General features: G+C 42.6%; 1 protein-coding gene across 1 annotated transcript; it reads right to left on the bottom strand.

Annotated features, from left to right (window-relative positions):
- Window positions 1-25,615: 25,615 nt before the first annotated feature.
- On the bottom strand, window positions 25,616-140,158 carry LOC106570902 (anthrax toxin receptor 2). Its single transcript, XM_045695384.1, has 16 exons — window positions 139,638-140,158; window positions 131,955-132,026; window positions 125,685-125,756; window positions 125,337-125,418; window positions 124,063-124,167; window positions 123,581-123,730; window positions 117,568-117,628; window positions 115,275-115,370; window positions 113,181-113,250; window positions 105,766-105,844; window positions 105,186-105,281; window positions 88,731-88,781; window positions 82,112-82,210; window positions 76,292-76,465; window positions 75,906-75,986; window positions 25,616-28,680 (listed from the first exon to the last, which is right to left on the bottom strand). Exons 1-16 carry the CDS (start codon window positions 139,787-139,789, stop codon window positions 28,642-28,644), a joined length of 1,479 nt encoding a protein of 492 aa, XP_045551340.1. The 5' UTR covers window positions 139,790-140,158; the 3' UTR covers window positions 25,616-28,641.
- Window positions 140,159-144,179: the final 4,021 nt, after the last annotated feature.

Raw genomic sequence — 144,179 nt, 5'->3', positions numbered from 1 at the left:
AAACAGTTCCTACAGCCTACACTATACAGTTCCTACATCCTAGACTATACAGTTCCTACATCCTACACTAAACAGTTCCTACAGCCTACACTAAACAGTTCCTACAGCCTACACTAAACAGTTCCTACAGCCTACACTAAACAGTTCCTACAGCCTACACTATACAGTTCCTACATCCTACACTAAACAGTTCCTACAGCCTACACTAAACAGTTCCTACATCCTACACTAAACAGTTCCTACAGCCTACACTAAACTGTTCCTACATCCTACACTAAACAGTTCCTACAGCCTACACTATACAGTTCCTACATCCTACACTATACAGTTCCTACATCCTACACTAAACAGTTCCTACAGCCTACACTAAACAGTTCCTACAGCCTACACTATACAGTTCCTACATCCTACACTATACAGTTTCCTACATCCTACACTATACAGATCCTACAGCCTACACTAAACAGTTCCTACAGCCTACAGTATACAGTTCATACATCCTACACTATACAGTTCCTACAGCCTACACTATACATTTCCTACAGCCTACACTAAACAGTTCCTACATCCTACACTAAACAGTTCCTACATCCTACACTATACAGTTCCTACATCCTACACTACACTCTCTCTTACAGAGTATAACATGAAGAACAGAACATCATCGAACACAAGACAAAATTAATCAAGCCAGATCGCTGATCCATGGGGAGTGTTTCCTTGTTTAAGTGCTCATGGTATCAACATTGGACATGCGTAGTACCAGGCCAGTCCTGTTGTCATAGTAAATGACTTAACGGGATCCAGTCTATAACATTAGTAATCATCCATTACCTCCATATTAAAGGGGAGGTAATCATCCATTCCCTCCATATTAAAGGGGAGGTAATCATCCATTCCCTCCATATTAAAGGGGAGGTATTCATCTATTACCTCCATATTAAAGGGGGTGGGTCATTCATCCATTCCCTCCATATTAAAGGGGAGGTATTCATCTATTACCTCCATATTAAAGGGGGTGGGGCATTCATCCATTACCTCCATATTAAAGGGGAGGTAATCATCCATTACCTCCATGTTAAAGGGGAGGTATTCATATATTACCTCCATATTAAAGGGGAGGTAATCATCCATTACCTCCATGTTAAAGGGGAGGTATTCATATATTACCTCCATATTAAAGGGGAGGTTAACATCCATTACCAGCATATGAAAGGGAAGGTAATCATCCTTTACCTCCATATTAAAGGGGAGAAAATCATCCATTACCTCCATATTAAAGGGGATAAAATCATCCATTACCTCCATATTAAAGGGACTGTTTAGGTCAGCTCTTTCACTCAGATTTCAGATGTATGGTTTATATTGTTTCCCATTAATGGAATAGCTTTAAGAAACCTCCTTTGGAGAGGATAGAGAGAAAAGAGCCACCGTTGATTCTGTAATGAATGTTGTTGTCATGACGCCATTAAGGACCATAAAACAACAATCAAGTGACTGTTTCCAGCGATAGTAAAGCAAGAGACCATGAACCACAATTAGTGGCAGGGTCTTATCTCTAAATACACTAAGCAAGGACAGAGTACAAGATGCAGTCTGGGATCTTAAGCACTTACACATTTCTAAATATTTAACGAATTGGAATTCGTAACATGTCATATGAATTGGCTCATACAAAACGTTTGGAGCATCACTTTAATTAGAATGTAGGCTATGCTAACAAAGGTTAATTAATTAATTTCAAGGTCATCAATTATAAGCTAATTGGGTTCCAGACAGGGCTGTGAGGGACTGAGTAGGGACTGCTGAAGGGTAGAGACCCCTGATAAAGAACAAAGTATTTTGAACTCAATTAGAGAAGTCTTAGTGAATATCAGAGGGTACATCATCTCTAGTTACAAGGGGTCAGACAGACAGACAGACACTTCTGTCCAACAAATCCAGGTAGAAGCATGGAAGGTTTGTGTCAGAATGTTTGCAACATCTCGAGTGGTGCAGGGGTCTAAGGCACTGCATCTCAGTGCTAGAGGCGTCACTACAGACCCTGGTTTGATTCCAGGCTGTATCACAACCGGTCGTGATTGGGCGGCGCACAATTGGCCCAGCATCGTTAGGGTTTGGCCGGGTTAGGCCGTCATTGTAAATTAGAATTCGTTCTAAACTGACTTGCCTGGTTAAATAAAAAAAACATGTGGGTATGGCAACTGTTGGGATAAGAAGGTAGTTCAGTGCTTAGGGTACAGTTAGACAGTCCATTTTCGCTATACACATCCCACCCATTGGTTATATTTCATGGAGTATTCCCACAATCTTCTAAGAATGTTGGAAATGACACAATACAGTGACTATTTTATAACGCTAGATTCCAGGTCATTTTAGTGACATTACATATATTAATATATGTTTCAGTCAATAATTGAAACATGGTGTTGAAGACACTTAAATCAAGCAGGTAATTGAAAGGCCTTGGGTGGTTTCTAATATAATAAAGTAGTTTGTTTCTGACTGACAGTTTCTCTTTTCCATGTAAGCCAAAGGGGTTGCCTTTCCTGGCAGCTCTTGATATCTGTCAAGATTGGTATCAAAATGAATGAACATGGCAGAGTTGGCCAACACTATGAAGGGATATGGCATAGTTGGGGGTTGGCTCCCCCCTCGGGTTCGTGCCGTGGGGGAGATCTTTGTGGGCTATACTCGGCCTTGTCTCAGGGCAGTAAGTTGGTGGTTGAAGAAATCCCTCTAGTGGTATGGGGGCTGTGCTTTGGCTAAGTGGGTGGGGTTATATCCTGCCTGGTTGGCCCTGTCCGGGGGTATAGTCGGACGGGGCCACAATGTGTCCCAACCCCTCCTGTCTCAGCCTCCAGTAATTATGCTGCAATAGTTTGTGTCGGGGGGCTAGGGTTAGTCTGTTATATCTAGAGTATTTATACTGTCTCATCTGGTGTCCTGTGTGAATTTAAGTATGCTCTAATTCTCTCTCTTTCTCTCTTTCTCTTCTCTCGGAGGACCTGAGCCCTAGGACCATGCCTCAGGACTACCTGGCCTGATGACTCATTGCTGTCCCCAGTCCACCTGGTTGTGCTGCTGCTCCAGTTTCAACTCTAACCTGTTCATCGGACGTGCTACCTTGTCCCGGACCTGCTGTTTTCGATTCTTTCTCTCTACCACACCTGCTGTCTCTAACTCTGAATGCTCGGCTATGAAAAGCCAACTGACATTTACTCCTGAGGTGCTGACCTGTTGCACCCTCGACAACTACTATGATTATTATTATTTGACCATGCTGGTCATTTATGAACATTTGAACATCTTGGCCATGTTCTGTTATAATCTCCACCCGGCACAGCCAGAAGAGGGCATAGCCTGGTTCCTCTCTGGGTTTCTTCCTTGGTTCCTGCCTTTCTAGGGAGTTTTTCCTAAGCCACCGTGCTTCTACATCTGCATTGCTTGCTGTTTGGGGTTTTAGGCTGGGTTTCTGTATAGCACTTTGTGACATCGGCTGATGTAAAAAGGGCTTTATAAATACATTTGATTGGTTGAGTTGGCCATCACAATGAAGGAACATGGCATAGTTGGCCATCACAGCAGGATGGGGTATACAGTGTGTCAGGGGAGGGTACTAACAGAAGGCAGGATGGGGTACACAGTGTGTCAGGGGAGGGTACTAACAGAAGGCAGGATGGGGTATACAGTGTTTCAGGGGAGGGTACTGACAGAAGTCAGGATGGGGTACACAGTATTGGCATCATGTCCTGTCCTGGGGTAACCCCAGGTGAGACAGACAAACCCGGGACCCCCAGCTGTGGAGATAAACAAACAAACAAACAAACAAACAAACAAACAAACAAACACTGACCCACAGCTGTGGAGAGAGAGACAGACAGGGACCCACAGCTGTGGAGAGAGAGAGAGAGAGAGGGACCCACAGCTGTGGAGAGAGACAAACAGGGACCCAGAGCTGTGGAGAGAGAGACAGACATTGATCCACAGCTGTGGAGAGAGAGATGGACAGGGACCCACAGCTGTGGAGAGAGAGATGGACAGGGACCCACAGCTGTGGCGAGAGCTGTTACCAGGGAGACGAGGCCAGGCAAGACAATAGAGCCCTGAGAGATTCCTAGCTATCTCTCTCAATATTATCTGAAGGTCCTTCTCTCCATACAGCTGTCCACGGAGGAGCCTGTCCCCATGGATACACTAGACCCCCTGTGATGGACACTGTGATGGACACCCTGTGATGGTCAGCAGAACAAACAACAAGAGGAAGGGGATATCACACTCTGACCTTAGAGAGCCTTTTTATTCTCTATTTTGGTTAGGTCAGGGTATGACTAGGGTGGGTACTCTAGTTTTTGTATTTCTATGTTGGCCTGGTATGGTTCCCAATCAGAGACAGCTGTCTATCGTTGTCTCTGATTGAGGATCATATTTAGGCAGCCTTTTCCCACCTGTTTGTTGTGGGATCTTGTCTATGTATAGTTGCCTGCGAGCACTACATTAGCTTCAAGTTTCGGTTTGCTCTTTATTGTTTTCTGTGAGTTTCATCTAATAAACATGTGGAACTCAATGCACGCTGCGCCTTGGTCTACTCATTACAACGACGTTCGTGACAGGGGAGGAATAGGGACATATTGTGAACAATGATTTTATACAGTATGTCACTGAGGTACTGGTCAATCACTTGTTGGGCACAGATTATTTTTCAATGGTGGATGAACCGTAAAGGCAATAGATTCATTTCTAACTTTAAATCTGGTACCATGATGTTTTTTGTTGTTGTTGTTGTTGTTACCTTTAATATATTGTTATTGTCCCTTTGTTATTGTCCACCTACATGTTAACACTGTAAATCCTAAAACTCATTTATCATAATCGTAATTTGATTGGCAGCTGCAAAGCCAGAAAAACATGAGGGGATTATCATGATAATAATCTCTACTGTACAGCATGTTGATGAGTCATGATAATAATCTCTACTGTACAGCATGTTGATGAGTCATGATAATAATCTCTACTGTACAGCATGTTAATGAGTCATGATAATAATCTCTACTGTACAGCAAGTTAATGAGTCATGATAATAATCTCTAATGTACAGCATGTTGATGAGTCATGATAATAATCTCTACTGCACAGCATGTTGATGAGTCATGATAATAATCTCTACTGTACAGCATGTTGATGAGTCATGATAATAATCTCTACTGTACAGCATGTTGATGAGTCATGATAATAATCTCCACTGTACAGCATGTTGATGAGTCATGATAATAATCTCTACTGTACAGCATGTTGATGAGTCATGATAATAATCTCTACTGTACAGCATGTTGATGAGTCATGATAATCTCTACTGTACAGCATGTTGATGAGTCATGATAATCTCTACTGTACAGCATGTTGATGAGTCATGATAATCTCTACTGTACAGCATGTTGATGAGTCATGATAATAATCTCTACTGTACAGCATGTTGATGAGTCATGATAATCTCTACTGTACAGCATGTTGATGAGTCATGATAATCTCTACTGTACAGCATGTTGATGAGTCATGATGATAATCTCTACTGTACAGTAACAAAACAAGCATGTCCATTGTTCTCCTCATCTTAGAATGAAGTTTTTTGAAACAATAGTTCATACAGTATCATCCAGGGCAATTCTAGTACATTTGAGTCTATATTTGAGTCTACATTTAAGTCTATATTTGAGTCTGATAAGTTAACAATTCAACTAACTGCCAAAGCTACGATGGAGATAAAACTTTCCTCATTTAGGGTTTGAAATCCACCCTACATATCCAAATGTATTGTCACAAACTCACGTAACTCTATAGCTATTCCACCTAGTCTTAATGAATATGAAGTGTATTTCACTCGCTTAACTATCGTAGCTAACGAACTGATTAATAAAGGGAGAATTCATGGCCATACCAAACATCCAGGGTCTGGAGCCTAGAATATAATATATGACGATAACTACACCAAAATTCCCTATGTAGTGCACTACTTTTGACCAGGGCCCATAGTGGGCTGTTCAAAAGTAGTGCGCTATGTAAAGGGGAATAGGATGCCATTTGGGACGCAAGGGCACAATATAAAACTGTATTATGAGGGTTGATGAAGTCGTCCATCAGATTGATCTCCAGCATTCTATCCAATGAAAATGATTATAGAATCACTGTGGGCCGGCCATTAAGAGAGTGTCCACTCGTTAAAGAAGATACCTTATAGGGCTCCTCTTGAACCCGACCCATTAAAAGTAGACAGTCGTCTCTCACCGCTACAGTTCTACAGCTCTGTTACAGTGAATTATGGTGGATACTATGGCTCCTCAGTACTTTTCTGGGGCAACGGGGGGGAGTTGTCACTAGGAAGGTGGAATACTAGCAAAATGTATTTCCACAATTTAAGGCATCATATTATCTCTTCATGTAGCTGTTGTTGTATTAAAACATTGCAAAGCTGAGATGTTGTTATTTTTCATTTTAGTAATGAACAGTGTCCTTTATTTTTAATCCTCTAAGGCAGGGCTGCCCAACCCTCTTCCTGGAGATTTACCGTCCAGTAGGTTATCAGTCCAACCCTCTTCCTGGAGATTTACCGTCCTGTAGCTCAGTTGGTAGAGCCTGGTGTTCGCAACACCAGGGTTGTGGGTTTGATTCCCACGGGAGGCCAGCATAGAATTTTTTTTAATGAAATGTATGAAATTGTATGAAATTGTATGAAATGTATGCATTCACTACTGTAAGTTGCTCTGGATAAGAGCGTCTGCTAAAATGTAAAAATGTCTGTAGGTTTTCAGTCCAACCCTCTTCCTGGATATCTACCGTCCTGTAGGTTTTCAGTCCTGCTCTAAGGACATCAAATGGCAGACATTTTAGTCATAGAAGCCAAAGGTTGATATTAGTCAAAACCTGAAAATGGATTAAAGGTAAAGCCTTTTTGTTGTTGTTGTTGACGTCATAGGTGTCGCCAGCAATCACGTCAGGTAATGTTAATAATCGCAATAACACCCTCCCTGTTGTGTAAAACTCTCTATAATATCTCAAGGCTTAACTAAATCAAAATTCTATCATTCTGTATTCAACAATCTACGTTATGACCATGGGTAAGTAGCTTAGGCTACCTATCTGTATGTAAACAGGCGTGTTCTGGGGGGGGGAAAAAAACAAGAGCTTTAGATTTCCCTGAAAACATCATTAATGAACACTCAAAAACGTCAGGGAAAATCCAAAATAAAATGATTCCCTTTGTTTCAACAGTTTTTCTAATTACTTTCTAATTACATTGAGGGGAAAGGTGACAAAACATGTTGTCTGTCTGTGTTTTTTTTTTTTTTTGTTTTGAAGCCACCCAGTCGTACTAACACCGCCCTCCTGGGGGATTAGGTCTTACATTAGGGGGTTGGTGAGGGCCGTCAGAGCACCAACGTCTTCATCACTACATTCCTCTCCTTCTGACCCAAACAATGAGATGGGAAAAAGATGAGGTGTCTACTCCACCTTGCTCTCTGTCCTTATCTCTCTCTATCTCTCTCCCTGTCTCTCTTCCTCTCTCTCTATCATCTTTACCCTCTCCCTCTCTTTCTATCCCTCCTCTCCTACTCTCATCCCTCTCTCTCCCTCTCTCTTTCCCCTTCTCTCTCTCCCATCTCTGTTTCTCTATTTCTCTCTCCCTCTACCCTCTCTCCCTCCCTTTCCCGTCTCTCTCTCTCTCTCCTCTCTCTCTCTCCATTCACTGAGGATCAAGCCTCCGTAATCCAAGGGTTTTATATCCACCAAAACAGCTTGGGCCCATCAGCAAATTGAGATGGCATATGGTATAGGTTTATGATTCGTCTGCCACGTGCATAGCAATGAGGTGCCTCATCATCCGTGGGTAAACACTACGGGGAAAATATCGTAATGTTAAATGATGCCAGGCAGGGAGAGGGAGAAGCCACAGAGATACAGGGGAGAGAAGTGGCAGTACTGGCTGGGCGTGGGGAGGCGGTGGCATGGGAGGAGGGTTACTGTAGTGTTTGCTTGGTGGAGTGGTGCCATGCATCCCAAATGTCACCCTATTCCTATATAGTGCAACTACTTCAAAAGTAGTAAGCCTGGTCAAAAGTAGTGCACTACATAGGCGATCGGGTTCCATTTTGGGACGTAACCATCGTGATGAGAAGTGGTTGTTTGATCTATGGAGTGGTGGCAGATGAGTTTGTCAACGAGGTTCTGGAATCTGGACTGTTCCGGATCCCCTTTCTCTCCTGTGGGATGGGGTTGGGAGGGCTGGGGAGGGCTGGGATTAGGGACTGGCTCAGGAAGAGGTCCCGATTTGAGCCACACCCATCTGGGGAAGAGGAGAGGGACACGGAGAGAGACAGACAGTTTTCGTAAGTGAAAATCATGTCTAAAATTTCTAATTGGAAATTACAAACTTCAGAAGCCTTTTTTTAAAACCACAATTACATTATCAGTTTAAAATGTCCTGCATTGGAGGAACATTCTTCAGCAGGGTGATCAAATGAAGATCCTACATCTGTATGTCAGAAACAATCTGATCCTCCTCCTGCTACTAGACTTTGGGACGTGACACGATAACAAACACCTCCAGACATGTTTCCTCTCATCGGTCATTAGGCAGAACGTTGTCTGCTCCTGGCAAGGTGACTCCTCCTCAACCTCGCTCTCTGAGTTATCGCCCGATGCCCCACCTCCAATGACCAAAAGCCCTCGTCGGATTGGCTGAGTCAGTCAGCCGGACGCGCCAGGTGATTGGCTGAGGGACCTGTCAGTCAGTCGGGGTGCCAGGTGATATGGGTTCAGACACTCAGCAGACGTCTCGGCTGCCTTACCGATATCAGAGCTGTGATATAACAGACCCTGCCTAACACTAACTCTCACCGACATTCGTATGTTAGGCTTTATCATTAGCACAACCCAGATGGACCTTGTTGAGCCTACAGCGTTGAAGTAGAGGTGAGCGTGTTGGTTGGTGTGTCTGACTCAACTAACCCAACGCCTTGTGGGGTTTCACCACCGCATATATTGTGATAACATTACTCCGTACCCAGCAGGATGATGGGCATTGGGGCTGGCCGTACCTAGCAGTGTGATGGGCATTGGGGCTGGCTGTACCCAGCAGTGTGATGGGCATTGGGGCTGGCTGTACCCAGCAGTGTGATGGGCATTGGGGCTGGCTGTACCCAGCAGGGTGATGGGCATTGGGGTTGGCTGTACCCAGCAGTGTGATGGGCATTGGGGCTGGCTGTACCCAGCAGGGTGATGGGCATTGGGTTGGCTGTACCCAGCAGGGTGATGGGCATTGGGGCTGGCCGTACCCAGCAGGGTGATGGGCATTGGGGTTGGCTGTACCCAGCAGGGTGATGGGCATTGGGGCTGGCCGTACCCAGCAGGATGATGGGCATTGGGGTTGGCTGTACCCAGCAGGGTGATGTGCATTGGGGCTGGCCGTACCCAGCAGGATGATGGGCATTGGGGTTGGCTGTACCCAGCAGGGTGATGGGCATTGGGTTGGCTGTACCCAGCAGGGTGATGGGCTTTGGGGTTGGCTGTACCCAGCAAGGTGATGGGCATTGGGTTGGCTGTACCCAGCAGGGTGATGGGCATTGGGTTGGCTGTACCCAGCAGGGTGATGGGCTTTGGGGTTGGCTGTACCCAGCAGGGTGATGGGCATTGGGGATGGCTATATCTAGCAAATGAAGGTGATATGCGAGCTAGACTACCTTAGACATGAAGAAGAAAGTGTGCAGAAACCATTGGCCTGGATTATACAGACAGACTCTCTCTGGATCTGTCTCCTGTCCTGGATTATACAGACAGACTCTCTCTGGATCTGTCTCCTGTCCTGGATTATACAGACAGACTCTCTCTGGATCTGTCTCCTGGTCTGGATTATACAGACAGACTCTCTCTGGATCTGTCTCCTGTCCTGGATTATACAGACAGACTGTCTCTGGATCTGTCTCCTGGTCTGGATTATACAGACAGACTCTCTCTGGATCTGTCTCCTGGTCTGGATTATACAGACAGACTGTCTCTGGATCTGTCTCCTGGTCTGGATTATACAGACAGACTCTCTCTGGATCTGTCTCCTGGCCTGGATTATACAGACAGACTGTCTCTGGATCTGTCTCCTGGCTTGGATTATACAGACAGACTCTCTCTGGATCTGTCTCCTGGTCTGGATTATACAGACAGACTGTCTCTGGATCTGTCTCCTGGCCTGGATTATACAGACAGACTCTCTCTGGATCTGTCTCCTGGCCTGGATTATACAGACAGACTGTCTCTGGATCTGTCTCCTGGCCTGGATTATACAGACAGACTGTCTCTGGATCTGTCTCCTGGCCTGGATTATACAGACAGACTCTCTCTGGATCTGTCTCCTGGTCTGGATTATACAGACAGACTCTCTCTGGATCTGTCTCCTGGCCTGGATTATACAGACAGACTGTCTCTGGATCTGTCTCCTGGCCTGGATTATACAGACAGACTGTCTCTGGATCTGTCTCCTGGCCTGGATTATACAGACAGACTCTCTCTGGATCTGTCTCCTGGTCCTTCTGTTCATTGGAGAATGTACTTTAACAATCACAAACAACATTTCCACATTCAATTCTCTGCATAGTACTTTTCTGCATTGTACAGCTGCCAGTTGGCAGGGACACCCATAGAAGAGTTTTCAGAGACTAGGCTGTTAGGTGTACTGCTAGACAGTCTCTCTCGGTCATCACACATTTCACAGCTCTGCAACAAAATCATCAGCACCTCTTGTATGCTCAGAAGGATTGCAAAATATATGCCAGAGCAAATTCTAAAACAAATCTCACAAGCTCTCATCCATAGTCAAATGAAATACTGTTCTGTCATCTGGAGTAATGCAAGTGTTGCTGACCTAAAGAGATTACAGATAGCACAAAATAACGCAGCCAGAATGGTTCTGCAATGTGGCTACAAGAGGTCCTACATAGAACTACATAATGCACCCAAATGGCCGACTATCAAGGAAAATATACAAAATAATATTCTAATCCGTTTTCATAAAATTCACAACTCTGAAAAACCAACCCGCTATTCATGATAAACTGAATACGGTCAAAGGCAAACACTCTTGTAGGACCCAGAGTGGCGCCAAGACCACCTATAGACCACTAAAACCCAGAGTGGAGACTAGACCACCTACAGACCACTAAAACCCAGAGTAGAGCCTAGACCACCTATAGACCACTAAAACCCAGAGTAGAGCCTAGACCACCTATAGACCACTAAAACCCAGAGTGGAGCCAAGACCACCTGTAGACCACTAAAACCCAGAGTGGAGCCTAGACCACCTATAGACCACTAAAACCCAGAGTGGAGACTAGACCACCTGTAGACCACTAAAACCCAAAGTGGAGCCTAGACCACCTGTAGACCACTAAAACCCAGAGTAGAGCCTAGACCACCTATAGACCACTAAAACCCAGAGTGGAGCCAAGACCACCTGTAGACCACTAAAACCCAGAGTGGAGCCTAGACCACCTATAGACCACTAAAACCCAGAGTGGAGACTAGACCACCTGTAGACCACTAAAACCCAAAGTGGAGCCTAGACCACCTGTAGACCACTAAAACCCAGAGTAGAGCCTAGACCACCTATAGACCACTAAAACCCAGAGTGGAGCCTAGACCACCTATAGACCACTAAAACCCAGAGTGGAGTCTAGACCACCTATAGACCACTAAAACCCAGAGTAGAGCCTAGACCACCTATAGATCACTAAAACCCAGAGTAGAGCCTAGACCACCTATAGACCACTAAAACCCAGAGTGGAGCCTAGACCACCTGTAGACCACTAAAACCCAGAGTGGAGCCTAGACCACCTATAGACCACTAAAACCCAGAGTAGAGCCTAGACCACCTATAGACCACTAAAACCCAGAGTGGAGCCTAGACCACCTGTAGACCACTAAAACCCAGAGTGGAGACTAGACCACCTATAGACCACTAAAACCCAGAGTGGAGTCTAGACCACCTATAGACCACTAAAACCCAGAGTAGAGCCTAGACCACCTATAGACCACTAAAACCCAGAGTAGAGCCTAGACCACCTATAGACCACTAAAACCCAGAGTGGAGTCTAGACCACCTGTAGACCACTAAAACCCAGAGTGGAGCCTAGACCACCTATAGACCACTAAAACCCAGAGTGGAGTCTAGACCACCTGTAGACCACTAAAACCCAGAGTGGAGCCTAGACCACCTATAGACCACTAAAACCCAGAGTGGAGTCTAGACCACCTATAGACCACTAAAACCCAGAGTGGAGCCTAGACCACCTATAGACCACTAAAACCCAGAGTGGAGTCTAGACCACCTATAGACCACTAAAACCCAGAGTGGAGACTAGACCACCTATAGACTACTAAAACCCAGAGTGGAGTCTAGACCACCTATAGACCACTAAAACCCAGAGTGGAGCCTAGACCACCTATAGACCACTAAAACCCAGAGTGGAGCCTAGACCACCTGTAGACCACTAAAACCCAGAGTGGAGCCTAGACCACCTATAGACCACTAAAACCCAGAGTAGAGCCTAGACCACCTATAGACCACTAAAACCCAGAGTGGAGCCTAGACCACCTGTAGACCACTAAAACCCAGAGTGGAGACTAGACCACCTATAGACCACTAAAACCCAGAGTGGAGTCTAGACCACCTATAGACCACTAAAACCCAGAGTAGAGCCTAGACCACCTATAGACCACTAAAACCCAGAGTAGAGCCTAGAGTGGGTGTAAAAGATGATTCTAATCTGTTGTGTTGTATTTAATTCCTATGCGGACATGAGGTAAGTGGGAGGCTGGGGGGAGTATCTCGTCCCATGTTGATTTATCAGGAATGTAGATCTTTCTTTGTGTTTTTGTGCATTTACATTGCTATTGTTGTCTTTTACATTGCTTTTGTTGTCTTTTACATTGCTTTTGTTGTCTTTTACATTTCTAAGGACTCTATAAAATGAATAGTGTTTTAAAGACAAAGCTCAGCTTTTCCAAGCTTTTCCATAAGCACTTAAGAAATTACACAATCATATCTATTATATTGTCTGATATTATTATGATTAATATAATAAATCATTCAATCACAAATAATATATCATATATGATATTATAGCTGCAGTATGTGATATATGATAATAAGACTCTTAGTGAGCTCAGTGAAAAGAACATCCCAACAACATAGTCTAAACCTCAGAAAGCCTGAACCGTCAAGCATTAGTAATCCTCCATCTGTATTACCGTCCGTCCGTCCGTCCGTCTCTGAATCTGAAAAGAAGCCCCACAGAGCCAAGGACTTCTAAACCGCTTTGATATACAATCTACTCTAACAAGCTGCTCTTAGGGTTCTTAGATGGTCCATGCAGTCAGACATCTGTTTGAGAAGGGTAGTCTCTCTCTCTCTCTCTCTCTCTCTCTCTGTCTCTCTCTCTGTGTCTCTCTCTCTCTCTCTCTCTCTGTGTCTCTGTGTCTCTCTCTCTCTCTCTCTCTCTCTCTCTCTCTCTCTCTCTCTCTCTCTCTCTCTCTCTGTGTGTGTGTGTGTGTCTCTCTCTCTCTCTCTCTCTCTCTCTCTCTCTCTCTCTCTCTCTCTGTGTCTGTGTCTCTCTCTCTCTCTCTCTCTCTCTCTCTCTCTCTCTCTCTCTCTCTGTGTGTGTGTGTCTCTCTCTCTCTCTCTCTCTCTCTCTCTCGCTCTGTCTCTCTCTCTCTCTCTGTGTCTCTCTCTCTCTCTGTCTCTCTCTCTCTCTCTATATATATATATATATATATAAATACAGGGTTCGGGAGTAATGTAACCATTAATCCGTTACATGTAAGGAATTACAAAAAACAGTAACTGTAATCCGTTACGTTACCAGCAACAATATTGTACTCAGATTACTGATTCTTCTGAAAAACTAGATGATTAATTTGAGGATTACTTTTAAATTCAGAAAGGATGTTTGCGGAAAGAAATCGTTGACACTTCTCTGTTTTCTCAATGACATTCAAACCAGCATTGAAAAAAGGCGCAAGTTTATGTTTGTTCCAACCTGAGTGAGTCTGACCACAAATCAGAGACCACTATGATGATACACCAAATGTGTTTAATGGATTGCGGGGAAAAGAGCGGGAATAGGCTTTTATAGGCTACAATCCAAGCTATGTCTTCCAATGGTGCGACTGCTGTCGGCATCCAAATATTCTTCAACTTGAATAAATGCTTGGAGGTAAGGATGACAGCAGCGGTGTAATCATCTCGATACGGATATCACTTATTAATTAATATTTACATAGCACATTGATGTCAATCACACTGCTTCTCTCTCATTTAGCTATTTGCGCCTTACTGTTCACAAATCTAAATGTGTATTTTAACCCAATAATGGTTGAATTCAAGAAGTTTAAGCTGTCTATCAATCATTGTTTTTGAAACCAGTGGACAGCCAGTGAAAAATGCACTCTTGCAACAGCTGCATAGTACAGATCCAAGCCTACGGAATAAAAGTGGGGCTTTTATTGCTCAATATAATTCATGCTGATAAAAACTAAATCCATAGGCCTAATGGACACATGTTCAAACTTACGCACTTTTGATGAGACTTAAAGGGACAATCTGTAGTTGCTACATACCTTTTTGGATATTATAAATTATATATCAAAGTGTCACATACAAAAAGTTAAACAATAGGCCTGTAGCAAATGCAGCATATGGCATTCATTGTTCACATGTAAATAGCAGTTTTCAGTAGTGCTCAAGCAGGCCATTCCATGAGCGCAGAATTTCTTTTTCAACTAGAATCAATGAGCCCAATCAGTCCTCCATGACAACAAAATCATGAACAACACAGTAGGGCTGGCTAATAAGTCCTTAGTTTTGGGATCATGCTCAGGTAAAACAATTTGGCTAATCTATACTTCCATATTTCCAAGTCCGATGGGTTAGAAGAAGCCTACATAACCAACCCATAAAGTAATATTTAACATCCATATATGTCCAGCTATGTACATTTTTACATGGATTTATCCTGCAATAGACGTTGTTCAATTGGTAACATACATGTTTGTCTTTTTGTAATGCCTCTTAAGGGGAAAGTAATCTAAAAGTAACAGAATGTAATCAGATTACGTTACTGCGTTTGGGTAATCCAAAAGTTACATTACTGATTACAAATTTGAAAAGTAACCTATCCACCCCTGTATATACATAGCTATTTTCTCTCTCTCTCTCTCTCTCTCTCTCTCTCTCTCTCTCTCTCTCTCTCTCTCTCTCTCTCTCTCTCTCTCTCTCTCTCTCTCTCTCTCTCTCTCTCTCTCTCTCTCTCTCTCTCTCTCTCTCTCTCTCTCTCTCTCTCTCTCTCTCTCTCTCTCTCTCTCTCTCTCTCTCTCTCTCTCTCTCTCTCTCTCTCTCTCTCTCTCTCTCTCTCTCTCTCTCTCTCCTCTCTCTCTCTCTCTCTCTCTCTCTCTCTCTCTCTCTCTCTCTCTCTCTCTCTCTCTCTCTCTCTCTCTCTCTCTCTCTCTCTCTCTCTCTCTCTCTCTCTCTCTCTCTCTCTCTCTCTCTCTCTCTCTCTCTCTCTCTCTCTCTCTCTCTCTCTCTCTCTCTCTCTCTCTCTCTCTCTCTCTCTCTCTCTCTCTCTCTCTCTCTCTCTCTCTCTCTCTCTCTCTCTCTCTCTCTCTCGACAGTATTTGATCCTACATTTACCTAAATATCCGACACAACTGTGACATAGTGGATAACCTGTGAAGCCAGACAGGCTTAGAGGGCCAACAGCTGCATACGTCTGTCCACAGCTCACTGGAACAACTCTCAGGAAACAAAGGGGAAGTTAAGAGTTGGGTTTTACGATGGTTAAGACCCAGCATTAAAAATGAGAATACAGGAACTAGAGTTTCACTCAGCTCAAAGATGATTTATGTTATGACATTGCTTTGTTTTTGTTGCTTGTCGTGTGAGAATCCAAACATATGAATTTGGAGTTGTAAATTAAAAAGTTAAACAATAATACACTGTAAATTACAGTGTATTTTACAGTGTATTTTATAGGGTGTATATTATAGTGGATATTATATAGTGTATATTATATTGTGTATATTATAGTGTATATTATATAGTGTATACTATAGTGTATTTTAGATAGTATACATTATATAGTGTATATTATATAGTGTACATTGTAGTGTATATTATTTAGTGTATGTTATATAGTGTAAATTACAGTGTATTTTATAGGGTGTATATTATAGTGGAAATTATATATTGTATATTATATAGTGTATATTATATAGTGTAAATTATAGTGTATATTATAGTGTATATTATATCATGTATTTTAGATAGTATATATTATATAGTTTATATTATATGGTGTATATTATAGTGTATATTATATAGTGTATACTATAGTGTATGTTATATAGTGTATTTTAGATAGTATACATTATATAGTGTATATTATATAGTGTACAATTACAGTGTATTTTATAGGGTGTATATTATAGTGTATATTATAGTGTATATTATATCATGTATTTTAGATAGTATAGATTATATAATGTATATTATATAGTGCAAATTATAGTGTTTTTATAGGGTGTATATTATAGTGTATATTATATTTTGTATATTATGTAGTATATAATAGTTATATAGGCATGGGGTAGTTACATAGTTATATAATGTATATTATATAGTGTATTTGATATAGTGTATATTATAGTGTACGTTATATACAGTGGGGGGAAAAAGTATTTGATCCCCTGCTGATTTTGTACGTTTGCCCACTTACAAAGAAATGATCAGTCTATAATTTTAATAGTAGGTTTATTTGAACAGTGAGAGACAGAATAACAACAACAACAAAAATCCAGACAAACGCATGTCAAAAACGTTATAAAATGATTTGCATTTTATTGAGGGAAATAAGTATTTGACCCCTTTGCAAAACATGACTTAGTACTTGGTGGCAAAACCCTTGTTGGCAATCACAGAGGTCAGACGTTTCTTGTAGTTGGCCACCAGGTTTGCACACATCTCAGGAGGGATTTTGTCCCACTCCTCTTTGCAGATCTTCTCCAAGTCATTAAGGTTTCGAGGCTGACATTTGGCAACTCGAACCTTCAGCTCCCTCCACAGATTTTCTATGGGATTAAGGTCTGGACATTGGCTAGGCCACTCCAGGACCTTAATGTGCTTCTTCTTGAGCCACTCCTTTGTTGCCTTGGCCATGTGTTTTGGGTCATTGTCATACTGGAATACCCATCCACGACCCATTTTCAATGCCCTGGCTGAGGGAAGGAGGTTTTCACCCAAGATTTGACGGCACATGGCCCCGTCCATCGTCCCTTTGATGCGGTGAAGTTGTCCTGTCCCCTTAGCAGAAAAACACCCCCAAAGCATAATGTTTCCACCTCCATGTTTGACGGTGGAGATGGTGTTCTTGGGGTCATAGGCAGCATTCCTCCTCCTCCAAAAACGGCGAGTTGAGTTGATGTCAAAGAGCTCCATTTTGGTCTCATCTGACCACAACACTTTCACCAGTTGTCCTCTGAGTCATTCAGATGTTCATTGGCAAACTTCAGACGGGCATGTATATGTATTCTTGAGCAGGGGGACCTTGCGGGCGCTGCAGGATTTCAGTCCTTCACGGCGTAGTGTGTTACCAATTGTTTTCTTGGTGACTGTGGTCCCAGCTGCCTTGAGATCATTGACAAGATCCTGCCGTGTAGTTCTGGGCTGATTCCTCACCGTTCTCATGATCATTGCAACTCCACGAGGTGAGATCTTGCATAGAGCCCCAGGCCGAGGGATATTGACAGTTCTTTTGTGTTTCTTCCATTTTTGAATAATCGCACCAAATGTTGTCACCTTCTCACCAAGCTGCTTGGCGATGGTCTTGTAGCCCATTCCAGCCTTGTGTAGGTCTACAATCTTGTCCCTGACATCCTTAGAGAGCTCTTTGGTCTTGGCCATGGTGGAGAGTTTGGTATCTGATTGATTGATTGCTTCTGTGGACAGGTGTCTTTTTTACAGGTAACAAGCTGCGGTTAGGAGCACTCCCTTTAAGAGTTAGCTCCTAATCTCAGCTCGTTACCTGTATAAAAGACACCTGGGAACAGAAATCTTTTTGATTGAGAGGTGGTCAAATACTTATTTCCCTCATTAAAATGCAAATGAATTTATAACATTTTTGACATGCATTTTTCTGGATATTTTTGTTGTTATTCTGTCTCTCACTGTTCAAATAAACCTACCATTAAAATTATAGACTGATCCTTTATTTGTCAGTGGGCAAACGTACAAAATCAGCAGGGGATGAAATACTTTTTTCCCCCACTGTAGTGTATATTATATAGAGTATATTATAGTGTATATAATAGAGTATATTATACTGTATATTATATAGTGTATATTATACTGTATATTATAGTGTATATTACATAGCGTATATTATATAGTGTATTATATAGTGTATTATATAGCGTATTTTATATAGTGTATATTATAGTGTATTTTGCATAGTGTATATTATATTGTGTATATTATAGTGCATTTATGTAGTGTATATTATATAGAGTATATTACATAGTGTATATTCTAGTGTATATTATATAGTGTATATAATATAGTATATAATAAAGTGTAGATTATATAGTGTGCATTATAGTGTATATTATATAGTGTATATTATATACTGTATTTTAAATAGTGTATTATATAGTGTATATAATTTAGTGTATATTATATACTGTATTTTAAATAGTGTATAATATAGTGTATATTATTTAGTGTATATTTTTGTGTATATTATATAGTGCATTTTATATAGCGTATTTTATATAGTGCATATTATATAGTGTATATTACAGTGCATATTATGTAGTGTATATTATATAGAGTATATTATATAGTATATAATAAAGTGTATATTATATAGTGTATATTATAGTGTATATTATATAGTGAATATTATTAACTGGATTTTAAATAGCGTATAATATCGTGTATATTATTTAGTGTATATTATAGTGTATATTATATAGTGCATTTTATATAGCGTATTTTATATAGTGCATATTATATCGTGTATATTACAGTGCATATTATGTAGTGTATATTATATAGAGTATATTATGTAGTATATAATAAAGTGTATAGTGTACATTATAGTGTATATTACATAGTGTATATTATATACTGTATTTTATATAGTGTACACTATAGTGTAAATTATTTAGTGTATATTATATAGTGTATTTTATATAGAGTACATCATATAGTGTATATTACAGTGTATATTATAGTGTGTATTATATGGTGTATTTTATATAGTGTATATTATATTGTATATAGTATAGTGTATATTATAAATTGTATATAATAGTGAATGTTATAGTGTACATTATATAGTGTATATTATATTGTATATTATAGTTTATATTACATAGCGAATATTACGGTGTATATTATATAGTGCTTTTTTTATTATATAGAGTATATTATATAGTATATAATAAAGTGTATATTATATAGTGTATATTATAGTGTATATTATATAGTGAATATTATTAACTGGATTTTAAATAGTGTATAATATCGTGTATATTATTTAGTGTATATTATAGTGTATATTATATAGTGCATTTTATATAGCGTATTTTATATAGTGCATATTATATCGTGTATATTACAGTCCATATTATGTAGTGTATATTATATAGAGTATATTATGTAGTATATAATAAAGTGTATAGTGTACATTATAATGTATATTACATAGTGTATATTATATACTGTATTTTATATAGTGTACACTATAGTGTAAATTATTTAGTGTATATTATATAGTGTATTTTATATAGAGTACATCATATAGTGTATATTACAGTGTATATTATAGTGTGTATTATATGGTGTATATTATATAGTGTATATTATATTGTATATAGTATAGTGTATATTATAAATTGCATATAATAGTGAATGTTATAGTGTACATTATATAGTGTATATTATATTGTATATTATAGTTTATATTACATAGCGAATATTACGGTGTATATTATATAGTGCTTTTTATAGTGTATTTTATTTAGCGTATTTTATAGTTATTTTACATAGTGTATATTATATAGTGTATATTACAGTGCATATTATGTAGTGTATATTATATAGTGTATATTATAGTGTATATTATATAGTGTATTATATAGTGTATATTATACAGTGTATTATATAGTGTATTTTGTAGTGTGTAATATTGTATATTATATAGTGTATATTATACTGTATATTATAGTGTTGATTATATAGTGTATATTATAGTGTATATTATAGTGTGTATTATATAGTGTATGTTATAGTGTGTATCATATAGTGTATATTATAGTGTATATTATATAGTGTATATTATAGCGTATATTATCGTGTGTATATTATAGTGTGTATTGTAGTGTATATTATAGTGTATATTATATAGCGTATATTATATAGTGTACATTATAAAGTATATATTATTGTATATATTATTTGTATGTATAATTTTGTCAAACTATGAGCTTTTTCCTTGTCAGTTAATTTTGTCTATTAAACCTCAAGGCCTATGTAGTCAACTGTTGCAATTAATTGTGAAATAATAGGTTGTGGTTTTATAATGCAACATAACGATGGACATTGGAACAGGACAACCATATCCGGCTCAGAATAACATTCCACCCCACAGTCTATATAGTCTACAGGTGGATTCAGCCCCATCCCACAGTCTATATAGTCTACAGGTGGATTCAGCCCCATCCCACAGTCTATATAGTCTACAGGTGGATTCAGCCCCATCCCATCCCACAGTCTATATAGTCTACAGGTGGATTCAGCCCCATCCCACAGTCTATATAGTCTACAGGTGGATTCAGCCCCATCCCACAGTCTATATAGTCTACAGGTGGATTCAGCCCCATCCCACAGTCTATATAGTCTACAGGTGGATTCAGCCCCATCCCATCCCACAGTCTATATAGTCTACAGGTGGATTCAGCCCCATCCCACAGTCTATATAGTCTACAGGTGGATTCAGCCCCATCCCATCCCACAGTCTATATAGTCTACAGGTGGATTCAGCCCCATCCCACAGTCTATGTAGTCTACAGCTGGATTCAGCCCCATCCCATCCCACAGTCTATATAGTCTACAGGTGGATTCAGCCCCATCCCACAGTCTATATAGTCTACAGGTGGATTCAGCCCCATCCCACAGTCTATATAGTCTACAGGTGGATTCAGCCCCATCCCATCCCACAGTCTATATAGTCTACAGGTGGATTCAGCCCCATCCCATCCCACAGTCTATATAGTCTACAGGTGGATTCAGCCCCATCCCACAGTCTATATAGTCTACAGGTGGATTCAGCCCCATCCCACAGTCTATATAGTCTACAGGTGGATTCAGCCCATCCCATCCCACAGTCTATATAGTCTACAGGTGGATTCAGCCCCATCCCACAGTCTATATAGTCTACAGGTGGATTCAGCCCCATCCCACAGTCTATATAGTCTACAGGTGGATTCAGCCCCATCCCATCCCACAGTCTATATAGTCTACAGGTGGATTCAGCCCCATCCCACAGTCTATATAGTCTACAGGTGGATTCAGCCCCATCCCACAGTCTATATAGTCTACAGGTGGATTCAGCCCCATCCCACAGTCTATATAGTCTACAGGTGGATTCAGCCCCATCCCACAGTCTATATAGTCTACAGGTGGATTCAGCCCCATCCTCCCACAGTCTATATAGTCTACAGCTGGATTCAGCCCCATCCCACAGTCTATATAGTCTACAGGTGGATTCAGCCCCATCCCACAGTCTATATAGTCTACAGGTGGATTCAGCCCCATCCCATCCCACAGTCTATATGGTCTACAGGTGGATTCATCCCCATCCCATCCCACAGTCTATATAGTCTACAGGTGGATTCAGCCCCATCCCATCCCACAGTCTATATGGTCTACAGGTGGATTCAGCCCCATCCCACAGTCTATATAGTCTACAGGTGGATTCAGCCCCATCCCACAGTCTATATAGTCTACAGGTGGATTCAGCCCCATCCCACAGTCTATATAGTCTACAGGTGGATTCAGCCCCATCCCACAGTCTATATAGTCTACAGGTGGATTCAGCCCCATCCCACAGTCGATATAGTCTACAGGTGGATTCAGCCCCATCCCACAGTCTTTATAGTCTACAGGTGGATTCAGCCCCATCCCACAGTCTATATGGTCTACAGGTGGATTCATCCCCATCCCATCCCACAGTCTATATAGTCTACAGGTGGATTCAGCCCCATCCCATCCCACAGTCTATATATTCTACAGGTGGATTCAGCCCCATCACATCCCACAGTCTATATAGTCTACAGGTGGATTCAGCCCCATCCCACAGTCTATATAGTCTACAGGTGGATTCAGCCCCATCCCATCCCACAGTCTATACATTCTTAAGGTAGATTTAAATAATGTAACTGTAACTCACATACAAACAACTGTAGTCATGTATCTCAAGTCTGTCAGATGTATTTTAATCCACCTTAAAAACCTCTTAGATGTAATGTCCTCTGTTTAAGGTTCTGGTTCCGGTTCTGACCGACATTTTCCACCGTAGTTTTAAATGGCTTGCATTGAACCATAACCCTGGTTCCCACGGACACAGTAGTATATGTTCTGAGCCTGTGCGATGTAGGATGTGAAATCTGAAACCACTTGAAGCTGGGAAGTCCCTCCTACCGTTTTAGTCGCACTTCCGACTGTCCATCAACTCCTGGTGGAACCCTACCACTGACAAAGCTCACGACAGCAATCCATAGGTCGTAATGTAGCAGGAGCACGTTCAGAGATCCATTTATATCCATTAAACCAAAAATTATTAATAGATTTTAAACCCCAAAAAAACCTTTCAATATTATTCTGATTCGTTAATTCTAACGAGTTCAGGAAGCCAAGCTAGAGCTCTGCGAGACTTTCACAGCGACGGGGGCAGACGTTTTGATCAAGAGAGACATTTAGAAAAATGCACATTTTCCTCTAATACTAAACATACAAATATGTATTTTACAGTTATAAGGAGGGTGAAATCTTACAGTGAGTCATTTTATAATTTGATTATAGTATATTTATCAAGCATATTAAGTCATTCCAAGCCTTATTCATCCAGTGTTGTTGAACAGGAAGTGCATCATATGACATATTTTTCATATTTTTTTTTATCATATTTGTACTGTTTACTTGAGCTTGTGTCCTCAAAATTGATTAGACCTCAGATATGTACAACACAAAATTACGAGCAAGGTGATATTTGAACCTTTGTTGTAGTATGTTGTTAGAAGTGCTGTCTTGGTTAAGACAGACTACGCTCTGCTCTCACAGTTGAACACAACATTCAGTCTGGTTCAAGCAAGGGAACGTGTCACTTCTCTCTGGCTCATTCTGACTGTAAGATATATGATTGGTCTGGTCCGGAGGAAGCCTGTTGACAGGAAAGACATGACCGCCGTTTGCGTAGGAATGACAACACCTGTTGTGTAGAGGAAATCAACACAGGATGTCCATTTTGATGTGACCATTTTGTGCCCATACCAGTGGAATAACTGAGTCACTTAGAAGAAAGCAATTCAGATCAACAAAAGTCTAAATAGACACTGACTCTGTTAAAGTTATGAGCTCAGTATGTTCGTATGCTATTCAAGCATACTGCAAGATACTGTAGCTGCTCTATACAGTTGTGTTAATAATTCTACACATAAGATTGTATAATTAAGCAATAAGCCTCTTTGGAGGTGTTGGTATATGGCCAATATACCACGGCTAAGGGCTGTTCTTATACACAACACAACGTGGATGGACACAGCCCTTAGCCCGTGATATATTGGCCATATACCACAAACCCCCGAGGTGCCTTATTGCTATTATAAACTGGTTACCAATGTAATTAGAGCAGTAAAAATAAATGTTTTGTCATACCTGTGGTATACGCTCTGATATACCACGGCTGTCAGCCAATCAGCATTCAGGGCTGGCACCACGCAGTTTCTAGTATATGACGATCATATGATGAGACATGACCAATAGTTAGTGTTAAAAGGGATTCCAACGGACATACAGCAGCACATGATAGCTCACCTTTTGCAGCATAGATATATTAAAACACAGATTATAACAGTATTCATACAATATTTCAGAGCTCAATCCTTCCGTGGTTACTGCTGCTGCGGATTAGGGAAATAGACAGCTAAGCAGATATTTTGATGAAGCAGTTTATGAAAAGATCAGATTCATATTTAACAGCGTATGAAAATATAGCCTTTTAATGTTAAAGCGTATGAAAATATGCCCCCTTAACTGCAGTAACCGTTAGGCTGCTGATGATTTAGTTAGTGTCAAGTGATACCGTGTGTGTGTGTGTGTGTGTGTGTGTCTGTGTGTGCGAGCATGTGTCTGTGTGTCCACAGAAGGCACCAAAACTTTCACAGGAACTGGAAGCACAGTGATACAGGCTGTTGATAAAACCACAGCTTGTACTATAGATCGTTTGCAGACGTAAGTTACTGTGTGACTGTACTCATATCACCCAGTGTTAGAGAATTACAGTCTCTCTCTCACACAAACACACACACATGCACACGCAAACACACACACACACACACACACACACACACACACACACACACACACAGTCTTGTACAGCTAACCTTGTGGGGACACACAATTCAGTCCCATTCAAAATCCTATTTTCCCAAACCCCTAAACCTAACCTGTACTCTTACCCTAACCTTAACCCTTATACCTAACCCTAAACCTTAACCCTAAACATAACTCTTAGCCCTGAACCTTAAGCCTAACCCTAAACATAACTCCTAACCCTAAACCTTAACCCTAGCTCCTAACCCTAACCCTAACTCTAACCCTAAACCTAACTCCTAACCCTAACCCGTACTCTTACCCTAACCTTAACCCTAAAACTAGCCCTAGCTCCTAACCCTTAACATAATTCTAACCCTAACACTAATTATAGTCTTAATCCTAAACCCCCTAAAAATACCTTGTGGGGACTTACAAAATGTTGGTCAAATTTGGTCCAATTTTGTTTGTTTACTATTCTTGTGGGGACTTCTGGTCCTCACAAGGATAGTTAAACACGTCCACATGCACGCACGCACGCACGCACGCACGCACACACACACACACACACACACAGCAGGCATCTCGTCACAGCATGCAAATGTTGTGAAAACAGAAGGTGTGGAAGCACATATTTTTACTAAATGGAAAACCTATTTTTTGGGGCGTTGTGGTCCTTGGGAGTATTTTGTGTGTGTGCGTGTGTGTATGTGTGTGTGTATGTGCCTCCAGTGTTAAGCTTTACAAGGGGAGAGAGGCTGGTCACTGTCCACTATCTCTGTCCACATACAGCATTTAATTACATTCCCTGTCGGTCCGTATAAATCTGTACAGACCCAATTAAACATAGCCCTTAGCACCCTCATACTCAAATAGTATCAGGCCATGTCTTCACTATATAGCAGAGGAACAACGAGTAAAAATGGGAGGTCCAGTTTCCACTTGAATGTTTAATAATTAATTCAAACACATGACAATCATGAACACTGTAACATTACAATGGGTAATTGTAGTAAAAAAAAAAAAAAAGTGATTGTAGTAGGAATTTGTGATAAATATATGAAAAAATTATTTCATGTATAAAACGACAAAACAAACCAATACAGTGTACATAACATATGCAACCCATGAATGAATATAGCACAGAGACAAATGAACGTTTGGAGAACAGTTGTTTTACTTGGTATGTACTGCATCTAAAGCCGCAGTACATCCCTGTCCTGACGTGCTATGATAATACATGAAATGCAGACATGAGGACAGACAATCTACAATCAAACCACGGAAAAACATCATTTTAATATTTTGGACAATAAGAAAAATACTGCATGATTGCATTGAATAATGTGCTTATCGTTGACTAGTTAAATTATTCTGGTACAACTAGCAGAGGTGATTTTAAAATCGCAAAATGTAATTATTAAACATCCTGATATAAATGATATCAAAAAACACAGTCTTACACATACTTTAACACTTGCGTTTTTATTAGCTGTTTGTTTTCTTAAAATGTCCATTCTAAAATGATGCATAATTTACAGCCTTCCATATGTGAAATAAAAACTATGATATAATTGGGTTTTAAAATGTTTATACTAAAATTACTATATTCAAACCAACTTTTAGCTTATGCTGGGAAAAAATGAATTTTGGGCATCTCGCAATTGAATTGCACAAATACAAAATTAAAAAGTGCAAAAAAAAATACAAATAAATATATTTTTAAAGAAAGGCAAAGGGCACTGTCATATTAAAATATCAATACTATAAATATATTTTATTTATTAAGAATAAAAAATGTGTTCTCGCCATGGAACATTTGGAGATGGCACAGGGGAAAGAGAGGGAACCTAAAGCCAATGTGAAACGTTGTTAGGAGGGAGAGCTGTGTTTGGCCTGGTATGTAAATAACTAACTAGTATGGGTTAATAGCAGCTCTGTGCTCTCAGATGTAACATAACAAGAAAATATAAAAACTGTTAAATAGCCTCTTCTACACTTCATCTAAGCGAAGTTGATTATCTTACTAAAATGTTATGCAGAAGATTAGACAAGAGACTAAAATGTGTATGAAAAATAATATCACGGTTCCCTAAAGATTGTATCTGACCATCAGTGTCATTCCGGTCCCTTCCTGTCCACCCAGATAACAAAACAAAGGAATAATTAAGTCAGAGACGACATTGTGCGTGCCCAACCAGTCTCGTGCACACGCATGCCCACCAAATGTGAAAATCCTGGCCCATTCCCCCTGAAACTTGATGGTTGTTGAACTTATTTTTAGTGTCATTTGATAAGCTTCCCTGGTTGCACAGAGACATCCCACTGACCCAGCCACTGGTCATTGTCTATACTGGTTCCCATCAAAACCGGGCGCGCTTTGTCAGGTTTCGACTCGAATATCCATTTCGCATCTGAAGTACTGTATCCAAAGTGACTGGATCGTTGGAGCCTTTTCTATTCAGCTGCTGCCTTTCCTCCCCCACAGTGCTCCCCTCTTGCTGACATCATTTTGGGATTGGTGTCATGACAGTGCTCTTGAGAAATCTACAACAAATATATATATACATATATACTACCGCTTTTTTGGTGGTGGGGTCGACGCGTGCGAGGCTTGGTAACATAATTTCTGCAAATGAACAATACTTATCCGTCCGTCGCATCCGTTGCCTTGGTTTTGCGTTTGGGTTTCGGACAGCCAGGGTGCACCAAACCGTCGCCAAGGAGACGGGATGGCCTCTTTCTCTCCAAATAATATACGTACAGTTATAGGTCATTCAATGTCAAAAGGCTTTAAAAAAAAAAAGACGATCAAATCTTCACAGGCTGCTGCTTGCTGTTCTCTTTAATTATTTTAATTAAACTTTGATATTCTGCTCGCCAGAGCTAAAGGGCTGAGACTGGAGAGAGGCAGGGAGGCCCTTGGAGAATTGGAGACAGAGGGGGACGGGTAGCAGTGAAGTGGGAGACAGCTGTATCTATATCTTAAAACTCTTCAACTGACTGACTGGCAGGTTTATGGGTTGTGATGTTGTACGCCTTAGTGAGCATACAGCAGATTGCATCAAAACATTGGGGAAACACAGCCAAGCACCATGTCAGGGGCTTCAGGCGTCCATCCCTCAAAAGTAGTCAGAGTGGAGAGTTGTGGTGGTCTGGTCAGAGATGCTGTCCTGTCCTGGCCCGGCCCGCGGTGGGATAACGCTCTAGTAACTCCCCTTGTCCCCAGTGCATAATGAAAGAAAGGTGTCTTCACAAAACTAAAGGGCAATGTCTTAGCTACTGCTTCCAATACCTTAGGGCGTCCTGGCTGTCCACAGTTTGTCATGCGTGTGCACTTCTCAGTGTTAAAATGACAGGATCTCCAGTCAAAGGGGGTCCCGCCGGGCATCTTTCAACGATAGTGTAGGGAGAGAAGTTGGAGAGGCATTGTGACGAGATGTTGCCAAGAGGCGATGGACTTGTGCACTGTGTGTGGAGGCCCTCTGGGAGTATTGCTACTGCCATGCTAACGGCACAGCCTCACCCGCTCTGCATGTTTCTTTTTTTAAGATAGCTTCCGTCTGTGTCCATGAAATTAGGTTTTCCACAGAAGGCGCAATATGGTCAGAATATGTTAAGCCTTTAGAGCGCACAAAAAAGCTAACCAGATCAGATTGGCCACGTTTTGTACCGCACTGTTTATTTGCTTTGGCCTCTTATGAAGTTAAAAACAGGACAAGTTAAAAAAATATAAAGTTATATCCCTGTTATGGAAGGATGGAAATATGAAAATGTTCTTATGAGTAAGATGCTTTCGGATATGACAGGAGATATCATGGAGAAAGAGATTCCACTTTGAGCACAATACTGAGAGAAGGAAATGAATAGTGGTTTTGGACTCTTATAGTCTTCTGGATATTAGGTCTTCAAACACATATTTGAATGTTGAAGACGTCCTCCTTTGTGTTTGTCTTCTAACGGTTCTGCACTCGGTTGAAATTAATACATCTCCCCTGAAAAGAGAAACAATAATACATTGTATTAGTCATGGATCAATAACATCCCTCCAAAAATGCCATACATTCATCACTATTGAAAAAAAAGTTATTTATAAATTAAACCATTATAATATTTGTTTCAGTTAATGTTATTCTAAAATTAAATTACAATATTTTTTCCCAAAAATGGCAAACACTTTTACAGTAAATCTAATTATTGTAGCATAGCAACACAGTTAAATACTTTTAAAGTAAATCTAATTACAGTAGCATAGAAACACAGTTAAATACTTTTACAGTAAATCTAATTACTGTAGCATAGCAACACAGTTAAATACTTTTAAAGTAAATCTAATTACTGTAGCATAGCAACACAGTTAAATACTTTTAAAGTAAATCTAATTACTGTAGCATAGCAACACGGCTAAATACTTTTAAAGTAAATCTAATTACTGTAGCATAGCAACACAGTTAAATACTTTTAAAGTAAATCTAATTACTGTAGCATAGCAACACGGCTAAATATTTCATATGTTGATACATTTCCAGGTCTACAACACATTTGTAGATTTTTCTGCTACAAATTAAAAAATATATACAATAAATGACTTTCATCAGAAACTGAATTTTAATCTTTTTAAAATGTTAATCTATATATATATAGACTAAATAAACGTACTAAATCAAATTCACTGGAAACTTTTATAATTTTACCTATCAATAACATTACAAATGCTAAAAAATCTTACATTGATATCTATGTTTAGAAGAATTGCCTATGCTCATACTATGTCAAATATTCAACGGATAGATAGTGTACTGTACACGTAAATAACATCTTGTTCCACATTGCAAAACTGTTGTAACAGAATGCATTTATGCACAACATGAGGACTCACTCTCACAACTCTTCCTCTATTTACTACTATAGTGTTATTGCTTTACAGCACATGCCACCAACATGGCCACCACTACAACAACATCTCAGTGTAGAGCCCTGACGGTGGTGGTCTCATCCCACTCACCAGGGTCCTGTCTAGGGCAGCATGGGTTAACATGGGGGGTTGGGGTCAATTGTAATTAAAGTCCCTCAGTGATTTGAATTGAAATAGTTTGAAATAATAACTTCTATTCTTTGAAAATATATTTTTAATAGATTGATGTTCAACTGTAGAATTGGAATTTCAGTGTACTAAATTATTTTTCAGTTTTCTTGCACCTTATTTGTGGAACAATCTTCAAAATGTTCTTAAATGTGATGTTCTGGTGCCTCTCTAGGATGTTCTGGTGCCTCTCTAGGATGTTCTGGTGCCTCTCTAGGATGTTCTGGTGCCTCTCTAGGATGTTCTGGTGCCTCTCTAGGATGTTCTGGTGCCCCTCTAGGATGTTCTGGTGCCTCTCTAGGATGTTCTGGTGCCTCTCTAGGATGTTCTGGTGCCTCTCTAGGATGTTCTGGTGCCTCTCTAGGGCAATTCAGAAAGCTGATTAGGAACCTTATTAATGAAGAATGAGTTTGTTGTTTTATGACCGTGTTTCCTTTCTGTATTTATGTTTTGACGTGTGCATTTCTGTAATTTCAGTTGTTCTGAATGACTCCCTGTATGACTTCCTGATAAAAATAAAGGTTAAATAAAATTGGAATTGACCCCAATCCTGTTGTGGACCACAGGAGGCCCAGTTGAGCAGCTGTCTCAGCCAGCCTTACTGCTGGGAGGGGAAACAGTCCAGCGATATAGCTCCAGCTCTCACTGGCACCAAGAGGGAGCTCTAGTACAGCTAATATACAGACACCAGCCAAGCCAAGAACACTAGTCCCCTCCCCAACCTGCCACTACCACTGCCACCCTCCCACACCCAGAGACTGAAGCCCAACCGTGACACTGTGCCCTGCACTCCCTCCGTCCCTCTCTCTCTCTCTCTCCCTTCATTTAGTTTTCTCTCTCTCTCCCTCCCTCTCGCCTCGCCCCCCCCCCACACACTCACAGAGACAAAAGCACAACCGTGACATATTGGATGCACTAACCGTGTGGATGCCAATGCAATGACTGAGATGATGTGAGCATCCAAAAACTGCATCCAAATATGATCAAAGATCAGAGACCATTGTAGTCCTACACTGGTGAGTCCAACAGACATTATGGTGGTTGTTGAAATGGTTCAATGTTGCAAAGGGGGGGGGGCAGCCACAACAGTTAGCGGCTCCACACACGGGATGTGCTTGCTAAAATTTGTTTGGACTAGAACTGGGCTTTGGACAAAAGAGAGAATTCTCCTTGTTTTCTCTCTTGAAATCGTGTGTGTGTATATGTGTGTGTGTGTGTGTGTGTGTGTATGTGGACTTTGCGTCGACCCTCTGTGCCTAATCTCACACAGTCAACAAATAAGGCACATCAGATGCTGTTTTGGCCGCAGACACCAGAGCTGCTAAGTTCACTGGATTTTCTGGGGTTTAAAACGAGAGGGGGACTTTGAAAAAGCTGCTTCCCAGCAGGAGCATTATGTCTGGGGGCTGGGGCTCTGGAAGGGCTGGAGCTGGCTAACTGGGGCTGGAGGATAGTGCTGGGACTGGCTAACTGGGGCTGGAGTATAGTGCTGGAGCTGGCTAACTGGGGCTGGAGTATAGTGCTGGAGCTGGCTAACTGGGGCTGGAGTATAGTGCTGGAGCTGGCTAACTGGGGCTGGAGTATAGTGCTGGAGCTGGCTAACTGGGGCTGGGGTACAGTGCTGGAGCTGGCTAACTGGAGCTGGCTAACTGGAGCTGGTGTACAGGGCTGGAGCTGGCTAACTGGAGCTGGCTAACTGGAGCTGGTGTACATGGCTGGAGCTGGCTAACTGGGGCTGGAGTATAGAGCTGGAGCTGGCTAACTGGGGCTGGAGGATAGTGCTGGGACTGGCTAACTGGGGCTGGAGGATAGTGCTGGAGCTGGCTAACTGGGGCTGGAGGATAGTGCTGGAGCTGGCTAACTGGGGCTGGGGTATAGGGCTGGAGCTGGCTGACTGGGGCTGGGGTATAGGGCTGGAGCTGGCTGACTGGGGCTGGGGTACAGGGCTGGAGCTGGCTAACTGGAGCTGGCTAACTGGAGCTGGTGTACAGGGCTGGAGCTGACTAACTGGGGCTGGGGTATAGAGCTGGCTAACTGGAGCTGGGGTATAGAGCTGGCTAACTGGAGCTGGCTAACTGGAGCTGGGTACCTGGTGCTGGGGTATAGAGCTGGCTAACTGGAGCTGGCTAACTGGTGCTGGGTTATAGAGCTGGCTAACTGGTGCTGGGGTATAGAGCTGGCTAACTGGTGCTGGGGTATAGAGCTGGCTAAGTGGAGCTGGGGTATAGAGCTGGCTAACTGGAGCTGGCTAACTGGTGCTGGGGTATAGAGCTGGCTAACTGGTGCTGGGGTATAGAGCTGGCTAACTGGTGCTGGGGTATAGAGCTGGCTAACTGGAGCTGGCGCTGGGGTATAGAGCTGGCTAACTGGGCCTGCATTCCAGCTCCCTTGATCATGTTCACGGTCCACTGAGCTCTGACTTGGCAGTGTGTAATCTACTGTAACTGGGCCAGGTTTCAGAGGCACACACACACACAAGAGGGAGCGAGGGAGAGATGGTGATGGGCACTGCCCACCTGTGTGTGTGTCGCTCACCAGATTACAGAGAGCGGGAACAATAGAAAAGTCTACATGTCAGCATGGGATGTCAGAGGAATTTAATCAGACGGATGGATGGACGACTGACTGGATGAAGGAAGGATGGATGAGTAGACATCAGAGGTGGGGAGGTTGAGAAGTGAAGAGACAAAGGGGGTACAGGCAGGGGGTGTTTTCTCTCTCCTTGTAGTAGGAGAGAGAGAAGTAGAGAGAGAGCTGTAAGCTACTGTCTGGTGATAAATAGGTACCAAATAAAACCCCTCCATTAGGTTTGGACTGACAGACATTGGGAGATATTGAGAAGTTAACTTTCTAAACTTCAGATCTGTTACAGAGACTCGGATGGCGGCATAGCATAGCGTAACTGACTGCACTTCACACTGCAATGCAATATGGTTGTGTTCATGTAGAAATACTGCACAATAGAAAACGGTATTCATAGCTGCAGGTTTGAGATACTTATTCAGTTTTATGATTTTAAGTGTTCTGTCATTTATCTATACAATGAAAATGCAGTATGAACCACGGAGTTGGAAAGAAAGCCTGATTGAGACAATCCCTCAACTGTTTTTTTTTTTCTTGCCTTCTCATTTTGAACACACCCTTTCATCAGACAATGGATGTCATTTGGACAGCACCAAATGTGGAGAAAGATGCTGCCAAAATTACTCACTTCTCAGTCATTCTTGCACCAGTATTTATTTTGAAACCTCGCCTTCCTACAATGACCAAGAGGCAGATGCAATTCGAGAGAGTTTAAGCTAGGTTGTCAGTAAGTATAAGCAGAAAACTCAACTGCAATCACATTCACAATCTGCAGTATTCCTAATTTGTTCTAAAACAAGTGCTGTGTTAAGTATTCCCGAATGGACAAAACAGATGTTTTCGGCAACAAATCTCCAAATATTTGACCTGACAAGATGTCACCCTGTGTGTACACCTCTTGGCTTATCTGCCCATAGCTTTGGCCTGGCGATGTCAAACCATCTTGGTAGAGGTTTTGTAGTCTCTGCTCCACCATGTTGTCTGGAGCTACGGTGGTCTGCAGCCAGACTTCAGAGAACAAGAACATGTTTGTCGATCAGAGTTTGGGCTGGTTCTTGGGCAAGGCTCCAGAAGTCCGTGTTTGTGAGTGATTTTGTATCCCATCTCTATCTGAACAGCTTGATTCCCCTCAACAACACTACAAGGATCTGTCTTACACTGTCCAGTTTCTACAGTTCCTACATGAGGGACTGAGACCAATAAAACAAGGTGTATACGGCATCCGCAACAGGAAATCCCTAGCAAAAACACAGCTGAGGGAGTTTATAATATGGACCATTGGAACTAGTCCGACTACGACCTTTTGTGGTTCTTATGTTTGAATAAAATGTCTCAATATAACTTGAATAAAATATTTTATTTGAAATATGACATAGTAAACAATAATTACGGACTATAAAATATTTGTTTGGAAGGAAATGAGAGACTGTAAAAGCTACAATGTGTCCTTTGGCTTTTAGCCACCACTTATATCTATGAAGTTACAAGACTGAATTAAATGAGTGGCTGAAACTTAAATATAATAATTAAAGAACAATTCAACAGTTAAACTTCTTCCCCTCCCCCCCAGAGAAAAAACACTTGCAATACCTCTACAATGGACACATTTCAATGTCCCCGTCTGTCAGTGGAGTCACACATCAGGCATGTGTTCTTGCTTTATCCCCTATCTTCTAGCTACATATTGAACAAATGAAGAAGTTGAAAATGGAGGGAGGCTGGGGGAAAAGCGCAGCTGCAAGGGGATGGCAGCAGTGCCAGAGATTGAACAACACTCCCTCCCGTCCACACTCAAGGCCCTCATCGGTCCACACAGTCCCTCGACGGCGCACACACACACACACACACACACACACACGTATACACACGCACACACACACATAGCACTGCCATCTGTCCTGTAGGGAAATTAGAGCCACCAGGGCTAGAGCCAACAGAATTAAGCTCACTGACGATCACGCCATTTTGCCTCGTATACAAGCACTAGGTACATGGAAGTAAGTAAACATCAGTGTCTCCACCACCAATAGGAGAGTGTTACCAGAAACAGATATCTGGTAAGCCCCAAAGGACAATACGGTAGAAAGCCCCAAAGGACATTAGGAAAGCAAGCCCCAAAGGACATTAGGGTAGAAAGCCCCAAAGGACATTAGGGTAGAAAGCCCCAAAGGACATTAGGGTAGAAAGCCCCAAAGGACATTAGAGTAGAACTGTCAGATGTGAGGTATCAGTTCAGCTCCCTAATCAAACTGGGAATCCTGTCTAGTCACTGGCAGCTGTGAGGTATCAGTTCAGCTCCCTAATCAAACTGGGAATCCTGTCTAGTCACTGGCAGCTGTGAGGAATCAGTTCAGCTCCCTAATCAAACTGGGAATCCTGTCTAGTCACAGGCAGATGTGAGGTATCAGTTCAGCTCCCTAATCAAACTGGGAATCCTGTCTAGTCACAGGCAGATGTGAGGTATCAGTTCAGCTCCCTAATCAAACTGGGAATCCTGTCTAGTCACAGGCAGCTGTGAGGAATCAGTTCAGCTCCCTAATCAAACTGGGAATCCTGTCTAGTCACTGGCAGCTGTGAGGAATCAGTTCAGCTCCCTAATCAAACTGGGAATCCTGTCTAGTCACTGGCAGCTGTGAGGAATCAGTTCAGCTCCCTAATCAAACTGGGAATCCTGTCTAGTCACTGGCAGCTGTGAGGAATCAGTTCAGCTCCCTAATCAAACTGGGAATCCTGTCTAGTCACTGGCAGCTGGGAGGAATCAGTTCAGCTCCCTAATCAAACTGGGAATCCTGTCTAGTCACTGGCAGCTGTGAGGAATCAGTTCAGCTCCCCTAATCAAACTGGGAATCCTGTCTAGTCACTGGCAGCTGTGAGGAATCAGTTCAGCTCCCTAATCAAACTGGGAATCCTGTCTAGTCACTGGCAGCTGTGAGGAATCAGTTCAGCTCCCTAATCAAACTGGGAATCCTGTCTAGTCACTGGCAGCTGTGAGGAATCAGTTCAGCTCCCTAATCAAACTGGGAATCCTGTCTAGTCACTGGCAGCTGTGAGGAATCAGTTCAGCTCCCTAATCAAACTGGGAATCCTGTCTAGTCACTGGCAGCTGGGAGGAATCAGTTCAGCTCCCTAATCAAACTGGGAATCCTGTCTAGTCACTGGCAGCTGTGAGGAATCAGTTCAGCTCCCTAATCAAACTGGGAATCCTGTCTAGTCACTGGCAGCTGTGAGGAATCAGTTCAGCTCCCTAATCAAACTGGGAATCCTGTCTAGTCACTGGCAGCTGTGAGGAATCAGTTCAGCTCCCTAATCAAACTGGGAATCCTGTCTAGTCACTGGCAGCTGGGAGGAATCAGTTCAGCTCCCTAATCAAACTGGGAATCCTGTCTAGTCACTGGCAGCTGTGAGGAATCAGTTCAGCTCCCTAATCAAACTGGGAATCCTGTCTAGTCACTGGCAGCTGTGAGGAATCAGTTCAGCTCCCTAATCAAACTGGGAATCCTGTCTAGTCACTGACAGCTGTGAGGAATCAGTTCAGCTCCCTAATCAAACTGGGAATCCTGTCTAGTCACTGGCAGCTGGGAGGAATCAGTTCAGCTCCCTAATCAAACTGGGAATCCTGTCTAGTCACTGGCAGCTGGGAGGTATCAGTTCAGCTCCCTAATCAAACTGGGAATCCTGTCTAGTCACTGGCAGCTGGGAGGAATCAGTTCAGCTCCCTAATCAAACTGGGAATCCTGTCTAGTCACTGGCAGCTGGGAGGTATCAGTTCAGCTCCCTAATCAAACTGGGAATCCTGTCTAGTCACTGGCAGCTGTGAGGAATCAGTTCAGCTCCCTAAGATACCGACATGTACAGTAGAGGAACGCTAGCGTTAGATCTGAGCATTGATTAAGACATTGTTTGTGTACCAAACCGAACCCTACTTAATTTATAGTGCACTACTTTTGACCAGGGCCTGTATAGGAAAAAGGGCGCCATTTGGGACACACACATTCGATGTTAGAAGATGTGAGCATTGATTTAAACATGGTGCCGATCTCGCTCCGTAATTCAGATCCCTCTGTCAGGACGAGAAGCCCTTCAGAAGAGCTTTGCTGTGGTAATTTACCGGGACATTAAATACCACCGCTGACACCAAATGTTACAGTCCAAATTGAACCCTTATTCCCTAGATAGTGCACTTATTTAGGTAGTCGTAGGCAGTCCTGTGTGGCTCAGTCGGTAGAGCATGGTGCTTCCAACACCCCAAAGGGTTGTGGGTTTGATTCTCACTTGGGCCACCCATTCGTAAAATGCATGCATGCATGACTGTAAGTCGCTTTGGATAGAAGAGTCTACTAAATTACTTACTGTATACTATTAAACAGAAAATTACATCTTTATTTATTTATTTAATTACATGTTAAGGGGTTTATATCATTACTATTATTGCAGTCCATTTACAGCAGCAGCAGCCTTTCAGAGAAGAGAAGCTGGTTCCAATCGACTTACTCCGTGTAAATAAAGTGGCATATGATCAGCAATCAGCTCTGATGACTCCCTGATTGACCTGGGGGACGGAGGGAGTTAGGGATGCCTGCCTGTCTTTGAATCTAGAGCCAGAAGGTAAAAACACAGGCAGACGGCAGCATACAGTCTACAGATTGTTCACGATTGCCTCACATTCTAGTTTGTGACATGGGAACATTTTTACTACAGAGAAGAGAAAGATCCTCCAAACAAGACCACCTCATCCTGTATATCACTGTATCAGCACTGTTAGCAGCCAACACTGACGTAGATATACTTACTGTATGTTACAGGTTAAAGGTCCAATTCAGCCATTTTCATCTCCAGATCAAATCATTTCTGGTTAATAATTAGTTAAAAATTAAAAAGTGTTATTGCTTTCAATTAAAATGGTAAAAAAATAAAATAAAATAAAAAAATTAATAAAACTGCTCCTTAGCAAAGAGCAATTTCTCAAGCAAGATTTTGGTAGGACTGTCTCGGAGTGTTCTGAGTGAGGAGGGGAAAACTGAAAAATAGCTGTTATTGGCAGAGACGTTTGGAACTCTCTTACTTACTGGTCTATTAAACTATGTACCGAATGGTGATGTCACCAGGCAGGCTAAAACTCCATCCCACCAAAACAGGATGATATCTTAAACATCTCATACAATAAAATGGCATTATCATCATTTTAAAAATTCCACAATATTATTCCAACCTCATAGTGTGTAAATATATATGAAACACATGTACATTACGTTTTTTTGACTGCACTGGGCCTTGGGTTTCAGGACATAACAAGATTGTGTCCTATATTTTAGGCCTTATCCAGAAAAGAGCATGACTCCAAAAAAAAAAAGCAATTGTCTAAAGATGGTGGGGGGCCCTCTGACATAAAAAGAAAAAGGGGCCGTTGGACTGAAGAAAAAAGCTCTAAATAAAGGTTACAAATCAGGCATGGCACATGATCGTGCCATACACACAGCACGATGACATTAATGGCCGGGTCATCTTGCCCCATCAGATTTCACCCGTTATTTCCATGATTGTTTGTCCAAGGGCTATGAGGTCAGGCACTCATTTTGTTTGTTCGCGCATACAAGATTTACCGCCAAAAACTCACGCCATCCAAACATCCAACACCAGCGTTGCCTGTTTGTTGGTCCGAGGATAAGCTTAATTCTCATGAAGCCTACAGAAGCGTACGTTGTACGACGCCACAGCAGCTACCTCCAGCTGTTTCCTGCTCCACCATGTCTCCCATCCCGCCTGCTCGCCGTCTCTTTCCCTCTGGTCTCCCCCCCTGGTTTTAGTCAGTCAAAGTAAAGTGCACATCATTGCCAGCTAAGAGCTCTGGGTAGCTCTGCGTAGCAGAAAGGCACAGATGGTACTAATGGAAGAGAAGAAGCCAACTGAGGCACCGGGACTGAGCCACGCCACGCCTCGGCCAAATAGCTCTAGTGGTTATGTATGTCTCTACACCCAGTCCAACCCAAGCCGGCTCCCAGCTCTACCAAGGTTAATTCCAATCCACGGCACCCCAGCATAAAGAATTAAGAATGATGAAATAATCATAACAGAAGGGGAGGAGTGGAGAAAGGGGGGGACTGACTGGAAGCATGCCAAGAGGATCAGATGGAGCTTGGATGGTGGGATTGGTACTTGGGTAGCATTCGACTAGCGACATACTGGAGTGTATGAAGAATAAAAGAACATGCCAATTCACAAAACAACAGGGATTGATTCCCAACCCATCTCTCAGTTAGGAAACTGGCTCAGTTTCTAACTGTGTGACCGAGGACGTTGTGTTCAAATACAGAGATCTGCATCACACACTAGTACTTTGACTTGTATAGCGTTACTATATAACTTGTTTCAATCTAGCACTACAGAGAACATGACCAAGCTGCTTGTGATGGGTTCAATAACCGGTTGGTACCATTACCATTGACCCAGTGGTAATGAGGCGTAGTCAGATTCCCAAGACATGGGTATAATGCTACCTTGTATGACAACGTTTAGGAAAACCCTGGTAATAGACAGAGCGAACTAAACAGTCTCCGTCCTTCCTATCAGGATGACGTTTCCCTTTACTTTGTCGTGACCCTGCAGATGAACATTCAACACACACAGGACAGACCCAGTAGGCTCATCTGTACTGTTTTAATTCATCCACCCCCCCCCCCTACACAGACCCAGAGACAGAGATATACCAAAACCATACGCTTACATAAAGCCTACCAGTGTAACCCCGACCACCAACGCCCAACCACCAGCAAGACCCAGCTGATTTGCATAATGTTGATATGTAAGAAGAAGAAGATAAAACATGCATATGGAATGTTTTCCTCATCTGTTGGGGGTCAAAGGGTGTTTCCGTAGCTAACGCCGGCGAAAAGATCGCAGCACCCCAAACATCTTCCCACGGCTATGGGTGTTTCCACACAAATGTCTAACTGTGAGTGAATTTAATAAAAACATAAAGTACTGAAAGAGAGAGAGAGAGAGAGAGAGAGAGACAGAGAGAGAGAGAGACAGACAGACAGAGAGAGAGATCGAGACAGAGAAAGAGAGATCGAGACAGAGACAGAGAGAGAGACAGAAAGAGAGAGAGACAGAGAGAGAGAGACAGAGTGTGAGTGTGTGTATGTGTATGCTTACACACTTGTGTGTATCTGTGAGCCTGTGTGTGTGAGCCCATTCCCTGTTCCCTCCAACAGAGAGCCAGCGTTCCTCCAGTGGTGCTGGATGAGGGTCACATGCAATCTGAGCTGAGGGAAGAGGCGCCGCGGTACATGCGACAGGACAGGGAGGCCCCGTAATTGGAGTGAGCTGTCAAGACAATGCGGCACGTGTGAGGTGGAGACACTGTGTGTGTGTGTGTGTGTGTGTGTGTCTGCCACTGTGCTGCATGGCGGGGCACGTGCCAGGGCGGCTGCCCCCCCCCCCCATGGGGTGGCACATATTAAGTCCCTGATGAGGCTAATGCAGGGAGAAATGGCTCTGGAAAACAGCCCAAACACAGGTCAAAGGGTAACACGGTTTAGGAAGGAAGCAGGGCTGCAGCCACAACAACCTCAATGTAGATGTTTAGGAAGTAGAAGAATATTTTGTAGATAAATACACAACGCAGAGGATGAGAGGACTAAAAACTAGAGTACTAATGGTCAATAGCGTATTGTAAATAGGAGTTGGGTTTTCAGTCCAACAGCTGTATAGAATCTGTGGAATGTCACTCCTGAACTCAGAGCTACGTGTCCTACGTTCTGTACATTGAGTCTGGAGCAGGATACTTGTTATTTGGCCATTGACCCAGTGGTACTACAAGGACTTCTGATTGGTCAAACCCAGGCTAGGGTGGGGGGGTTATAAGTGGCATCCTGTTCCTTTGTTCAGTTGAGAAAAGCTGAGGACAGGGGAGACTGAAAATCTACCTCCCAGCATAACATCTTGATTTGTCCTTCTCAAATAAACCTATTTTTCTACCCCCTGATTTGCTTTGGAGTTTGTGTTATTGAAGAATAACATAAATTGCTAACAAAAGGAAGCAGAGCTGTAGCCACTACAACCTCAATGTAGAAGGCTACACACTGTACAGGGTTGATGTGAAACTAATTAACGATACGGGTTAGTTTAGAGGTTGACAAAGTAGGTCTTCAGTTTTACATTTCTTTGATCTTTTGATAAGATTCATAGATTTTTTTTCTCACAGAAGCAAAGGACCAATCACAAGTTTGTCTTTTCTCCAAGGTTGACTTTGTGTTCCTGTTTTGGTGGTGACATTATGAACGTATTTTTCCCAGATGTTTTTCATGTTTGAAGCGTTAATTGTGATATGAATATTCATGTTTATACCCTGCTTATTTAGTTAACAATTGAGAAAATAATTATTCTTTTTGTCCCCAAAATTCCCAAAATGCTTGGGAAAACCTCATGTTCGATACAAGGCTATCTATCGTTGATACTGTAAAACCCTTAACATGCAATTATCTAAATTAATAAAAGGTCTAATTTCATGTTTAACAAATTGTTCATCAACAAATGATTCAAAATGCATTTCTTGAACAATTTCAATGCTAATGATGTTCCAACATGAATCGCTAAAACCATGCCACATTGTCAAACAAATACAGATGACATGATTAACTAGATCACGAGACTGTTAAAACAAAAGAATTCATCTGGTAATTAGCAGAAATCACAGACACAATAGAGTTAATTGCACTGGTAATAACGGGTTAATTTCTCAGTTGAAATTGAATCTCTTTGTTGATATGTGGATATATATAACAAGATATTTATCTGATAACATCTATCAAATCATCTCACTGGACTGAAAGCACAAAGGGAACAATTTATTTCCTTTCATTATAAACTCTATTTAAGTAAGCTAATCTCAACACATGAAATACAACGTAGGTTTATAATACATTTTTAAATCTGTAATTCAAGAGTGTGTGCCTGTGTGTGTGTTTCTCTGCAAAGCCCATGTCTTCCCAGTTCAACTCACATTAACCCACTTCTCACAGTTGGTCCAGAAACAACAGCCTCCCTTTTAATCCGGTGTAAAAGGCCTGGAGCCTGGAGCTGGTTCTATCATGATGTTATATCTCCACCATCACCTGGAGCTGGTTCTATCATGATGTTATATCTCCACCATCACCTGGAGCTGGTTCTATCATGATGTTATATCTCTACCATCACCTGGAGCTGGTTCTATCACGATGTTATATCTCTACCATCACCTGGAGCTGGTTCTATCATGATGTTATATCTCTACCATCACCTGGAGCTGGTTCTATCATGATGTTATATCTCTACCATCACCTGGAGCTGGTTCTATCATGATGTTATATCTCTACCATCACCTGGAGCTGGTTCTATCATGATGTTATATCTCTACCATCACCTGGAGCTGGTTCTATCATGATGTTATATCTCTACATCACCTGGAGCTGGTTCTATCATGATGTTATATCTCTACATCACCTGGAGCTGGTTCTATCATGATGTTATATCTCTACCATCACCTGGAGCTGGTTCTATCATGATGTTATATCTCTACCATCACCTGGAGCTGGTTCTATCATGATGTTTTATCTCTACCATCACCTGGAGCTGGTTCTATCATGATGTTTTATCTCTACCATCACCTGGAGCTGGTTCTATCATGATGTTATATCTCTACCATCACCTGGAGCTGGTTCTATCATGATGTTATATCTCTACCATCACCTGGAGCTGGTTCTATCATGATGTTATATCTCTACCATCACCTGGAGCTGGTTCTATCATGATGTTATATCTCTACCATCACCTGGAGCTGGTTCTATCATGATGTTATATCTCTACCATCACCTGGAGCTGGTTCTATCATGATGTTATATCTCTACCATCACCTGGAGCTGGTTCTATCATGATGTTATATCTCTACCATCACCTGGAGCTGGTTCTATCATGATGTTATATCTCTACATCACCTGGAGCTGGTTCTATCATGATGTTATATCTCTACCATCACCTGGAGCTGGTTCTATCATGATGTTATATCTCTACATCACCTGGAGCTGGTTCTATCATGATGTTATATCTCTACCATCACCTGGAGCTGGTTCTATCATGATGTTATATCTCCACCATCACCTGGAGCTGGTTCTATCATGATGTTATATCTCTACCATCACCTGGAGCTGGTTCTATCATGATGTTATATCTCTACATCACCTGGAGCTGGATCTATCATGATGTTATATCTCTACCATCACCTGGAGCTGGTTCTATCATGATGTTATATCTCCACCATCACCTGGAGCTGGTTCTATCATGATGTTATATCTCCACCATCACCTGGAGCTGGTTCTATCATGATGTTATATCTCTACATCACCTGGAGCTGGTTCTATCATGATGTTATATCTCTACATCACCTGGAGCTGGTTCTATCATGATGTTATATCTCTACCATCACCTGGAGCTGGTTCTATCATGATGTTATATCTCTACCATCACCTGGAGCTGGTTCTATCATGATGTTATATCTCTACATCACCTGGAGCTGGTTCTATCATGATGTTATATCTCTACATCACCTGGAGCTGGTTCTATCATGATGTTATATCTCTACCATCACCTGGAGCTGGTTCTATCATGATGTTATATCTCTACATCACCTGGAGCTGGTTCTATCATGATGTTATATCTCCACCATCACCTGGAGCTGGTTCTATCATGATGTTATATCTCTACCATCACCTGGAGCTGGTTCTATCATGATGTTATATCTCTACCATCACCTGGAGCTGGTTCTATCATGATGTTATATCTCTACCATCACCTGGAGCTGGTTCTATCATGATGTTATATCTCTACCATCACCTGGAGCTGGTTCTATCATGATGTTATATCTCTACATCACCTGGAGCTGGTTCTATCATGATGTTATATCTCCACCATCACCTGGAGCTGGTTCTATCATGATGTTATATCTCTACCATCACCTGGAGCTGGTTCTATCATGATGTTATATCTCTACATCACCTGGAGCTGGTTCTATCATGATGTTATATCTCTACCATCACCTGGAGCTGGTTCTATCATGATGTTATATCTCTACCATCACCTGGAGCTGGTTCTATCATGATGTTATATCTCCACCATCACCTGGAGCTGGTTCTATCATGATGTTATATCTCCACCATCACCTGGAGCTGGTTCTATCATGATGTTATATCTCTACCATCACCTGGAGCTGGTTCTATCATGATGTTATATCTCTACCATCACCTGGAGCTGGTTCTATCATGATGTTATATCTCTACCATCACCTGGAGCTGGTTCTATCATGATGTTATATCTCTACCATCACCTGGAGCTGGTTCTATCATGATGTTATATCTCTACATCACCTGGAGCTGGTTCTATCATGATGTTATATCTCTACCATCACCTGGAGCTGGTTCTATCATGATGTTATATCTCCACCATCACCTGGAGCTGGTTCTATCATGATGTTATATCTCTACCATCACCTGGAGCTGGTTCTATCATGATGTTATATCTCTACCATCACCTGGAGCTGGTTCTATCATGATGTTATATCTCTACCATCACCTGGAGCTGGTTCTATCATGATGTTATATCTCTACCATCACCTGGAGCTGGTTCTATCATGATGTTATATCTCTACCATCACCTGGAGCTGGTTCTATCATGATGTTATATCTCTACCATCACCTGGAGCTGGTTCTATCATGATGTTATATCTCCACCATCACCTGGAGCTGGTTCTATCATGATGTTATATCTCTACCATCACCTGGAGCTGGTTCTATCATGATGTTATATCTCTACCATCACCTGGAGCTGGTTCTATCATGATGTTATATCTCTACCATCACCTGGAGCTGGTTCTATCATGATGTTATATCTCTACCATCACCTGGAGCTGGTTCTATCATGATGTTATATCTCTACCATCACCTGGAGCTGGTTCTATCATGATGTTATATCTCTACCATCACCTGGAGCTGGTTCTATCATGATGTTATATCTCTACCATCACCTGGAGCTGGATCTATCATGATGTTATATCTCTACCATCACCTGGAGCTGGTTCTATCATGATGTTATATCTCTACCATCACCTGGAGCTGGTTCTATCATGATGTTATATCTCTACCATCACCTGGAGCTGGTTCTATCATGATGTTATATCTCTACCATCACCTGGAGCTGGTTCTATCATGATGTTATATCTCTACCATCACCTGGAGCTGGTTCTATCATGATGTTATATCTCCACCATCACCTGGAGCTGGTTCTATCATGATGTTATATCTCTACCATCACCTGGAGCTGGTTCTATCATGATGTTATATCTCTACATCACCTGGAGCTGGTTCTATCATGATGTTATATCTCTACCATCACCTGGAGCTGGTTCTATCATGATGTTATATCTCTACCATCACCTGGAGCTGGTTCTATCATGATGTTATATCTCTACATCACCTGGAGCTGGTTCTATCATGATGTTATATCTCTACCATCACCTGGAGCTGGTTCTATCATGATGTTATATCTCTACCATCACCCAGCAGTCATCACATTATTTACTACTCACATCAACATGCGGCTTGATAAGCATATTCTCCACAAGATGTTTAATTACCAAGCCTTTCCTTCCACCCAACACAATACAGCAGGGTGGGTGTGTGTGTGTGTGTGTGTGTGTGTATCGGTTAATATTTACACCCTAGCTAGTTTACAGCCTTACATAAATAATCACTTTTCAGTGGTAAAATTTAAGGCTGAATTTAGCACTAAGACAGACTGGAATTGTAAATAATTTCAGGCCAGCTCTTCCTAACATGAATCAGATATGTAGACTACTTGCTAAATAAGCAAAACCTGTTTGGAATATACCATAACCTTAACTATACAGGGTACTGTCGGTGACTACCCAGCAAACCGGGAACATTCCTAGAACATGAGCTAAGATTCCCCTTAAGTTCTAGTTAGAGTTTTATAGAATGTTTTTGATAACAAAATGTTTTTATTTTTTAAATGAAATAACTTTGGAATGTTCTCCTAACAATCACTAAACTGTTGTGGATAACATCTGTAACAACCACCACAGATCATTCCCCCAAATTTCTCATTAGGTTTCCAGATGATATAATAACACAATGTAACAGTAATATTTTCCCAGCAAACTAAAATTGGTTCTGTGAAAGTTCCCAGAACGTTCGATAGGTTTGCGGAAAATGTTGTCTTAACACAAAACCTGTCTATTCGTGGTGATGATTATAGAATGTTTCTAGAAAACATTCACCTCATGTTGCAAGAACGTTCCCAGAATACATTTAATCTGTTCTTTAAAGGTTCCCAGAATGTTTCATTAGGTTGTGGGAACAGTCTAATGAGAACATTGTATGAATGTTAGGACATTTGTCTTTATTTCATCCAAATGTATAAATCTAGTCAGAAATGCAGAATTTAGACTAACTGTAAAAATGTAATGTTTCAACTTTTACAAAAAATGCTCCAGATATATTTCCTACTTTGAAACGCTTGAAATGACCCCCTGGTTAATTTTCTATATCTGAAAAGCAAGTGATCCTAGATCAGCACTCATGATCTTGGTTACCTTGTAAATATGGTCCCGGAAGTACACAGCATATTAAGAGGACGGGTGAAGTGATGGTGAATAACCCAGTTGCCAGTATTTCCCTGGGATAGTTATGTCTGAGAAGGCTAAAAAGGAAGCATGGAATTCCTGATTGACCATACTGCCATGGCGACCATACTGAAAACATAACATGTAGAAGAGCTTCTCTGGTGACGCCTGCCTAGAAATCTAAACATTTCAGGTTCAAACCCCAAATGCAGATTGTCAAGTGTATTAAACATGACTGTTTGTGTATGATTAAATGCTGTTCAAATGTCATATTAATTAAATTCAAATGCCACGTGTATATCAACTACAATACAGTCCTAAAATGCGGATTGCAAATAAATCTGTAGAGAAACATAATGTGGATGTATTCCAGTCTATAGAGAAACATAATGGGGATGTATTCCAGTCAATAGAGAAACATAATGGGGATGTATTCCAGTCTATAGAGAAACATAATGGGGATGTATTCCAGTCTATAGAGAAACATAATGGGGATGTATTCCAGTCTGGATAGAAACATAAATGGGGATGTATTCCAGTCTATAGAGAAACATAATGGGGATGTATTCCAGTCTGGATAGAAACATAATGTGGATGTGTTCCAGTCTGGATAGAAACATAATGGGGATGTATTCCAGTCTATAGAGAAAAAAAATGGGGATGTATTCCAGTCAATAGAGAAACATAATGAGGATGTATTCCAGTCTGGATAGAAACATAATGGGGATGTATTCCAGTCTGGATAGAAACATAATGTAGATGTATTCCAGTCTATAGAGAAACATAATGTAGATGTATTCCAGTCTATAGAGAAACATAATGGGGATGTATTCCAGTCTATAGAGAAACATAATGGGGATGTATTCCAGTCTGGATAGAAACATAATGGGGATGTATTCCAGTCTATAGAGAAACATAATGGGGATGTATTCCAGTCTATAGGGAAACATAATGGGGATGTATTCCAGTCTATAGAGAAACATAATGGGGATGTACTCCAGTCTGGATAGAAACATAATGTGGATGCATTCCAGTCTGGATAGAAACATAATGTGGATGTATTCCAGTCTGGATAGAAACATAATGTGGATGTATTCCAGTCTGGATAGAAACATAATGTAGATGTATTCCAGTCTATAGAGAAACATAATGGGGATGTATTACAGTCTATAGAGAAACATAATGGGGATGTATTCCAGTCTGGATAGAAACATAATGTGGATGTATTCCAGTCTGGATAGAAACATAATGTGGATGTATTCCAGTCTGGATAGAAACATAATGGGGATGTATTCCAGTCTATAGAGAAACATAATGGGGATGTATTCCAGTCTATAGAGAAAAATAACGGGGATGTATTCCAATCTGGATAGAAACATAATGTAGATGTATTCCAGTCTATAGAGAAACATAATGGGGAACAGTAGGAAACAGAAGTAGTAGACTGCAGTAGGAAACAGAAGTAGTAGACTGCAGTAGGAAACAGAAGTAGTAGACTGCAGTAGGAAACAGAAGTAGTAGACTGCAGTAGGACACAGAAGCAGTAGACTGCAGTAGGACACAGAAGTAGTAGACTGCAGTAGGACACAGAAGTAGTAGACTGCAGTAGGAAACAGAAGTAGTAGACTGCAGTAGGAAACAGAAGTAGTAGACTGCAGTAGGAAACAGAAGTAGTAGACTGCAGTAGGAAACAGAAGTAGTAGACTGCAGTAGGAAACAGAAGTAGTAGACTGCAGTAGGAAACAGAAGTAGTAGACTGCAGTAGGAAACAGAAGTAGTAGACTGCAGTAGGAAACAGAAGTAGTAGACTGCAGTAGGAAACAGAAGTAGTAGACTGCAGTAGGAAACAGAAGTAGTAGACTGCAGTAGGAAACAGAAGTAGTAGACTGCAGTAGGACACAGAAGTAGTAGACTGCAGTAGGAAACAGAAGTAGTAGACTGCAGTAGGAAACAGAAGTAGTAGACTGCAGTAGGAAACAGAAGTAGTAGACTGCAATAGGAAACAGAAGTAGTAGACTGCAGTAGGAAACAGAAGTAGTAGACTGCAGTAGGAAACAGAAGTAGTAGACTGCAGTAGGAAACAGAAGTAGTAGACTGCAGTAGGAAACAGAAGTAGTAGACTGCAGTAGGAAACAGAAGTAGTAGACTGCAGTAGGACACAGAAGTAGTAGACTGCAGTAGGAAACAGAAGTAGTAGACTGCAGTAGGACACAGAAGCAGTAGACTGCAGTAGGAAACAGAAGTAGTAGACTGCAGTAGGACACAGAAGTAGTAGACTGCAGTAGGAAACAGAAGTAGTAGACTGCAGTAGGAAACAGAAGTAGTAGACTGCAGTAGGAAACAGAAGTAGTAGACTGCAGTAGGAAACAGAAGTAGTAGACTGCAGTAGGACACAGAAGTAGTAGACTGCAGTAGGAAACAGAAGTAGTAGACTGCAGTAGGAAACAGAAGTAGTAGACTGCAGTAGGAAACAGAAGTAGTAGACTGCAGTAGGAAACAGAAGTAGTAGACTGCAGTAGGAAACAGAAGTAGTAGACTGCAGTAGGACACAGAAGTAGTAGACTGCAGTAGGACACAGAAGTAGTAGACTGCAGTAGGAAACAGAAGTAGTAGACTGCAGTAGGAAACAGAAGTAGTAGACTGCAGTAGGACACAGAAGCAGTAGACTGCAGTAGGACACAGAAGCAGTAGACTGCAGTAGGACACAGAAATAGTAGACGCGACTCCTCGTCACCGGTGTAGTCCAGACTCCGCTAGACCAGATTCCAGAGCAACCCACCACAACAGCTTCTCCTCAGGTTCTGAAGCCACTCACACCTCAGTGTGTTTGTTTTCCCCCACGACACCTCTGGGTGAGAACCCCTTGCCCTTTGTTGGCATAGTCGGGGCTAGTCGCCATAACATTCCTCAGGGTGGAGAAGGGACTAATGAAGACGCTCGGTAGGTGTCACACTCAAATCCTTCCTGAAAACACAACACTCACGTCCCACGTCAACATAGACACTTAAGTTGTGCTACAGAAGCTATAGTGATAACCGCTAGCCTATAGATAGCCTAGCTATAACCGCTAGCCTATAGATAGCCTAGCTATAACCGCTAGCCTATAGGTAGCCTATAGATAGCCTAGCTATAACCGCTAGCCTATAGATAGCCTAGCTATAACCGCTAGCCTATAGAAGACCTGATTGTAGTAGGCCATGTCTGCCACTAGTTCTGGTCTCTGGGTAGGTGGTTGATGTCAGCGTATGATGGGACTAGCTAGCCATCGCTGACGATAACATTGAAAATAAGTGTTTTATACTGCTTTCATGTGTTATTCTCTGGTATTGTCCTTTTTTTTTTATAGTAAAACATCTTTACCCCCAACCAAAAAAAGTACCTGATTAATTGCTATATTGTTTTGGTCCATGCCAAAACAGCACCTATGGACTTGAATCAACTCTGTGTTGGTCAGAGGAACTCACAGCGTGGAGAGCACTGCTTTACCTCACAGCTCCCCCTCTCTCTGGCTTCCCCAGGGCCCAATGGTGCAAATAAGTTTGGCAGGCTAACACACACACACACACACACACACACACACACACACACACACACACACACACGCAATGGCCATGCGAGGTTGAAGGGCGGCACTGTCAATTACAACAGTTGTTTGTTTGGAGAAAGGGTGTGAACCACTGCTTGAAAAGACCTTTCAAATCAATTAAAGGTCTCACGCTGAAAAAGACGCCCGCGCTAAAGGCCAGCTTGGCCTGGTCTGAGCTGTGCTAAGCTGAAAGAATTTTGGCCAGAGCTGAGCTGAGCTGAAGGAACTTGGCCCAAGTGTTTGTGAGGGATAGTATGAATCAGAATGTTACTGCAAGCCAACTGTCATTAGCATGAGGAGGGTTGTTCTCTAACATCAGCAGAATGGAGGCAGTGAGAGCTGCATACGGGCCTGAGACATAGTGTCACATCGGGGATAGGGATGCTCTGTTCAATGTAACACAGACCATAGCTTTTTCCCCCCATTGGGACATGCCACGTATCAGATACAGTTAGATGCCTGTGTGTGAGAGATTATAGACCATTTCTGTGGACAGTACGATGCCATTTTTAAAGGAGGCACCACTGTCCCATCATCTGATCTATAGATGGGGCTGCAGATGCATTCTGGAAACTACAATGAACAGAATGAAACTATTTGCTTCAACAGGAAACATTTATATACGCTGACACAGTGTACTTCACTGAGAGCAGCATGGAATCGAGTACATACTTTGCATAAAGTAGAGAAAATAAAGAAACTAGTGTTCTCCTAGGCTGTCCCTCTAGGGTCAAATGCAACCGAGGCCATGGCCTTGTGCTTATACAGATGTTATAGTCATGACTTTAGAGCTTTTAGATTGTTCCTCTAACCAAACAGGACATGTATCCACTCACTCACTCACTCACTCACTCACTCACTCACTCACTCACTCACTCACTCACTCACTCACTCACTCACTCACTCACTCACTCACTCACTCACTCACTCACTCACTCACTCACTCACTCACTCACTCACTCACTCACTCACTCACTCACTCACTCACTCACTCACTCACTCACTCACTCACTCACTCACTCACTCACTCACTGCATAGAGAGCAAACACAGTTCATTCTGCTATGGGACAAGATGGTGCATGGTACTGGCGCTGGCTTTGACGGCCCAGCTGGGTGACACAGTGTGTGTGTGTTTGTGTGTATGCACCTGTGTGTGTGTACACGCCTCTCTCTCTGTATGTCTGTGTGTGTACAAGTGTGTAAGCCTGTTAAATGTAGTCTGACACGCAGTCATTATTCTAATGTGCTGCATCCCAGACTAAACAGGACTGGCCTGGTGCTGCATCCCAGACTAAACAGGACTGGCCTGGTGCTGCATCCCAGACTAAACAGGACTGGCCTGGTGCTGCATCCCAGACTAAACAGGACTGGCCTGGTGCTGCATCCCAGACTAAACAGGACTGGCCTGGTGCTGCATCCCAGACTAAACAGGACTGGCCTGGTGCTGCATCCCAGACTAAACAGGACTGGCCTGGTGCTGCATCCCAGACTAAACAGGACTGGCCTGGTGCTGCATCCCAGACTAAACAGGACTGGCCTGGTGCTGCATCCCAGACTAAACAGGACTGGCCTGGTGCTGCATCCCAGACTAAACAGGACTGGCCTGGTGCTGCATCCCAGACTAAACAGGACTGGCCTGGTGCTGCATACCAGACTAAACAGGAATGGCCTGGTGCTGCATCCCAGACTAAACAAGACTGGCCTGGTGCTGCATCCCAGACTAAACAGGACTGGCCTGGTGCTACATCCCAGACTAAACAAGACTGGCCTGGTGCTGCATCCCAGACTAAACAGGACTGGCCTGGTGCTGCATCCCAGACTAAACAGGACTGGCCTGGTGCTGCATCCCAGACTAAACAGGACTGGCCTGGTGCTACATCCCAGACTAAACAAGACTGGCCTGGTGCTGCATCCCAGACTAAACAGGACTGGCCTGGCTTAGGGTGTCATATAGGAGTCATTACTGCTGACAGGGGCTGTTGCATGTGGGTGTGTGTGTGCTTTTGCTCATGCTTGGGTGTACACGCTTCAACATCTTGTCTAATCCTAGACGGGCTGCCCCTCGTGTAGTTATCTACCGGTTCACCGCCGGGCCGTGGGGAGGAGGGGGGGTGGGGGGGATCTTAGAGTAACTCAACAAGTGACCAAATAACCTGGCAAATAACCTGGCAAATAACCTGGCAAGGAACCTGGAAATGCAATTGTATTAACGAACCCATTGTACTAACGAGCCCGTATAAAACTGGAAATGCCATTGTATTAACGAACCCATTGTACTAACGAGCCCTTATAAAACATTCAGCCCTTTATACTGCTGCTATACCTGATTGTCCAAACAACGTGCAAAGGTTTTCATAACAAAGACGTGTCTTTTTAAAGTCAGCTTTTATTATCCTCCAAGAGCTGCTGAATATTTTCCTCAAATCTCCAACCAATACTTTGAAAAACATTTGAATGACATACAGCAGTGTTGTTCAATGTCAGCAACTAGCTATTCCACTTAGCTATTGTTTAGTGGCCACAGCGAGGTTATACACAGTGAGGACAACCTGGTTATACACAGTGAGGACATCCTGGTTACACACAGTGAGGACATCCTGGTTACACACAGTGAGGACATCCTGGTTACACACAGTGAGGACATCCTGGTTACACACAGTGAGGACATCCTGGTTACACACAGTGAGGACATCCTGGTTACACACAGTGACGACATCCTGGTTACACACAGTGAGGACATCCTCCTTATTGATGTCACTTCAATCAGTGTAGATGAAGGGGAGGAGACAGGTCAAAGCAGGATTTTTAAGCCTTGAGACAATTGAGACATGGATTGTGTATGTGTGCCATTCAGAGGGTGAGTGGGCAAGACAAAAGACTTAAGTGCTTTTGAATGCGGTATGGTGGTAGGTGCCAGGCACACTGGTTTGAGTGTATCAAGAACTGCAACGTTTCGGGGTCAATTGTACACCGCGTCATGGGTCTCCCGGTTGCAGCCAACTGCGACACAGCCTGGGATCAAACCTGGGTCTGTAGTGACACCTCCAGCACAGTGCCTTAGACCGCTGCGCTACTCGGGAGGCAATTGCTACTTCTTGACAGATTTGGTCTTATAGTACCCTACCATCCATTTGTTTGGAAAAAACTCAGCTATCCTGTGGTTCAAAGACACCAGACTCCCAGACATTCCAGCTCTCTGACTCTCATTATGAAGACAGAGAGGAAACCCAGGGATAGAGGAAGACGATGTGCCCAGTGATCTAAGCCAGACCAATGTCAATTTAATTGACTAATATTCTGCTGTCCTGGTAGTCCAACTGATGCTGCAGCAACAGCTAGAGAGCCAATACCCTCAAACACGCTTTACAAAGAAACACACACTTGTTACAGTAACGTCACTTCCGTATCCGCTTGCTGCCCACCCCGCCTACCCAAACTCAGGATTTGTTGGGAGAGTTGTCTGAACAAATTTTTTTCCCCTTTCGAAATGTCAGAGAGAAGCAGACATCCTCCCCAGGCCTAGCTTACGATGCGCCACAGTCTGGGACATCCCCTGTCCCCTGCCTGCTCACCCTGCTCGCCTTTGCTCTCTGCTCTTCCCGTCTCTCTCATCTCTCCACTGTCCTCTCCCCGGGTTGGTTCATTAACACAGGTTTGCATCATTCCTGGGTGAAACCGTCACATGTCATCAGTGACTTGATTCTTTCTCACTTCCCCCAGTGTAGACAGAGTAACCTTCAGAAACCTGCTGTTAACCACAGCTTTACGTCTTCATTAGGACCACTGTCACCCACACACACCTCCCAGGAGCAATGGGAACGGACAGACAGGCAGAGAGAGAGAGAGAGAGAGAGAGAGAGAGAGAGAGAGAGAGAGAGAGAGAGAGAGAGAGAGAGAGAGAGAACATAGAGGGTGAAAAGAGACAGACAGAAAAAGAGAGAGAGAGAGAGAGAGAGAGAGATATGGAGAGAGAACATAGAGGGTGAAAAGAGACAGACAGAAAGAGAGGAAGAGAGAGAGAGATAGAGGTGAGAGGCAGAGAGAACATAGAGGGTGAAAAGAGACAGACAGAAAGAGAGGAAGAGAGAGAGAGAGAGAGAGAGATACAGATGAGAGGCAGAGAAGGAGAGAGAACATAGAGGGTGAAAAGAGAGAAAGAGAGGAAGAGAGAGAGAGAGATGGAGAGGCAGAGAGAACAGACAGAAAGAGAGGAAGAGAGAGAGAAGCAAAGCCTCGATGCAGTCTTGATTCATTTTATCTTTATGTGGACACCCCTTCAAATTAGTGGATTCGGCTATTTCAGCCACACCCGTTGCTGACAGGTGTATAAAATCGAGCACAAAGCCATGAAATCTCAATAGACAAACATTGGCAGTAGAAGTGCAAAAGGGAGTGAAATTCAATATTAGGAAGGTGTTCCTAATGTTTTATACACACAGTGTACATTTAACAACAGATCCTTAGGCTGTTTTTAAATGAACTAGTGCACTATAGGGAATAGTTTGATAGCTTTCCAGGAACTAGGTACCATGTCGGGGTGATTAAACCTGAAACTTGGATAGCGTTGTTGGCCCGGTAACATGTTGGGGGAGAGAAGTAGAATGGCCTTACTGAAGAGCTCAGTGACTTTCAACGTGGCACCATCATAGGATGCCACCATTCCAAATTTCTGCCCTGCAGTCAACTGTAAGTGCTGTTATTGTGAAGTGGAAATGTCTAGGAAAAGCAACGGCTCAGCCGCGAAGTGGTAGCTCACAGAACAGAATCGCTGAGTGCTGAAGCGCAGAAATGTTGTCCTCAGTTGCAACACTCACTACTGATTTCCAAACAGTCTCTGGAAGTAACGTCAGCACAAGAACTGTTCGTCGGGAGCTTCATGAAATGGTTTTCCATGGCCGAGCAGCTGCACACGAGCCTAAGATCAACATGCGCAATGCCAAGCATCAGAAGGAGTGGTGTAAAGCTCGCAGCCATTGGACTCTGGAGCAGTGGAAACACGTTCTCTGGAGAATCATGCTTCACCTTCCTACAGTCCGACAGATGAATCTGGCTTTGGCGGATGCCAAGAGAACGCTACCTGCCCCAATGCATAGTGCCAACTGTAAAGTTTGGTGGAGAAGGAATAATGGTCTGGGGCTGTTTTTCATGGTTCGGGCACGTCCCTTAGTTCCATTGAAAGGATATCTTAACGCTACAGCATACAATGACATTCTAGACGATTCTGTGCTTCCAACAATGTTGCAACAGTTTGGGGAAGGCCCTTTCCTGTTTCAGCATGACAATGCCCCTGTGCACAAAGCAAGGTCCATACCGAAATGGTTTGTTAGAGATCGGTGTGGAAGAACTTTACTAGCCTGCACAGAGCCCTGACCTCAACCCCATCGAACACTTTTGGGATTCATTTTAACACCGACTACGAGCCAGACCTAATCACCCAACATCAGTGCCCGACCTCACTAAGGCTCTTGTGGGTGAATGGAAGAAAGTCCCCGCACCAATGTTCTAACATCTAGTGGAAAGCCTTCCCAGAAGAGTGGAGGCTGTTATAGCAGTAAAAGGGGGGACCAACTCCATATTAATGCCCATGATTTTGGAATGAGATGTTCGACGAGCAGGTGTCCACATACTTTGGTCATGTAGTGTATTCACATACACAGACCTGATTGGCTGATAGGATGGTCTACAGCCCACACCCTTACCCAGATGAACAGTCATTGGTCTAATATAAACAGATCACATTGTGATGTCATTATGTTGGCCAGAAGTTCCATCCCACCTGAAAAGGCTGAAATTCCAGTCATTTTTTTCAACAGCTCTTACACAACAATGGCATAAATGGTATTTCGACCTTAAAAACAAACATGTAAACGGAAAAATCAAATTTTTTACGGCACTGCCCCTTTAAGAAAGAAGGGATACTGTACATTAAGCGAGAAAGAGCGAAAGAGAGGGCGAGAGAGACGGAAGAAAGAGAGAGTGAAAGAGAGAAAGAAATAACCAACAAAGAAAAAATAAACTAGAGTCTGTAAAGTTGTGTTGGCGACTGGTGTGAAACTGAAAATATAAAGCCAGCTTAGTGGTGAAGACAGTGGAGAAGTCTGTCCCTGGTATGACCATCTGACAGGTTCAACACTACTAAGACTGTAGAGAACACCACAATACATCTACATCTGCTAGTGTGTGTGTGTGTGTGACGGGTTCACACTACTAAGACCGTGGAGAACACTGGAGTGAAAGCTACATCTGCACTCACAAAGACTGGGATTCAGAGACGCTTAGACAGACAGACAGACAGACAGACAGACAGACAGACAGACAGACAGACAGACAGACAGACAGACAGACAGACAGACAGACAGACAGACAGAGACAGACAGAGACAGACGGACAGACGGACAGACGGACGCAGGGCTTTATAGAATAGATGGACTGACTAGAAGCAGGGCTTTATAGAATAGATGGACTGACTAGAAACAAGGCTTTATAGAATAGATGGACTGACTAGAAACAAGGCTTTATAGAATAGATGGACTGACTAGAAGCAGGGCTTTATAGAATAGATGGACTGACTAGAAACAAGGCTTTATAGAATAGATGGACTGACTAGAAGCAGGGCTTTATAGAATAGATGGACTGACTAGAAGCAGGGCTTTATAGAATAGATGGACTGACTAGAAGCAGGGCTTTATAGAATAGATGGACTGACTAGAAGCAGGGCTTTATAGAATAGATGGACTGACTAGAAGCAGGGCTTTATAGAATAGATGGACTGACTAGAAACAAGGCTTTATAGAATAGATGGACTGACTAGAAACAAGGCTTTATAGAATAGATGGACTGACTAGAAGCAGGGCTTTATAGAATAGATGGACTGACTAGAAACAAGGCTTTATAGAATAGATGGACTGACTAGAAACAAGGCTTTATAGAATAGATGGACTGACTAGAAGCAGGGCTTTATAGAATAGATGGACTGACTAGAAGCAGGGCTTTATAGAATAGATGGACTGACTAGAAGCAGGGCTTTATAGAATAGATGGACTGACTAGAAACAAGGCTTTATATAATAGATGGGCTGACTAGAAACAAGGCTTTATAGAATAGATGGGTTGACTAGAAACAGGGCTTTATAGAATAGATGGGCTGACTAGAAACAAGGCTTTATAGAATAGATGGACTGACTAGAAACAAGGCTTTATAGAATAGATGGACTGACTAGAAGCAGGGCTTTATAGAATAGATGGGCTGACTAGAAACAAGGCTTTATAGAATAGATGGACTGACTAGAAACAAGGCTTTATAGAATAGATGGGCTGACTAGATTATTTCCAACACTGTTCATGTTGATATAATAATACATATTACATGCCATTTAGCAGGACCTTTCATCCAAAGTGACCGCAGTGGGATATGTTTTGACATTGACATTCTTTTAAAAAGTAGAAATGGACTATAATAGTCGCTATTTGACAGTTACAGCACATATAAACACTTAAACGTTTAGCTTTGATCAGCTACTGTCCTTTATGACTAAACATTTTTTTTTTAAACATTAATTACATCAACAATCCATTCATTAAATCTGTCATCACTCAAGGATTTAAGGTGAGACAATGTATCAATTATAAAAGATCACGTGGTCATCGAGGTTAATCAGCTGCTTCACGACGTTTTATCATCAGCATCCCAAACATCTATTATAATGAGGAATGACATATTGATCAAATACGAGGCGTCTTTTTTTTAATCTAAGATGGCATAATATTCGCAAGAGATGCAGAACAATTGAGGGTGAACTGTTTTGTTTGTATGTGTGTAGGAGGGTACAAGTAAATCTCACACATACTGTGTATATATATATATATATATATATATATATACTGTTGGAGCTAGAAACACAAGCATTTAGCTAGGTATTACTGTTGGAGCTAGGAACACAAGCATTTAGTTAGGTATTACTGCACTGTTGGAGCTAGAAACACAAGCATTTAGTTAGGTATTACTGCACTGTTGGAGCTAGAAACACAAGCATTTAGTTAGGTATTACTGCACTGTTGGAGCTAGAAACACAAGCATTTAGTTAGATACTACTGTTGGAGCTAGAAACACAAGCATTTAGCTAGATATTACTGTTGGAGCTAGAAACACAAGCATCTAGCTAGATATTACTGTTGGAGCTAGGAACACAAGCATCTAGCTAGATATTACTGTTAGAGCTAGAAACACAAGCATCTAGCTAGATATTACTGTTGGAGCTAGGAACACAAGCATCTAGCTAGATATTACTGTTAGAGCTAGAAACACAAGCATCTAGCTAGATATTACTGTTGGAGCTAGGAACACAAGCATCTAGCTAGATATTACTGTTGGAGCTAGAAACACAAGCATTTAGTTAGGTATTACTGCACTGTTGGAGCTAGAAACACAAGCATTTAGCTAGATATTACTGTTGGAGCTAGAAACACAAGCATTTATCTACACTCACATTAACATCTGCTAACCGTGTGTATGTGACCAACACAATTTGATTTGAACATCTGCATATCTGTGTGAGACCAATAAACTCTGATTTGACACCTTTCACATTAAGATATACTGGGAGGTTACAAATCTACTGTAGCCATGTTACAGGAACTGGTCTAAGATCAGTTTAAAAGGTAAAAAATATCATGAAGATTTACTATAGCCACAGTATAAGAACTGGTCTAAGATCAGTTTAAAATATAATGAAGATTTACTATAGCCACAGTATAAGAACTGGTCTAAGGCGTTGTTACAGCAGCGGCGAGCCCAGAAGCACACTTCTTTGTGTTGGTGGACAGTTAACTTCCCGCTTGAGATCATTTAACCTCACGAAGGAGCGAGCAGCAACAGTCATGCTTTAACGAGTGCAATTAATTAGTGTCAAATAGAAATACAACTGCTTCTAATAGTTGTCCAGCATACAGTTCACTACAAGAAAATGAGGTCTAGAGCCGTTCATATGCATGATAACGTCCATTTGCATAATCGAGCTAATTAAATAACAAAATCGGTGGCTGTGGCCCGGGTGGTTGCCAGGCGGAAAGGAAGGAGTTAACAAAATGCAGGGCAGTAATTGGGTGAAGGGTGACCTCTTGGCAGCAAGTCAGTGACGTGTTTGACGGGTTGCCACTAGATCACGGCTAGTGTGTGTGTGTGTGTGTGTGTGTGTGTGTGTGTGTGTGTGTGTGTCTTGGCAGCCAGTCAGTGACAGGTCTGTCTGACGGGTTGCCACTAGATCACAGCTAATTCTCATCACTGACCTTTGGAGACTGATACTCAACCAGTTAACTTACCAGTGGTCTTCTCTTCTACTCTGGGCTGGGCAATCTATAGTTAGTTATATAACGTCGCGCGCGCGTGTGTGTGTGTTACACCGGACTCCAAACCATAATGATGAATGGAGGAACATTTGCTTCGCTGCTCACTATGCGGTCTATTCCGTTCACAATAGGAGTGAGGCTCAGTAGGCTGCCTATTTAGTCTAAGATGTTGTCATAAATCAGCTGTACACTAGACGTCTGCTAAAACATACCCCAGGCTTTACAGTCTGAGCTCAAAGAGACACAAACGAAATTCGACTATACAGAAATAACTAACAACTGATGAAATGCAGAAACAAAAAAACACCGAAATGCAAGAAACATAACATCTTTAAAGGAATGAATTCAGATTTGTTTTTTTTAAATTGAATATTAATTTATAATAGGAGTAGATATAATATAATAATTACTACAAGTTGTCAACAGATAAATATTGGAATTATATTTAAACATTTGCTCTTACAGAACTATAATTTCCTCATCTGTAACTAAAACCAAACTATTATAAAACAAAGGTCCTGTTTATTTTGTTACATGATGAGTTTGAAGAGACCTAATACAATATATGTTTATTTGAATACACTATTTGTTATCGTAAATCAAGTGCGTTTTATTCATAACAACTGCAGATAAGATTTCCCCGATAGGCCTTCAAAACATGTTAGTGAGCGTCAACACACCGTTATATTAATGCATACAAAAACACTAGCATCATTGAATATTCACCCGAAACATATTCACCGCATAACGCAAATAACCGTAACCCGGGGTTACGTCTTTTTAAACATTCAAATCAAGGGGACTTGGATGAGGGTTGCATTAGAATAGATTACTGAGGCTGCGTGTGATTCCTGTATACATCTGTCAGAGAGTAGCCTAATGCGTGCGACAGATAGACAGAGAGAGAGGTCCTCTTCTCCTGTAGCGCTGACATTAACAATAATGTACTATAATTAAATCTAGCGTTCCAGCGCTCAGCGCCCAACCAGGGCTTTGATTTTAATAGGTGATGGAGGGGGGAGGGGGAGGTCTCGGTGTGTGTGTGTGTAACGGTGTGTGTCACGGCCAGACTGAAGGATTGTGAGTAAAAAAGCAGCGCTGGGCACAGCAGGTCACATCTGATCAGGCAGCAGAGAGGGAGACGTAGGGACAACTAGCTAATGGAGACGGCCAAACGTCCCCAGTCCCCCCGTTCAAACTGCAGGTACCAGCCTATTCCTAACTAACCAATCAAAAAACAAACAGACAAATGGAGAGGAAAGAAAAAGACAGGAAAAGAAAGGAAGGGAGAAGAGAGAGGGAGGGAGGTATTTCCAAACCATGTGGATCCCCAGACTGAGCCAGACAACAAAAATAACAACATCTTCTGAAAACACTCTACCCGGGAAACACACAACAACAACAATAACATCTTGTGAAAACACTCTACCCGGGAAACACACAACAACAATAACATCATCTTCTGAAAACACTCTACCTGGGAAACACACAACAACAATAACAACATCTTGTGAAAACACTCTACCCGGGAAACACACAACAACAATAACAACATCATCTTGTGAAAACACTCTACCCGGGAAACACACAACAACAATAACAACATCTTGTGAAAACACTCTACCCGGGAAACACACAACAACAATAACAACATCTTGTGAAAACACTCTACCCGGGAAACACACAACAACATCTTCTGAAAACACTCTACCCGGGAAACACACAACAACATCTTCTGAAAACACTCTACCCGGGAAACACACAACAACAATAACAACATCTTCTGAAAACACTCTACCCGGGAAACACACAACCTCATTCAACGCATAAGAATATGAAATATTATATGTAATGGATTGGATTAAGGACACAGCTGAAGAAAATAAAGCTTTAATCCGGACAATGAAAATGACTTGGAAAAGAAGCTGGAATCTGCAAAAGCAGATAAAATATATTAAAATGGTCCTGAGCTGATATCCACATCTGATAAACAGCTTATTGTGCTCAATTTAATTTATATTGTATGCCATGTTTGACTTTTCCACAAAACAGGCACAATTAACAAGAAAGATTTAGTTCCTGCTAAACATTTTTATTTATTCTCATAAAATCACGAGGGTTTTATTAAGAATAAAATGTTTGGGGGAAATCTAATGACTCAAGAAATTAATAATTATGGACCTCATCTCTCCCTCCCTCCCTCTCTGTCCCTCTCTCTCTCTCCCTCTCTCTCCCTCCCTCCTTTGTACTTCTTCCTCCAACCTCCCACAACCACCACCTCTCCACACCAGACCATAACAGACCAGACCATAACAGACCAGACCAAACCAGACCAGACCAGAACCACACACCCCACCACCCCTCTCCCCGAGCGAGCTGCGGCACCCCAAGATAGTCTCTACCAGCCCTCTCCCAGAGTGTGTGGAAAGGAGGGAAAACGTTAAGCATGTGTAAAGTAATGGGGGATTATTTACATTGGGCGATTAGTTATTTGTGCTGTTGTTTGAATGTTTTAATGGATGTTCTGTGGAATGACAGAACAACTGAGAACAACTGAGAACTACTGAGAACAACTGAGAACAACTAACAACAAATGAGAACAACTAACAACAAATGAGAACAACTAACAACAAATGAGAACAACTAACAACAACTGAACAACTGAGAACAACAGAGAACAACTGAGAACAACTATGAACAACTGAGAACAACTGAGAACAACTATGAACAACTGAGAACAACTGAGAACAACTATGAACAACTGTGAACAATTGAGAACAACTATGAACAACTGAGAACAACTGAGAACTATGAACAACTGAGAACAACTATGAACAACTGAGAACAACTAGAACAACTGAGAACAACTGAGAACAACTGAGAACAACTATGAACAACTGAGAACAACTATGAACAACTGAGAACAACTATGAACAACTGAGAACAACTATGAACAACTGAGAACAACTGAGAACAACTGAGAACAACTATGAACAACTGAGAACAACTGAGAACAAATGAGAACAACTATGAACAACTATGAACAACTGAGAACAACTGAGAACAACTATGAACAACTGAGAACAACTGAGAACAAATGAGAACAACTATGAACAACTGAGAACAACTGAGAACAAATGAGAACAACTATGAACAACTATGAACAACTATGAACAACTGAGAACAACTGAGAACAACTATGAACAACTATGAACAACTGAGAACAACTGAGAACAACTGAGAACAACTGAGAACAATTATGAACAACTGAGAACAACTATGAACAACTGAGAACAACTATGAACAACTGAGAACAACTATGAACAACTGAGAACAACTATGAACAACTATGAACAACTGAGAACAACTGAGAACAACTATGAACAACTGAGAACAACTGAGAACAACTATGAACAACTATGAACAACTGAGAACAACTGAGAACAACTATGAACAACTGAGAACAACTGAGAACAACTATGAACAACTGAGAACAACTATGAACAACTATGAACAACTGAGAACAACTGAGAACAACTATGAACAACTGAGAACAACTGAGAACAACTGAGAACAACTGAGAACAACTATGAACAACTATGAACAACTGAGAACAACTATGAACAACTGAGAACAACTATGAACAACTGAGAACAACTATGAACAACTATGAACAACTGAGAACAACTATGAACAACTGAGAACAACTGAGAACAACTGAGAACAACTATGAACAACTGAGAACAACTGAGAACAACTATGAACAACTGAGAACAACTGAGAACAACTGAGAACAACTATGAACAACTATGAACAACTGAGAACAACTGAGAACAACTATGAACAACTGAGAACAACTGAGAACAACTATGAACAACTATGAACAACTGAGAACAACTGAGAACAACTATGAACAACTGAGAACAACTGAGAACAACTATGAACAACTGAGAACAACTGAGAACAACTATGAACAACTGAGAACAACTGAGAACAACTATGAACAACTGAGAACAACTGAGAACAACTATGAACAACTATGAACAACTGAGAACAACTATGAACAACTATGAACAACTGAGAACAACTATGAACAACTATGAACAGCTGAGAACAAAAACAACTAAGGGGTGACGGCCACCACTTTGCAAACGAAAATGTGAAACAAAACAATGTTCTGTTGTTTTAAAATGCTTTGTTGTTCCTGACATCATGGTTTAATTCCAATTAGCCAGTTAATGACTTAATGTCATGCTCTCTGATCTGGTGGCTCGTTTCAACCTAATATCCACTGCCAAATTATTTCCAATTCTGCTGGATATTAAACTCTGTAGTATATTTGATGGAACAGGACATTTTAGTGGTGTGACAACAACTTCCAGGCTGATAACAATGCAATATTTACAGGTGGAAACAAAGATCTTATTTAAATATATAATAACTCATGAAGGACTAACATTTTATTTATTTATCCGTTATTTTACCAGGTAAGTTGACTGAGAACATGTTCTCATTTGCAGCAACGACCTGGGGAATAGTTACAGGGGAGAGGAGGGGGATGAATGAGCCAATTGGAAACTGGGGATTATTAGGTGACCATGATGGTTTGAGGGACAGATTGGGAATTTAGCCAGGACACCGGGGTTAACACCCCTACTCTTATGATAAGTACCATGGGATCTTTAATGACCTCAGAGAGTCAGGACACCCGTTTAACGTCCCATCCGAAAGACGGCACACTACACAGGGCAATGTCCCCAATCACTGACCTGGGGCATTGGGATATTTTTATTGAAGACCAGAGGAAAGAGTGCCTCCTACTGGCCCTCCAACACCACTTCCAGCAGCATCTGGTCTCCCATCCAGGGACTGACCAGGACCAACCCTGCTTAGCTTCAGAAGCAAGCCAGTAGTGGGATGCAGGGTGGTATGCTGAAATACCATTGAAACGATTGGAATGCATTGAATTCCATTGCCGTTCTCCATCAGTCCTGCTGAACGTGTTGGCCTTTCAGTGCCCTGTACTGACACTCCAGTCCATCAGCCAGGCTGCTACAGTGACTCACTCTGTACATAAACAAACAGTGAAACAGTCAACTATGTGGCTGGCTCTCTCAAGCCTGATCCAGTCCTCTCCGGTAAGAGAGAGTCACACTACTAATCTGTGCTGCAGACAGAGTGATACTCAGTGCCATACGCCTGGCCATGTCCATGACTGGGACTTCGGGGAACACCAACCCATGCCAAACCAAGCCCAACCCAGCCAGGCTACAGTATGCCATGCTTCGTAACCCTGGTGCCCCTCAGTCTGCCCTATGCCAACATAGAGTACCACCCTTTGCTCCTCTTACTTTCTCTGTCTCATCCCTCTTCTCTCTCCCTCCCTCCCTCCCTCTTCCCCCTCCCTCCCTCCCTCCCTCTTCCCCCTCCCTCCCTCTTCTCCCTCTCCCACTTCTCCCTCCCTCTTCTCCCTCCCTCCCTCTTCTCCCTCTCCCTCTTCTCCCTCCCTCCCTCTTCTCCCTCCCTCCCTCTTCTCTCTCTCCCTCCCTCCCTCCTCTCTCTCTCTCTCCCTCCCTCTTCTCCCTCCCTCCCTCTTCTCTCTCTCTCCCTCTTCTCTCTCTCTCTCCCTCCCTCTTCTCTCCCTCTTCTCTCTCTCTCCCTCCCTCTTCTCTCCCTCCCTCTTCTCTCCCTCCCTCTTCTCTCCCTCCCTCCCTCTTCTCTCTCTCTCCCTCCCTCCTCTCTCTCTCTCTCCCTCCCTCTTCTCCCTCCCTCCCTCTTCTCCCTCCCTCCCTCCCTCCTCTCTCCCTCCTCTCTCCCTCCCTCTTCTCTCCCTCCCTCTTCTCCCTCCCTCCATCTTCTACCTCCCTCCATCCCTCTTCTCTCTCCCTCCCTCTTCCCCCTCCTCCCTCCCTCCCTTACTCCATCTGATTGGCAGTATTTCCTGAATGCAAAAGGAGTTCCTAAGCCAGCATACTAAACTGCCCTCCTTCTCCTCACTCCCTTTCTCTCCCGCTTCCTCCCTCCTTCCATCTGATGGCATGCTTTCTTGAAGAGTCCCTGTCCCCCCTCCTGCTTCTCCTCCTGCTATCAGTCACTTAATTAAACAGGTCTCAGAGCAGTGTTCACAACATGACTGATGGCTGTTAAATGGAAACGCTGTCACAGACTGGGAGACAAGGGGACACAATTAAACAAAGAGAGGAGAGAGATACAGGAAAGAGAGAGAGAGAGAGAGAGAGAGAGAGAGAGAGAGAGAGAGAGAGAGAGAGAGAAAAGGAGAGAGAGAGCGAAAAGGAGAGAAAAGGAGAGAGAGAGAGAGAGAGAGAGAGAGAAAAGGAGAGAGAGAAAAGGAGAGAGAGAGAAGGCCCAGGTCCACTGCTGTCTAACATGTTGTCTTGTCTGAGGTCTGTATTTCCACCTCATTACAAGCCTGCCCTAAGGAGACCGGACGTCCGTCTGTAGCAATGCAGCTAATAAGGTATGTGGTATCACTGCCATGATTTTAACAAGCTACAATGTATTCAGGGGAAACGCTCAAGTGACATTATACGTCTTGAACAATGACCAGATCTATAGCTTTTAGTAGGGGAGAGATGTGCTGTAAAGTTCCCTTCTAGTAGGGGAGAGATGTGCTGTAAAGTTCCCTTCTAGTAGGGGAGAGATGTGCTGTAAAGTTCCCTTCTAGTAGGGGAGAGATGTGCTGTAAAGCTCCCTTCTAGTAGGGGAGAGATGTGCTGTAAAGCTCCCTTCTAGTAGGGGAGAGATGTGCTGTAAAGTTCCCTTCTAGTAAGGGAGAGATGTGCTGTAAAGTTCCCTTCTAGTAGAGGAGAGATGTGCTGTAAAGTTCCCTTCTAGTAGAGGAGAGATGTGCTGTAAAGCTCCCTTCTAGTAGGGGAGAGATGTGCTGTAAAGCTCCCTTCTAGTAGGGGAGAGATGTGCTGTAAAGTTCCCTTCTAGTAGGGGAGAGATGTGCTGTAAAGTCCCCTTCTAGTAGGGGAGAGATGTGCTGTAAAGTTCCCTTCTAGTAGGGGAGAGATGTGCTGTAAAGTTCCCTTCTAGTAGGGGAGGGATGTGCTGTAAAGTTCCCTTCTAGTAGGGGAGGGATGTGCTGTAAAGTTCCCTTCTAGTAGAGGAGAGATGTGCTGTAAAGCTCCCTTCTAGTAGGGGAGAGATGTGCTGTAAAGTTCCCTTCTAGTAGGGGAGAGATGTGCTGTAAAGTTCCCTTCTAGTAGGGGAGAGATGTGCTGTAAAGTTCCCTTCTAGTAGGGGAGAGATGTGCTGTAAAGTTCCCTTCTAGTAGGGGAGAGATGTGCTGTAAAGTTCCCTTCTAGTAGGGGAGAGATGTGCTGTAAAGTTCCCTTCTAGTAGGGGAGAGATGTGCTGTAAAGTTCCCTTCTAGTAGGGGAGAGATGTGCTGTAAAGTTCCCTTCTAGTAGGGGAGAGATGTGCTGTAAAGTTCCCTTCTAGTAGGGGAGAGATGTGCTGTAAAGTTCCCTTTCTGTTTCCTTCATCAAGCTCCCTTTCATGTATTTTATTTATTTGTATGAAAACAGACGAAAAAAAATAAAAACCATGAAATCAAATCCATAACATGAACTTTCAAAATGTACCTTACCTTCCCTGAGTTCAATCAAAACATGCTTTAGGCTGTTACTCCATCCACTGGTATATTCAGCCACATCACCAGCAGTATAGTAAGGCCAGCCTTCCCTCTCCCTCCCTCCATCCTTCCCTTCATCCCTCCCTCCATCCCTTTCTTTCTCTACCTGCTGTTCCCAGTGGATCCCTAGCAGGGCTAAAACTTAGCGGCAGATGTTGGGTTGCTAACTTGGCTCTGAAGTGGCTCCCTATCTCCCCGGTCTCCACGACAACACAGTCAAACCACATCAGATCTTTGCTCCCCTGCCCTGGGGCGAGAGCCGCACCACAGCTGTGGCCAACCCCCGCTCTACCTTTGGTGTTGCACGCCCTCGGGCGTTAAATGTGAGACCAAAAAACTAGCTGTTCGTTTTCCCCTCGTCCTCTCCATTCCCCTCCACCCGCTCTTTCTTTCTTTCTCTCCCCAGCCGTGGTCCTGGGGCCCTCTCCCTCTGCTCTATTTCTCTTTCCCGCTCTCTCTTTCTCTTCGCTCTCTCTCTCCACTGCAGCAGCCTGGTTCACAGGGCTCAGAGAAGGAGGGAGGGAGGAGGGATAGACGGATGGAGGGAGAGAGAGGAGCGAGGGAAAGACCCTGAGGTCCCCATGCTGAACAGATGTTTGTGACAACCTGCTTCCTTACACCTGTATGAGTTTTTGTAACACTGCACTGCCGATCAGCCCACTGAAACATTCATGACCCCAGGGGCTTGCTGTCGGTCATCAAAGACCACCGCCCCCTCCTGTCCTCCCTCTCCCCTACCTCCATCCCGTCTGCCCTCTTCTCCACACTCCTCTTCACTGTGCTCTGTGGTGGCCCACCCTGTCTCCCTGCCCCGCCTGCCTCCCACCAGTCTGCCTGGGACTCTCCCCTGCCTCCCTCCCTCCCCCGCCTCCCGCCTCCCTCCCCTACCTGGCTGCCACCAGTCTGCCTGGAACTCTCCCCTGCCTCTCCTCACTCCCCTCCCCTTCCTCCCGCCTCCCTCCCTCCCCGCCTGGATCTCCTCAGATTTTGATCCCGTTATGGTAGCACCTCGCCACAGACTTGATCAAGGACTTGAAATACAGCGCCAAGGTTAAGCATCCGAAAGGACACCGGGGAGGGACAGGGAGCGGATACAGTACTCTCACGTCTGTCCATCTGTATGTCTGGTAACTCATGGCAACTCATCACCAGGATGTGGTTTGGTTAGCAACCACTTTGGTCCATTTAACTGTGAAATCAGGAAGGACAAATAACAATGTACTGGAGTTTTCTTTACACAACCGTTTGTCATTTCCTGTGTATTAACCACTTCATTACACAGGTTAGCTATTTCCCATGGCTGAAGAAACAACACACACACACACACACACACACACACCTGCTGGTAAACCTAAGACAAATTGTTTATTTATCTGCCTGAGTGATCTCATTCACTGATCGACATCATCACAAACGTTTACCAAACACAATAACATATCTTGGCGGTGAAAACTCCCAGTATTATTTATTGATTCATTCTTTATTTATTCAGGAAAGACCCATTGAGACCAGGGTCTCATTCCCATGGGTGCCCTGATCAAATCAATACAACAACCAAATTCAACGTAAAACAAAACACAACGTTGATGAACAACAGCTCAGCTACTAGGTCCTCAATCAACCCTAAACTGTCCGAGCAGCACCAGAACATCCAATTGTAATGAGTTCTGCAAATTGTTCCAGCAGTGAGGCACATTAAAACTAACAGCCGATTTTCCTTAAATTGGTGGAGACCCTAGGAACCTCAAGAGTTAACCAACCCTGTGACCGGGTTTGGTATGTCATGTTTTTACGCTTCAATAACAAAGTTAGGTAAGTCAGAAGCTTGGGTAGTAGAGCTTTGTAAACAAAAAGGGAATAGTGAAGTGATCTAAGGGACTAATGAGAACCAGCCAGCCTTTTGATACAGGATGCAGTGACGAGTATAAAAACTATCACCTGTGATTAAGCAAATTGTACTATTGTAGACAGAATCCAAAGGTTTAAGAGTAGTGGCTGCTGCATTCTGGTAAATGATGTCACCATAGTCAAGAAATGGCAGGAAATTTGACTGTACAATCTGCTTCCTGTTGTTTAGGTACACGCCAGATCCAGAGTCAAAAATATAAAACGTCAAGTGTTGGTCCCATGTTTCATGAGCTGAAATAATAAAAGCTTATTTCTCTAGCATCCCTGTTAGTGAGCATTTCTCCTTTGCCAAGATAATCCATCCACCTGAAAGGTGTGGCATATCAAGAAGCTGATTAAAGAGCATGATCATTACACAGGTGCACCTTGTGCAGGGGACAATAAAAGGCCGCTCTAAAATGTGCAGTTTTGTCACACAACACAATGCCACATGTCTCAAGTTTTGAGGGAGCGTACAATTGTCACGCTGACTGCAAGAATGTCCAACAGAGCTGTTGCCAGATAATTTAATATTCATTTCTCTACTATAAGCCGCCTCCAACATCGTTTTAGAGAATTTGGCAGGACGTCCAACCAGCCTCAAAACCGCAGACCACGTGCAACCACGCCAGCCCAGGACCTCCGTCTTTTTCACCTGCGGGATCATCTGAGACCAGCCACCCGGACTGCTGATGAAACTGTGGGTTTGCATAACCAAAGAATTTCTGCATAAACTGTCAGAAACCGTCTCAGGGAATCTCATCTGCGTGTTCGTCGTCCTCACCAGGGTCTTGACCTGACTGAAGTTCGGCATTGTAACTGACTTCAGTGGGCAAATGCTCACCTTTGATGGCCACTGTCACGCTGGAGAAGTGTGCTCTTCACGGATGAATCCCGGATTCAACTGTACCAGGCAGTAGGCAGACAACGTGTATGGCGTTGTGTGGACAAGCAGTTTATTGATGTCAACGTTGTGAACAGAGTGCCCCATGGGGGCGGTGGGGTTATGGTATGGGCAGGCATAAGCTACAGACAATGAACACAATTGCATTTTATCAATGGCAATTTGAATGCACAGAGATACTGTGACAAGATCCTGAGGCCCATTGTCGTGCCATTCATCCACCGCCATCACCTCATGTTTCAGCATGATAATGCACGGCCCCATGTCGAAAGGATCTGTACACAATTCCTGGAAAATTAAAACGTCCCAGTGCTTCCATGGCCTGCATACTCACCAGACATGTCACCCATTGAGCATGTTTGGGATGCTCTGGATCGACGTGTACTACAGCATGTTCCAGTTCCCGCCAATATCCAGCAACTTCGCACAGTCATTGAAGAGGAGTCTGACAATATTCCACAGGCCACAATCAACAGCCTGATCAACTCTATGTGAAGGAGATGTGGCTCTGCATGAGGCAAATGGTCACACCAGATACTGACTGGTTTTCTGATCCACTCCATTACTTTTTGTTTAAGGTCTCTGTGACCAAGAGATGCATATCTGTATTCCCAGTCATGTGAAATCCATAGATTAGGGCCTAAAGAATTTACTACAATTGAATGATTTCCTGAAATTAATTGTAACTCAATAAAATGTTGAGTTTATATTGTTTTTCAGTGTATGTAATAAAAGAGAGACAGACAGACAGACAGACAGACAGACAGACAGACAGACAGACAGACAGACAGACAGACAGGACAGAAAAATGTAAAGGAGAGAAACTCAGCACCTTCTAGTCTTTGGAGTATATTATGCTAAATTGTAATGCTACTGCTACTACTACTGCTACTGCTACTACTACTACTGTTACTGTTACTACTACTGCTACTGTTACTACTATTGTTACTATTACTGCTACTGTTACTATTACTACTGCTGCTACTACTACTGCTACTACTACTGCTACTGTTACTGCTACTGCTACTGTTACTGCTACTGTTACTGCTACTGTTACTGTTACTGCTACTGTTACTGCTACTGTTACTGCTACTGTTACTGCTACTGTTACTGCTACTGTTACTGCTACTGTTACTGCTACTGTTACTGCTACTGTTACTAATACTAATACTGCTACTATTACTGTTACTGTTACTGTTACTACTACTGTTACTGCTACTGTTACTGCTACTACTACTTTTACTGCTACTACTACTGTTACTGTTACTGCTACTGCTACTACTACTGTTACTGCTACTACTACTGTTACTACTACTACTACTGCTATTGTTACTGTTACTACTACTGCTACTGCTACTGCTACTATTACTGCTATTGTCACTAATACCGTTACTGTTACTACTACTAATACTACTGTTACTGCTATTGTTACTGCTACTGTTACTGCTATTGTTACTGTTACTGCTACTATTACTGCTACTATTACTGCTACTGTTACTAATACTGTTACAACTACTAATACTACTGTTACTGCTATTGTTACTGTTACTATTACTGCTATTGTTACTGCTACTGTTACTGCTACTGTTACTGCTACTGTTACTGTTACTAATACTGTTACTGTTACTACTACTAATACTACTGTTTCTGCTTTTGTTACTGCTACTGTTACTGTTACTATTACTGCTATTGTTACTGCTACTGTTACTAATACTGTTACTACTACTAATACTACTGTTACTGTTACTGCTACTGCTACTATTACTGCTATTGTTACTATTACTGCTATTTTTACTGCTACTGTTACTAATACTGTTACTGTTACTAATACCACTGTTACTGCTACTGTTACTGCTACTGCTACTGTTACTAATACCACTGTTACTGTTACTGCTACTGTTACTACTACTAATACTAATGTTACCTTTACTGCTATTGTTACTGCTACTATTACTGTTATTGTTACTACTACTAATACTAATGTTACTGCTACTGCTGTTGTTACTGCTATTGTTACTAATACTGTTACTGTTACTGCTATTGTTACTAATACTGTTACTGTTACTACTACTAATACTAATGTTACTGCTACTGCTATTGTTACTGCTACTGTTACAAATACTGTTACTGTTACTACTACTAATGTTTCTGCTACTGTTACTAATACTGTTACAAATACTGTTACTGTTACTATTACTGCTACTGTTACTAATACTGTTACTGTTACTAACACTATTGTTACTAATACTGTTACTGCTACTGTTACTGCTATTGTTACTGCTACTGTTACTAATACTGTTACTACTACTAATACTACTGTTACTGCTACTGTTACTACTACTAATACTACTGTTACTGCTATTGTTACTGCTACTGTTACTGTTACTATTACTGCTATTGTTACTGCTACTGTTACTACTACTACTAATACTACTGTTACTGCTACCGCTACTGTTACTATTACTGCTATTGTTACTGCTACTGATACTACTGTTACTGCTATTGTTACTGTTACTATTACTGCTATTGTTACTGCTACTGTTACTAATACTGTTACTACTACTAATACTACTGTTACTGCTACTAATACTACTGTTACTAATACTGTTACTGTTACTACTACTAATACTACTGTTACTGTTACTACTACTAATACTGATGTTACTGCTACTGCTACTGTTATTATTACTGATATTGTTACTGCTACTGTTACTGCTACTGCTACTGTTACCGCTACTGCTACTGCTATTGTTACTGCTACTGTTACTAATACTACTGCTACTGTTACTGCTACTAATACTACTGTTACTAATACTGTTACTATTACTAGTACTATTACTGTTACTAGTACTACTACTGTTACTAGTACTACTACTGTTACTGCTACTGCTACTGTTACTGCTACTGTAACTGCTACTGTTACTACTACTAATACTACTGTTACTGCTACTGTTCCTATTACTGCTATTGTTACTGCTACTGTTACTAATACTGTTACTGTTACTGCTACTGTTAATGCTACTGTTAATGCTACTATTACTGCTATTGTAACTGCTACTGTTACTAATACTGTTACTGTTACTACTACTAATACTACTGTTACTGTTACTGTTACTAGTACTATTACTGTTACTGTTACTAGTACTATTACTGCTACTGTTACTGCTACTGCTACTGTTACTATTACTGTTACTGCTATTGTTACTGCTACTGTTACTCTTACTGCTACTGCTACTGTTACTATTACTGCTACTGTTACTGCTACTGTTACTAATACTACTGTTACTGCTACTAATACTACTGTTACTGCTACTAATACTACTGTTACTGCTACTAATACTATTACTGCTATTGTTACTGCTACTGCTATTGTTACTGTTACTGCTACTGCTATTGTTACTGCTACTGTTACTAATACTACTGCTACTGTTACTGCTACTAATACTACTGTTACTAATACTGTTACTGTTACTATTACTGTTACTAGTACTATTACTGTTACTAGTACTACTACTGTTACTAGTACTACTACTGTTACTAGTACTACTACTGTTACTAGTACTACTACTGTTACTGTTACTGCTACTGTAACTGCTACTGTTACTAATACTGTTACTGTTACTACTACTAATACTACTGTTACTGCTACTGTTACTATTACTGCTATTGTTACTGCTACTGTTACTAATACTGTTACTGTTACTATTACTGTTACTAATACTGTTACTGTTACTATTACTGTTACTAGTACTATTACTGTTACTGCTACTGTTAATGCTACTGTTACTGCTACTATTACTGCTATTGTAACTGTTACTGTTACTAATACTGTTACTGTTACTACTACTAATACTACTGTTACTGTTACTGTTACTAGTACTATTACTGTTACTAGTACTATTACTGCTACTGTTACTGCTACTGCTACTACTACTGCTACTGTTACTATTACTGTTACTGTTACTGCTATTGTTACTGCTACTGTTACTCTTACTGCTACTGCTATTGTTACTGCTACTGTTACTATTACTTCTACTGTTACTGCTACTGTTACTAATACTACTGCTACTGTTACTGCTACTAATACTACTGTTACTGCTACTAATACTACTGTTACTGCTACTAATACTACTGTTACTGCTACTACTACTATTACTGCTATTGTTACTGCTACTGTTACTAATACTGTTACTAGTACTATTACTGTTACTAGTACTATTACTGTTATTGCTACTACTACTGTTATTGCTACTGCTACTATTACTGCTATTGCAACTGCTACTGTTACTACTACTAATACTACTGTTACTGCTACTGCTACTGTTACTATTACCACTAGTGTTACTGCTACTGTTACTAATACTGTTACTGTTACTAGTACTATTACTGTTACTGCTACTGTTAATGCTACTGTTACTGCTACTATTACTGCTATTGTAACTAATACTGTTACTGTTACTACTACTACTGTTACTGCTACTGTTAATGCTACTGTTACTGCTACTATTACTGCTATTGTAACTAATACTGTTACTGTTACTACTACTACTGTTACTGCTACTGCTACTGTTACTAATACTGTTACTATTACTATTACTGTTAATGCTACTGCTATTGTTACTACTACTGTTACTAGTACTGTTACTATTACCACTAGTGTTACTGCTACTGTTACTAATACTGTTACTGTTACTAGTACTATTACTGTTACTGCTACTGTTACTGCTACTATTACTGCTATTGTAACTAATACTGTTACTGTTACTACTACTACTGTTACTGCTACTGTTAATGCTACTGTTACTGCTACTATTACTGCTATTGTAACTAATACTGTTACTGTTACTACTACTACTGTTACTGCTACTGCTACTGTTACTAATACTGTTACTATTACTATTACTGTTAATGCTACTGCTATTGTGACTACTACTGTTACTAGTACTGTTACTAGTACTGTTACTGTTACTAGTACTATTACTGCTACTGTTACTGCTACTACTACTGTTACTATTACTGTTACTACTACTCTTACTGTTACTACTTCTCTTACTGTTACTGTTACTACTATTGTTATTGTTACTATATCATGTACTATGGTTGGACTGCTGGCTACATTTTCTATGTTCTGATAATATATGCACACAGAGAAAGAGAGGGAGAGAAAGAGAGGGAGAGAGAGGAGAGAGAGCGGGAGAAAGGGAGAGACAGAGAGAGTGACAGAGAGGGAGAGAGAGCGATAGAGGAGAGGGAAGAGAGGGAAAGTGAGAAAGACAGAGAGAGGTAGAGGAGAGGGGAGAGAGGGAAAGTGAGAAAGACAGAGAGCGGTAGAGGAGAGGGGAGAGAGGGAAAGTGAGAAAGACAGAGCGGTAGAGGAGAGGGGAGAGAGGGAAAGTGAGAAAGACAGAGAGCGGTAGAGGAGAGGGGAGAGAGGGCCTTACACTCCTGTAAGGCCAGAGAGTCAGCATCCAATCACCAGGCTGAACACTGGGACCTCCAGCATTAAACACATAGAGGACAGGACTGAGGTAAAGACAGGAGGTCTCCAGCATTAAACATATAGAGGACAGGACTGAGGTAAAGACAGGAGGTCTCCAGCATTAAACACATAGAGGACAGGACTGAGGTAAAGACAGGAGGTCTCCAGTATTAAACACATAGAGGACAGGACTGAGGTAAAGACAGGAGGTCTCCAGCATTAAACACAGAGTACAGGACTGGGTTAAAGACAGGACGTCTCTAGTATTAAACACATAGAGGACAGGAAACTGTTGGTCAATGGGATAGGGTTTCATGAGAAAGGCACTGTGTGTGTGTGTGAGAGAGTGAGTGAGTGAGTGAGTGAGTGAGTGAGTGAGTGAGTGAGTGAGTGAGTGAGTGAGTGAGTGAGTGAGTGAGTGAGTGAGAGAGAGAGAGATCAGCAGATTTCTCCATATAGGGCCATTCCTGTCACACATCACATCCTGCTGCTGTTGCTGTGACAGTTTGCAGCTGCTCACACCCATTAGGTTACAACAACACAATGCTAACAACACGTTCCAGTCAACTTCCTGCCTCTGAACCACACTCACAAACTAAAACAATTGGCTCACACTACCCCAGCTCTATCGTAAATTTAGGGCCAATTTCACAGATTAAGCCTACCTTAGAGATTCAATGGACAAGGACCGGTTTCCCGGACACAGATTAAGCCTAAAAAGCACTTTTTAATGGAGAATGTCCATTGTCCAGCAAAAGGTTTAATCAGTGTCCGGGAAGCCGCTACTTAATCTTTTGTCTTTATTCAGATCCTCATTGGATGACGCCGCGATGACAGCATTTCTTCCTGCGGCCAATAACGTAGAGTGGTTCAAAGACTGAGACTCCACAAGCCAAGATATCACTGTTACTACTGCTGATGATGGCTATATGATCCATGTCAGTCTTGGATCTCATAGCTGGCTTTATGCGGTTGTGGGTTATGGGTTTGGGTTGAAACTCAGCGGTTATTTTCAGTGGCTTACTTTGTCCGCAGTGGTAGGTCTCATGAGGGAAACACGGTCATACTGCCGCCGCAGTAAAGCCCACAGCGCATCCAGACGACCCTGAATACAGGAAGAAAAAAAAGAGGACTGTGTTTGAACATTTATTCACGGCATATCGCTGTATTTATCTATACAAAATGTGTCACAATCAGACACAATGGAAAACAAAGATACTGTCACTAACAGTTGTATGGAATCCATAACTTCGCTATCACAATGTAATTCATAGAATCGTTGAAGTGAAAACATTAGTGAAACCAAGCTTCCGGAAGCCACCTCCAACTGACTCGGCCTTATCAGGCTCTGACCAAAACAAGAGAGTTAAGGGAATAGGGTGCCATTTTCAGACGTAACGTTGAACAGACCTTTATAGGGGTATACCATTTGGACTCCTGGTGCTGGTGGTATGTAGGGGTGGGTTTGGGGGGCCGTCTGGCCATCGTGGGCTCTTCCACCTCCTCAGGAACAGACACTACAGCATTCTTAGCCTTCTCCAGCCTTGCCCCTTCCTCTGTAGAGCCCTTCTCTCCCCAACGCACCTGGTGGAGTCACATCAGACAGGGACCAGGGGTTATTTCAGGTTCCCATTCAGTCAATTCAGGAGGTGAAAATAAACATACTTCATTTTGTTGGTAACTTTTGGTAACATTACACCGTCCTGAAAAGTAAACTTTGTTTGTTACCCACAATTCATAAACTAAACCATTAGCTAACCACATATATCATAGCTATGTGGGTGTAAACAAAAGTCCATCCTCCCTTTCGTATAACAAGAAGAATAACCAGAAGAATAACCAGAAGAATAACCAGAAGAATAACCAGAAGAATAACCAGAAGAATAACCTGAATAATAACCTGAAGAATAACCTGAATAATAACCTGAATAATAACCTGAATAATAACTTGAAGAGTAACCAGAATAATAACCTGAAGAGTAACCTGAAGAATAACCAGAAGAATAACCTGAAGAATAACCTGAAGAATAACCTGAAGAATAACCTGAAGAATAACCAGAAGAATAACCAGAAGAATAACCTGAATAATAACCTGAAGAGTAACCAGAATAATAACCTGAATAATAACCAGAAGAATAACCAGAAGAATAACCAGAAGAATAACCAGAAGAATAACCTGAATAATAACCTGAATAATAACTTGAAGAATAACCAGAAGAATAACCGGAAGAATAACCTGAATAATAACCTGAATAATAACTTGAAGAATAACCTGAAGAATAACCTGAAGAATAACCAGGTTTGGTGTTGTTTTTATTGTTTTGCTTCACAGAATTTCCTCCCAGGGTGTTTTGTGAGCTCCTAGCTTCCTACCTGAATAAACAGGTGTGGTGTTGTTTTTATTGTTCTCCCACAGTGCCTTTTTTTCTGCTTCACCCTAAGCTTCTTGTTTTAATTAAATGCATCACAGCTGTTGCCGGGTAAATCCACCGGCACGGCAGAAGAGAGGTGAGTGTTTAATTAGCGACACGTTCTTCAAGCTGTAGGTTAAGCCTCTACAATACAGAACAGATTTTCATGATCACCATCAACCTGGGAAACACCCACCTCCCTACAGATAGACAGTATACAGTATGTCCTGTATATCTATCCTGATGAATAAAACACACCTGCATGAAGGGACGCAGAAACACACACACACACTGCTGCCTGTAAACCTAAGGCAACATGGGATATCCCTCCCGAAAGATACACTATCTACCCTGATGAAGAAAAGATTCCCTGTACATTCCATCGCTGCAGGTGGTGCTTCAACATGTCAGAGTCAACACGCTGCCTTTACAGGAAGAGAGAAAATGACACCTCTCCCCCACCTCTACCCCGATCCACAGAACCTCTACCACAGTCCAGAGAACCATTTCCCTGATCCACAGAACCTCTACCCCGATCTACAGAACCTCTACCACAGTCCAGAGAACCATTTCCTTGATCCACAAAACCTCTACCACAGTCCAGAGAACCATTTCCCTGATCCACAGAACCTCTACCCCGATCTACAGAACCTCTACCACAGTCCAGAGAACCATTTCCCTGATCCACAGAACCTCTACCACAGTCCAGAGAACCATTTCCCTGATCTACAGAACCTCTACCACAGTCCAGATGACCATTTCCCTGATCCACAGAACCTCTACCCTGATCTACAGAACCTCTACCACAGTCCAGAGAACCTTTTCCCTGATCCACAGAACCTCTACCCCGATCTACAGAACCTCTTCCCTAATCTACAGAACCAATACCCCGATCTACAGAACCTCTACCCTGATCTACAGAACCTCTACCCTGATCTACAGAACCTCTTCCCTGATCTACAGAACCTCTTCCCTGATCCACAGAACCTCTTCCCTGATCCACAGAACCTCTTCCCTGATCCACAGAACCTCTTCCCTGATCCACAGAACCTCTTCCCTGATCTACAGAACCTCTACCCTGATCCACAAAACCTTGTCCCTGATCCACAGAACCTTGTCCCTGATCCACAGAACCTCTTCCCTGATTTACAGAACCTCTTCCCTGATTTACAGAACCTCTTCCCTGATTTACAGAACCTCTTCCCTGATTTACAGAACCTCTACCCGATCTACATAACCTCTTCCCTGATCTACAGAACCTCTACCCCGCTCCTCAGAACCTCTTCTCTGGTCTACAGAACCTCTACCCCGATCCACAGAACCTCTTCCCTGATCTCCAGAGAGAGCCTCAGAGATGGGCTGTCTAGGAGTATCAACCTGGTGTTTATGGAGGAGGAGATGGTGGATAGCAGATGCATGAACAGATGAAATGCTCTGAGCAAAGCTCCAAAACTCTTGGGAAAAAGTTGAAGGTATGATCTTAGGAAAACAAGGGATTGTGGATGGTTAAGGAAGGGGGGATTGTATGAAGAAGAAGAGAGAGAAGAGGAGATGGGGACAGGACGGTGGCTGAGCAAAGCCCCAACACTCGTGAGTAAAGTTGGAGGGATGATTGCTTCCCCCCAGCGGCCCTCGGAAATCCCTGCTATGCCACCAACGGCCCTCGGAAATCCCTGCTATGCCACCAACGGCCCTCGGAAATCCCTGCTATGCCACCAACGGCCCTCGGAAATCCCTGCTATGCCACCAACGTCCTCGGTGCTGAGTAGTAGGGGGTAGGGGGCAGGGGATAGACAGTAGGGGGTAGTAGGTAGAGTGTAGAGGGTAGAGGATAGGGGGTAGGGGATAGGGGCAGGGGATAGGGGGCAGGGGATAGAGGGTAGGAGGTAGAGGGTAGGGGATAGACAGTAGGGGGTAGTAGGTAGAGTGTAGAGGATAGGGGGTAGGGGATAGAGGGCAGGGGATAGGGGGTAGGGGCTAGACAGTAGGGGGTAGTAGGTAGAGTTTAGGGGCTAGAGGATAGGGGGTAGAGGATGGGGGCAGGGGTTAGGGGGCAGGGGATAGAGAGTAGAGGGTAGGGGATAGAGGATAGACAGTAGGGGGTAGGGGTTAAAGGGTAGGGGGTAGGGGGTGGGGGACATAGGGTAGGAGGTAGGGGATAGTAGTTAGGTGATGGGGTAGACGGTAGGGGGTAGGGGGAAGGGTTGGGTAGGGGATATGGGGAGGGGGTAGGGGATGGGGAAGGGGATATGGGATAGAGGGTCGGGGGTAGAGGGTAGAGGATATGGGGTAGGTGGAAGGGTTGGTTAGGGGATATGGGGTAATGGGGTATGTGGAAGGGTTGGGTAGGGGATAGGGGGTTGGGGGTATGTGGAAGGGTTGGGTAGGGGATAGGGGGTAGGGGGAAGGGTTGGGTAGGGGAAGGGTGTAGGGGGTGGTGAAGCAAGGGATTTAAACATGTTAGCTTGAAAGTTTCAACTACGTCTATTCCCTTTGGAGAAAAGCAAGCAGGCGAGGTACGTAGAGGATGAATGAGGGAGGAGGGAGGGAGGGAAGGAAGGAAGGAAGGAAGAAGGCAGGCAGGCAGGCAGGCAGGCAGGGAGGGAGGGAGGGAGGGAGGGAGGGAGGGAGGGAGGGAGGGAGGGAGGGAGGGAGGGAGGGAGGGAGGGAGGGAGCTGAACAAAGGCCAGAGTTGGAAGGGAGGAGGGAGATGGAGAGATGGAGAGGTACATCAAGCCGACAGCAGCACTCAACCCTTTATCCTGGATCCATCCATCCTGTGACTTAAGACAACCAGGCTGAGAGGAGAGAAGAGAGAGAGAGGAGGAGGCATGGCAGCACCTGTCATGTCAGACTCATATCATACCACACACACACCGTACTGTACCGTAAACACACAACCCCAGAAGACTCTGCCTACCGTATACACACACACACACACAGATAACACTCATCGTACTGTACCGTAAACACACAACCCCAGAAGACTCTGCCTACCGCACACACACACACACACACACACACACACACACACACACACACACACACACACACACACACACACACACACACACACACACACACACACACACACGGCCCCAGAAGACTCGCTTTACACCCCTGATATCTGTGGCCGGCCCGGGCAGAGCTACAGTACAGCGAGGGGTTTGAGTTTGTTGTCATCTGGAACGTTTAACAAAAGACGTCCAGGCTGTTCCGTTCTGGGCACGTTGCTAGGTGACATTTCAGCACCAGATGACTACAGACCCACTGTGTCCGTGGTGATTCACACTCTGGGAACTACTTCTGAGTGATGGGCCTTACCGTAAACATGAACCAGCCAAGGCATAGCTAAAACTACACTACTGTTTAGTAATGTTGTTGAGGGAAGTTTAGTAATGTTGTTGAGGGAAGTCACCTGACTGCTTTAACATTACACTACTGTTTAGTAATGTTGTTGAGGGAAGTCACCTGACTGTTTTAACATTACACTACTGTTTAGTAATGTTGTTGAGGGAAGTCGACTGACCGTTTTAACATTACACTACTGTTTAGTAATGTTGTTGAGGGAAGTCACCTGACTGTTTTAACATTACACTACTGTTTAGTAATGTTGTTGAGGGAAGTCGACTGACCGTTTTAACATTACACTACTGTTTAGTAATGTTGTTGAGGGAAGTCGACTGACCGTTTTAACATTACACTACTGTTTAGTAATGTTGTTGAGGGAAGTCGACTGACCGTTTTAACATTACACTACTGTTTAGTAATGTTGTTGAGGGAAGTCGACTGACCGTTTTAACATTACACTACTGTTTAGTAATGTTGTTGAGGGAAGTCACCTGACCGTTTTAACATTACACTACTGTTTAGTAATGTTGTTGAGGGAAGTCGACTGACCGTTTTAACATTACACTACTGTTTAGTAATGTTGTTGAGGGAAGTCGACTGACCGTTTTAACATTACACTACTGTTTAGTAATGTTGTTGAGGGAAGTCGACTGACCGTTTTAACATTACACTACTGTTTAGTAATGTTGTTGAGGGAAGTCGACTGACCGTTTTAACATTACACTACTGTTTAGTAATGTTGTTGAGGGAAGTCGACTGACCGTTTTAACATTACACTACTGTTTAGTAATGTTGTTGAGGGAAGTCGACTGACCGTTTTAACATTACACTACTGTTTAGTAATGTTGTTGAGGGAAGTCGACTGACCGTTTTAACATTACACTACTGTTTAGTAATGTTGTTGAGGGAAGTCGACTGACCGTTTTAACATTACACTACTGTTTAGTAATGTTGTTGAGGGAAGTCGACTGACCGTTTTAACATTACACTACTGTTTAGTAATGTTGTTGAGGGAAGTCGACTGACCGTTTTAACATTACACTACTGTTTAGTAATGTTGTTGAGGGAAGTCGACTGACCGTTTTAACATTACACTACTGTTTAGTAATGTTGTTGAGGGAAGTCGACTGCAGCAAAACGAATGATGCACATTAGGCAGAGCAGAGATGGCTGAAATAAAACGACATCATCTCCATTGACTTCATCGTTCTTCTGAATCTCCATTAAAAGCACAGTTGTATCCAGCGGCAGGCTCTCCGTGTCAGAGAAACCAACCCACGATGTTAACAGATAAATAACCTAGACATATAGTACACACTACAACATGTGTCGTGAATGTTACGGGTCTCTTACTGTCCTCCAACCTGTGTCACTCTCAAGATGAATGCTAGTAAAGGGCACACACACAGCTAAGCAGCTAGTAATTCCACAATGGCTACATGACCAGCATAGTGTTTAGAGTGTAAACCTCCATGCGTTTGATCCCTCCTGCTCCTCTCCCTCCGTAGTACGAGGCGTCTACAGTCGCCCACTTCTTCTTGGGCAGGTGGTCGTCCTCCTCCGGCTCCTACGGGGATAACAAACACGTCATGAATGTCGGCGAACACACACACACACACACACACACACACACACACACACACAGGAAAAGCACGCACGCTCACGCCACACACAAATACAAAAACATAGATTTACACATATGAAAGCATGTGAATAGAATGTTGCTGAAAACATGGACTTAGAAGTCAATGGTGTAATGCTGGGTGGTGTAATGCTGGGTGGTGTAATGCTGGGTGGTGTAATGATGGGTGTTGAAATGCTGGGTGTCGAAATGCTGGGTGGTGTAATGCTGGGTGTTGAAATGCTGGGTGTTGAAATGCTGGGTGTTGAAATGCTGGGTGTTGTAATGCTGGGTGGTGTAATGCTGGGTGGTGTAATGCTGGGTGGTGTAATGCTGGGTGGTGTACTGCTGGGTGGTGTACTGCTGGGTGGTGTAATGCTGGGTGGTGTAATGCCGGGTGGTGTAATGCCGGGTGTTGTAATGCCGGGTGGTGTAATGCCGGGTGGTGTAATGCCGGGTGGTGTAATGCCGGGTGGTGTAATGCCGGGTGGTGTAATGCCGGGTGGTGTAATGCCGGGTGTTGAAATGCCGGGTGTTGAAATGCCGGGTGTTGAAATGCCGGGTGTTGAAATGCCGGGTGTTGTAATGATGGGTGTTGAAATGCTGGGTGGTGTAATGCTGGCTGCTGTGATGCTGGGTGGTGTGATGCTGGGTGGTGTAATGCTGGGTGGTGTAATGCTGGGTGGTGTAATGCTGGGTGGTGTAATGCTGGGTGTTGAAATGCTGGATGTCGTAATGCTGGGTGGTGTAATGATGGGTGTTGAAATGCTGGGTGTCGTAATGCTGGGTGTCGAAATGCTGGGTGTCGAAATGCTGGGTGTCGTAATGCTGGGTGTCGTAATGCTGGGTGTCGTAATGCTGGGTGTCGTAATGCTGGGTGTCGTAATGCTGGGTGTCGTAATGCTGGGTGTCGTAATGCTGGGTGGTGTAATGCTGGGTGGTGTAATGCTGGGTGTTGAAATGCTGGGTGTTGAAACGTTGGGTGGTGTAATGCTGGGTGGTGTAATGCTGGGTGGTGTAATGCTGGGTGGTGTAATGCTGGGTGGTGTAATTCTGGGTGGTGTAATTCTGGGTGGTGTAATGCTGGGTGGTGTAATGCTGGGTGATGTAATGCTGGGTGGTGTAATGCTGGATTATGAGGCATTAAATGTGAGCCTCCCAGTGGATATGATCTCAGCTAGTGTTGAAATGAGAGACTGATTTACTGCAGACCTCTCTGTGGATGATGAAAACCTGACTGAACTTTGGCTTGCGTCATCTATAGTTGGTAAGGACATCAGCTCCTACAAGAGCAGCAAGTAGAGTTTTTGATTCAATATTATCTGTTGGTATTGTCTAACTAGGGCAGTTGATTCAATAGTATTTGTTGGTATTGTCTTGTAGAACAGTTGATTCAGTAGTATTTATTGGTATTGTCTACCCAGGACAGTTGATTCAATAGTATTTATTGGTATTGTCTACCTAGGACAGTTGATTCAATAGTATTTGTTGGTATTGTCTACCTGGGACAGTTGATTCAGTAGTATCTGTTGGTATTGTCTTGAGGACAGTTGATTCAGTAGTATTTATTGGTACCGTCTACCCAGGACAGTTGATTCAATATTATTTGTTGGTATTGTCTTGTAGGACAGTTGATTCAGTAGTATTTATTGGTATTGTCTTGTAGGACAGTTGATTCAATAGTATTTGTTGGTATTGTCTTGTAGGGCAGTTGATTCAATAGTATTTATTGGTATTGTCTACCTAGGACAGTTGATTCAATAGTATTTGTTGGTATTGTCTACCTAGGACAGTTGATTCAATAGTATTTGTTGGTATTGTCTTGAGGACAGTTGATTCAGTAGTATTTATTGGTATTGTCTACCTAGGACAGTTGATTCAGTAGTATATGTTGGTATTGTCTTGAGGACAGTTGATTCAGTAGTATTTATTGGTATTGTCTTGTAGGACAGTTGATTCAGTAGTATATGTTGGTATTGTCTACCTAGGACAGTTGATTCAGTAGTATTTATTGGTATTGTCTTGTAGGACAGTTGATTCAGTAGTATTTATTGGTATTGTCTTGTAGGACAGTTGATTCAGTAGTATTTATTGGTATTGTCTTGTAGGACAGTTGATTCAGTAGTATCTGTTGGTATTGTCTACCTAGGACAGTTGATTCAGTAGTATCTGTTGGTATTGTCTACCTAGGACAGTTGATTCAGTAGTATCTGTTGGTATTGTCTACCTAGGACAGTTGATTCAGTAGTATCTGTTGGTATTGTCTACCTAGGACAGTTGATTCAGTAGTATCTGTTGGTATTGTCTACCTAGGACAGTTGATTCAGTAGTATTTATTGGTATTGTCTTGTAGGGGTTACTGCTGAAAAGGTCTTTCACCTCTGTGAGGCTATTAGTGCTAGTACTCCAGTCTCCCCTGTCTTCTCAGCGGCAGATGGAAGCGGCTGTAGTGTCAAGCAGCGGTGTTGTCACCAAAACGAAGACGTTCTACCAAGTTGTTCTGCTGAGTTGTTCTGCTGAGTTGTTCCAGGAATTAAATAGAGGAAGGCTTCACACCGCTCTCTCACTTCAGTATCTTAACCTGGTTCTTTTCAGATGATCTCATTTAGGTATTTCCTAGCTTTGGCAAGTATGTGTGTGTTTTTTTAATATCCCAGTTAGCTCATCTCCCTGTAGGTTTTACAGACGCTCCCCACCCCGTGGCTGCAACCCTTCTAATTTAGTGTACCCTGCGCACACAAACTATGTGGAATTCCTAGTCCAGGGTTGGAGTTGACAACTCCACGGTGCTTACCTACAGAGCAGTAAGGGGAACTTCCCCTCCTTACCTTCAGGCTATGCTCCATGACCATTTATAGTCAGGACAGTGGAGTCCATGCCCATCTATAGTCAGGACAGTGGAGTCCATGCCCATTTATAGTCAGGACATTGGAGTCCATGCCCATTTATAGTCAGGACAGTGGAGTCCATGCCCATTTATAGTCAGGACATTGGAGTCCATGCCCATCTATAGTCAGGACAGTGGAGTCCATGCCCATTTATAGTCAGGACACTGTAGTCCATGCCCATTTATAGTCAGGACACTGTAGTCCATGCCCATTTATAGTCAGGACATTGGAGTCCATGCCCATTTATAGTCAGGACAGTGGAGTCCATGCCCATTTATAGTCAGGACACTGTAGTCCATGCCCATCTATAGTCAGGACACTGTAGTCCATGCCCATCTATAGTCAGGACAGTGGAGTACATGCCCATCTATAGTCAGGACAGTGGAGTACATGCCCATCTATAGTCAGGACAGTGGAGTACATGCCCATCTATAGTCAGGACAGTGGAGTACATGCCAATCTATAGTCAGGACAGTGGAGCCCATGCCCATTTATAGTCAGAACAGTGGAGTACATGCCCATCTATAGTCAGGACAGTGGAGCCCATGCCAATTGTCATGACGTTGGCCTGGTGGTAGGTTCATGCCCCCCCCCCCATAAATACCTTTCTCCCTTCCCTCTCTCTCTGACTCTACTGAAGAACTCTTGAAGAGCCTTTGTTAAACATAGAGAGTCTGGGAACATCAAAAGGTGGGGGGAAAGGAACCATATTTCGGTAATCCAACCAGTAGAAAATATGCGTTGGTACTTAATGAATATGATGTCAGTTCGGTTGTCATCTGAGACATTATGACTGATGACAGGACGACATAAACTGTATCTGGGAAAGTCTACACATTCTAGTTATCAGATTCACATGGATTTGTTGTGCAATTTAAATGTTTAAATATGAAACTATTTGTGAAAAAATGAAATGTAATTTTAGCTTCCATATGAGAGAATTGGGTTTTCATACGGTTAGAGCTCTGCTCACTCAGTGGCCCGCCCATGTGAAGAGACATTGGTTATAAACTATGAAACATGCCCTTCTCTCCCCTCTTATATATAGCCCTTTACGAAAATATAACTTCCTGTTCTGATGACATTAGGGCGACAGTCCTATGTTGAAAGTGTTCAGATAATAAGCTGTTCCGGGTACATTAGGGCGAGAGCCCTATGTTAGAAGGACAAAGACCACCTACAGAACTAAGCCAACCTCAGCAAGATCCTAACAAAATTAGCATCGAATTTCAATGTGAAGGTGACGACCTCCATGCCGGAAGGATGAATTTCGACTATACCAGCCAGAATATAGCATGGCAACTTGGTGAACTCTTATTCACTCCAGAAGTGATACCTCCTAGCCGTTGAGTTAGCAGCGGCCGCTGTAAACGTGGGCTAGGAAAGGACGGACGACCTGTCCCGTCTACCACACAACGATGTTACTACAACATATCCAGTTTACCACCAGAGACACTCTTCAAAGGACAAGGAAGATCTCTGTTGGGCAACACGACCCAACACAATCTACCACCAACCTACCGAAGCGCAGCTCAGAGTAAATATTTATTGCATTCTCCTTTTTCAAATGGGTGGTAATTTAGAATGCATAAGATACTGTATTTATGACAGCATAGCTTCTCCCTTTGTTCCTCATTCTTCCCGGCTCTTTCACTCAAACCCAACCACCTTTCCTTTGTGTAACCAGCCGTCATGTCGACTTCGACCACCAGGGACGTTTTCTGTATGACATAATTTGCATTCTGTGTATATGTAATTCTGTGATTAGTTAGGTATTTAGTAAATAAATAATTAAACCAAATTTTGTATTGCTGATTCAACTTGTTAGCCAGGGTTCGTGAAGATAACCAATAATTCTACGATGTTCAGATGAGACTGAAATAAGGTGATGATTAATATTGACTGCTATTGATGTAAAAGATTACCAGGTCTTTAAGAGTTTATTCGGAAGATAACATCTCTATAAACATTATTTCGTGGTGCCCCGACTTTGTAGTTAATTACATTTACATGATAAGTTTAATCAGGTAATATTGTCATATCACTTAATCCGGCATAGCCAAAGACACAATCTATAGTCAGGACAGTGGAGTCCATGCCCATCCATAGTCAGGACAGTGGAGTCCATGCCCATCTATAGTCAGGACAGTGGAGTCCATGCCCATCTATAGTCAGGACAGTGGAGTCCATGCCCATCTATAGTCAGGACAGTGGAGTCCATGCCCATCCATAGTCAGGACAGTGGAGTCCATGCCCATCCATAGTCAGGACAGTGGAGTCCATGCCCATCCATAGTCAGGACAGTGGAGTCCATGCCCATCCATAGTCAGGACAGTGGAGTCCATGCCCATCTATAGTCAGGACAGTGGAGTCCATGCCCATTTATAGTCAGGACAGTGGAGTCCATGCCCATCTATAGTCAGGACAGTGGAGTCCATGCCCATTTATAGTCAGGACAGTGGAGTCCATGCCCATCTATAGTCAGGACAGTGGAGTCCATGCCCATCTATAGTCAGGGGAAATGTACTGTACTTGCTAAGATTGACACAATGTCCCACCTAGCTATCTATCACTCTAATTGATGAATGCTCTAATTGATGAATGCTCTAATTGGTGAATGCACTAATTGGTGAATGCACTAATTGGTGAATGTTCTATTTGATGAATGTTCGAATTGATGAATGCTCTAATTGGTGAATGCTCTAATTGGTGAATGCACTAATTGGTGAATGCACTAATTGGTGAATGCACTAATTGGTGAATGCACTAATTGGTGAATGCACTAATTGGTGAATGCACTAATTGGTGAATGCACTAATTGGTGAATGCACTAATTGGTGAATGCACTAATTGATGAATGCACTAATTGATGAATGCTCTAATTGATGAATGCTCTAATTGATGAATGCTCTAATTGATGAATGCACTAATTGATGAATGTTCTAATTGGTGAATGTTCTAATTGATGAATGCTCTAATTGGTGAATGTTCTAACTGGTGAATGCTCTAACTGGTGAATGCACTAATTGATAAATGCACTAATTGGTGAATGTTCTAATTGATGAATGTTCTAATTGTAAGCCACTCTTGATAAGAGCATCTATTAAATTACTAAAATGTAAAATGTTTGGTTGGTTGATGATGTTTAGAGGGAGTTCACAGGAACAGGCCTTTGTTGTTGTACTAGCTTTTCATATTTTGAACTTGATTTTTCTATAATATTATATAAACAAAACTATAATATTACAATCTCAAATGTAATATTATTATATTACATTTTAGATGTTTGTCTGTAAAGTAAAACCCTACAAGCACATGTATTACCACAGGGTGAAATGGATGAAAGGCTGACATGTTTTCAGGGCAAACACTGAGACATTGTTATTCTCTGAGTGTCTCCGTCTGAGGACCTGTTGAGTGATCTGACAGCACAAGAGAGTACTCAAATAAATGTGGCTGTATCCTACTGCATTGTGAAGTTGTGATGTCTGTCTGTGTGTGCGCGTGTGTGTGTGTGTATGTGTGTGTGTATCTATCTGTGTGTGCGAGTGTGAGTGTGTGTGTGTGTGTGTACTCACGGGTGGCGGAGGCCTTGACGGAGCAGGAGGAGGAGGAGGTGGTTTAATGACCTGAAACACAAACAGTAAGCTGTCAGGGCAGGACACACACAGATATACACACACACACACAGATATACACACACACACACACACACACACAGACACGCACACAGATACACACACAGATACACAGATACACACACACACACACACTCACACACACACACACACACACACACACGTCAGGTGATGACAGACATAGACAGGGCTAACACAGGTGACGCATGGCAGGTGACAGTGTCTCTGTCAGCAATATGCTTGTGCTGTGCTACGTGTGTGTGTGTGTGTGTGTGTGTGTGTGTGTGTGCGCGTGTGTGTGTCTGTGTGTATTATGTGCATGTGCGCAGGTGTGTTTGCATGTCATTTTTTACAGTGTCTGTCGCACAACATTTCTCTGTGTTTCATAATTTAGTTTAGTCAACAGCCAGCCTGTCACTCTGCTGACTACTGATAACGAGGTCCTTCCTGAAAACCAACACAGGGCCTCTGGTGCAAAATAATCACTCTGCTGACTACTGATAACGAGGTCCTTCCTGAGAACCAACACAGGGCCCCTGGTGCAAAATAATCACTCTGCTGACTACTGATAACGAGGTCCTTCCTGAGAACCAACACAGGGCCCCTGGTGCAAAATAATCACTCTGCTGACTACTGTAACGAGGTCCTTCCTGAGAACCAACACAGGGCCCCTGGTGCAAAATAATCACTCTGCTGACTACTGTAACGAGGTCCTTCCTGAGAACCAACACAGGGCCCCTGGTGCAAAATAATCACTCTGCTGACTACTGTAACGAGGTCCTTCCTGAAAACCAACACAGGGCCCCTGGTGCAAAATAATCACTCTGCTGACTACTGATAACGAGGTCCTTCCTGAAAACCAACACAGGGCCCCTGGTGCAAAATAATCACTCTGCTGACTACTGTAACAAGGTCCTTCCTGAAAACCAACACAGGGCCCCTGGTGCAAAATAATCACTCTGCTGACTACTGTAACGAGGTCCTTCCTGAAAACCAACACAGGGCCCCTGGTGCAAAATAATCACTCTGCTGACTACTGTAACGAGGTCCTTCCTGATAACCAACACAGGGCCCCTGGTGCAAAATAATCACTCTGCTGACTACTGATAACGAGGTCCTTCCTGAAAACCAACACAGGGCCCCTGGTGCAAAATAATCACTCTGCTGACTACTGTAACGAGGTCCTTCCTGAAAACCAACACAGGGCCCCTGGTGCAAAATAATACAGTAAAGAGACACTCCAAATTAACTAGTTGACAGGGGAGAGTCTTTGGGGTGAGCGCAGCTTCCTGTTTATCCCGGTTGCATCCCAAATGGCACACTATTCCCTACATAATGCATTACTTTAGACCAGGATCCAAATGGCACCCTCTTCTCTATATAGTGCACTAATTTAGACGAGAGCCCTATGACACCCTATTCCCTACATAGTGCACTACTTTTGAACAGAGCTCTATGATCCCTATGGGTCCTTGGTCAAAAGCAGTGCACTATATAGGTAATAGAGTGCCATTTGGGAAGCAGACCTGGTAATTAATTGGACAGGGTTCAGTGCTCCCAAGCAGCAATCCCCCAGTCAGAAAGTCCTAAAGAGGTAATTAACATCAATGAGAAGCAGAGAGGAGACGAAATAAGATAAGAGAAGAAAGAGAGGTGAGGAGGAGAAAGGAAGGGAAGAGGATAAAGAGATGAGAGGATAGGAGAGGATGAAGAGAGGGGAAAGAGATGAGAGGATAGGAGAGGAGGAAGAGAGAGGAGAGGAGAGGAAAGGAGAGGAGAGGAGAGGAGAGGAGAGGAGAGGAGAGGAGGAGAGGCTTGGAGAGGAGAGACGAGGAAAGGAGTTGAAAGGAAAAGAGAGGAGAGGAGCGAAGGAATTAAGATGAGAGAGCAGAGGTGAGGAGAGAAGAAAGAAAGAGGAGAGGAGAGAAGAAAGAGAGAGGAGAGGAGAGAGCAGAGGTGAGGAGAGAAGAAAGAGAGAGGAGAGGAGAGAAGAAAGAGAGAGGAGAGGAGAGAGCAGAGGTGAGGAGAGAAGAAAGAGAGAGGAGAGGAGAGGAGAGGAGAGGAGAGGAGAGGAGAGGAGAGGAGAGGAGAGGAGAGGGAGAGGAGAGGAGAGGAGAGGAGAGGAGTGGAGAGGAGAGGAGTGGAAAGGAAAAGTGAGGAGAGGAGAGAAGGAAGAGAGGAAAGGAGAGGAGAGGAGAAGAGGATAGGAGAGGATAGATAAGGAGAGGAGTGGAAAGGAAAAGAGAGGAGAGGAGAGAAGGAAGAGAGAGGACAGGAGAGAGGATAGGAGAGGAAAGACGAGGAGAGGAGTGGAAAGGAAAAGAGAGGAGAGGAGAGAAGGAAGAGCGGAGAGGAGAGAAGAGAGGAGAAGATAGAAGAGGAGAGGAGAGAAGGAAAGAGAGGATAGGAGAGGAGAGAGAGAGAGAAGTGAGGAAAGTGAAAGGAGAAGAGGAAGGGAGAGGAGAGGCGAAGATAGGAGAGGAGAGGAGAGACTTGAGGAGAGGAGAGGAGGGAAGAGAGAGGGGAAGATAGGACACTCACCGCACACAGACACAAACACACCCACACACTAAGACACATGTACACACACACACCTCCCATCCCAGAGTTGTGACTAGCAGACCTGTCCTGTCTGTATCAGTGGTTGTGACGACTGACTGACTAACAGACCTGTCCTGTCTGTATCAGTGGTTGTGATGACTGACTGACTAACAGACCTGTCCTGTCTGTATCAGTGGTTGTGATGACTGACTGACTAACAGACCTGTCATGTCTGTATCAGTGGTTGTGATGACTGACTGACTGACAGACCTGTCCTGTCCTGTCTGTATCAGTGGTTGTGATGACTGACTGACTGACTGACTGACTAACAGACCTGTCCTGTCTGTATCAGTGGTTGTGATGACTGACTAACAGACCTGTCCTGTCTGTATCAGTGGTTGTGACGACTGACTGACTAACAGACCTGTCCTGTCTGTATCAGTGGTTGTGATGACTGACTGACTGACTAACAGACCTGTCCTGTCTGTATCAGTGGTTGTGACGACTGACTGACTAACAGACCTGTCCTGTCTGTATCAGTGGTTGTGACTTCTGAGTGACTAACAGACCTGTCCTGTCTGTATCAGTGGTTGTGACGACTGACTGACTAACAGACCTGTCCTGTCTGTATCAGTGGTTGTGATGACTGACTGACTGACTAACAGATCCTGTCCTGTCTGTATCAGTGGTTGTGACGACTGACTGACTAACAGATCCTGTCCTGTCTGTATCAGTGGTTGTGACGACTGACTGACTAACAGACCTGTCCTGTCTGTATCAGTGGTTGTGACGACTGACTGACTAACAGACCTGTCCTGTCTGTATCAGTGGTTGTGACGACTGACTGACTAACAGACCTGTCCTGTCTGTATCAGTGGTTGTGACGACTGACTGACTAACAGACCTGTCCTGTCTGTATCAGTGGTTGTGACGATTGAGTGACTAACAGACCTGTCCTGTCTGTATCAGTGGTTGTGACGACTGACTGACTAACAGACCTGTCCTGTCTGTATCAGTGGTTGTGATGACTGACTGACTAACAGACCTGTCCTGTCTGTATCAGTGGTTGTGATGACTGACTAACAGACCTGTCCTGTCTGTGACAGTGGTTGTGACATGACTACTCCGGTACAGTTATATGCAGCTAATGTACTGTTGTCATTATATTAATGACAAAATAATAAATTAGGGTTAATTAAATGCTCTTTGACTCAAATCCAGTCATGTCTGTGAGTTTGTCTATCTTCCTGTCTGTCTGTCTGTCTGTCAGCTCTACTCTACACTGTTCAGTGATTAACGTCATTTTAGGCAGACCGTACGTTGGCGGATTAGCTCCTTTTATTAAGTAATTATGCAGCAGATTTCCAGGACATATTGTGGGATAAATAAAGCATTATACAAATGACTGTGGATCTGCTGTTACAGGACGTGGCTGGTAGTTCTGTAACTACCAGACAAACAGATGTGGCCAGGGAGCGGACGCTAACAGCAAGCGTAGCGGAAGCATGCGGTGCTCGGCACAGTAATTCATAAACTAGCTATGTCTCTGGTTACTTAACCATCTGGTGTGCGTGTGTGTGTGTGTGTGTTGCTGGATTTTAGTGTATGGGGGATCCTAATGAATACTAAATACTTCACCATCTGACATTCAGCCTGATCAGGCCCAAAGCTGTAACACCAACACCGGGTTCCCTTGACCAATCACAGCCACACACGGCATCATAACCATATAGCCCTCTCTGTCAATTGTCCAATTGGAGTTGCTATTAGTAATCCCATTCATTTTACCCCCATTTTAAACCCTCCCATGTTGAGTCAAGCTGTTTAAACCCTCCATGTTGAGTCAAGCTGTTTAAACCCTCCCATGTTGAGTCAAGCTGTTTAAAACCCTCCCATGTTGAGTCAAGCTGTTTAAAACCCTCCATGTTGAGTCAAGCTGTTTAAAACCCTCCCATGTTGAGTCAAGCTGTTTAAACCCTCCATGTTGAGTCAAGCTGTTTAAACCCTCCATGTTGAGTCAAGCTGTTTAAACCCTCCCATGTTGAGTCAAGCTGTTTAAACCCTCCATGTTGAGTCAAGCTGTTTAAAACCCTCCCATGTTGAGTCAAGCTGTTTAAAACCCTCCCATGTTGAGTCAAGCTGTTTAAAACCCTCCATGTTGAGTCAAGCTGTTTAAAACCCTCCCATGTTGAGTCAAGCTGTTTAAACCCTCCATGTTGAGTCAAGCTGTTTAAACCCTCCATGTTGAGTCAAGCTGTTTAAAACCCTCCCATGTTGAGTCAAGCTGTTTAAACCCTCCCATGTTGAGTCAAGCTGTTTAAACCCTCCATGTTGAGTCAAGCTGTTTAAAACCCTCCATGTTGAGTCAAGCTGTTTAAACCCTCCATGTTGAGTCAAGCTGTTTAAACCCTCCATGTTGAGTCAAGCTGTTTAAAACCCTCCCATGTTGAGTCAAGCTGTTTAAACCCTCCCATGTTGAGTCAAGCTGTTTAAACCCTCCATGTTGAGTCAAGCTGTTTAAAACCCTCCATGTTGAGTCAAGCTGTTTAAACCCTCCATGTTGAGTCAAGCTGTTTAAACCCTCCATGTTGAGTCAAGCTGTTTAAAACCCTCCATGTTGAGTCAAGCTGTTTCAGCAGCTTATCCTGGCATATGCAGTAGCAGGTAGCATATTTGCAAATTATAAATGATGCACTTCATTATGGACAAATTAAACCTATTTGAGAGAAATGCTGAAGGTAATGATTTTAAGGGATGTTCACATAGCCAGCAATTACACATAATGGGATTCCATTTAGGATCTACTGTACACATTAAAGTTTAGCACGATCTGACAGGAAATATTGAATAACACATAATAACACGAGGTGAAAGACAGGTCGAGGGCATAGCAGGACAGAAACTATTCAACCCTCTTTCCCAGTAGAACCCTGTTCCTGAGTGAAAACATCAGCCTATTCTCTCACTCGTCATCAATGTAATAGAAGACAGAAAGCTTTTATTGTGCTCCCTGTCTTTAAGCCCACCACAACACACATACATACCTGTATGACAAACTGATTAAAACAACACATTCAGGGGAGAGTGGTAGTTCACATCAGGGTAGGAGTAGGGGGTAGTTCATATCAGGGTAAGAGGAGTGGGTAATTCATATCAGGGTAGGAGAGGGGGTAGTTCATATCATGTAGGAGGAGTTGGTAGTTCATATCAGGGTAGTTGGAGTTGGTAGTTCATATCAGGGTAGTTGGAGGGGGTAGTTGATATCAGGGTAGTTGGAGGGGGTAGTTCATATCAGGGAAAGAGGAGGGGGTAGTTCATATCAAGGTAGGAGAGGGGGTAGTTCATATCAGGGTAGGATAGGGGTAGTTCACATCAGGGTAGGAGATGGGGTAGTTCATATCCGGGTAGGACAAGGGGGTAGTTCATATCTGGGTAGGAGAGGGGGTAGTTCATATCAGGGTAGGAGAGGGGTATTTCACATCAGGGTAGGACAGGGGTATTTCTCATCAGGGTAGGACAGGGGGTATTTCATATCAGGGTAGTTGGAGGGGGTAATTCATATCAGGGAAAGAGGAGGGGGTAGTTCTATCAGGGTAGGAGAGGGGGTAGTTCCAATCAGGGTAGGAGGAGGGGGTAGTTCATATCAGGGTAGGGAGGAGGGGTGTAGCTCAATCACGGTTTAAGGGAGGGGTGTAGTTCAATGGGGTAGGAGGGAGGGGTGTAGCTCAATCAGGGTAGAAGGGAGGGGCGTAGTTCCTATCAGGGTAGGGAGGAGGGGTGTAGCTCAATCAGGGTTTAAGGGAGGGGTGTAGCTCAATCAGGGTAGGAAGGAGGGGTGTAGCTCAATCAGGGTAGAAAGGAGGGGTGGAGCTCAATCAGGGTAGAAGGAATGGGTGTAGTTCTGTGTGTTTACTTAATATAAACATAAATAAAGGCTTAATTCACCACCACAGTTTACATGACCGCGTGCCCGGCAAGGTTCAATGTGGGAAAGAGAGTGTGTGTGGTGTGTGTGTGTGTGTGTGTGTGTGTGTGTGTGTGTGTGTGTGTGTGTGTGTGTGTGTGTGTGTGTGTGTGTGATCCTGTCCTCATCCCAACCTATCCTCACCGCCTCATCCTGACTGCTGTAACTCTGAAACCAGCTGAAACCTGACAGACTGGGCTACCCCTTTCCCCTCTCCCTCTACCCCTTTCCCCTCTCCCTCTCCCTCTCCCCCTTTCCCATCTCCTCCTCTCTTCTCTTCCTCTACCCCTTTCCCCTCTCCCTCTCCCTCTCCCCCTTTCCCATCTCCTCCTCTCTTCTCTTCCTCTACCCCTTTCCCCTCTCCCTCTCCCATCTCCTCCTCTCTTCTCTTCCTCTACCCCTTTCCCCTCTCCCTCTCCCACTCCCCCTTTCCCCTCTACTCCTCTCTTCCTCTCCCCTCTCCTCCTCTACCCCTTCCTCCTCTCCCTCTCCCCAGGTCCCTGATGGAGAGCAGCAGCAGTTCCAACACCAAGACAAACACATCCCCAGCCAGACATGCTGCAGGGGCTTTACATTGCAATGTCTTTGTTGGTTTTCCAAAATATGCTCCCATCTCATCCTGGACGAAGAGAGGTGACGCATATTATTATTATATTATTATTGGCAGTATTATTTATTATTTGGAGGCTGCTGCTGGTGATACTGTTAGTGATGGTGATGGCGTTGGCAATGGTGATGGTGTTGGTGATGCTGATACTGATGGTGTTGGTGATGGTGTTGGTGATACTAATGGTGTTGGTGATGGTGTTTGTGATGGTGTTGGTGATACTAATGGTGTTGGTGATGGTGTTTGTGATGGTGTTGGTGATACTAATGGTGTTGGTGATGGTGTTTGTGATGGTGTTGGTGATACTAATGGTGTTGGTGATGGTGTTTGTGATGGTGTTGGTGATACTAATGGTGTTGGTGATGGTGTTTGTGATGGTGTTGGTGATACTAATGGTGTTGGTGATGGTGTTTGTGATGGTGTTGGTGATACTAATGGTGTTGGTGATGGTGTTTGTGATGGTGTTGGTGATACTGATGGTGTTGGTGTTTGTGATGGTGTTGGTGATACTGATGGTGTTGGTGTTTGTGATGGTGTTGGTGATACTGATGGTGTTGGTGTTTGTGATGGTGTTGGTGTTTGTGATGGTGTTGGTGATGGTGTTGGTGATGGTGTTACTGATGGTGTTGGTCACGGTGTTGGTGATGGTGTTGGTGATTGGTGGTGGTTTTGGTGTTGGTTTTGGCGATGGTTTGTTGATTGGTGATGGTGATGGTATTGTGATGGTGTTGGTATTGGTCATGGTGATGGTTTTGGTGTTGGTGATTCGTGATGGTGATACTGATGGTGATGGTATGGTGATGGTTTTGGTGATGGTTTGTTGATTGGTGATGGTATTGGTGATGGTGTTGGTATTGATGATTCGTGATAGTGATACTGATGGTATGGTGATGGTATTGGTGATGATGATGGTATTGGTGATGGTGTTGGTTGTGGTGTTGGTGATGGTATGATGATGGTATTGGTGTTGCTGATGGTGTTGGTATTGGTGATGATGATGGTATTGGTGATGGTATTGGTGTTGCTGTTGGTGATGGTCATGGTGATGGTTTTGGTGTTGGTAATGGTCATGGTGATGGTTTTGGTGTTGGTATTGGTGATGGTATTGGTGATGGTGATTGTGATTGTGATGGTTTTGGTGGTGATTGTGATGGTTTTGGTGGTGATTGTGATGTTTAGGTGTTGGTGATGGTGTTGGTGATTGTATCGGTGATGGTGTTGGTATTGGTGATGGTATTGGTGAAGGTATTGGTGATGGTGATTGTGATGGTTTTGGTTTTGGTGATGGTATTGGTGATTGGTGATGGTATTGGTGATGGTTTTGGTGATGGTTTTGGTGATGGTATTGGTGATGGTATTGGTGATGGTTTTGGTGATGGTTTTGGTGATGGTATTGGTGATTGGTGATGGTATTGGTGATTGGTGATGGTATTGGTGATGGTATTGGTGATTGGTGATGGTATTAGTGATGGTTTTGGTGATGGTATATTTCTGTTTGTCAGAGTTCCCATATAGAAGAGGGGGACAGAAGGGGTCTAAGGACATACCATCTGTAGGCATTATATATGTCCTGAAACCATCATCTGGAAACTGTGGACTTTTCTAAATGGAGAGAGGAAGATGTGGAATGGGTTGCGGGAGGGGGGGATTGATATGCTGTTGACAAAGCACTGAGAATCCATGAGCTTCCATAAAAACATATTGAAACTCCTCACAAAAGGATGAAAATATGATATATGATGTACAAAAAAGGTTTGGTGTGAACAAAGGCTATGAAACTTAATATATTTAATATCAACCGAACAAACCATCATAATATGAAGCACGAGAAGGGGAATAGAAAAATCCGCGCCAAAAAAAAAAAAAACAAGGAGAAGTGCTTCCTGGAAGAGCAGAGCCACACCACACTAAACAGGCTCTACTGTTTCCAGATACAGGATGTGGTAAAGTTCTCAGATTTAAATAGAACACATATATCTATCGCTATGGTTACTACTCTCTGTTCCCTTCCTGTTCGAGCGTCTTCCTCTGTGGTGCTGTGCAGCTCTTTGCAGGCAGTATGAGGTCAAACGGGGGTGAAGAAGAGTTTAACAGTGGAGCTGGCTGCCTGCCAATACCAACCACCTCACCTCAGCTGAGCTCTTGAACAATGTGGAGACCGCAGAGCATGGCTGGCACGAGCACAACCATTCATGACTGGCTTGTCCGTGATGGTTGAGTTTACCTGGCATCATCCCACAGGGAGGGAAGGCCTGATGCTGGGGCATGGTTATAGTAATGGCTTTTGGCTAAGGGTTTGACTGGGTTGGCATATCTTTACTACACGGATCGTTTCCAGAGCCAGACAGGTTCTGTGTTTACGCTGTCATGTAACCTTTATATATACAGTTCATTCTCATTGATATACAATCCTCTGTTGAAACAGAGACTTGTAGTTAAGAGGGACATTAGGGTTTTACAGTGATTGTTTAAGTTGCTTACAGTATATTCTGCAGCTTGCTGACACAGGAAGGGCACATTGAGGAGTATATTAAAGATTACACGGAGACAACTTCCAGAGTAAAGAAGTATTTTAGTAGCGTCATTCACTTACTCAACAAATTGGCGCATGACAAAACATTTCAATTATGTTCTGTGTTTTATAATACAAATGAACCACCAGGGCAGGACCATTTCTGTATGTTGAAATTGTGTAAATGAATCCCAGGGCAGGACCGGCAGGTAGCCTAGTGGTTAGAGGGTTGGACTAGTAAGTTGCGATATCGAATCCCCGAGCTGACTAGGTAAAAAAAAAAAAAATCTGTCGTTCTGCCCCTGAACAATGCAGTTAACCCACTGTTCCTGGGCTGTCCTTGAAAATAAGAATTTGTTCTTAACTGACTTGCCTAGATAAATATAAATGAAAACATATCTGTATGTTATAAATGTATAAATGAACCACCAGGGCAGGAACATCTCTGTATGTTATAAATGTATAAATGAACCACCAGGGTAGGAACATCTCTGCATGTTATAAATGTATAAATGAACCACCAGGGCAGGAACATCTCTGTATGTTATAAATGAACCACCAGGGTAGGAACATCTCTGTATGTTATAAATGTATAAATGAACCACCAGGGCAGGAACATCTCTGTATGTTATAAATGTATAAATGAACCACCAGGGCAGGAACATCTCTGTATGTTATAAATGTATAAATGAACCCCAGGGCAGGAACATCTCTGTATGTTATAAATGAACCACCAGGGCAGGAACATCTCTGTATGTTATAAATGTATAAATGAACCACCAGGGTAGGAACATCTCTGTATGTTATAAATGTATAAATGAACCCCAGGGCAGGAACATCTCTGTATGTTATAAATGAACCCCAGGGCAGGAACATCTCTGTATGTTATAAATGTATAAATGAACCACCAGGGCAGGAACATCTCTGTATGTTATAAATGTATAAATGAACCACCAGGGTAGGAACATCTCTGTATGTTATAAATGTATAAATGAACCACCAGGGTAGGAACATCTCTGTATGTTATAAATGTATAAATGAACCACCAGGGCAGGAACATATCTGTATGTTATAAATGTATAAATGAACCCCAGGGCAGGAACATCTCTGTATGTTATAAATGTATAAATGAACCCCAGGGCAGGAACATATCTGTATGTTATAAATGTATAAATGAACCACCAGGGTAGGAACATCTCTGTATGTTATAAATGTATAAATTAACCACCAGGGCAGGAACATCTCTGTATGTTATAAATGTATAAATGAACCACCAGGGTAGGAACATCTCTGTATGTTATAAATGTATAAACGAACCACCAGGGCAGGAACATCTCTGTATGTTATAAATGTATAAATGAACCACCAGGGCAGGAACATCTCTGTATGTTATAAATGTATAAATGAACCACCAGGGTAGGAACATCTCTGTATGTTATAAATGTATAAATGAACCACCAGGGCAGGACCATCTCTGTATGTTATAAATGTATAAATGAACCACCAGGGCAGGAACATCTCTGTATGTTATAAATGTATAAATGAACCACCAGGGCAGGAACATCTCTGTATGTTATAAATGTATAAATGAACCACCAGGGTAGGAACATCTCTGTATGTTATAAATGTATAAATGAACCACCAGGGCAGGAACATCTCTGTATGTTATAAATGGACCACCAGGGTAGGAACATCTCTGTATGTTATAAATGTATAAATGAACAACCAGGGCAGGAACATCTCTGTATGTTATAAATGTATAAATGAACCACCAGGGCAGGAACATCTCTATGTTATAAATGTATAAATGAACCACCAGGGCAGGAACATCTCTGTATGTTATAAATGTATAAATGAACCACCAGGGTAGGAACATCTCTGTATGTTATAAATGTATAAATGAACCACCAGGGCAGGAACATCTCTGTATGTTATAAATGTATAAATGAACCACCAGGGTAGGAACATCTCTGTATGTTATAAATGTATAAATGAACCACCAGGGCAGGAACATCTCTGTATGTTATAAATGTATAAATGAACCACCAGGGCAGGAACATATCTGTATGTTATAAATGTATAAATGAACCACCAGGGCAGGAACATCTCTGTATGTTATAAATGTATAAATGAACCACCAGGGTAGGAACATCTCTGTATGTTATAAATGTATAAATGAACCACCAGGGCAGGAACATCTCTGTATGTTATAAATGTATAAATGAACCACCAGGGCAGGAACATCTCTGTATGTTATAAATGTATAAATGAACCCCAGGGCAGGAACATCTCTGTATGTTATAAATGTATAAATGAACCACCAGGGTAGGAACATCTCTGTATGTTATAAATGTATAAATTAACCCCAGGGCAGGAACATCTCTGTATGTTATAAATGTATAAATGAACCACCAGGGCAGGAACATCTCTGTATGTTATAAATGTATAAATGAACCACCAGGGCAGGAACATCTCTGTATGTTATAAATGTATAAATGAACCACCAGGGTAGGAACATCTCTGTATGTTATAAATGTATAAATGAACCACCAGGGCAGGAACATCTCTGTATGTTATAAATGAACCACCAGGGCAGGAACATCTCTGTATGTTATAAATGAACCACCAGGGTAGGACCATCTCTGTATGTTATAAATGTATAAATGAACCACCAGGGCAGGACCATCTCTGTATGTTATAAATGTATAAATGAACCACCAGGGCAGGAACATCTCTGTATGTTATAAATGTATAAATGAACCACCAGGGCAGGAACATCTCTGTATGTTATAAATGAACCACCAGGGCAGGAACATCTCTGTATGTTATAAATGTATAAATGAACCACCAGGGCAGGAACATCTCTGTATGTTATAAATGTATAAATGAACCCCAGGGCAGGAACATCTCTGTATGTTATAAATGTATAAATGAACCACCAGGGTAGGAACATCTCTGTATGTTATAAATGTATAAATGAACCCCAGGGCAGGAACATCTCTGTATGTTATAAATGTATAAATGAACCACCAGGGCAGGAACATCTCTGTATGTTATAAATGTATAAATGAACCACCAGGGCAGGAACATCTCTGTATGTTATAAATGAACCACCAGGGCAGGAACATCTCTGTATGTTATAAATGTATAAATGAACCACCAGGGCAGGAACATCTCTGTATGTTATAAATGAACCACCAGGGCAGGAACATCTCTGTATGTTATAAATGTATAAATGAACCACCAGGGTAGGAACATCTCTGTATGTTATAAATGTATAAATGAACCACCAGGGTAGGAACATCTCTGTATGTTATAAATGTATAAATGAACCACCAGGGCAGGAACATCTCTGTATGTTATAAATGTATAAATGAACCACCAGGGCAGGAACATCTCTGTATGTTATAAATGTATAAATTAACCACCAGGGTAGGAACATCTCTGTATGTTATAAATGTATAAATTAACCACCAGGGCAGGAACATCTCTGTATGTTATAAATGTATAAATTAACCACCAGGGCAGGAACATCTCTGTATGTTATAAATGTATAAATTAACCACCAGGGCAGGAACATCTCTGTATGTTATAAATGTATAAATGAACCACCAGGGTAGGAACATCTCTGTATGTTATAAATGTATAAATGAACCACCAGGGCAGGAACATCTCTGTATGTTATAAATGTATAAATGAACCACCAGGGCAGGAACATCTCTGTATGTTATAAATGAACCACCAGGGCAGGAACATCTCTGTATGTTATAAATGTATAAATGAACCACCAGGGTAGGAACATCTCTGTATGTTATAAATGTATAAATGAACCACCAGGGCAGGAACATCTCTGTATGTTATAAATGAACCACCAGGGTAGGAACATCTCTGTATGTTATAAATGTATAAATGAACCACCAGGGTAGGAACATCTCTGTATGTTATAAATGAACCACCAGGGCAGGAACATCTCTGTATGTTATAAATGTATAAATGAACCCCCAGGGCAGGAACATCTCTGTATGTTATAAATGTATAAATGAACCACCAGGGCAGGAACATCTCTGTATGTTATAAATGTATAAATGAACCACCAGGGCAGGAACATCTCTGTATGTTATAAATGGACCACCAGGGTAGGAACATCTCTGTATGTTATAAATGTATAAATGAACCCCAGGGCAGGAACATCTCTGTATGTTATAAATGGACCACCAGGGCAGGAACATCTCTGTATGTTATAAATGTATAAATGAACCCCCAGGGCAGGAACATCTCTGTATGTTATAAATGTATAAATGAACCACCAGGGCAGGAACATCTCTGTATGTTATAAATGTATAAATGAACCACCAGGGCAGGAACATCTCTGTATGTTATAAATGAACCACCAGGGTAGGAACATCTCTGTATGTTATAAATGTATAAATGAACCACCAGGGTAGGAACATCTCTGTATGTTATAAATGGACCACCAGGGCAGGAACATCTCTGTATGTTATAAATGTATAAATGAACCCCCAGGGCAGGAACATCTCTGTATGTTATAAATGTATAAATGAACCACCAGGGTAGGAACATCTCTGTATGTTATAAATGAACCACCAGGGCAGGAACATATCTGTATGTTATAAATGAACCACCAGGGCAGGAACATCTCTGTATGTTATAAATGAACCACCAGGGTAGGAACATCTCTGTATGTTATAAATGTATAAATGAACCCCCAGGGCAGGAACATCTCTGTATGTTATAAATGTATAAATGAACCACCAGGGCAGGAACATCTCTGTATGTTATAAATGTATAAATGAACCACCAGGGTAGGAACATCTCTGTATGTTATAAATGTATAAATGAACCACCAGGGCAGGAACATCTCTGTATGTTATAAATGTATAAATGAACCACCAGGGCAGGAACATCTCTGTATGTTATAAATGAACCACCAGGGTAGGAACATCTCTGTATGTTATAAATGTATAAATGAACCACCAGGGCAGGAACATCTCTGTATGTTATAAATGTATAAATGAACCACCAGGGCAGGAACATCTCTGTATGTTATAAATGTATAAATGAACCACCAGGGCAGGAACATCTCTGTATGTTATAAATGTATAAATGAACCACCAGGGCAGGAACATCTCTGTATGTTATAAATGTATAAATGAACCACCAGGGCAGGAACATCTCTGTATGTTATAAATGTATAAATGAACCACCAGGGCAGGAACATCTCTGTATGTTATAAATGTATAAATGAACCACCAGGGCAGGAACATCTCTGTATGTTATAAATGTATAAATGAACCACCAGGGCAGGAACATCTCTGTATGTTATAAATGAACCACCAGGGCAGGAACATCTCTGTATGTTATAAATGAACCACCAGGGCAGGAACATCTCTGTATGTTATAAATGAACCACCAGGGCAGGAACATCTCTGTATGTTATAAATGAACCACCAGGGCAGGAACATCTCTGTATGTTATAAATGTATAAATGAACTCCCAGGGCAGGAACATCTCTGTATGTTATAAATGTATAAATGAACCACCAGGGTAGGAACATCTCTGTATGTTATAAATGTATAAATGAACCACCAGGGCAGGAACATCTCTGTATGTTATAAATGAACCCCAGGGCAGGAACATCTCTGTATGTTATAAATGTATAAATGAACCACCAGGGCAGGAACATCTCTGTATGTTATAAATGTATAAATGAACCACCAGGGCAGGAACATCTCTGTATGTTATAAATGTATAAATGAACCACCAGGGCAGGAACATCTCTGTATGTTATAAATGTATAAATGAACCACCAGGGCAGGAACATCTCTGTATGTTATAAATGTATAAATGAACCACCAGGGCAGGAACATCTCTGTATGTTATAAATGTATAAATGAACCACCAGGGCAGGAACATCTCTGTATGTTATAAATGTATAAATGAACCACCAGGGCAGGAACATATCTGTATGTTATAAATGTATAAATGAACCACCAGGGCAGGAACATCTCTGTATGTTATAAATGTATAAATGAACCACCAGGGCAGGAACATCTCTGTATGTTATAAATGTATAAACGAACCACCAGGGCAGGAACATCTCTGTATGTTATAAATGTATAAATGAACCACCAGGGCAGGAACATCTCTGTATGTTATAAATGTATAAATGAACCCCAGGGCAGGAACATCTCTGTATGTTATAAATGTATAAATGAACCACCAGGGCAGGAACATCTCTGTATGTTATAAATGTATAAATGAACCCCAGGGTAGGAACATCTCTGTATGTTATAAATGTATAAATGAACCACCAGGGTAGGAACATCTCTGTATGTTATAAATGTATAAATGAACCACCAGGGTAGGAACATCTCTGTATGTTATAAATGTATAAATGAACCACCAGGGTAGGAACATCTCTGTATGTTATAAATGTATAAATGAACCACCAGGGCAGGAACATCTCTGTATGTTATAAATGAACCCCAGGGCAGGAACATCTCTGTATGTTATAAATGTATAAATGAACCACCAGGGCAGGAACATATCTGTATGTTATAAATGTATAAATGAACCACCAGGGCAGGAACATCTCTGTATGTTATAAATGTATAAATGAACCACCAGGGCAGGAACATCTCTGTATGTTATAAATGTATAAATGAACCACCAGGGCAGGAACATCTCTGTATGTTATAAATGTGTCAGTGTTTTATCTTATTATATTATAGACCGCATTGTAAGACTCACCACAGTGCAGCACAGAGGCCAGAACCACCACGCGGCCGCTAACGCTGCCAGTAACAACAGCAGCAGGAACACTATGGCCACAGCCAAGCCGTCCGACTGACACAGGAAGAGAAAAATACACGTTAGACCAATCTGAGGTCATATGTTAGACCGAATAGACCAGTCAGAGGTCATATGTCAGACCGAATAGACCAATCAGAGGTCATATGTTAGACCGAATAGACCAATCAGAGGTCATATGTTAAGACATACGTCATACAATAGACTGATAAGACCAGTCAGAGGTATGCACATAGGGACCCGTGTGGCTCAGTTTGTAACACAAGGTGTAGATAAATATAGACTGTATTACTTTCCCCTTTTATTAACAGATTTACATTTTAGTCATTTAGCAGACACTCTTATCCAGAGCAACTTACAGTAGTGAATGCATACATTTCATGCATTTTTTTTTGTACTGGCCCCCCGTGGGAATCGAACCCACAACCCTGGCGTTGCACACACCACACTGGCGTTGCAAACACCATGCTCTACCAACTGAGCCACAGGGAAGACAGATATTGGACAATGTAAAGCTCACACATGTTGTGGCGTAGATGGTGAAGGCACTAAGGATGAAGGACTTTCCATGGTTCAGACTTATCAGGACATCCATGGACCTAGAAAGACAAGCACAACACACACTGTTTAACACCACAATAGCCCTGAATGGGGGGGGGGGGGGGCCTGTGTATGACTTATTTTTCACGAGGGGAACGAGTTCAAAATGGCGCAATTAAAACCCTAATGATGAACGGCAGAGCTATTTCCGTATGTCCATTATGCCAGATCCAATTACCATGTCTTTAAGCAGGAAACGGAACGACTGAAACGCCTGAAATCCCCCCCCAACCCCAAAATTAAGAAATATGTAAAACACTGTCTATTGTCTGGTCTGATTGTTCGCCTGGCTGTGTGTGTGGGGGATGAAGGTATGTGTGTGTTTTCTCTGTGCAGTTGGTTTCGCCCTGGGCTCTGCCTTGGGCCTTCTATTCTCCTGCGGCTCCAACAGATGAGCTGCCGCCTGACTATCTGTCCTACTGTCCGCTAGTATGGTACTGGAATTTAAATCGCCTGACCCCCCCCTTATTCAATCTTTATATTTCCTTTCCTATTTCCACACTCACTACTTAAATGATGGATGTATGTCCATTTAAAAAATAAAAAAAACTACGTCTCATGTTTTTTGTTCCTGTCCACTTGGCTTTGACTGGTGTTGTGAAACACATTTAGGAGGGGCCGTGTCTGTGACTTGGCTTTGACTGGTATTGTGGAACTCATTTAGGAGGGGCCGTGTCTGTGACTTGGCTTTAGAAGAAATAGAGAAAGAAGACAAAGAGAAGGTCCACTCTCTTAGAATTAATAATATGATTTAAGCCATGGACATTCTCTTTTTCTATTGACCATTACCGGTTTTACACTGAGTGGACAAAACATTAGGAACACTTGCTCTTTCCATGACATAGACTGACCAGCTGAATCCAGGTGCAAGTTATGATCCCTTACTGAGGTCACTTGTTAAATCCACTTCAATCAGTGTAGATGAAGGGGAGGAGACAGGTCAAAGCAGGATTTTTAAGCCTAGAAACAATTGAGACATGGATTGTGTATGTGTGCCATTCAGAGACAAAAGATTGAAGTGCCTTTGAACAGGGTATGGTAGTAGGTGCCAGGCGCACCGGTTTGAGTGTGTGAAGAACTGCAACGCTGCTGAGTTTTTCATGCTCAACAGTTTCCTGTGTGTATCAAGAATGGTCCACCACCCAAAGGTCATTTAGTCAACTCGACACAACTGTGGGAATCATTGAAGTCAACAACTCTTTCGACAACGTTTAGAGTCCATGCCTCGACGAATTGAGGCTGTTTTGAGGGCAAAGGGGGGGTGCAACTCAATATTAGGAAGGTGTTCCTAATGTTTTGTGCACTCAGTGTATATGCACCAACAACTTAATAATATCACAATCAACAGCCTGATCAACTCTATTTGAAGGAGATGAGCCGCATGAGGCAAATTTTCACACCAGATACTGACTGGTTTTCTGATCCACACCCCTACCTTTTTTTTTTTTAAAGGTCTGTCACCAACAGATGCCTATCTGTATTCCCAGTCATGTGAAATCCATAATTTAGGGCTTAATGAATTTATTTCAAATTGACTGATTCCCTCATATGAACTGTAACTCAGTAACATTTTTGAAATTGTTGAGTGTTGCGTTTATATATATATTTTCTGTGTAGTTGGTGAGAGTTACTGTTGCACAAACAGGACAAAAAATATGTTCCTCTTACATAGATGTAAGTCAATTTCAACATAAATTTTTTTGAGTAACACAAAAACAAATATTGTGATTGTGTGAAAATACTTTTTTTGTGAGGACATCATCACTCAGTGAAATAATTTGATTGAAATTAAAACAATATTTTGATTAGTTTCACGAGCACCATCTTTTTCTACGCTTCTTTCTCCAAAAAAAGCGATCATCCTTTATTTATACATACAATATACTGTAGATTTTATTTAACCAGAAGAAATATCCCTTTTGCATGACCAGGCCAAGATGACTGCAAACAAACACACGTTACACTGCAGACATTTGAATGGAATGAAAACTTAAACATGTGTTTGGCCTAACGTTTGATCACCCACTCTTGAGGTTCGTTCCGTACCACAATCCCTCTCTTCAGAGTTCAAAGAGTTTCCTCTATTCTGTCAGGATCTCTGCCACGCGTCCTCCAGAGGAGAGACGTTTCCACAACTCTTAGTGACAGCCATCCTCCGCAATATGTTCAACCCTGAATAATTCACCCTCCTCAATTTTCCTGTCTTTAAGGAAAAGTTGGAAAGCCATTAGTGACACCGGAGATCATCCAGCTGTATCGTATCACTAGCGCTTAGCGTCACGCAGGACAACGAGGCGCTCCGACAGAAGCCACTAGACACAGAGACCACTAGAGTAGGAGGGAAAGAGAAGTTTCCACATCGCAGCTAAGAGAACTCCAATGACCAGACCTGGGATCAAATACTATATGAAATCTTTATGAATACTTTTGAGCATTTGCTCTATTCTGCCTGGAGTGCCGGATCTGCAGAATGTATAGTCTTGGGACTGTTCTATTGATCCAGTCAGCCAGGCAAGCCTAGATAAAAGTATTTGGAATTATTTCAAATAGTAATTGAACCCAGGTTTGTCCATATCCCAGTTTAGAGATCTCCAGTGATACTAAGAGAGGAGAGGCCTGGATCGTCTGCCTTGATGTCCCTGGGAACATGTGTCAGTCTTTACAGGGTTTTAGAGTGATCCCTTAGAGTGATCCCCCTGCCCATTTTACCTCTGGCATGACATTTCCCCCTCTCGTCTCCCATCTATTCAGACATAACCCCAGCTCAACCTAACAGCTGGGGCCCTGCCTTCAACTGTCATTCACAGGGTTTAATAGCATCACCAGTTATAAGAAGAGACAGAGCGACAGAAGGATATGTCCATGTATTATTTACCTGTTTTTTTTTTTGCTTTTGTGGAACAGCGTGTTGTTGACCGCACCCACAAACTAAGGTTATGCTATTTCTCCTCTTCGACACGAGTTTCCTCTGAACTATTAAACCTGATAAATATTTGGATTGCTACTCATGACTTGCTGTGCATATTAGTCGATACATAGCCTCCAGGTTTTTGTTGTATCACTAAAGGTATTGAATCATACGTCCACAGTCGGGTATTTCCATTGGGATCCCATTCTTTACCTTCAGGACACAGGGCTCAACTCGAGAGTCTTTACATTGGGCCAAGAAAAGAATATCTGTCACGCCACCTGATGTTAACGTTACAGGAAGACAGATCCCCCCCCCCAATGCTCCACCAAGAGACGCTCCACTTTTCAACGACCCAGAGATGTTTACGGCTATGACATCAAAAATGGCACCAATTGGACAACTGACACGGTCGGCAGCCCGGCGGAGCGTCCTCCGATTGTCCTGTTCCATTATTCATGAGGCTTGCTGCATTAGCTAGCTGTCCTGTCCTGTCTGTTGCCAGGTGTCAGCCAGGTGTCAACCAGGCCCTTAAGTTTTCTTTTACCCTCCACCGTTGTTGTGTGAACACCAGGTGAGACACGGCGGACCAAGCGCTCCACCATGCAACCTTGTTATCATCAACACATGGGGGGGGGGGGGTTAAGGGACAGGAGGACACATGGGGGCACCTACCTAATGGAGCGATATGGTGGAGAGGGGAAGGGGGAGAGGGTTAGGGCCACCAACAGATGCCTGTGTTCAAGGACTGAACCATGACACAGCTGTCACCACAGATGAGACCCGTGCCACCACCAATTGACTGAAGCACTATGGTATATGGAATGTGTACTGTATATGGAATGTGTACGGAATGTGTACTGTGTATGGAATGTGTACTGTGTATGGAATGTGTACTGTATATGGAACGTGTATTGTATATGGATGTCACGGTTGTCGAAACGAGGAGCGAACCAAAGTGCAGCGTGTGTGTCGTTCCACATTTGATTTACACTGAGAAACTATGCGATACATATAAATAAACTGAATGACAAAAACAACAAACCGTGACGCAGAGGTGAAACATACACTGACTCAAAAACAATCTCCCACAAACCCAGGTTGGACAAACACCAACTTAAATATGACCTCCAATTAGAGACAACGATGACCAGCTGCCTCTAATTGGAGATCACCCCAAACAAAGCCCAACATAGAAATAGAAAACTAGAACAACCCAACATAGAAATACAAAACTAGAACATAACATAGAAAAACTAAACTAGACAATGGAACGTGTATTGTATATGGGATGTGTACTGTGACTCAGTTGGTAGAGCATGGTGTTTGCAACGCCAGCATGGTGTGTGCAACGCCAGGGTTGTGGGTTCGATTCCCACGGGGGGCAAGTACAAAACATTATTTTTTTTTTAATACATGAAATTAAATGTATGCATTCACTACTGTAAGTCGCTCTGGATAAGAGCGTCTGCTAAATGACTAAAATGTCAAATGAATGTGTATTGTACATGGAACGTGTATTGTACATGGAATGTGTATTGTATATGGAATGTGTATTGTATATGATGCTTGAATGGACATTTGTTTTCTACGTTTGCTATTGCTCTTATATGTGATAGATAAATTCCCTCTCATGGTTAAATAAAGTTTGGTCTCTCTTTATAACAACCAACCAAACAGCCATATCTATAGGCCATATCTATAGTCCATATCTATAGACCATATCTATAGGCCATATCTATAGACCATATATATATAGTCCATATCTATAGTCCATATATATATAGGCCATATCTATAGGCCATATCTATAGTCCATATCTATTGGCCAAATCTCAAGTCTGTACCTACTAACTACCAACCAAGCACACATACAATAGTCGCCTATAAGGACAACATGCCTAAGACCAAACCCCATGTTATAGACCAAACCACATGTTATAGACCAAACCCCATGTTATAGACCAAACCCCACGCTATAGACCAAACCCCACGCTATAGACCAAACCCCACGCTATAGACCAAACCCCACGCTATAGACCAAACCCCACGCTATAGACCAAACCCCACGCTATAGACCAAACCCCATGTTATAGACCAAACCCCATGTTATAGACCAAACCCCACGCTATAGACCAAACCCCACGCTATAGACCAAACCCCACGCTATAGACCAAACCCCACGCTATAGACCAAACCCCACGCTATAGACCAAACCCCACGCTATAGACCAAACCCCACGCTATAGACCAAACCCCACGCTATAGACCAAACCCCACGTTATAGACCAAACCCCACGTTATAGACCAAACCCCACGTTATAGACCAAACCCCACGCTATAGACCAAACCCCACGCTATAGACCAAACCCCACGCTATAGACCAAACCCCACGCTATAGACCAAACCCCACGCTATAGACCAAACCCCACGCTATAGACCAAACCCCACGCTATAGACCAAACCCCACGCTATAGACCAAACCCCACGCTATAGACCAAACCCCACGTTATAGACCAAACCCCATGCTATAGACCAAACCCCATGTTATAGACCAAACCACATGTTATAGACCAAACCCCATGTTATAGACCAAACCCCATGCTATAGACCAAACCACATGCTATAGACCAAACCCCATGCTATAGACCAAACCCCATGCTATAGACCAAACCCCATGCTATAGACCAAACCCCATGCTATAGACCAAACCCCATGCTATAGACCAAACCCCATGCTATAGACCAAACCACATGTTATAGACCAAACCACATGTTATAGACATGTTATAGACCAAACCACATGTTATAGACATGTTATAGACCAAACCACATGTTATAGACCACACCACATGTTATAGACCAAACCCCATGTTATAGACCAAACCCCATGTTATAGACCAAACCACATGTTATAGACATGTTATAGACCAAACCCCATGTTATAGGCCAAACCCCATGCTATAGACCACACCACATGTTATAGACCAAACCCCATGTTATAGACCAAACCCCATGTTATAGACATGTTATAGACCAAACCCCATGTTATAGACCAAACCACATGTTATAGACATGTTATAGACCAAACCCCATGTTATAGACCAAACCCCATGTTATAGACCAAACCCCATGTTATAGACCAAACCCCATGTTATAGACCAAACCCCATGTTATAGACATGTTATAGACCAAACCCCATGTTATAGACCAAACCACATGTTATAGACCAAACTCCATGTTATAGATCAAACCAGAGAACACAAAGCACCACAAAAAGCTCAATACTCTTGGCCAATATAATCCATCTTCAACGCTTCAGGCTTTTTCCTCTGCTAGCGTCCATCCTAACCAACCGATCAAACCAATCACCCCCCCCCCCAGCATCACCATCGACGGAGACAGCAGAGAGGCAGACAGATGGACGGAGTCGGAGACACAACTTTCAGACGTTCCATGATTCCATGATGCAGGTGGTCCGGGGGGTAGGGATGGGCAGGAAAGGGGATTGTCACAGTAGCATGGTGAATTATTTAAATGAAGAGAGCGTGGAGAAGGGAATCGCTGCATCTGTCGCACAACCCTTTAAAGCCCCAGAACAGATGTGTTTACCCACTATCCCAGGCCCACCCCAGCCCGCTGTACCAGGCCTAACAGCTAACTACTTAATGGGTCACCGTGGCCATGCCAAGAGTTAATTAAGCAAGACTCTTCACATAACAGGAGCAGGAGGAGATCAGGTTCTGTCATGGCACGTATTCACAAAGAGTCTCAAAGAACGAGTACTGACCTAGGATCAGGTCTTCCCTCCGAGTCGTCATGATCTAACAGGCAAAACTGATGTGAGATTAGCACTCCTTCTCTAAGACTCTTTGTGAATACGGGCCCTGACCCAGTGTGCTCTATAACGAAGGAGAAATAGGGTCAATTCTACATTGAAAACTTTAATACCAAAGGACAATTGCAACAAAACATGTTATCAACAGCAGTTTTGGATTAGAAAATTTGAGTGGATTATACGAGATGATGTTACTGTTGGATTGTGAGTAGATAAACTTGCTATACATTAAAAAAAAAAAAATCTCATGGAAGGTTTCTAATCTTGATATGTTCTGGAACCACATTTCCCCGCAATACAATCAAACTATTTTAGATTGGAGTCAGAGAGAACATAAGTAGAAGGTGCTGTTGGGTTTGAGGATTTAAACCCGTGAGGGAAGAATAATCTCTATATACTCAATTTCAGTTATTGAGCTCTGCAGTGCCTTTCTGTTTTTTGGTCAGACCATGGGTTAAATACATATCTCAAATGCTTTCAAATACTGGAAAGTATGTGAGGGCTGGCTTGTTTTAACGACATACAGACACCGGTACGGTTTTGGAATGTCAGTGGGGATGTGTTAAAACACACACACACACACACTACTTACTGTCCGACTGCATACAGCACAGGTGCAGGACACAGGAGATAATCGTTCCGCACAACACTTGGCTTCTGATCTGGAAAATAAAGACTAGAATGACTTCCCTGCACACTACTACACACACAGACTCACACACAGACTCACACACAGACTCACACACAGACTCACACACACAGATGACTTGCAGAATATACAGTAGTATAGTCAAGACATTTGTTATGAGGAAAAATGGGACAAAAGGGAAAGGGTAGAGGGGAAGAGTGGGGGAGAGAGGGGGAGGGTGGGAGAGAATGGGAGTGAGGTAGAGAGTGGGGGAGAGAGTGGTAGAAAGAGGGAGAGAGACTGGGGGAGAGACTGGGGGAGAGACTGGGGGAGAGACTGGGGGAGAGACTGGGGGAGAGACTGGGGGAGAGACTAGGGGAGAGACTAGGGGAGAGAGAGACTGGGGAGAGAGAGTGGGGCAGAGAGAGAGAGGAAGAGAGAGGGAAAGAGAGGGTTAGAATGGGGAAAGGGGTAGAGGGGTAGAGTGGGTAGAGGGGTAGAGTGGGTAGAGGGGTAGAGTGGGATTTAATAACTGGTTGACCCTCCTTTGGCAGCAATAACCTCAACCAAACGTTTTCTGTAGTTGCGGATCAGACCTGCACAATGGTCAGGAGGAATTCTGGACCATTCCTCTTTACAAAACTGTTTCAGTTCAGCAATAATCTTGGGACGTCTGGTGTGAATTGCTCTCTTGAGGTCATGCCACAGCATCTCAATCGGATTGAGTTCAGGACTCCGACTGGGCATATTGAAGCTAATCTGTTGCTGATTTACTTCTGTGTTTAGGGTCGTTGTCCTGTTGCATCACCCAACTTCTGTTGAGCTTCAATTGGCGGACAGATCGCCTTACAAGATAGCATAGCATTCTCCTGCAAAATGTCTTGATAAACTTGGGAATTCATTTTTCTGTCGATGATAGCAAGCTGTCCAGGCCCTGAGGCAGCAAAGCAGCCCCAAACTATGATGCTCCCTTCACCATACTGGGATGAGGTTTTGATGTTGGTGTGCTGTGCCTTTTTTTTTCTCCACACATAGTGTTGTGTGTTCCTTGCAAACAACTGTAACTGTAGTTTCATCTGTTCACAGAATATTTTGCCAGTAGCTCTGTGCAACGTCCAGGTGCACTTTTGCGAACTTCAGATGTTTTTTGGACAGTGGTGGCTTCTTCCGTGGTGTCCTCCCATGAACACCATTCTTGTTTAGTGTTTTACGTATCGTAGACTCGTCAACAGAGGTGTTAGCATGTTCCAGAGATTTCTGTAAGTCTTTAGCTGACACTCTAGGACTCTTCTTAACCTCATTGAGCATTTTGTGCTGTGCTCTTGCAGTCATCTTTGCAGGATGGCCACTCCTAGGGAGAGTAGCAACAGTGCTGAACTTTCTCCATTTATAGACAATTTTTCTTAAGCCTTGTCTCAAGGCTTTTAGAGATACTTTTGTAACCTTTTCCAGCTTTATGCAAGTCAACAATTCTTCATCTTAGGTTTTCTGAGATCTCTTTTGTTTGTTTGCATGGTTCACATCAGGCAATGCTTCTTGTGAATAGCAAACTCAAATTTTGTGAGTGTTTTTTATAGGGCAAGGCAGCTCTAACCAACATCTCCAATCTCGTCTCATTGATTGGACTCCAGGTTAGTTGACTCCTGACTCCAATTAGCTTTTGGAGAAGTCATTAGCCTAGGGGGTTCACATACTTTTTCCAACCTACACTGTGAATGTTTAAATTATGTATTCAATATAGACAAGAAAAAAACAATAATTTGTGTGTTATTAGTTTAAGCACACTGTGTTTGTCTGTTGTTGTGATGAAGATCAGATCAAATTTGATGACTAATTTATGCAGAAATCCAGGTAATTCCAAACGGTTCACATACTTTTTCTTGCCACTGTATTGCTTGACAAAACAGACAACATGTTTAAAATAAGAAACTGAATTACCAAGGTACATAGCCCTAACAACATTTATACTTGTATATTCTGTTGGGTCTTTCACTTAACATGTTAAGATGGCTACTGTAAGATATGTGTGAGTGTGTTTGTGTCTGTGTCTGTACTTACTGTATGTTTGCGTGCCAACTATGAAGCTACAGACAACCCCGTCGTTGCCTCGTCCCACGGAGAAGCCGTTACCTCGCAGCACGATGTCAAACGACTCTGTGTTATGTAAACAAGACACAGGAGAAAGTGAGGAGAGGGGCCCTGGGATAACACACAGACACACACACACACACACACACACACACACACAAAAATATCCATGAATGATAATCCACATAACAGGGGTTCCTTGAGTATCATGATTGGGAGTACCATAGGGCGGCGCACAATAGGCCCAGCATCGTCCGGGTTAGGGGAGGGTTTGGCCGGGGTAGGCCGTCATTGTAAATAAGAATTTGTTCTTAACTGAGTAGCTAAATAAAGGTAAAATAAATACAAATATTATCCTGCTGTAGCAAACTGGCTCAAATTTAGATCCTACATCTGTGCACAAACAGAAACAGAATATTCCTTCCAGCCTGATGGGAACAACTATACCCACAACAACTATACACACAACAACAACTATACCCACACAACAACAACTATACCCACACAACAACAACAACAACTATACCCACACAACAACAACAACAACACCTATACCCACACAACAACAACAGCAACACCTATACCCACACAACAACAACAGCAACACCACCAACTATACCCACACAACAACAACAACAACTATACCCACACAACAACAACAACAACTATACCCACACAACAACAACAACTATACCCACACAACAACAACAACTATACCCACACAACAACAACTATACCCACACAACAACTATACCCACACAACAACAACAACTATACCCACACAACAACTATACCCACACAACAACTATACCCACACAACAACTATACCCACACAACAACTATACCCACACAACAACTATACCCACACAACACCAACAACAACTATACCCACACAACACCAACAACAACTATACCCACACAACACCAACAACAACTATACCCACACAACAACAACAACTATACCCACACAACAACAACAACTATACCCACACCAACAACAACTATACCCACACCAACAACAACTATACCCACACAACACCAACAACAACTATACCCACACCAACAACTATACCCACACAACAACTATACCCACACAACAACAACAACTATACCCACACAACAACAACAACAACTATACCCACACAACAACAACAACAACTATACCCACACAACAACTATACCCACACAACAACAACAACAACTATACCCACACAACAACAACTATACCCACACAACAACAACTATACCCACACAACAACAACTATACCCACACAACAACAACAACAACAACTATACCCACACAACAACAACTATACCCACACAACAACAACTATACCCACACAACAACAACTATACCCACACAACAACAACTATACCCACACAACAACAACTATACCCACACAACAACAACTATACCCACACAACAACAACTATACCCACACAACAACAACTATACCCACACAACAACAACTATACCCACACAACACCAACAACAACTATACCCACACAACACCAACAACAACTATACCCACACAACAACAACAACAACTATACCCACACAACACCAACAACAACTATACCCACACAACACCAACAACAACTATACCCACACAACAACTATACCCACACAACACCAACAACAACTATACCCACACAACAACAACAACAACTATACCCACACAACAACAACAACAACAACTATACCCACACAACAACAACAACTATACCCACACAACAACAACAACTATACCCACACAACAACAACAACTATACCCACACAACAACAACAACTATACCCACACAACAACAACAACTATACCCACACAACAACTATACCCACACAACAACTATACCCACACAACAACTATACCCACAACACCAACAACAACTATACCCACAACACCAACAACAACTATACCCACACAACACCAACAACTATACCCACACAACAACACCAACAACTATACCCACACAACAACACCAACAACTATACCCACACAACAACAACTATACCCACACAACAACAACTATACCCACACAACAACAACAACTATACCCACACAACAACAACAACTATACCCACACAACAACAACAACAACTATACCCACACAACAACAACAACTATACCCACACAACAACAACAACTATACCCACACAACAACAATACCCACACAACAACAACAACAATACCCACACAACAACAACAATACCCACACAACAACTACAACTATATCCACACACCAACAACAATCCAACACTCACCGTTAACGCAGACACTGGACGGCTCTACTGTCAGGATCTCTGTACAGGACTGCTTTAATATCTGCAGAACACACACACACACACACACACACACACACACACACACACACACACACACACACACACACACACACACACACACACACACACACACACACACACACACACACACACACACACACACACACACACACACACACACACACACGGCAGCATTACTCAGATGCATAATAGATATATCACAGTTGTTATCAGACTGTGTCGGCGTGTGGAGGACAGATTAGACTGTAACACCTTAGAAATGTCTCCTGTTCGATCTGCTGAACCGACTGCTTTAGATGGGGAGAGAGGAGAAGGGAGGGAAGCTATGTGGGGGAGAGAGGAGAAGGGAGAGAAGCTATGTGGGGGAGAGAGAGGAGAAGGGAGGGAAGCTATGTGGGGGAGAGAGGAGAAGGGAGGGAAGCTATGTGGGGGAGAGAGGAGAAGGGAGAGAAGCTATGTGGGGGAGAGAGAGGAGAAGGGAGGGAAGCTATGTGGGGGGAGAGAGAGGAGAAGGGAGGGAAGCTATGTGGGGGAGAGAGGAGAAGGGAGGGAAGCTATGTGGGGGAGAGAGAAGGGAGGGGAAGCTATGTGGGGGAGAGAGGGGAAGGGAGGGAAGCTATGTGGGGGAGAGAGGGGAAGGGAGGGGAAGAGAAGAGAAGGGAGGGAAGCTATGTGGGGGAGAGAAGAGAGGGAAGCTATGTGGGGGAGAGAAGAGAGGGAAGCTATGTGGGGGAGAGAAGAGAGGGAAGCTATGTGGGGGAGAGAGAGGAGAAGGGAGGGAAGCTATGTGTGGGGAGAGAGGAGAAGGGAGGGGAAGCTATGTGGGGGGAGAGAGGAGAAGGGAGGGGAAGCTATGTGGGGGGAGAGAGGAGAAGGGAGGGGAAGCTATGTGGGGGGAGAGAGGAAAAGAGAGATATGTGGGAGATGAGTGGGGGATGATTGGGGGGGAGAGAGGGCTCTATGTGGGGGAGAATGGGGGATACAGAGAGAGCTATGTGGGGGATGAGTGGGGGAGAGAGAGGAAGCTATGTGGGGGATACAGAGGGCACTATGTGGGGGAGAATGGGAGAGACAGAGAGAGCTATGTGGGGGATGAGTGGGGGAGAGAGAGGAAGCAATGCGGGGGGAGAACGGGGGAGACAGAGAGAGATGAGGGATCTATGTTGGAGAGAAAGTGGAGAGAGAGAGATGAGGGAGCAATGTAAACCTTTATGGGGAAATTATACCAGACCATTACATTCCTCCGTTCTATTAAAAACCCTGAGGCGACATTATCATATAAAAAGGCCTTCTATGTGAGCCGACTGTCATACCAGCACATTATCTCCTACTACGCCAATAAATCAACAAAGGACAAACTATGCAAATCCACCGTACACAATCGGTAAAAAAAGGAGCGTATTAACGGCAAATATATGGCACTTGGACCCCTCATGGACGTCGCCACGGAAACTTCAATCTGAAGTGGAGAGAGCAGTTACTAGGGCCGTATTAAATATGACAGTCTGATTTGGAACCTTTAAAGCTACAATCTGGGATTTTGATATTTCTGAAATATGGCGGCCCCGCCACCTGAATTTGTTATACAGATAAAGGATGGGGGGGGTATATAAACCCCTGGTAGATTCACACAGTCCTCTAGATATACGGGCTGGCAGTCAGTCATCATGAATTAAAAAAAGGACCATTGTTCAGATTCCCAGATCGTACCTTTAAGTGAATATAGGTTGAGATGTGTAGAGCCCATCAGTCATCAGAGTCACGTCATATGATTACTGTAAGTATGTTGTATATGGACCAAACTAACTTAACGGTGAATCTTATCGCTGGCGCTAGCTCTATATGTCCAGCGGGGTGCGTCCACAAATATGCTTCGCTATTTTTCACAGCGGTTATTATGAGTGCAATAGCTGGCAGTGGCGTGAAAGAGGATGGGTTTTTGATGAATAAACAAGTTGTAGGTTTTGACGAGGGCTTGGTCACTCACTGGCCAATCAAGGCGTTTCATGGCTTAATACTGCATGCGTTCGTCTCAAGTTCTGTAGGTTATTGATGGTCTTTGCATTGTCATGATTATTGATGAGATGGTTCACTCCATTACACTACTGTTCATTGATTACCATTACCATTAGTATCTATCTATTTATCCTGTTCCAGGTCACTATTCCTCCTGTTTACATGTATATATTAATATCTATTTATCCTGTTCCAGGTCACTATTCCTCCTGTTTGCATGTATTTATTACCACTATTATATTACCATAAGTATTCAGCCCTGTTTACATGTATTTATTACCACTATTATATTACCATAAGTATTCAGCCCTGTTTACATGTATTTATTACCACTATTATATTACCATAAGTATTCAACCCTGTTTACATGTATATATTACCACTAGTATATTACCATAAGTATTCAACCCCGTTTACATGTATATATCTCAAGGATGATCAATGGAAACAGGATGCACCTGAGCTCAATTTAGAGTCTCATAGAAAAGGGTCTGAATACTTATGTCAATAAGGCATTTATGTATTCTTTTGTCATTATGGGGTACTGTGATGTCATTATGGGGTATTGTGATGTCATTATGGGGTACTGTGTGTAGATTGATGAGGGCAAAAATGATGTTATCAATTTTAGAATAAGGCTGTAACGTAACAAAATGTGGAAAAAGTAAAGGGGTCTGAACACTTTCCAAATGCACTGTATACAGTTGAAGTCAAAAGTTTACATACACTTAGGTTGGAGTCATTAAAACTCGTTTTTCAACCATTCCACAAATTTCTTGTTATCAAACTATAGATTTGGCAAGTCGGTTAGGACATCTACAGTACTTTGTGCATGACACAAGTAATTTTTCCAACAATTGTTTACAGATTATTTCACTTATAATTCACTGTATCACAATTCCAGTGGGTCAGATGTTTTATACACTAAGTTGACTGTGTCTTTAAACAGCTTGGAAAATTCCAGAAAATGATGTCATGGCTTTAGAAGACTCTAATAGGCTAATTGACATCATTTGAGTCACATCATGGGAAAATCTAAAGAAATCAGCCAAGACAACAGAAAAAAAATTGTAGACCTCCACAAGTCTGATTCATCCTTGGCAATTTCCAAATGCCTGAAGGTACCACGTTCATCTGTACAAACAATAGTACGCAAGTATTAAAACCATGGGACCACGCAGCCGTCATACCATGAACGTACTTTGGTGCGAAAAGTGCAAATCAATCCCAGAACAACAGCAAAGGACCTTGTGAAGATGGAGGAAACGGGTACAAAAGTATCTATATCCACAGTAAAACGAGTCCTATATCGACATTACCTAAAGGCCGCTCAGCAAGGAAGAAGCCACTGCTCCAAAATGGCCATAAAAAAGACAGACTATGGTTTGCAACTGCACATGGGGACAAATATCGTACTTTTTGGAGAAATGTCCTCTGGTCTGATGACACAAAAATAGAACGGTTTGGCCATAATGACCATTGTTATGTTTGGTGCACTTCACAAAATAGATGGCATCCTGAGGGAGGAAAATTATGTGGATATATTGAAGCAACATCTCAAGACATCAGTCAGAAAGTTAAACCTTGGTCGCAAATGGGTCTTCCAAATAGACAATGACCCAAAGTATACTTCCAAAGTTGTGGCAAAATGGCTTAAGGACAACAAAGTCAAGGTATTGGAGTGGCCATCGCAAAGTCCTGACCTCAATCCTATAGACAATTTGTGGGCAGAACTGAAAAAGCAGGTGCGAGCAAGGAGGCCTACAAACCTGACTCAGTTACACCAGCTCTGTCAGGAGGAATGGATCAAAATTTACTCTCTACTATTATTCTGACATTTCACATTCTTAAAATAAAGTGGTGATCCTAACTGACCTAATATAGGGAATCTTTACTTGGATTAAATGTCAGGAATTGTGAAAAACTGGGTTTTAAATGTATTTGGCTAAGGTTTATGTAAACTTCCGACTTCAACTGTAGCTGATAATGTATAGAGCTGTCCCTGTATAGAGCTGTCCCTGTATAGAGCTGTCCCTGTATAGAGCAGACCCTGTATAGAGCAGACCCTGTATAGAGCAGACCCTGTATAGAGCAGACCCTGTATATCGCTTACAGTCTCTATTTCTTCTCTTCCTATCGTATTTCTTATTTCTCCCCCCAAAAAGTGTCATCCTATTTCGATATTGAATACTGCTGTAGAGAAGGGCTTCCAAGGCATTTCAATGTACTTGTGCATGTGACAAATACAACTTCAAAATTTGAAGAACTTCCTTATTACACTCTAGTCAACAATCAAAACATTGGGTTGAACTAACAGTGTTGTACAGTTCTTCATGTCCTCATTTTAATATGTGAAGTCACTACTAGTCCGCTTTCAAAACAGTAACTTGCTAATGAAAACGCTTCATGGAAAACAAAACAATCAGAAGTTGCTCTGACTTGTCTGGAACTTTTGTCATGAAGTCACCGCGGAAGGAAAGCTGAAAGCTGCACACAGACGATCTCAAATCCTAGAAATCCGAGTGAGGAGCAACGAGGCCTGTTAGTACAGCAGTGTCCAGTATTACAGCACCGGGGAGACACGACCATGTTGGAGGAAACAGACACAGCACTGAGGAGACACGACCATGTTGGAGGAAACAGACACAGCACTGGGGAGACACGACCATGTTGGAGGAAACAGACACAGCACTGAGGAGACACGACCATGTTGGAGGAAACAGACACAGCACTGAGGAGACACGACCATGTTGGAGGAAACAGACACAGCACTGGGGAGACACGACCATGTTGGAGGAAACAGACACAGCACTGAGGAGACACGACCATGTTGGAGGAAACAGACACAGCACTGAGGAGACACGACCATGTTGGAGGAAACAGACACAGCACTGAGGAGACACGACCATGTTGGAGGAAACAGACACAGCACTGAGGAGACACGACCATGTTGGAGGAAACAGACACAGCACTGAGGAGACACGACCATGTTGGAGGAAACAGACACAGCACTGAGGAGACACGACCATGTTGGAGGAAACAGACACAGCACTGAGGAGACACGACCATGTTGGAGGAAACAGACACAGCACTGAGGAGACACGACCATGTTGGAGGAAACAGACACAGCACTGAGGAGACACGACCATGTTGGAGGAAACAGACACAGCACTGAGGAGACACGACCATGTTGGAGGAAACAGACACAGCACTGGGGAGACACGACCATGTTGGAGGAAACAGACACAGCACTGAGGAGACACGACCATGTTGGAGGAAACAGACACAGCACTGAGGAGACACGACCATGTTGGAGGAAACAGACACAGCACTGAGGAGACACGACCATGTTGGAGGAAACAGACACAGCACTGAGGAGACACGACCATGTTGGAGGAAACAGACACAGCACTGAGGAGACACGACCATGTTGGAGGAAACAGACACAGCACTGAGGAGACACGACCATGTTGGAGGAAACAGACACAGCACTGAGGAAACACGACCATGTTGGAGGAAACAGACACAGCACTGAGGAGACACGACCATGTTGGAGGAAACAGACACAGCACTGAGGAGACACGACCATGTTGGAGGAAACAGACACAGCACTGAGGAAACACGACCATGTTGGAGGAAACAGACACAGCACTGAGGAGACACGACCATGTTGGAGGAAACAGACACAGCACTGAGGAGACACGACCATGTTGGAGGAAACAGACACAGCACTGGGGAGACACGACCATGTTGGAGGAAACAGACACACAACCACTTATTTCCACGGGCTCTTTCCATGCACCTCAATATGAACGTCTGTCTCTTCAAGCAAAGGCAACTTCCATAAAAAGGTTACCAAATAACTCTAAAATAATTTACTTTGAATCAAGAACCCTTATTGTACATTTCTAGTGAATAAATGAACAAAGAAATAAACAAAACAATACAAACTTACGGAATTTACGATGCCTTTGAGTGCATGGAAGCCATCTTTGACAGGGAACACTTGATCTTTGGTGTCAGCCACCTCTGCTAGCTGTTGCTCGTCAAAGTCCTTGATACCAACACAGTACACTCGAGCACCGTAGGTCCTCGCAATGTTGGCCTGCATTAGAGAAAAATACGAATAATTTTAACTTTAAAGCAATAAGTGACACTGCATTGGATATTTATGGCCAGTTTCTCGAATCCAGATTATGTTGAGTCATGGACTAAAAAGCATTTAAATTAAGATTTTCCATTGAGAATTGTTTTTTAGTCCAACGTTTATGATGACTAAATAGACAATGTAAATGTTTGAGGACAGGGTTTTGTTCTCTCTGGATTCCATTAGAATTACGATTGGCGCTTAATCGGTGTGTCTGGGGAAAAAAAAGAATCTTGAACTAACAAACGTGAAAATGTAGAGGTAGTTTTTTAAAATAAAATCAAGCTCACCTCTTCGACTGTTAACTGGTGTATGAAGACCTCTAGCTTTCCGTCAGTCAGAGCTATGATGATGCTGGAGGACTTGGTGGTTTGGGCTTTGATTTGATAATTTGCCTTTTGGTTCAAACACAAGAGGTATTAATTAAACAGAGATATGTGATTATGAATGAATAAGAACAAACTGTACAGGGATGGGGTCAATTTAATTTCGATTCAGTCAATTTAGCCAGGAAGTAAACAGAAATTCCAACTCTGATTTCAGTTTTCCTCAATGCTCCATGCTTTCAAAGGGGTGGCAGGTAGTCTAGTGGTTAGAGCTTTGGGCCAATAACCCGAAAGGTTGCTAGAACGAATTCCTGAGCTGACAATGTAAAAATCTGTCGTTTTGCCCCTGAACAAGGCAGTTAACCCACTGTTCCTAGGCCGTCATTGTAAATAAGAATTTGTTCTTAACTGACTTGCCTAGTTAAATAAATAAAGGAAAATTGAACTTGGATTTTAAGTTCATTTCCTGAATCAACTGACTAGAATTGAAATGGAATTGACCCCAACCCTGTACAGTATGTCAGCAGAATACAAATTCAGACCTAACCGTTTAATATTCCCTTTATACTGCACTTTATAGCGGTTAAGAGTGTTGGGCCAGCAACCGAAAGGTCACTGGTTTGAATCCCCCAAGGGCCAAGGTAGAAAAATCTGCCATTCTGCCCTTGATCAAGGCAGTTAATCCCCAACAACAACTGTTCCCCGGACGCTGATAACGCGGAAGTCGATTAAGGAAGTCCCCAGCACCACTCGGATTCAGTAGTGTAACTGACTGGGTATCTCCTTTCGCTCTGGTCTAAAGTAGTGCACTATATAGGGATTTAGAGTAGGTTTAGAGTTGGTTTAGGGTTAAGTTTAGAGTAGGTTTATGGTTGGGTTTAGAGTAGGTTTAGGGTTAGGTTTAGAGTAGGTTTAGGGTTAGGTTTAGAGTAGGTTTAGTGTTAGGGTTAGAGTAGGTTTAGGTTTAAAGTAGGTTTAGGGTTAGGTTTAGGGTTAGGTTTAGAGTAGGTTTAGGGTTAGGTTTACAGTAGGTTAGGGTTCGGTCTAGAGTAGGTTTAGGGTTAGGTTTAGAGTAGGTTTAGGGTAAGGGATAGTGGATAGTTAGGGTTAGAGTAGGTTTAGGGTTAGGTTTACAGTAGGTTTAGGGTTAGGTTTACAGTAGGTTTAGGGTAAGGGATAGTGGATATTTAGTGCAACATCTATAAAGCATCTATTGGAGAGGGTTACCCATACTGCACCTCTTTAATTCCTTCATGCATGTAGGTTTCCCCTGCTGGCTTCACCTCTCTCAGTCTCTCCAGGCCTTCCTGGATTTCATATCTTCAAACAGAAAGACATCAATTCACTATCACAATTCACTATTCACATGTTCTGGTACGGTGGGTGTGTTTACAATTGGATACATATATAAATAGCCATTGGGGACTGTCATGACTAAACTTCAAATAAATGAGTCAGTTTTAAAACCGCCAGGAATACACACAATGCTTTAGTACTTGTTATAGCAATAACATGTACTATGATTCTTTATAATGTGATACTACAAAGTGTATTGCATGTCATTATCAATAGGAGGAATATAATACCTGTCTCCAGTGAGAGGTAACATCACTTTGGCTGAAGATGAGAACACTATAAAGGAAACCCTCATGCTGGGGCTGGAATGAAACAAAACAGTAGTGGACAAAACATTAAGAACACCTGCTCTTTCAATGACATAGACTGACCAGGTAAATCCTGGTGAAAGCTACGATCCCTTATTGATGTCACTTGTTAAATCCACTCAAATCAGTTTAGATGACGGGGAGGAGACAGGTTAAAAACCTCCTAAGGATCTCTACAGATCGGTGTCCCACCCACGGGACGGTTGAGCTAATGTAGGCTAATGCGATTAGCATGAGGTTGTAAGTAACAAGAACATTTCCCAGGACAGAGACATATCTGATATTGGCAGAAAGCTTAAATTCTTGTTAATTGAACTGCACCGTCCAATTTACAGTAGCTATTACAGTGAAATAATACCATGCTATTGTTTGAGGAGAGTGCACAGTTATTTACTTGAAAAGTTATTAATAAACCAATTAGGGACATTTGGGCAGTCTTGATACTACATTTTGAACAGAAATACAATTGTTCTTTGGATCAGTCTAAAACTTTGCACATACACTGCTGCCATCTACTGGCCAAAATCAAAATTGTGCCTGGACTGGAATAATACATTATGGCCTTTCTATTGCATTTCAAAGATGATGGTACAAAACATTTTTTTTTAAATGTTATTTTTTTCTTTCCATTATCTTTTACCAGATCTAATGTGTTATATGGTCCAAAATTAATTTCATATTTCCACAAACTTCAAAGTGTTTCCTTTCAAATGGTATCAATAATATGCATATCCTTGCTTCAGGTCCTGAGCTACAGGCAGATAGATTTGGGTCATTTTAGGCGAAAATTGAAAAAAAAGAAGGGGCAGATCCTCAGAAGGATATTCAAGCCTTGAGACAATTGAGACGTGGATTGTGTATGTGTGCCATTCAGAGGGTGAATGGGCAAGACAAAAGATTTAAGTGCCTTTGAACGTGGTATGATAGTAGGTGCCAGGTGCACCGGTATGTGTCAAGAACTGCAATGATGCTGGATTTTTCACGCTCAACAGTTTCCCATGTGTATCAAGAATGGTCCACCAGCCAAAAGACATCCAGCCAACTTGACACAACTGTGGGAAACAATGGAGTCAACATGGGCCGCGATCCGTATGGAACGCTTTCGACACCTTGTAGAAACCATGCCCCAACGAATTGAGGCTGTTCTGAGGGCAAAAAGGGGGGGAGCAACTCAATATTCAAAGGTGTTCTTAATGTTTGGTATTCAGTGTAAATCAGGTCAGTGTATTTCAGGTCAGTGTACAGTACCAGTCAAAAGTTTGGACTGACCTACTCATTCAAGGGTTTTTCTTTATTTTACTATTTTCTACATTGTAGAATAATAGTGAAGACCCTTTAACATATGAAATAAACAAATAGAATCATATAGTAACCAAACAAGTGTTAAACAAATCAAAATATATTTTATATTTGAGATTCTTCAAAGTAGCCATCCTTTGCCTTGATGACAGCTTTGCACACTCTTGACATTCTCTCAACTAGCTTCATGAGGTAGTCACCTGGAATGCATTTCAATTAACAGGTGTGCCTGCTTAAAAGTTAATTTGTGGAAATTCTTCCCTTCTTAATGTGTTTGAACCAATCAGAACAGCTCAAATAAGCAAAGAGAAACGACAGTCCATCATTACTTTAAGACATGAAGGTCAGTCAATACGGAACATTTTAAGAACTTTTAAAGTTTCTTTAAGTGCAGTCGCAAAAACCATCAAGCGCTATGATGAAACTGGCTCTCATGAGGACTGCAACAGAGTTACCTCTGCTGCAGAGGATAAGTTCATTAGAGTTACAAGCCTCAGAAATTGCAGCCCAAATAAATACTTCACTGAGTTCAAGTAACAGACTTATCTCAACATTAACTGTTCAGAGGAGGCTGTGTGAATCGGTTCTTCATGGTCAAATTGCTGCAAAGAAACCACTACTAAAGGACACCAACAAGAAGAGACTTCCTTGAACCAAGAAACACGAACAATGGATATTAGACCGGAGGAAATCTGTCCTTTGGTCAGATGAGTCCCTATTTCAGATTTTTGGTTCCATACGCTCTGTCTTTGTGAGATGGAGAGTAGGTAAACGGATGATCTCCGCATGTGTGGTTCCCACCGTGAAGCAAGGAGGAGGAGGTGTAATGGTGCAGGGGTGCTTTGCTGGTGACACTGTCTGTGATTTATTTAGAATTCAAGGCACACTTAACCAGTATTGCTACCACAGCATTCTGCAGCGATACGCAATCCCATCTGGTTTGCACTTATTGGGACTATCATTTGTTTTTCAACAGGACAATGACCCAACACACCTCCAGGCTGTGTAAAGGCTATTTGACCAAGGAGAGTGATGGAGTCCTAAATCAGATGACTTGGCCTCCACAATCACCTGACCTCAACCCAATTGAGATGGTTTGGTATGAGTTGGACCGCAGAGTGAAGGAAAAGCAGCCAACAAGTGCTCAGCATATGAGGGAACTCTTTCAAGACTGTTGGAAAAGCATTCCAGGTGAAGCTGGTGGAGAGAACGTAGAACATAGTAAAAATAAAGAAAAACCCTTGAATGAGTAGGTGTGTCCAAACTTATGACTGGAACTGTATATCAATAGTAGCTTTTAGTGTTGTATACTTTCTACACTAAAATGAAATACCACACATCCTTTTTCCTTTGAGACTGCACAGTAATACAACTCAGGGTCTCACTGACATGAGAAAAACAGCATGAGATAGTTATTAAATAGGCTGTCTAACATGCTGACCACACCGCTCGCGTTGCAAAATAAATGTACACATACATGTTATTCAATCATTGCAGCAACAGCGATTGCGTGTGTCAACGAGAGTCTGTGTAGCCAGGCTCTAAAATAGAACTTGCTTTTATTTGTGATGCTTGATGCGCTGCAAGTCCTGCCTCTACCATCTCCTCATTGGTTTTTAGGAGCATATACCCACATGGGTGATTGAAAGATGAACTGAGGTCCACACTCCAGTCCAGTTGGTGGTGGTAATGCACCTTAAAGTTGGTTGCCAACCGCCATATAAAGTCCAAAGAAGAAGAGATTACTAGAAACAAACTCGGTTTACCCTTTTATCTGTGGATTGTCAGAGGACCTTGTGCATTTCAGGTAAAATAACAACCCAATATTTATATCCCAGGACAAATTAGCTAGCAACAGCAAGGTAGCTAGCTAAATTGCCATAAATGTTTGCTTTTTGACCTGTCCCCAAATTAATATAGTTGGTTCAGAGTTTGTTTTGATATTTCAACCTGCGTGTCCTGATCGCGTCTAGTGTGGGTGGACAAAATAAACATGCACGCGAACGGTCTAGTCAGCATATAAGTGTAAAGACATTACTTCAGATGTATAGTGTGACGAAAAGAAAACATACCGACAAACGTTACATGGTATAAAACATACCAATATACTAGTGTGTATCACCTATTTCGAGTATGTGACTTAAGGGAGGATATGCTGTTCTCCTGTGGAAGGAGAAAGTGATAACAGACAGGAAACAGGTTGTCATGGCAATGATACATCACTACACACACACACACACACACACAACTACTCTCAGCTACTCAGCTAATCTCAGCTCGTGTAAACTAGTCTCAACTAGTCTCAGCTAGTCTGAGCTAGTTTCAACTAGTCCCAACCAGTCTCAGCCAGTCGCAGCCTGTCACAGCTAGTCTTAACTAGTCTCAGCATTTCTCAGCCAGTCTCAGCCAGTCTCAGCTAGTTGCAACTAGTCTCAGCCAATCTCAGCCTGTCACAGCTGACCTTAACTTGTCTCAGCCACTCTCAGCCAGTCTCAGCAAGTCTCAGCAAGTCCTCCCCCACAGCACATAGCATCTTTACGCCACACGGCCATATCTGGCAAGGAAATTCAGCAGCCATATAGATCACGTACTTTCTGAAGAAGTATTTTTGGAACATGACTGGGTAGTTTGTTTGAGGACATTGAGAATGTATTCTAGTCGTAACTGAGAAATGTCAAACAATTTGTATCAGTTTTAACTTTAGACAGGTGATGGATTGGCTAGAATCACATCTGAACTATATAGACATTATTGATCTTATATCTAGACTAACATCTCAGGCTAGGCTGAAATATAAGCCTGTCATTTCAATTAAAACCTTCTCCAGTTCTCTTCCAACCAACACTGAATAAATCAAGAGCTTGCTTGCAATGCCAGACTAGGAGAAATCCGGAGAAAGGGAAAAAAAAAAAGAGAGAAATCTCTCCAGTCTGCATGCTCCACATGGCAGAACAGAAGTGTTCTTGGTAAAGGAGCATTGTATAGCAGATTGTCCTCGCCTCTCAGTGTTCTTTTGCCTTACTGTACATTCCCTGTCTCCCTGCCTCTCCCTGGCCCATTCCGTGCACACCGCCTGGGTTCAAATACTATTTGAAATCCTTTCATTCATTTAAAAATACTTTATCTGTGCTTGACTAAGCTTGCCTGACTTAATGAACCAATAGAATAGTCCCAAAACTGTAAGCATCCGCCCATCTGGCGCTCTAGGCAGGCTAGAGCAAACGCTGAAAATATTTGAAACATGTCAAATACTACCCGAACCCAGGTCTTCTGGCCCATTCTGCGATAGATATCTATGTGTGGATCTGGTCCACCCCGGTTACAAATGGCCATTCTCACAGCCCAGAAGACTGATCCTCGCTGCCACCCACTCACACCTGGCCCATTTGCTATTTTCTTCAACAAACCGTTTCTTCATTTATGTTTGGCTGGGTCGATACCGTCTGGACTGGCACATAACATTTAGTCAATCGCCGTTGTTACGCAATAAAAAAATCACCCTGCAATCAGGGCCACCGGAAAACGTGTGGCTAGGTGGCGTCTGCCACAGCACTTTTCAATCAGGTGTGGCGTCATTTGACTTTTGATTTAGTTTAGCAAAATATATCAACGCAAAGCGTTAAAAAGAGTGGAAAAGTACCGTTTTTTTTACGATTTGCCTCATGATTTTGTGAACTCGCACCATTTCTCTGTCCTTCACATCCGAGTGCTGCTGCAGGCTCTGTGCATCTCTTGACCAATCAGATTCACAGAAATCACAGGTTGTGCGGGCCCGGGCACAACGCACAAAGCTCAAGGCGCTCTCCCCTTTCCTCCGGTATTTATTCACTCCCGACAGACACAATCAAAAACAATCTACATAAATGTAGCAGCCTATACACCTAAACAGTAGAGATCTGACATGCTGGACTGCATGGAAAGAAGACTATATTCCAGTCTGATCAACTGTAAACTACTAACAACAGCAGCTGCATAGTCTAGCCCAGTGGTTCTCAGCTGGTTTTGCCTCGGGACCGAAAGTGAACCAGTTTGTCTCAGTCGTGACTCAATATTTGCATTGCAAAAAGAAATCGGCAAAATACAGTATGGAAAACTATTTTTAATGCTATTTGACAAGTGAACAACTTTCCCACCTCTCATTGTCAATAATGAAATTTTGCCAATTTTCTTGATGAAGAATGTTAATAAACTCACTGGTTTGCTTAATATAAGCAATTTGAAATGTATACTTTTGTATATCTTAGCAATTACATTTACTTTTGATACTTAAGTATATTTAAAACCAAATACTTTTAGATTTTTACTCAAGTAGTATTTTACTGGGTGATTTTCAACTTTTACTTCTACTTCATTTTCTATTAAAGTACTTTTACTCAAGTATGAAAACTGGGTACTTTTTACACCACTGTCTAGAAGATATAATAAGAAAGCAGAGGATTTATTTAATACATACATTTTTTTCCTTTTTTGGGGAGGGGGGGTGGGTAGGCACAGAACTACCTCCATACTTTCAGTCATTTATTTAAACCGGTTACGATTACGTTCACACGAGTCCTCTGCCTACAATTCAATTTGGTTGACTGATCCTGTTGTCCTGCTTGTATTCATTCCACACAGGTTGAACATTGTGTCTACTATGATAGTTGGTAAATATACAAGGCTATATCGGTTTAATGGACTGGGATGAATTTGATTTGTGTTTTAGCTGGACAAAAGTCAGTTATAATAATATCCACTGTTTTATATTGTAAAACAAAACGTGTCCAAGGGCCTCAGGTTCCATTTTAACAAACATGCATCCAAACTACAGTCCAGCATTGTCCCTTTTCCCAGACTACAGTTCATTTGTATAACATACATTTACCATGTTTGGGGAAAAAAAACAATGCTCACCTCACAAATCGGTCTGTAAGGTTCTTCACGAAGGCATAAATTTCACCCCAGTCGTTAGAAACACTTCCCGACCTGCAACAGAGAAAACACAGTTAATATATACAGTAGAATATATACGATTTACCAAAACGATTTACAGTAGGCTACAGTCTGTGATGAGTGAAAAGATGTGAGCCCAGCAGGAATCAAACCCACGACCCTGGTGTTTTTAGCTTACCAACTGAGTCACAGATGACTATATGTGGACCAACAGCTGATTTGCTGACTACAGTGATGGTGATAGTTCTGGTTACTGTACTGATAACACGAAGAGAGAGCCTTCTGCAGTTCATCAAAACATAGGTTTAACATTAAAGTGTGCTGCTGACTGAGCATAACATGAGTCAGCTGCATGTGTTCTAGACCAATGATTTAAGATTATACATACAGTGGGGAGAACAAGTATTCGATACACTGCCGATTTTGCAGGTTTTCCTACTTACAAAGCATGTAGAGGTCTGTACTTTTTATCATAGGTACACTTCAACTGTGAGACGGAATCTAAAACAAAAATCCAGAAAATCACATTATGATTTATAAGTAAGTAATTTGCATTTTATTGCATGACATAAGTATTTGATACATCAGAAAAGCAGAACTTAATATTTGGTACAGAAACCTTTGTTTGCAATTACAGAGATCATACATTTCCTGTAGTTCTTGACCAGGTTTGCACACACTGCAGCAGGGATTTTGGCCCACTCCTCCATACAGACCTTCTCCAGATCCTTCAGGTTTCGGGGCTGTCGCTGGGCAATGTAGACTTTCAGCTGCCTCCAAAGATTTTCTATTGGGTTCAGGTCTGGAGACTGGCTAGGCCACTCCAGCACCTTGAGATGCTTCTTACGGAGCCACTCCTTAGTTGCCCTGGCTGTGTGTTTCGGGTCGTTGTCATGCTGGAAGACCCAGCCACGACCCATCTTCAATGCTCTTACTGAGGGAAGGAGGTTGTTGGCCAAGATCTCACGATACATGGCCCCATCCATCCTCCCCTCAATACGGTGCAGTCGTCCTGTCCCCTTTGCAGAAAAGCATCCCCAAAGAATGATGTTTCCACCTCCATGCTTCACGGTTGGGATGGTGTTCTTGGGGTTGTACTCATTCTTCTTCTTCCTCCAAACACAGCGAGTGGAGTTTAGACCAAAAAGCTCTATTTTTGTCTCATCAGACCACATGACCTTCTCCCATTCCTCCTCTGGATCATCCAGATGGTCATTGGCAAACTTCAGATGGGCCTGGACATGCGCTGGCTTGAGCAGGGGGACCTTGCGTGCGCTGCAGGATTTTAATCCATGACGGCGTAGTGTGTTACTAATGGTTTTCTTTGAGACTGTGGTCCCAGCTCTCTTCAGGTCATTGACCAGGTCCTGCCGTGTAGTTCTGGGCTGATCCCTCACCTTCCTCATGATCATTGATGCCCCACGAGGTGAGATCTTGCATGGAGCCCCAGACCGAGGGTGATTGACCGTCATCTTGAACTTCTTCCATTTTCTAATAATTGCGCCAACAGTTGTTGCCTTCTCACCAAGCTGCTTGCCTATTGTCCTGTAGCCCATCCCAGCCTTGTGCAGGTCTATAATTTTATCCCTGATGTCCTTACACAGCTCTCTGGTCTTGGCCATTGTGGAGAGGTTGGAGTCTGTTTGATTGAGTGTGTGGACAGGTGTCTTTTATACAGGTAACGAGTTCAAACAGGTGCAGTTAATACAGGTAATGAGTGGAGAACAGGAGGGCTTCTGAAAGAAAAACTAACAGGTCTGTGAGAGCCGGAATTCTTACTGGTTGGTAGGTGATCAAATACTTATGTCATGCAATAAAATGCTAATTAATTACTTAAAAATCATACAATGTGATTTTCTGGATTTTTGTTTTAGATTCCGTCTCTCACAGTTGAAATGTACCTATGATAAAAATTACAGACCTCTACATGCTTTGTAAGTAGGAAAACCTGCAAAATCGGCAGTGTATCAAATACTTGTTCTCCCCACTGTATATGCCTTTCAGCAGACAATTTTATCCAAAGTGACTTATAATGCGTGCACAGGGTTGGGGAGTAACAAAAAAACAGTAACTGTAATCCGTTATGTTACCAGCAAAAATATTGTAATCAGATTACTGATACTTTTGAAAAACTAGTTGATTACTTTTAAATTCAGAAAGGATGTTTGCGGGAAAAAAATCATTGTCCCTTCTCTGTTTTCTCAATGACATTGAAACCAGCATTGAAAAAAGGCGCAAATGTATGTTTGTTCCAACCTGAGTGAGTCTGACCACAAATCAGAGACCACTATGATGATACACCAAATGTGTTTAATGGATTGCGGGGAAAAGAGCGGGAATAGGCTTTTATAGGCTACAATCCAAGCTATGTCTTCCAATGGTGCGACTGCTGTCGGCATCCAAATATTCTTCAACTTGAATAAATGCTTGGAGGTAAGGATGACAGCAGCGGTGTAATCATCTCGATACGGATATCACTTATTAATTAATATTTACATAGCACATTGATGTGAATCACACTGCTTCTCTCTCATTTAGCTATTTGCGCCTTACTGTTCACAAATCTAAATGTGTATTTTAACCCAATAATGGTTGAATTCAAGAAGTTTAAGCTGTCTATCAATCATTGTTTTTGAAACCAGTGGACAGCCAGTGAAAAATGCGCTCTTGCAACAGCTGCATAGTACAGATCCAAGCCTACGGAATAAAAGTGGGGCTTTTATTGCTCAATATAATTCATGCTGATAAAAACTAAATCCATAGGCCTAATGGACACATGTTCAAACTTAGACACTTTTGATGAGACTTAAAGGAACAATCTGAAGTTGCTACATCCATAAATTATTGTCACGCAATGGATATATATATAGAATTGTCGCGCCCAAACACCATAGAGAGCCCTCGGGGTTTCAGGGCGTGACAGTACCCCCCCCAAAGGTGCGGACTCCGACCGCAAAACCTGAAACCAACTGGGGAGGGTAGGGGGGGTGACTAGTGTCGGTGGCAGCTCCTGTGCGGGTCTTTGCCCCTGCCCAGAGCCGGGTAGAACGCCGTGCCCAGACTGGGCATCAGCGCAGAGGAGGGCCCTGGCCATGGAGCCGAGTTGGCCGCCGTGCCTGGACTGGGCACCGGCGCAGAGGAAGGCTCCGGCTTTGGAGCGGGACTGGACGCCATGCCTATACTGAGCATCGGCGCAGGTTGCACCGGACTGATGACACGCTCCTCAGGTCGAGTGCGTGGAGCCGGCACAGGACGCGCCGGGCTGGAGAGGCGCACTGGAGGCCTAGTGCGTGGAGCCGGTACAGGTGGCACTGGACTGTTCACACGCACTTTAGGGCGAGTGCGGGGAGCTGGCACAGGACGTACCGGACTGGGGAGGCGCACTGGAGGCCTGATGCGTGGAGCCGGCACAGGTGGCACCGGACTGGTGACACGCACTTCCGGAAGGGTGCGGAGAGCTGTCCCATGATGCACCAGACTGCTGACAGGATCTTCAGGTCTAACATCTCTCTCATCTCGCTCTCTCCCAACTTCTCCATTGCCTCCCTGACGGTCTCTGGCTCTTCAGGACGAGTGTGGGGATCTGGCACAGGACGTACCGGACTAGGGAGGCGCACTGGAGGCCAGATGCGTGAAGCCAGCACAGGTTTCACCGGACTGATGACACGCTCCTCCATACGCCTGCGTTGCCGCATACTCCTAGCTAACCCCTCTCTCCGGTATCCTTCCTCACACTGTTCCATCGACTCCCAGGCGGGCTCTGGCACTCCCCGCTGCTCAATCGACCACCCCTCGTGCCCCCCTCAAAAAAATATCTTGGGGTTTCTGTGGCCGCGGTCCCCGGCGTCATCTCTGTCCTTCCTGCGTCCTCTGCGACTCCCGCCAAGGAAGGGTCTCATGTCCTCCCATGATCTCCTCCCATGTCCAAAACTCCTTCACCTCATGAACACGCTGCTTGGTCCTTGTGTGGTGGGATATTCTGTCACGCTCGTGGAAATTGACAGACCAAGGTGCAGCGTGTGTTGGGTTCCACATCTTAATTTCAGTGAAACTTCTACACAAAACAATAAACAAACTACGAACGTGAAAAAACGTGGTGCAACATGCACTCTCACACAAACAATATCCCACAAATCAGGTGGGAACAAATGACCACTTAAGTATGATCCCCAATTAGAGACAACGATAAACAGCTGCCTCTAATTGGGAACCACACTCACAAACAAACATAGAAAACAAAATGCTAGATAACCCCCCTAGTCACGTCCTGACCTAAAACACCATAGAGAACCCCGAGGGCTCTCTATGGTCAGGGCGTGACAATTCCATATATATATCCATTGATTATTTTGGAATATAACTTCTAAATGCCTCATGAGTTTAGTTCAACTGTTACACTCCATGAGAACCCAAAACATAAGCTTGTTTTACTCCAATGTTTGTAAATATTGTAAATGTAAACAAACACTGTATATCCTAATAACATGGTTACAACTATCATGTTGATATTTTGTTGTTGTTTTGTTATTGTTTCATCTGTGGATTTGCCCTTTAAAACAGGTGCATATTATCAAGATATCGAAGTGTCAATAACAAAAAGGTAAACAATAGGACTATAGTAATGCATCATATGACATTCATTTTTCACATGTAAATAACACTTCTCAGTAGTGCTCAAGCAGGCCATTCCATGAGCGCAGAATTTATTTTTCAACTAGAATCAATGAGCCCAATCAGTCCTCCATGACAACAAAATCATAAACAACAGAGTAGGGCTGGCTAATAAGTCCTTAGTTTTGGGGTTATGCTCAGGTAAAACTATTTGGCTAATCTATACTTCCATATTTCCAAGTCCTATTCTTGAAGATCAAGGGGTATAACATTTATTGGAATGACTAGAATTCTGATAGACTTTGGTTTTTAATGTAAAGATATAATTGAATCATATTATTATATGTAGTAGAAAGTGATGGGTTAGAAGAAGCCTACATAACCAACCCATAAAGTAAAATGTAACATCCATATATGTCCAGCTATGTTAAACTTTAACATTGATTTATCCTGCGATAGATGTCATTCAATTGGTAACATACATTTTTGCCTTCTTCTAATGCCTCTTAAGGGGAAAGTAATCTAAAAGTAACTGAATGTAATCAGATTACGTTACTGCGTTTGGGTAATCCAAAAGTTACGTTATTACAATTTTGGACAGGTAACTAGTAACTAGTAACGGATTACATTTAGAAAGGAAAAAACCCAGCCCCATGCATGTTTTTCATATAGGTGGAACCCACTATGTAGGAATCGAACCCACTATGTAGGCATTGCAAGAGCCATGCTCTACCAAACTGAGCTGAAGTCATGGATAGTTTGCAGCTTGCATAGGAGAGCAAAAGCCCCATACTTCACACATTGTCTGCTGGAAGCGGCGATAGAAGAAAGACAACCACATTGTCTTTGAAACTTAATTGAACATGAGTCATATAAATCCTGAGAAGACTCTATGAACTTGATCCCCCAACCCCCTGCTGTAGTTGGCTGTCTCTTTATATTGGTAAAGTGTTCATTATGGTGCTCATGATGAGCAGAGTCAAGAAACATATTTTCTGTTATAACCACTCATATTTTGTGTTGTGCCAAAACCACAAATTGTGTGAGTTTCTACCACTGCATGACAATAGAGATTCAATAAACTCAATTACTGTGGCATGGACTACTTCCCTGGTCGACTTCCCCGGTCGACTTCCCCGGTCTACTTACTTCCTTGCTACAATACCACTACCACCTACATTCATGAAATAAACTATCTTGGTCGATAGCTGATTGTTATCATTGTTATCATCCAGATACATCACGTGACTAAATGTGACTGTAACAGTCAACGGCAGGTGACATTGGAGTGTGTTTGTCTCACACACCTCAGCCATTGGCAAACCGTACCCTGTATCAGTCAAAGTGACCAATGTGAACACGGTTAGAGTGTAAAAATGTACCCTTAATGATAACGACACTGCGGTAATTTAAACAAATAATTACAATTTAATGTATGTGCAGAGAACATTAAAACATGAAAAGATCCTTCCGCCATCTTTCACAGAGCACCTCTCCTCCCCCATGTCCAAGTTAAATGTATCTGTCTCCATCTCCAAGTTAAATGTCTCTGTCTGGCAAAGAGTGGGTTGAGGGGGAGGGGGGAAGGGGGGGGGGGGAACGAATCTGGTGATAAGCTTTGTGACTACATTATATTGTAGGGTCCTTTCCTCAATCCAACACCTATGCTCTTTTTCACAGTACTGAGCTAAACCGAGCTGAGCTGCATTGACCTGGCCTGGTTACACATCCATCAGAGTTACTGCTGGAACAGATCTGGAAGACAATGTGAAGAAAGAAAAACAACAAATCTCCAAGCCAGAACAGTATGGGTTAGGCATGTCCTATAGTGTGAATCAGGTACTAGCAACCTCAACAAGAGGTTCGGTCCTCTTGGTGTAATGGCAAAGGTGTTGGACTGTCCTACTAAAGCAAATCAAAATGCCCCTTTTTACTTTGTCAGTTGTATCAACAGTACTATGAGCATCATCCTGTCATTTTCTAACTGAAGACAGGATGGAGCAGACAGAGGGTTTGAAACTGGGGCAGGAAGAGGAGGAGTAGACAGAGGGTTTGAAACTGGGCAGGAAGGGGAGGAGTCAGCTTGCACAAATATGGCATTGAGTCAAGATGGGAAAGAAGAATAATTGAAGTCAAAAAAATGCTTTGTATCAAGTCTGCTTCCTGCTAAAGTATGGTACGTAATTGCAGAACTTCAGCTGTGTCTTAACTCTTGCCGAACTGGAAAGAACTATCCTTATGTTACAAGTTAGTAAACCACATTTATGGCAAACAAGGGATTTGGGTTAAACCGATGGTTAGATTTAGGCTGCAACCCTAAAGTTTTGTCTCTGTAGCTTCATGTTATTATGGTTTGGCAGAACTATACAGTGTATCCATTCTAGCCCACAGTCTGCTGTCATTGTGACATAGGCCTGGCATAAACTGGTGATGAAATCAGAGCTTTAACATTATCTTTAAAGTAAAGTGTAACAGAGGTGGTTCGGCAAACTACTCAAGTGACTTATAACCTTGCCTGAGACCTGAATACTTGTGTTAGCTCCCCCAAACTAATGAGTAGGCCCTTAGCTCAGCGGGCTAACATAGTCTTCTGATAAGCAGGAGACCGGGATTTGAACCCATGCCAATCTGTCACATACACAGTTGTCCAGTTGTCCTGCATCCTCATGATAACTCTTCTCTGCTGCCCTGAGTTGAACTTGACCATGATTCAACCATCCTAATGATGATGCATGTATTGGAATGTCCTTGAATTACATTTAGGCCAGCGTTATATATCATATAAGCAGGCAACCAGAACTAACCAAATTAACCTTTCAGCTGCTGAAACTAACGGACAAAACATATAGGATTTGTTTTGAATCTAAAACAAATGAAAAGTAATTGTGACTTGGTAAAGGTGACATTGTTGTGACATTGTTAAACTGTTACATTGTAGCACTGTAGCTACATTGTCTTGTTTTTTTTTTGTATCCATCCCTAAGCACAAGCAGCTACTCCTGTGATACAGATGTGATACAACGTTTTACTTACCTATCTAAAACGAAGTATAAGTCGTAAGCTCCGTGGCAAGACGCTTCTTCTGCATGACAAGACCATGCAAACAAACTCAGCAGAATTACTCCAGCTCTTACTGCTGTTAACGTCCAGTGGAATTTAGCGCGATGGCGTGTTTTCTCCTTCATTGTCAAGTTCAACGGTGTGTCGTTGTGGGCCGCAAAGTAAACTTGTAAAGCGAAATTACACACGTATTATTCTAGCACATGAACAGCAGGCCTAGTGAGTAGACTAAAAACTATTCGCACATCTGCAACGGTTGACGAGTAAGATGTCAAAATGTATACAAGCGCAACAATGATATCTAGCCTTGTTACAAAATAGAGGAAATAACAGAGCCCATGTCACCGACAGTATTTCCTAATGTCCTATGACCATTTTACACTAGACCTTGTAACCTCAGCATGTGTTGAGTCAATACAATAGCCCATTGCATAAAAACATCCCCCGTAGGCTACAACGAAGCAGCTCCCAAGAAAAGTTAAACTGATTCCAAAAGGCGCATGCGCCTGGTGAAAACCGACGTGGTAAAGTTGAGTGGGTCCCCGGGTGGTCGCAGTGCTGTCAGGAGCGCAAGCACAGCTGCTGTAAGGTCTTTCAGAGGTTGGTGAAACGGGAAAGGCACAATTCAATCACCAGAACATGTCGGCCCATAGTATATTGACAATTATTTAACAAAAGGTTAGTTTAAAGTGGGTGAATAGCCTATAATAATTTGCAGCCTAGTCTTTATCTAAAATGCTGTTTTTGGGTGGAGGGAGGAGAGTGAGGGCCACCAATTAAATATGAAAACATAGCCTTTGCCTACAGTCGAAGCATATTTTGTTATGCGGAATACAGCACCATCAAAACGTAAACCCAAATCCTGCTGTCACCAGTCCTATTTTTTTTTTTATCCAACCACAATAGCCCGCAAACATTTTTTTATCTGACGATGAGTTATGAGATTGTGAGATCATGATTATGAAATAGGGAGTCATTATTATAAGATAGTGAGTCATTATTTTGAGATAGTGAGTCATTATTATGAGATATGTTTATTTGATCTTTATCACATGAATCCAATGTGCACTTTGCATCAGGCAGTCCTCAACTTTCAAGGTTAACCTTATGTACAGTGCCTTCGGAAAGTATTCAGACCCCTTGACTTTCTGCACATTTTGTTAGGTTACAGCCTTATTCTAAAATTGATTAAATTGTTGTTTTTTTCTCATCAATGCAACACATTATGCCATAATGACAAAGCAAAAACTTGTTTTTAGATTTCTTTTGCTATTTAAAAAAATAAATGAAATATAACATTTACATAAGTATTCAGACCCTTTACTCAGTACTTTGTTAAAGCACCTTCAGCAGCGATTACAGCCTTGAGTCTTCTTGGGTATGACGCTACAAGCTTGGCACACCTGTATTTGGGGAGTTTCTTCCATTCTACTCTGCAGATTCTCTCAAGCTCTGTCAGGTTGGATGGGGAGCATCGCTGCACAGCTATTTTTATGTTTCTCCAGAGATGTTCGATCGGGTTCAAGTCCGGGTTCTGGCTGGGCCACTCAAGGACATTGAGACTTGTCCCGAAGCCACTCCTGCGTTGTCTTGGCTGTGTGCTAGGGTCGTTGTCCTGTTGGAAGGTGAACCTTTGCACCAATCTGAGGTCCTGAGTGCTCTGGAGCAGGTTTTCATCAAGGATCTCTCTGTACTTTGCTCTGTTCATCTTTGACTCGATCCTGACTAGTCTCCCAGTCCCTGCCGCTGAAAAACATCCCCACAGCATGATGCTGCCACCACCATGCTTCACCGTAGTGATGATGCCAGGTTTCCTCCAGACGTGACGCTTGACATTCAGGCCAAAGAGTTCAATCTTAGTTTCATCAGACCAGAGAATCTTGTTTCTCATGGTCTGAGAGTCCGTTAGGTGCCTTTTGGCAAAATCCAAGAGGGCTGTCATGTGCCTTTTACTGAGGAGTGGCTTCCGTCTGGCCACTCCACCATTGCCTGATTGGTGGAGTGCTGCAGAGATTGTTGTCGTTCGGGAAGGTTCTCCCATATCCACAGAGGAACTCTAGAGCTCTGTCAGAGTGACCATCGGGTTCTTGGTCACCTCCCTGACCAAGGCCCTTTTCCCTCGATTGCTCAGTTTGGCCAGGCGGCCAGCATTAGGAAGAGTCTTGGTGGTTCCAAACTTATTCCATTTAAGAATGATGGAGGCCATTGTGTTCTTGGGGACCTTCAATGCTGAATACATTTTTTGGTACCCTTCCCCAGATCTGTGCCTCGACACAATCCTGTTTTGGAGCTCTACAGACAATTCCTTCAACCTCATGGCTTGGTTTTTGCTCTGATATGCACTGTCAGCTGTGGAACCTTATATAGACAGCTGTGTGCCTTTCCAAATCATGTCCAATCAAGTTGTAGAAACATCTCAAGGATGATCAATGGAAATGGAAATCAATGGAAACAGCTCAATTTCAAGTCTCACAGCCAAGGGTCTGAAAACCTGCTTTTCGCTTTGTCATTATGGGGTATTGTATATACCTGTGGATTTTAAATTGTTTAAATCCATTTTAAAGTAAAACTGTAACATAACAAAATGTGGAAAAAGTCAAGGGGTCTGAATACGTTTCGAAGGCACTGTATATCCTAAAGTCAATTACACATTTTGTGTGTGTGTTTATGCATGTATGTGTGTGTGTGTGTGTGTGTGTGTGTGCGTGCGTGTGTGCGTGCATATGCGTGTTAGAGAGAGAGAGAGAATGATATTGTTCCATATTAATAATGGACTGGAGAGTTTTGTTGATGTGAGTTTGTGCCTGTTTGATGGCATTTGGTTGGCATCAGATTTAATTAATTAATTAATTAATTAATTAATTCAATTAAAGGGACAATCTGGTACATCCATTTTTTTTATTTTTAAATTATTAATATAAGGGTAGATCTGCAGGACAATTCAGTATCAATTATGCAGACTTACTATCTCATAATGACTTACTATCTCATAATAATGACTTACTATCTCATAACAATGACTTACTATCTCATAATAATGACTTACTATCTAATAATAATGACTTACTATCTAATAATAAGCCTCAGAAAATGCAGCTCAAATAAAGGCTTCACAGAGTTCAAGTAACAGACACATCTCAACATCAACTGTTCAGAGGAGACTGCGTGAATCAGGCCTTCATTGTCAAATTGCTTCAAAGAAACCACTACTAAAGGACACCAATAATAAGAAGAGATGTGCTTGGGCCAAGAAACACGAGCAATGGACATTAGACTGGTGGAAATCTGTCCTTTGGGTTGATGAGTCCAAATGTGAGATTTTTGGTTCCAACCACTGTGTCGTTGTGAGACGCAGAGTGGGTGAACAGATGAGCTCTGCATGTATGGTTCCCACTTTGAAGCATGGAGGAGGTGTGATGGTGTGGGGGTGCTTTGCTAGTGAGACTGTCAGTGATTTATTTAGAATTTAAGGCACCAACATGGCTACCACAGCATTCTGCAGGGATACGTCATCCCATCTGGTTTGCGCTTAGTGTGACTATCGTTTGTTTTACAACAGGGCAATGACCCAACACACTTCCAGGCTGTGTAAGGGCTATTTTACCAAGAAGGAGAGTGATGGAGTGCTGCATCAGATGACCTGGCCTCCACAATCACCGGACCTCATCCCAATTGAGATGGTTTGGAATGAGTTGGAGCGCAGAGTGAAGGAAAAGCAGCCAACAAGTGCTCAGCATATGCGGGAACTCCTTCAAGACTGTTGGAAAAGCATTCCAGGTGAAGCTGGTTGAGAGAATGCCAAGAGTGTGCAAAGCTGTCATTAAGGCAAAGGGTGGCTACTTTGAAGAATCTCAAATATAAAAAAATTGTTTGCTTTATTTAACACTTTTTTGGTTACTACATGATTCCATATGTGTTATTTCATAGTGTTGATGTCTTCACTATTATTCTAAAATGTAGAAAATAGTAAAAATAAAGAAAAACCCTTGAATGAGAAACATTTGACTGGTACTGTACATATCAGGAGGTTGGTGATACCTTAAATTGGGGAGAACGGGCTCGTTGTAATGGCTGGAGCAGAATCAGTGGAATGGTATCAAATACATCAAACACATCCCGTTCCAGCCATTATCATGAGCCGTCCTCCCCTCAGCAGCCTCCTGTGATACAGTGCTTAGTCTCCTCCTGTACTCCCTGTTCACCCACGACTGTGTTGCCACGCAGAACTCCAATACCATCATCAAGTTTGCTGCCGACACAACGGTGGTAGGCCTGATCACCAACGACGATGAGACAGCCAATAGGGAGGAGGTAAGGTCAGAGAACTGGCAGTGTGGTGTGGTGGTGCCAGGACAACAACCTCTCCCTCAATGTCAGTAAGACCAAGGAGCTGATCGTGGACTATAGGAGAAAGAGGGGAGAGCACACCTCCATCCACATTAACAGGGCTTTTAGTGGAGCGGGTCGAGAGCATTAAGTTCCTTAGTGTCCACATCACTAAGGATTTAACATGGT

The sequence above is a fragment of the Salmo salar genome, chromosome ssa15, assembly GCF_905237065.1.
Source record: "Salmo salar chromosome ssa15, Ssal_v3.1, whole genome shotgun sequence".
Taxonomy (NCBI): Eukaryota; Metazoa; Chordata; class Actinopteri; order Salmoniformes; family Salmonidae; genus Salmo; species Salmo salar.
This window is presented reverse-complemented; position numbering and strand designations above follow the sequence as displayed.

Bases quoted from the DNA above. Each gene is read 5' to 3' on its own strand.
- LOC106570902 (XM_045695384.1), bottom strand. From the start codon at position 139,789: ATGAAGGAGAAAACACGCCATCGCGCTAAATTCCACTGGACGTTAACA. The intron at 123,731-124,062 runs GTGAGCTTGATT...TCTCTAATGCAG, and splicing joins ACCAGTTAACAGTCGAAGAG to GCCAACATTGCGAGGACCTA. The intron at 82,211-88,730 runs GTGAGTACACAC...TTATCCCCGTAG, and splicing joins CGTCAAGGCCTCCGCCACCC to GAGCCGGAGGAGGACGACCA.